This window comes from Aquarana catesbeiana, linkage group LG13, assembly GCF_042186555.1.
Source record: "Aquarana catesbeiana isolate 2022-GZ linkage group LG13, ASM4218655v1, whole genome shotgun sequence".
In the NCBI taxonomy this organism is placed as follows: Eukaryota; Metazoa; Chordata; class Amphibia; order Anura; family Ranidae; genus Aquarana; species Aquarana catesbeiana.
The window spans coordinates 238,848,955-238,993,133 of record NC_133336.1 but is presented as its reverse complement, the minus strand read 5'-3'; the positions used below and the strand labels follow the sequence as shown (position 1 = coordinate 238,993,133).

Here is a 144,179-nt window from a genome sequence, read left to right as displayed (position 1 = left end):
CAAAATATATAACTGTCACACCCCTAGTCAATCTTTCCTTGACTCATAAAGGATTTACACTATATTTTTAAAATTATTGGGGTGCCTGCCTTTATATGCACATGAACTTTAATGACATCCCAGTCTTAGTCCGTAGGGTTCAATATTGATTTGGCCCACCCTTTGCAGCTATAACAGATTCAACTCTTCTGGGAAGGCTGTCCACAAATGTGTCTATGGGAAAGTTTGACCATTCTTCCAGAAGTGTATTTGTGAGATCAGGCACTGATGTTGGATGAGAAGGCCTGGCTCGCAGTCTCCGCTCTAATTCATCCCAAAAGTGTTCTATCGGTTTGAGGTCAGGACTCTGTGTAGGCCAGTCAGGTTCCTCCACCCCAAACTTGCTCATCCATGTCTTTATGGATTTTGCTTTGTGCACTGATCCAAATCATTTGTTGGAGGGGGGATTATGGTGTGGGGTTGTTTTTCAGGGGTTGGGCTTGGCCCCTTAGTTCCAGTGAAGGAAACTCTGTGTACACTGGTCCACAGTCATGTTGGAACAGGAAGGGGCCATCCCCGAACTGTTCCCACAAAATTGAGAGCATGAAATTGTCCAGAATGTCTTGGTATTGTAGTGATCGGTTATATTAATGTATATATTGGGTGATATGATGTAGAGTGGGTATGATAATAATATTTAGGTATTATTATAATGATGATGTAAGTACTCTTCCGCAGCAACCCAATTCTTCCAGAGAGATGCACTTTATTGACTTCCAACACAGAACAAAGTCCAAAGTCCACAGATGACAAAGAAATCCGACAGAGGAAATATAATTCAGAGACCCATATTATTCAGTCTTCCCATATAATTCAGTCTTCCCAGCCATGCACAGACAAGCCTCACTCATACAAAGACAAGCCTCACTCCCCAAAACCTATAGACTGAATGCCGTGTTATATTCACCAGGCATTGAATAGCTGAGCAATTTGATTGGCCATTTCAATTTAGGACTTTGATAAGCTTTAGTCTATCAAACAGACAACAACCCCCAGCCGTGAACAGCCGTGAACCACCCCAATTTGCACTCCCGCATATCAACATCAACAAGTCCCCTTTAGATATATGTAATTAGATTAGATTAACATACCACCTGAATACCCTTTGAAATGTTCAAATAGACTCGCATATGATTAACACATCAAAGAGTCTTCAGCTGTTCCCTTGCTATGTTAAAATTCAGTTGGACAATGCAACTGAATTTCTGGTCAGCATGGCACTCCAATACAATATTATACATAAATTGGCCAACATATTACAACATATACCCCCACTTGGGTCGGTTCTAACTACTAGAACTGACCCATAAATCAAACAACAAAAAATATCATCATGATTTAAGGTACTGGATGCTTTACAATGGCTCATATAAAATATGAAGTTGAAACTGGTTACATCTCTCTTCGCCAGCCTCTAAAATATCCCCATGAAACAGTTATTAGATAATATAACTTTTAGACCATGACTAGAAAAGGATTTGGTAAACGTCAGTGGCCCATATAGCTGTTAGGCCTTATTATATCACATCAAGATCTTGAATATTGCGCAAAGATGAGCTGATGTCACAGTCCATTCTTCGGTCTGACTTCCTCACATCTCTCACCATCTCACTGAAAGTAAACTTGGTATGCTCTGGGAACTCCAATCCACATAAGTCCAGGATTTTTTTTCCATCTCCAGGCTCAAGCTTTCCATTTTTAAAGATACTTTTACGCAAACACTCTACTTTCATCTTTACAGTAAGAAGAACTATCAATGTACCAGCACTCACTTTCAAGGTCAAAAGGTTTGGATATGGCAGTAAAAACTGTGCTTCAAACTATTTTCTTGCACTTGACATTCATGAGTCCATCTTGCAAGCATTTTACAATTCACATCTGCTTCTTTCCATTTCCACAATTTGAACAAAGATGACCGGGTTGTGTACCTGTCAAGTATCAGAATTTGTTGATTGCCAGCCACAATTTGCTTTTGTAATTTGCTGTAGGCCGACCCCTCATTGCCTTCAATAGAGCAGTTACTTGGATCATTCAGTCCACAATTACACTTGAATGGTATACCAACATATACATATACCCCCACACGATGGTTCAGATAGAGTCAGCTTGACATCAGTGTTTATCAGATCTTCTATCCAGACAAAGCGGCAGTGGAAATTCTTGCCAGTATCTTCACCATGAAAGGTAGAAAGGTCTTTTTCATCCATATATGTCATAGCCTTTAGCATATTATAAACAACTGAATCAACAAAGTTTCAAATCATGACTAGAGTGATGAATTTCACTCACCCCTCTTATAAATTTAGGAAAACCACCCAATATACTATAATTTAAGCTATGCCAAGCCAGTGCAGCATCTCACCTTAGATGTCAAATATATTGATCAATACGCATTATGTAATATGTACAGATGTTATGAAAATTATTTTAGGTTAAAATGCTTCTCTTTGGTTTTAAGATAAAGTTCAGGAAATAAAACATAAAGAAAATTAAAAAAATGAAAAGCAAAATATATCAGGAAAAGGGAGAAAAATTAAAAATTAGGGCGTTGAAGAAAAAAAGAAAAAAAGGTCCATTGCTTGATGAATTTCGAGAGTCCATGAATGCTTTATAATTCCATGTATAGTGATATATTGTCTATTCAGCATTTCTCCCATAATTCTCCCCCACTATTCAATTTCAGACTTCTGCTATTCACATGCAAGCATCTTCAGACGTCCCTGAAAAACAAAACTCTCCAACAAAACTAATTAGCAAGGTCCTTAAACATTGTTTGAAGTTAAAACAAAACACTATTTACACGTTTACAGTTTGGAGCTAATTCACCCCCACTGCTAGAGAAGTGTCATCTGCATTCAAAAACAGATCTGGAGAATATACATCTTGTACATTCATGACACCCTGTCCCCCCTTCAACTGCTTTAATAATGTATCACGTTCCCCTCTCATCTTGTCATACTCAATTTTCAGCTGGTCATATTTCTGTTTTAACTGAGAAAACGGTATCCAAGTCTTGGACCTTTTCTTATTATTATTTTGTTCGGCTCTGTTTTTCATGTTAATATCACCTATGTATGACCCGATGTCTCCTCTCTGGGTGTTATCATAGGATATTATCTTCTGATCTTTATGCTCAGTATTTGTCCTAAACAATGTGGCTAAATCAATTTTGACAGCCTGCTCATTTGACTTTCTCCATAAATGGTCTGCTCTCAACAATATGTCTTTTAAATCATGAGGATTTGGGGTAACTAATAAAATATTTTGTTTGATATCTTCATGCAACGCATCTAGAAACATACTCATATGTATCGAGCCACCACGCTCAAATGCAAGATTATTACCGACCAATAATTCCATAATAGTTGCTATCCTGTGTGACAATTCATAGGGAGATTAATTTTGCATTTGTTGGATCCTCCCATGAATAGTAACATCAGAACGTACACCATACAAAACACATAATAATTCCAGTAATATGTCTCTTGTCCTCAGAGGCTGAATACAGATTTGTTTAATTCTCATCCAAATACCACTTTCTACAGAATGTTGTATGACTCTTTCTAAGTCAGATGGGTTGAGATTGTACATATCTCTGACTTGCTGCACGTCACAAAACCATTTTAAAAATCTGTTTAAATCATGGTATGGAACCATTCCTATTTCTTTAAGAATTGCGTCTAATAATTTTGATTTCAAAGGCTTCATTACAAGCTGAACTTCACCTGTATTATTATTATTGTTATAAACTGTGGTTGTCACAGTGGGGGCAGCTGGTAATGAATTATAAGATTTAATATGAGGTTCTGTTTGCTGCAGATTGCTGAATCCAAGATTTGATGCATATCTGCATTCCTGAGATCTCTTCTCTAATTCCATAATTCTTAATTTTAATCTCTCATTTTCCTCTAATAATTCATCACAACGTTTAGATTTCTCAAGTAAAGCTTCTCCAATGGTAACCGCATGCAATTTTAAATTTACTGTCTCAGTGTCTGATTGGTTTTGTAACCTCTCACAAACATTGTTGCTATTATCAACTGCCTTCTGTAACTGGGTAATTTCCTCAACCTTATAATTCAAAGAACTTTCCATTGTTAGACAGCAAGATAATAAGCCCTGTATAATACAACCTTTTCTTTTACTTTCTGAAATTTTGCTATCAAAAACATTTTTCTCTAAAAATTCCTTCATCATCGTCCACGTCTGCTTACATTTTTCTGGAATTTCATAAGGACCGCCATGGCGCTTAATACATTTTAATACCCATCTGTTAACTTTATCAGAACTGACACTAGCTTCACACTGAGTAAGCATTTTGACTATATTACTAATAATTTAAAAAAAGGAAATATTTTACTCACCGCATTAGTTACTCCTTCAGCTTCCACTTCAGGTCTTCTGGTACACGACACAGTCCTTTTTTTTGTTGTTGTTTCCAGTCTCCAGAGAATAATTCTGGGGTTCCCAACTTGTTAAATTTTGTAGATCAGACTCTCTTATGTCACAACCAGACATTAGAGTCACAGCACAGCTCTTGGTTCTTCATCAGACTTCTGTCCACCTCACAGGATTGTTGTCACCACCGACTTCTGTTACTAAGTCCGAAAATGCTCTTCTGGTCACATGAACGCCACCAGTGTAGTGATCGAATTTAAGTTCAAAGAACGGGTCACGGCACCAGTGTAGTGATCGAGTACATTAATATATATTGGGTGATATGATGTAGAGTGGGTATGATAATTAATATTTAGGTATTATTATAATGATGATGTAAGCACTCTTCCGCAGCAACCCAATTCTTCCAGAGAGATGCACTTTATTGACTTCCAACACAGAACAAAGTCCAAAGTCCACAGATGACAAAGAAATCCGACAGAGGAAATATAATTCAGAGACCCATATTATTCAGTCTTCCCATATAATTCAGTCTTCCCAGCCATGCACAGACAAGCCTCACTCATACAAAGACAAGCCTCACTCCCCAAAACCTATAGACTGAATGCCGTGTTATATTCACCAGGCATTGAATAGCTGAGCAATTTGATTGGCCATTTCAATTTAGGACTTTGATAAGCTTTAGTCTATCAAACAGACAACAACCCCCAGCCGTGAACAGCCGTGAACCACCCCAATTTGCACTCCCGCATATCAACATCAACAAGTCCCCTTTAGATATATGTAATTAGATTAGATTAACATACCACCTGAATACCCTTTGAAATGTTCAAATAGACTCGCATATGATTAACACATCAAAGAGTCTTCAGCTGTTCCCTTGCTATGTTAAAATTCAGTTGGACAATGCAACTGAATTTCTGGTCAGCATGGCACTCCAATACAATATTATACATAAATTGGCCAACATATTACAACAGGTATGCCTAAGAGTTCCCTTCACTGGAACTAAGGGGCCAAGCCCAACCCCACACCATAATCCCCCCTCCACCAAATGATTTGGACCAGTGCACATTCCCACGGACCTGACCCGGGTGGCTTCCTAGCTGACATCTGCTTCATCGTCCTGGACACCATAATTTATGACGAGCCTGTTTTATCTGCTATAATGTGAGGGGCCATTTTTTTGACCCAATAAATAAGTTTTACCAAATTTATCAGTAGTTGGACTTGGACTGCAAATGATATGTTTATTTAATATAATGGTATTATCAAGGTAATATATTTTTTATTTAATGTATTTTTTGATGGGGGGGGTGCAAGTAGCTGGTCAAAATAGTCTAGCACCAGCCCCTGTACATACTGAATATATCATCAAAAAGGTAGTAACATTTGATTTTATACGAAGAACCCTGAAAGACCTTGAATCCTGACTGTCAATCAGCAGTTCTCTGCAGGAACAGCTGGTTCAGGGTCTCAATGGCTCACTGAGTGTCACGAATGTCACGTCTACCCCAACGCAGGTGGACAGACACTATAGCTGGCTACTGTGTGCTTCACCTATAGCAACCCCCTTTCCCTTAAGACAAGCAGGCCTACCGGTACTTGGTTGCCCCCAGGACTTATACACAATGCTATAGTGTCTGGCTACTACACCAGGGCAGATGTTAACTGAGCAAAGCAAACAGGTACTTGCAGGTAGCAGACAGGTAGCGTGGTTCAAAGGCAGTTCAGGTAATAAGGCAGGCTAAGTTCAGGGGATAATCCAGTATCCGTTCCAGGTAAAAGGCAGGCTCAGTTCAGGAGATAGTTCAGTATCCAATCCGGGTCATACACAGGAGATCCAACAACAAGCAAGGCAGCCTAATGGGAGGCTTGATCTAGAACAATGCAGGTAAGTCTGTCTCTATCACAAGCAAGGGATAGAGTTTTTGGTTTGCTTATATCAGGTCACTGAGCAGATCAATCGCCTAACAGGTGAACACAGACAGGGAGAATGCAATAGCCAACACCCAGATACTGGAATGGGAAGCAGGAGCACTTAAGTGATCCTGGCATTACCCCCCCCTCTCTGAGGAGGGGCCCTTGGACCCCTGGGAGCGGGCTTGTCATGATTCTGGTGATGGAAGTTTGAACAAGTCTGTTAGCGTGAACAGTTGCAGCTGGGACCCAAGAATTTTCTTCAGGACCAAAGCCCTTCCAGACCACCAGATACTGGACAGCATTCCTTACTTTTCTGGAATCCAGAATACGTTCTACCTCATATTCTTCCTGTCCCTTGACCATGAGCGGAGGCTGAGATGAAACAATGGGGTTTTAGAAGAGATACATGAAAAACGTTAGGGATCCTCATGGAGGCAGGTAGTTGTAATTTAAAGGATACTGGGTTTACCTGGTGAATAACTTGGAAAGGCCTAATAAACCTAGGAGCCAGTTTCTGTGAGGGAACTTTGAGGGACAGATTTCTCATGGACAGCCAGAACCTATCCCCGACCTTAAAGCGGTAGTAAACCCTCCCACATCAATACAATTTTCACAATATTATAAAAGACATGGTAATTAAGAATCGATTGATCAGTTTGTATATGTATAAAATGTTTATCTTACTGCATACATTGTTTATCTTGTCCACGTTTATTCAGCATATTAGCTGGCACCATCTCCACTGTGCTCTTCTGCATCTGATTTGATCTGTATTTCCGCCCACAGTACATAATCATCTCGGTAATCCCGCATATGCACACTAATAACATAATAACCAAGCCTCTTCTTCATTTCCCGTTACTACGGAAAAGAGGCATAGCGAATCACAGCTTGCTCCAGAAACGAGGTAAGACGGAAGAAACAGTGACCATACCTCCTGGAGTAGGCTGAGTAAGCAGGAACATGTAATTTCACAAGTACTAGGAAAATAAATAAGGATCTACATATATATATATATATATATATATATATATATATATATATATATATATATATATATATATCAATATATCTATCTATAGATATATACAGTATCTCACAAAAGTGAGTACACCCCTCACATTTTTATAAATATTTGATTATATCTTTTCATGTGGCAACACTGAAGAAATGACACTTTGCTACAATGTAAAGTAGTGAGTGTACAGCTTGTATAACAGTGTAAATTTGCTGTCTCCTCAAAATAACTCAGCACACAACCATTAATGTCTAAACCACTGGCAACAAGTGAGTACACCCCTAAGTGAAAATGTCCAAATTGGGCCCAATATTTTGTGTGGTCACCATTATTTTCCAGCACTGCCGTAACCCTCTTGGGCATGGAGTTCACCAGAGCTTCACAGGTTGCCACTGGAGTCCTCTTCCACTCCTCCATGAGGACATCACGGAGCTGGTGAATGTTAGAGACCTTCTGCTCCTCCACCTCCATCTGTGGGATGCCCCATAGATGCTCAATAGGGTTTGCTGAAGACAAGCAGACTAAGGACATGTATTACTGGAACCATGTCCTGTGGTCTGATGAGACCAAGATAAACTTATTTGGTTCAGATGGTGTCAAGTGTGTGTGGTGGCAACCAGGTGAGGAGTACAAAGACAAGTGTGTCTTGCCTACAGTCAAGCATGGTGGTGGGAGTGTCATGGTCTGGGGCTGCATGAGTGCTGCCGGCACTGGAGAGCTACAGTTCATTAGGGGAACCATGAATGCCAACATGTACTGTGACATACTGAAGCAGAGCATGGTCCCCTCCCTTCAGAAACTGGGACACAGAGCAGTGTTCCAAAAGAAAGACACAGTTCTTTGCAGGAGTTGATTTTAAGAAAAGTGGGTCAACTATAGGACAGGACACTGAGTAGTTATGATCCTGACATATGTCACGGTAACTTGCAATAAATCCATAAGATTTCTCTGAAATTAAATAATTAAAATCTTCTACGGCTTGGGTACCCATTTCACTTTTTGTAATCATGTTTTCCAAGACGGATAGTAGCAAGTCCTAGTTGCAATCTCGAAACACCCAATACGAGGACAATATGCGACCGGTCTAAACTATGTGGCATGTTCACCAATGCCAGGAGCATGGCGGACAAGATGGGTGAACTAGAGATACTGTTGTACGAGGAGGATTTGGATTTTGTGGGAATTTCAGAGACCTGGTTCAACAGCTCTCATGATTGGCTGCCAAACATTCAAGGGTATACCCTTTACCGCAAGGATAGGGAGGGTAAAAAAGGGGGAGGGGTATGCCTATATATCAAGAATAATGTACAAGTGAATGTGAGAGATGACATCACTAAGGGAGCTAGGGAGGAGGTGGAATCCTTATGGGTAGAGCTCCAAAGGGATGAAGCTAAGGGGAAAATAATACTGGGAGTATGCTATAGGCCCCCTAACCTGAGAGAGGAAGTGGAGACAGATCTCCTATCACAATTTGGATTAGCAGCAAGGATGGGAAGTGTTATCATAATGGGGGATTTTAATTATCCTGACATAGACTGGGTGGAGGGAACCGCGCATTCATTTAAGGCTCGCCAATTCCTTAATGTCTTGCAGGACAATTTTATGGGTCAGATGGTAGACGCACCAACTAGAAATAAAACATTACTGGAGCTACTGATTACCAACAATACAGACCTGATCACGGATGTGGAAATACGGGGCAATTTAGATAACAGCGATCACAGGTCAATTAGTTTCAGTATAAATCACACAAATAGGAAACATAAAGGGAATACAAAGACACTGAATTTCAAAAGAGCCAACTTCCCTAAACTACAAACCTTGCTAAAAGGCATAAACTGGGATAAAATATTAGGAACAAAGAATACAGAGGAGAGATGGGTTTGCTTTAAGAGCATATTAAATAAGGGCATTAGCCAATGTATCCCATTGGGTAATAAATTTAAAAGAGCAAACAAAAGTCCTGGATGGCTTAACTCCAATGTAAAAATGCATATAAAAGCAAAGCAGAAGGCCTTCAAAAAATACAAGGTTGAGGGATCATCCTCAGCATTCAGACTTTATAAAGAATGCAACAGGAAATGTAAGGGTGCAATTAGGACGGCTAAGATAGAACATGAAAGACACATAGCGGAGGAGAGCAAAAAAAATCCCAAGAAATTCTTTAAGTATGTAAACAGTAAAAAAGGGAGGACAGACCATATTGGCCCCATAAAGAATGAGGAAGGACATCTGGTTACAAAGGATGGGGAGATGGCAAAGGTATTGAATTTAATCTTCTCCTCAGTCTTCACAAGTGAATCATGGGGCTTCAGTAACCAAAACTGCAGTGTTTATCCTCATGACACAACACAGGAAGCACCTCCATGGTTAACAGAGGACGGAATTAAAATTAGACTTGAGAAACTTAACATTAATAAATCACCGGGTCCAGATGGCTTGCATCCAAGGGTACTTAGGGAACTCAGTCAAGTGATTGCCAGACCATTGTTCCTAATTTTTACAGATAGTCTACTGACTGGAATGGTACCAGCTGATTGGAGACCAATATTTAAAAAGGGCCCAAAATACATCCCTGGGAATTACAGACCAGTTAGCCTAACATCAATAGTATGTAAACTCTTGGAGGGGATGATAAGGGACTATATACAAGATTTTAGTAATAAGAACGGTATCATTAGCAGTAATCAGCATGGATTCATGAAGAATCATTCTTGCCAAACCAATCTATTAACCTTCTATGAGGAGGTGAGTTGCCATCTAGATAAAGGAAGGCCCGTAGACGTGGTGTATCTGGATTTTGCAAAAGCATTTGACACAGTTCCCCATAAACGTTTACTGTACAAGATAAGGTCCATTGGCATGGACCATAGGGTGAGTACATGGATTGAAAACTGGCTACAAGGGCGAGTTCAGAGGGTAGTGATAAATGGGGAAAACTCGGAATGGTCAGGGGTGGGTAGTGGGGTTCCCCAGGGTTCTGTGCTGGGACCAATCCTATTTAATTTGTTCATAAACGATCTAGAGGATGGGATAAACAGTTCAATCTCTGTATTTGCAGACGATACTAAGCTAAGCAGGGCAATAATTTCTCCGCAGGACGTGGAAACCTTGCAAAAAGACCTGAACAAATTAATGGGGTGGGCGACTACATGGCAAATGAGGTTCAATGTAGAAAAATGTAAAATAATGCATTTGGGTGGCAAAAATATGAATGCAATCTATACACTGGGGGGAGAACCTCTGGGGGAATCTAGGATGGAAAAGGACCTGGGGGTCCTAGTAGATGATCGGCTCAGCAATGGCATGCAATGCCAAGCTGCTGCTAACAAAGCAAACAGAATAATGGCATGCATTAAAAGGGGGATCAACTCCAGAGATAAAACGATAATTCTCCCGCTCTACAAGACTCTGGTCCGGCCGCACCTGGAGTATGCGGTCCAGTTCTGGGCACCAGTCCTCAGGAAGGATGTACTGGAAATGGAGCGAGTACAAAGAAGGGCAACAAAGCTAATAAAGGGTCTGGAGGATCTTAGTTATGAGGAAAGGTTGCAAGCACTGAACTTATTCTCTCTGGAGAAGAGACGCTTGAGAGGGGATATGATTTCAATGTACAAATACCGGACTGGTGACCCCACAATAGGGTTAAAACTTTTTCGCAGAAGAGAGTTTAACAAGACTCGTGGCCACTCATTAAAATTAGAAGAAAAGAGGTTTAACCTTAAACTACGTAGAGGGTTCTTTACTGTAAGAGCGGCAAGGATGTGGAATTCCCTTCCACAGGCGGTGGTCTCAGCGGGGAGCATTGATAGCTTCAAGAAACTATTAGATAAGCACCTGAATGACCGCAACATACAGGGATATACAATGTAATACTGACACATAATCACACACATAGGTTGGACTTGATGGACTTGTGTCTTTTTTCAACCTCACCTACTATGATTGATGACATGGGCAGTAGGCATGAGCCAAACACCCCCCGGTTCGGTTCGCACCAGAACCTGCGAACGGACCGAAAATTCGCACGAACGTTGGAACCCCATTGACGTCTATGGGACTCGAACGTTCGAAATCAAAAGTGCTCATTTTAAAGGCTAATTTGCATGGTATTGTCCTAAAAAGGGTTTGGGGACCCGGGTCCTGCCCCAGGGGACATGTATCAATGCAAAAATAACTTTTAAAAACGGCCGTTTTTTCGGGAGCAGTGATTTTAATGATGCTTAAAGTAAATTAAAAAAGTGAAATATTCCCTTAAATATCGTACCTGGGGGGTGTCTATAGTATGCCTGTAAAGTGGTGCGTGTTTCCCGTGCTTAGAACAGTCCCCGCACAAAATGTCATTTTTAAAGAAAAAAAATCTCATTTAAAACTGCTTGCGGGTTTAATGTAATGTCGGGTCCTGGCAATATGGATGAAAATCAGTGAGACAAATGGCATGGGTACCCCCCAGTCCATTACCAGGCCCTTTGGGTCTTGTATGGATATTAAGGGGAACCCCGCACCCAAATTAAACTAAGGAAAGGTGTGGGGCCACCAGGCCCTATATACTCTGAACAGCATTATACAGGCGGTGCAAACAAGACAGGGACTGTAGGTTTGTTGTTAAGTAGAATCTGTTTGTAATTTTGAACAGGTACATTTTTAACGTGTTTAGCTCTGGCCAAAAAATCTTTTTTAAGCTTTTTGGAAAACATAGGGAAGGGTTATCACCCCTGTGACATTTGTTTTGCTGTCTGTCCTCCTCTTCAGAAGATTTCACCTCACTTTTTGTCCCAATGACAAATGTTTTTTGAAAATTTGGGTTTTTTTGTGGAACAAGGATTGGAAAGCATCAGTGGAAAGGAGAAATGTTTTTCCCATATTAACTCTTACAGGAGAGAATTTCCCTTCCTAGGGGTAGATTTCATCTCACTTCCTGTTCTCTCCTTCCGTTTGCAAGTAGGAGTCGTTTGTAAGTTAGATGTTTGAAAATAGGGGCCTGCCCTATATACTCAGCAGAAATTTGGGCCTTAGGTGTTGTTGTGGCCACAACACTGTAAGCCCTCACAGGGCCCTGCTGTGAAATATTAGATCAATAATTGTAATTACATGCCCCTGTTGAACAGGGGCAGAAAAATTGGGCCTTTGGTGCTGGTGGTGGTGCTGGTGACACAACACTGTAAGTCCTCACTCGCTCTTGGTGGGCGCAGAAATGGGCCCTGCTGTGAAATATTAGATCAAGAATTGTAATTACATGCCCCTGTTGAACAAGGGCAGAAAAATTGGGCCTTTGGTGGTGGTGCTGGTGCCACAACACTGTAAGTCCTCACTCGCTCTTGGTGGGTGCAGAAATGGGCCCTGCTGTGAAATATTAGATCAAGAATTGTAATTACATGCCCCTGTTGAACAAGGGCAGAAAAATTGGGCCTTTGGTGGTGGTGGTGGTGCTGGTGCCACAACACTGTAAGTCCTCACAGACACTCTAGTTGGAACTCAGGAACGAGCCCTGCTGCAAAGTATTGCATCAAAAATTGTAATTACACGCCCCTGTTAAACAGGGGCTGAAAAATTGGGTCTTAGGCACTGGTGCTGGTGCCACAACACTGCAACCCCTCACAGATACTCTAGTTGTAATGTAGAAACGAGCCCTGCTGCAAAGTATTGCATCAAAAATTGTAATTACACGCCCCTGTTAAACAGGGGCTGAAAAATTGGGCCTTAGGCACTGGTGGTGGCGCCCAGAACCAAAAATGTTCTTACAAGCTATCAGCGTGATCATTGAGGAGGAAGAGGATAATTACTCAGGGATAGTCACTCAGCATCAGCATAGGCAGTCTTTGAAGGGATCTGAGATTTCAAAAAAAATTATTTGGTTACATCAGCATCAGGTGCTTGGTAGCTGGTGGTGATCCAAGACTGATTCATTTTTATGAAGGTCAGTCGATCGACCAAGTCGGTGGACAGACGCACCCTGTGATCCGTTACAAAGCCTCCAGCAGCACTGAATGTCCGTTCCGAAAGAACGCTGGATGCAGGACAGGCCAGTAGCTCAATTGCATACTGTGCAAGCTCTGGCCAGTGATCCATCCTCAAGACACAGTAACCCAGAGGATTTTCGGTGGGAAAGGTGTCCAAGTCAGATCTTGCCCCTAGGTATTCCTGCACCATGTAAAACAGACACTGGCGATGGTTGCTGGAATCGATCATACCTTGGGGCTGCGGACCAAAAAATTGTCTGAACGCATCGTTCAGATGGCCACCTTCTCCACCGCTCCTTCTTTGACTGACCGAAGCCTCAGCAACACGTTGTCCAGAAACAGGAGTTTGTAACCTCCCAGTCTCTGGGAACGCGTTGCACAGACCTTTATGCAAGGCCTCCCGAAGATGTTTCATCCTCTGCTCCCTCTGCGATGGCAAGATAAGGTCCGCAACCTTACCCTTGTAACGTGGATCAAGGAGGGTTGCCAGCCAGTATTGGTCCTTCTCCTTGATACCACGAATACGAGGATTCTTACGCAGGCTTTGCAGGATCAGGGAGGCCATGCAGCGTAGGTTTGCTGAGGCATTCGGTCCGGAGTCCTCTGGGTCACTAAGGACGACATGGTCCGCAGCCACCTCCTCCCAGCCACGTACAAGTCCATGTGTTTCTTGGTACTCATCCCTTAAAGACTGCTGCTGATGCTGAGTGCCAGGCTCCACCTCCATACTGACACAATCTTCCTCCTCCTCCTCTTCCTGTGTGATCGGCGGGCACGCAGGAACACTGTCTGGATAAAGGGGGCCTTGAGAGCTTTATCCAGAGCAGCGTGTGCTCCAACAGGTGGACAAGGGGGACAGTGTCACTGATGCATGCACTGTCACTGCTCACCATCCTCATGGACTCCTCAAATGGTGAAAGGACAGTGCATGCATCCCTGATCATGGCCCACTGGCGTGGGGAAAAAAAACAAGCTCCCCTGACCCTGTCCTGGTGCTATAGTCTCACAGGTACTCATTGATGGCCCTCTGCTGCGTGTGCAGCCGCTGCAGCATGGCCAATGTTGAGTTCCACCTGGTGGGCATGTCACAGATTAGGCGGTTCTTGGGCAGGTTAAACTCCTTTTGGAGGTCCGCCAGCCGAGCACTTGCATTATATGACCGACGGAAATGCACACAGACTTTCCTGGCCTGCCTCAGGACATCCTGTAAGCCCAGGTACCTGCCCAAGAACTGCTGCACCACCAAGTTAAGGACGTGAGCCAAACAGGGCACATGGGTCATTTGTCCCTGTTGGAGGGTAGAGAGGAGGTTGGTGCCATTGCCGCAAACCACCATTCCTGGCGTCAACCACCTCTGAACCTGCTCCTGCAGAGCTGACAGAACCTCTGCCCCAGTGTGGCTCCTGTCCCCCAAGCACACCAGCTCAAGCACTGCACGGCATCTTTTGGCCTGCGTACTTGCGTAGCCCCTTGAACGGCTACGAAGCACCACTGGTTCCGAGGAAAAAGCACAGGAAGAGGCCATGGAGGAAGAAGAAGAGGAGGGGGTGGAGGAGAGAGGTGTATCACAATCATTAGTAGTGGCATTTTGGAGGCGTGGTGGCGGAACAACCTCCAACACTACTGCACCTTGTCCTGCATCCTTCCCAGCTGCCAGCAGAGTCACCCAATGCGTGGTGAAACTTAGGTAACGTTCCTGTCCATGCCTGCTGGACCATGAGTCAGCGGTAATATGCACCTTACCGCTGATCGCCCTGTCCAGCGAGGCATGGACATTGCCTTCCACATGCCGGTAGAGAGCCGGAATCGCCTTCCGTGAGAAAAAGTGGCGTTTGGGTACCTGCCACTGAGGAACCGCACATTCCACAAACTCACGGAAGGGGGCAGAGTCTACCAACTGAAAAGGCAGCAGTTGAAGTGCTAGCAATTTTGCCAAGCTAGCATTCAACCGCTGGGCATGTGGATGGCTGGGAGCAAACTTCTTTTGGCGGTGCAGCAGCTGGGGCAGGGAAATTTGCCTGGTACAATCTGACATCGGTGTACCGAAAGCAGATTGCCCACAAGTACTTGGCTGTGACACACCTAATTCTACACCTTCATTCCTCTCAGTGCAGGTCTCAGAGAGGACTGAAGGTATAGTGGGGTTGGAGATCTCAGCTGATGAGGAGCAAGGAGAGGTCCTCTTTGTTCTTTGGTGTGGGTCTTTTAGATACGCTTGCCAACGAACTGCATGGCAGGTCAACATATGTCTGGTCAAGCATGTGGTACCCAAGCGGGAGATGTTTTGGCCACGCGAGATACGCTTGAGACATATGTTGCAAATAGCAGCGGTGCAATCTTAAGCACTCGTCTCAAAAATGGCCCACACCAAAGAACTTTTTGAATAACGCGCAGAGACTGCAGCGCCCTGCACATGTGGAGCTTTGGGGTGTGATGCACTCAATGTGCTGCCCTTAGGCTGGCCCCTGGAGGGCATCCTGCCTCGTTGGTGATGTGCCACCTCCTCCTCCTCCTCCTCCTTTCTCCTATCAGGCACCCACGTTGAGTCAGTGACCTCATCATCCCCTCCCTCCTCATCACTGGAGCAAACCTGGCAGTATGAGTATGCTGCAGCAGGGGGAGCATGACTGCCAGATTGCTGTCCTTCTTGGGCACCCCCTCTGTCCGTGCTCATGTTACTGCCTTCATCGAGCTCAGTATCATCATCAGAGCCTTCCAAACGCTGAGCATCCTCCTGGAGCATGTACCCAACACTGTGGTCAAACAGCTCGAGGGACTCCTCAGGAGGACATGGTGGGGCTAGGGAAGGAGTCATTGATGACATTGAGCCGAGGGAAGTGGCCGCTGCTTTTCCAGACAAAGTACCCTGAGCATGGCTGAGAGAGGATGAGGAAGATGAGGACGGCTTGGTCATCCACTCGACCAAGTCTTCCGCATGTTGCGGCTCAACGCGGCCAGCTGCCGAAAAAAAGGCCAAGCGTGTCCCACGGCCACGTGCTGATGAGGATGCACCGTCTCCATGACCAGCACTAGACACAGAGCCTGCTTGCCCTCTCTTATTGGCTTGTGACTGTCTGCCTCTCCTTCTTGGCCTTCCAGACATACTAATGGCCTGTAGCTGCACTAAGCTGGGATATATATATATATATATATATATATATATATATATATACTGATACTGCAGCTAGCAAAATCAACTGCCTGCCTGTAGTATGAGAACACCACCAACCTTCTACAGGTAGCTTTAGCTGAACACTGTGCAGAGCTCGCAAAAAAATAACTTGTAGGTTTAGCTGAACACTGTGAGGAGGACGCACCACACTAACTTGTAGTTTTAGCTGAACACTGTGAGCAGGACGCACTGCACTAACTTGTAGCTTTAGATGAACACTGTGCAGAGGTCTCACTACACTAACTTGTAGTTTTAGCTGAACACTGTGAGCAGGACGCACTTCTCTAACTTGTAGCTTTAGATGAACACTGTGCAGAGGTCTCACTACACTAACTTGTAGCTTTAGATGAACACTGTGCAGAGGTCTCACTACACTAACTTGTAGATTTAGCTGAACACTGTGAGGAGGACGCACCACACTAACTTGTAGTTTTAGCTAAACACTGTGAGCAGGACGCACTGCACTAACTTGTAGCTTTAGATGAACACTGTGCAGAGGTCTCACAACACTAACTTGTAGTTTTAGCTGAACACTGTGAGCAGGACGCACTACACTAACTTGTAGCTTTAGATGAACACTGTGCAGAGCTCGCAAAAAAATAACTTGTAGGTTTAGCTGAACACTGTGAGGAGGATGCATCACACTAACTTGTAGTTTTAGCTGAACACTGTGAGCAGGACGCACTGCACTACCTTGTAGCTTTAGATGAACACTGTGCAGAGGTCTCACTACACTAACTTGTAGTTTTAGCTGAACACTGTGAGCAAGATGCACTACACTAACTTGTAGCTTTAGATGAACACTGTGCAGAGCTCGCAAAAAAATAACTTGTAGATTTAGCTGAACACTGTGAGGAGGATGCACCACACTAACTTGTAGTTTTAGCTGAACACTGTGAGCAGGACGCACTTCTCTAACTTGTAGCTTTAGATGAACACTGTGCAGAGGTCTCACTACACTAACTTGTAGCTTTAGATGAACACTGTGCAGAGGTCTCACTACACTAACTTGTAGATTTAGCTGAACACTGTGAGGAGGGCGCACCACACTAACTTGTAGTTTTAGCTAAACACTGTGAGCAGGACGCACTGCACTAACTTGTAGCTTTAGATGAACACTGTGCAGAGGTCTCACAACACTAACTTGTAGTTTTAGCTGAACACTGTGAGCAGGACGCACTACACTAACTTGTAGCTTTAGATGAACACTGTGCAGAGCTCGCAAAAAAATAACTCGTAGGTTTAGCTGAACACTGTGAGGAGGACGCACCACACTAACTTGCAGTTTTAGCTGAACACTGTGAGCAGGACGCACTGCACTAACTTGTAGCTTTAGATGAACACTGTGCAGAGGTCTCACTACACTAACTTGTAGTTTTAGCTGAACACTGTGAGCAGGACGCACTTCTCTAACTTGTAGCTTTAGATGAACACTGTGCAGAGGTCTCACTACACTAACTTGTAGCTTTAGATGAACACTGTGCAGAGGTCTCACTACACTAACTTGTAGATTTAGCTGAACACTGTGAGGAGGACGCACCACACTAACTTGTAGTTTTAGCTACACACTGTGAGCAGGACGCACTGCACTAACTTGTAGCTTTAGATGAACACTGTGCAGAGGTCTCACTACACTAACTTGTAGTTTTAGCTGAACACTGTGAGCAGGACGCACTACACTAACTTGTAGCTTTAGATGAACACTGTGCAGAGCTCGCAAAAAAATAACTTGTAGGTTTAGCTGAACACTGTGAGGAGGATGCACCACACTAACTTGTAGTTTTAGCTGAACACTGTGAGCAGGACGCACTGCACTACCTTGTAGCTTTAGATGAACACTGTGCAGAGGTCTCACTACACTAACTTGTAGTTTTAGCTGAACACTGTGAGCAAGATGCACTACACTAACTTGTAGCTTTAGATGAACACTGTGCAGAGCTCGCAAAAAAAATAACTTGTAGGTTTAGCTGAACACTGTGAGGAGGACGCACCACACTAACTTGTAGTTTTAGCTGAACACTGTGAGCAGGACGCACTGCACTAACTTGTAGCTTTAGATGAACACTGTGCAGAGGTCTCACTACACTAACTTGTAGTTTTAGCTGAACACTGTGAGCAGGACGCACTTCTCTAACTTGTAGCTTTAGATGAACACTGTGCAGAGGTCTCACTACACTAACTTGTAGCTTTAGATGAACACTGTGCAGAGGTCTCACTACACTAACTTGTAGGTTTAGCTGAACACTGTGAGGAGGACGCACCACACTAACTTGTAGTTTTAGCTAAACACTGTGAGCAGGACGCACTGCACTATCTTGTAGCTTTAGATGAACACTGTGCAGAGGTCTCACGACACTAACTTGTAGTTTTAGCTGAACACTGTGAGCAGGATGCACTACACTAACTTGTAGCTTTAGATGAACACTGTGCAGAGCTCGCAAAAAAAATAACTTGTAGGTTTAGCTGAACACTGTGAGGAGGACGCACCACACTAACTTGTAGTTTTAGCTGAACACTGTGAGCAGGACGCACTGCACTAACTTGTAGCTTTAGATGAACACTGTGCAGAGGTCTCATTACACTAACTTGTAGTTTTAGCTGAACACTGTGAGCAGGACGCACTGCACTAACTTGTAGCTTTAGATGAACACTGTGCAGAGGTCTCACTACACTAACTTGTAGTTTTAGCTGAACACTGTGAGCAGGACGCACTACACTAACTTGTAGCTTTAGATGAACACTGTGTAGAGCTCCCAAAAAAATAACTTGTAGCTTTAGATGAACACTGTGCAGAGGTCTCACTACACTAACTTGTAGTTTTAGCTGAACACTGTGAGCAGGACACACTACACTAACTTGTAGCTTTAGCTGAACACTGTGAACAGGACGCACTGCACTAACTGTAAATAGTCTAGCTGCCTGACTGTGGTACTAATAGGATCAAAAGAACACCAGCAATTTTCTTCAGGTAGCTGTATATACTGTAACAAGACAAGCCTGCCTGTCAGTATGAAGATAACAGGAACGGATCTAGCTAAACTGAATACAGTGTATATATATATATATATATATATATATATGCAACACCTGGGATGCATATATATACACAATACACTGTAAGTGCAGCTAACTCACTGATTGTCCTGCCTAATCTAGCTAACTCAAATGAAATGACACTGTCTCTCTGTCTATCTATCTCTCTTTCAACGCCGGAACACACACTACACAGGGCCGCCGTGCAGGCGGCCTTATATAGTGTGGGGCGTGTTCTAAACCCCCTGAGCCATAATTGGCCAAAGCCATCCTGGCTTTGGCCAATTACAGCTCTCTCTACCGATGGCGCTGTGATTGGCCAAGCATGCGGGTCATAGTGCATGCTTGGCCAATCATCAGCCAGCAATGCACTGCGATGCCGCAGTGAATTATGGGCCGTGACGCGCCACACGAATTTGGCGCGAACGGCCCATAACGTTCGGAATTCGGCGAATGACCAAATAGCCAATTTTCGAGTCGAACATGGGTTCGACTCAAACACGAAGCTCATCCCTAATGGGCAGCAGCAGGGAGGTTCAGTTTTTTTTGGTTAAGGACATTGAACTGTCATCAGAAAAAAAAATTACGGAACAGCATCGGGTTTCAAAACCCTTGTTCTTTTTTTTTTCATGTAATATGACTCTACTGAAAAATGGGCAGAGCACATTCTAAAATGATCTCCGTTTGTGTCTTTGAAAATTTCTTCAGCTGCAATACTTAGGTCTTCTTCTCTCAAACTAGATGAGGCTATCCATAGTTTTATCAAATCCAAATTTTTGGGAAAGATGTGGAGTTTTACATCAGGATATTTATATTTGAACCTCGTCCTATGTGGGCAGCAATTAAATATGCACTTTGGCATTTTTATGTAATCTAAAAATAAAATAATATATTAAGTTATTTTTTTTTTATAATAATAATTTTATTAATATATATGTGGTTACATTATTAGTAAATTTGAATCCAATATTTAAAAAAAAACACTTTTTTTGTTATACACAATATAAAAAATATTGTTCACTAATGCCTATAAATATATTATACCAGTGCTTCTCAAATCATTTTCTATGGACCCAATGTTAGCAAGATATATGAAATACATCACAGGTTATATAATTTAATGATTAATAATAGCAGTCTTCCACTCTTTATCTCTACAACAATATACTTAAAATCGGGCCTGTTAGTGGGTCCTGAGAAGCGGAGTTAGGAATCAAAACATTTGACACAAAAATATAATCAGGGGAAAAAAATGATAGTTGACGATACATGCACGCTGAGAGTTATCGAGGAGAGTAAGGTAATGTGATTGTTTTTGACATTTTAACGTGGTTGCATACCCTTATTTTTCATTTTAAAATACAGGTAATCCTATAGTAAGGCATACCTGTACGTAAAATGAATATCTAATAAACATGTACAGTTTAGGAGATATTCACTTTGCATGCGATACGGGGATCTTGTTCTAAGGTAAGTTTTTCTGAATAAGCTAGTATGCGGTGCATACTAGCTTATTATCCCTTTGCTTAACAGGGATTTTTATTATTTTAATTTTTTTTAAGATGTGCGTGTATACAACGCTTATTGGGCAGCACTCATGGGCAGTGATAGGCTGCACAGATGAGCACTGATGAGTTAGCACTGATGGGCTCTGATGAGGTGTCACTGGTGGGCACTGATGAGGTGGCACTGGTGGGTACTGATGAGGTGGCGCTAGAGTGCACTGATAAGTGGCACTAGTATGCACTGATAGGTGGCACTAGTGTGCAATAAGAGGCTGTACAGACAGGAAGCACTTATGGACATTGATAGGGGGCACTGATGATCACTGATAGTTGACACTGATAGTCATAACTGGTAAGTGGCATTGATCATGAGTCACTGACAGGCACTGATTGGCACAACTGGTGTGCATTGATAGGTGGCACTGGTGGGCATTGATAGTTGTCATTGATAGTGCATATCAGGGACACCTAACAGGTGGAACTTGCAGGCGGCACAGAAAAGTTGGCCGTGGCTCTTCCTTTTTGGGACCGACATCACTTTAAAAGAAGACGGTGATTGGGTCTTGGTTCCTGATTATATATATGGATAGCTGTGCAGCCATTGACTCTCTCGCTGCTGTCAATAAAATTTAAAAACTTGAAAGCCGCTGGGGGAGGGGGGGGGGGCGGTGCGTGGAGCAGAGTACTGCTGTATGTGTCAATGGACGAAGAAGCTGTACATGTGAGCGCACCTGCACAAGTGCCCCCATGGAAAGTTGTTCTAAAAGGCGGCACTTGAACAGAATCTCATCCAGGAGCTCTGATCAATAAACCCTGAAGAGGAGGATCAGGGCAGCTCTGTGCAAAAACAACAGCACAGAGGAGGTTTTTTGTCAATTTTTGTTTATTAAAAAATAAATAAGACTTACCTTTACATATCATCGAACATGGGCCTCTTGGCTGCTTCTATGATGAATGCTCTCCTTGCCCAGCCTGTCAGTTTAGCTCAGTGGTTCTCAACTCCTGTCCTCAGGGCCCACTAACAGGCCAGGTTTGCAAGATCACTGAAATACATCACAGGTGATATAATTTGCTGCTCAGTGATTGCAGTATTCTAGTCTGCATCTCCCCAATGTGATACTTAAAATCTGGCCTGTTAGTGGGTCCTGAGGACAGGAGTTGAGAACCACTGGTTTAGGTGGACGGCCATGTTTAGTAGGTTTGCAGTTGTGCCATACTCTTTCCATTTTCAGATGATAGATTAAACAGAGCTCCATGAAATGCTCAAAGCTTGGGAGATTTTATTTGATAAAATCCCTGCTTTAAAATTCACTTTATGTTTATCCCAGACCTGGCTGGTGTGTTCTTTCGACTTCATGATATTGTTTGTATAAAAATCGGAGGAATTCACAGAACACTTTTCACAGAACAGAATTCACTTCTGGACCGCCCAACATCGTCATACGCTGGTACTTTGAAGGGGAATATCAGTGTTATGGCAGCAGCTAGCAGCCATAACCCCGGTACCCTCTTCTTTAGCGGGCGGTCCGCTTCAAGATAAAAGTGGTCTCTGTGGGGGATTCGCCACAAGATCACTTTTATAGATGGCAGGAGAGGGCCCCCCTCCTTCTGCGCTTCGGTGCCCTCCGTTGCTTACCGAAGACGTCGGTAGCGGCAGAGGCGATCGGGTCCTCTCCCTGGCTTGGTATGGAGACGAGTGAGGGGAAGATGGCCCCCACCCGTCTCCATAACAATGCAGGGCGGAAGCAATGTCAAAACGTCACTTCCGCCCATAACTCTTAAAGGGCCATTTTTTTTTTACTTTTTTTAAATGACAAAATTTTTTTTTTTTTTATTGCATTTTATTGTAAATATGAGATCTGAGGTCTTTTTGACCCCAGGTCTCATATTTAAGAGGTTCTGCCATGCTTTTTACATTCCTTGTAATAGGAATCAAAGTTACACAACATTTTTATTTTTTAAAAGAACATTGTAAAAATAAAAAATAAAATGTAAAATAAATAAGAAAACATTTTTTAAAATTTTTAAACGCGCCCCGTCCCGCCAAGCTTGTGTGCAGAAGTGAACACATACTTGAGTAGCGCCCACATATGAAAACGATGTTCAAACCACACATGTGAGGTATCGCCGCGATCAGTAGAGCAAGAGCAATAATTCTAGCCCTAGACCTCCACTGTAACTCAAAACATGCAACCTGTAGAATTTTTTAAATGTTGCATATATATATATATAGAGAGAGAGAGAGACAGAGAGAGAGAGAGAAATATATATGTATGTGAGTGTGTTTAATATTTTTTTAATTTATACTAATCGATTACACTTTTTCTCCATTGTTTTGGCTCATTTCTTGAAACAGAAATTACATTCTTAAAACTCTAAGTTCATTTGGCAAAACAGTCTTACAGTTCAGCACAACACTATAACTCATGTTCAAAAGCTCACATCTCTCCCAAAACTGTTCACTCATGCTTCAAAACCATATTCCTTTCCCATATAAGGAGTCACTGCCCCCAAAATGGCAAAGATTCTTCTCAATTGCTTTGGCTCATTTCTTGAAACAGACCAGACGTTCTCCACTCTCTTGGTGCTTTTGCCAAAATAACCTGGATGATTCAGCACAACACCATGGTTCACCTTCAAAAGCTCATATCTTTCCCAAAACAGTTCACTCGTGTGTCAAAAATAAATTTCTTATTCAAATAGTCAGAGCCCCCAAAATGCTTCATCATTTGGCATTGTGTAAGCACTGCAAGTCAAAATGTTTAGATGTTTTGTCTCTAAGGCAGAGGACCATTGAAATATCCCTCATGTCCACCTTTCAGTCTTAGCCCAGTCCTTCATTGACAATGGTTACTGTACAGTTTTTGTCTAGCTAACTGAATACAATTGTGTATAAAAGAAAAAAAAGAAAAGATTTTAGGGTAAGAGTAGCCTCCAAGGTTTGACATCACACATTGCGCTCATACTGCCAAGGAAAAATTACTTTACAGTATTGTAACCATTATCATTCACACACAAAGTAACTTCCATACATCAGAGTAAAAAGAAAATGTATACAGCATAATATACGGAAATATAAACACACAAACATAAAACAAGGAAAATTACGTTTAGCGAACAATGCTGTAAATAAAGCTGGAGTTTCACAACTACTGTAACATCTCTTCACTGGACACCGTCCTCACCCTCCTGCCCATCCACATGCTGCTGTCTGTCTGGCCACAGATTCTCATCAACATCGCAGTGTATATCCTCCCTTGCGATGCAACGAGGGAAGAAACGGCGTGCATGTCGCAACCATCCCCTACACTGATCTCCTGTAATATCCTCACAGGCAGCATCCATTGCATGGAGCAGGGACCTCTGATCTTGAGCCCGATGTTCATACACTCTCCACCTCCAAGCGGAGAAAAACTCCTCAATAGGGTTGAGGAAAGGAGAGTAAGGTGGTAGGAACACCATATCCATCCTTAGATGAGCAGTGAACCAGGCCCTGATAAGCAGGCCACTGTGGAAATTCACATAGTCCATACAATTATATATTGTGGTAGGTGAGGCCCTATGAGACCTCTCTTATTTTCAGGGATCAAATCCAAATGAAGGCAGTCCAAGAAGATGAGGAGCTTCTGTGTATTCTATGGGCCAAGACTGGGAATGTGAGTGGCCACACCATTCTCAGAAATGGCAGCACACATAGTTATATTGCCCCCTCGCTGGCCTAGGACATCCACCGTGGCCCGGTGGCCAATAAAATTACGGCCACGTCTTCGGCCCTTGGCCAGGTTGAAGCCAGCCTCATCCACATACACGAGTATGTGAGAGGTCTCGTTTCCTTGCAATGCCATTATTCTCAACAATAGAGTAAAAAAAGAAAACATCAAATCAGTCATACAGAAGAGTCATACACTACAGTTACAGATAGTTACATAGGAATGTTCTATGTTCTACACAAGTTAAATATATTACTGGCCAGTATTCCAGAGGTTCCAAACCTGGGGTACATGTACCCTATGCAGAGGTACTACAGGGGGTATTTGACAGAAAGGGGAGGGGAAAAATTATCAATGAGTAGACTTACTGAAATGTTACAGTAAAACCCACAGTATTAGATAGATTTACATGGGAGGCACTACTGTAATTGCAGCTCTTTGACCCTTTTTCTTAATGTATTATATGTTATATTCTTCAAAATAAGAAAATAAGGATTATAATGATAATTGCATCATACAGTAAGCTGCAGTTTTTAGACAAAATGTTTATAAATCAGATACGTAAATCAAATACTTTCATACCTGGATTACCTAGATTCAGAAATCAGGTAAAGTGGGTACTGAAACCAATACATTTCGGGAACCACTTCTTATGGTAATTGTAAAAAGGTTATCTTGATGGACAACCAGTGACTGACTTACATGTACATACTGGTACCGCAGCTCTTTCACTCTGTCAGATTTCCTCTCAAATGGTACCCTGTAAATTTGCTTCATTGTCATCTGATGCTTCTTCAATATGTGGGCTATTGTGGAGATGCTTATAGAGTTGACATTTTGGAATATGGCATTGTCTTGCAGTGCAGATCTGTCTCAATGTGATGGCATTATTTGCAAACACCATGTTACAGATCTCTTGTTCTTGTTGTTCATTGAGAAGTTTTCCTTGGCCACCCGTGCCAGGTTGTCGTCCAATCCTAGACACAGAATTCAAAGGACAACACTCCATTCGTAATTTATACCTTATGTATTCCCTACAGAATGAGTTACCAATGTAATCGTATTGTTGTTTTGCTTACAGTAACGTTACCACAATTCCAATGCATCACTGCACAGTGACTGGAATACTACTGTAAACTGTATCATCAATATTGTAGAAAATAAACTATTCCATACTATTCCATAGTTTATTTTCTACAATATTTTTCTTGCCATTGTTAGCATCATACGTAACATCCCACTGAGGTAAGATACTGTAATACTGTAAGCCTATCACACACACACACACACTAAATGAATACTTAAATGAGTAAATAAACATATTTGTTGCTCTATGCACAGTGTCCTGTCCTATACATTATATAATTCCATCATTGACTGACTACATACCTGTTTTCCCTGTGAAAGGTTTGGATGATAGAGAAGACTGTAGAGCGAGGCACATTAGGCTGCACTCGGCGACCTTCCTCCGCCATTGTGAGACCATGGTTGATGACATGATCTATAATTGTGGCCCGAATTTCATCAGGGACAGCATAGTGTCTTCATTCTCTTCGGCCTCTTCCCCCTATTCCACCACCACTCACCCTTACTCCTCTTCTTCTTCCTCTTCCTCGAGCAGGCAGTTTCCCTTGTTCATTTACTTGGCCAGGTGCCTCCATGTTCAGAAATTGTACTGGTCCTGCATGGTCAAGCTCTATATATACATGTTTGGCAGCATTTACAATCATGGACAGCACCTGTCAGGTAACTAAACATACTGTTTGATTGGTCATCTGAGACCAACTCTGACTCCTCCTTTGTTAGTCAAGTTCTAGTTGCACCTGACTGTCAATTGCTGTAATCATTTTATCAAATGTTCCAAGAGATTCATATATGGTATTCATGGTATTATGTTCCTGAATAATTTTGACAATTGAACAGACTATTGTGCATGTGATGACTTAAACAATGAAATGACACTGACACGTTTTGAAGAGAACAACCATTATGCCCCGTACACACGGTCGGATTTTCCGATCGGAGCGTGTTGTCGGAAATTCCGACCGTGTGTGGGCTCCATCAGACATTTTCCATCGGATTTTCCGACACACAAAGTTGGAGAGCAGGAGATAAAATTTTCCGACAACAAAATCCGTTGTCGGAAATTCCGATCGTGTGTACACAAATCCGATGGACAAAGTGCCACGCATGCTCAGAATAAATAAAGAGATGAAAGCTATTGACTACTGCCCCGTTTATAGTCCCGACGTACATGTTTTACGTCACCGCGTTTAAAACGATCGGATTTTCTGACAACTTTGTGTGACCGTGTGTATGCAACACAAGTTTGAGCCAACATCCGTCGGAGAAAATCCTAGGATTTTGTTGTCGGAATGTCCGAACAAAGTCCGACCGTGTGTACGGGGCATTAGACTGAGAATTGACCATCAGTTTAGATCAACAAGATCTATTCACTTGGAAATTGTGCTAAATGTTGGCTACTTGTACTTAATCATTTGAAAGATGTACTGAGACATTGAGACATGTACTGAGACATTTGCAATTTTAATGAAATGAATGAGAAATTCAATTCAGTTGTGAACAATTGCCAAGTGGTTTGGAGATTTGTCCATGTTGTTTTGAGAATGTCACTCATTTCTGTTTCAAGAAATGAGCCAAAACAATGGAGAAAAACTGTAAAATAAATCACAATATAGAGTAACTTTAACCAAAATAAAAATTGAATATCATTATATAATTTATCTTACAATAAGTATCATAACATTTGAAAAATAAACATATATTGATTAAGAATAAAATATTTTACATTTAGAATAATATTTTTAATGTATAAAAGAGTTCATTTCTATTCTGGATATAAATTTATTACCAGGTCTATTTGCCCTTCTGCAGAAGTCTCCTATAATAAAAAAATTACATAAATCAATATACCGATCTACCAATGAGTAAATATGAAAAAAATATAATAAATACATTTATTAAAAACGTTGTTGATTTTTTTTTTAATTGTTGCTTTTAATAACTAATATGAATCTATCTTTCTCTCTCTATGTATACAGGTAAAAGCCAGTAAATTAGAATATTTTGAAAAACTTGATTTATTTCAGTAATTGCATTCAAAAAGTGTAACTTGTACATTATATTTATTCATTGCACACAGACTGATGCATTCAAATGTTTATTTCATTTAATTTTGATGATTTGAAGTGGCAACAAATGAAAATCCAAAATTCCGTGTGTCACAAAATTCGAATATTGTGTAAGGGTTAAATTTTGAAGACACCTGGTGCCACAAACTAATCAGCTGATTAACTCAAAACACCTGCAAAGGGCTTTAAATGGTCTCTCAGTCCAGTTCTGAAGCCTACACAAACATGGGGAAGACTTCAGATTTGACAGCTGTCCAAAAGGCGACCATCGACACATTGCACAAGGAGGGAAAGACACAAAAGGTTATTGCTGAAGAGGCTGGCTGTTCTCAGAGCTCTGTGTCCAAACACATTAATAGAGAGGCAAAGGGAAGGAAAAACTGTGGTCAGAAAAAGTGTACAAGCGATAGGGATCACCGCACCCTAGTCAAGATTGTGAAAAAAAACCCATTCAAAAACGTGGGGGAGATTCACAAGGAGTGGACAGCTGCTGGAGTCAGTGCTTCAAGATCCACCACCAAGAGACGCTTGAAAGACATGGGTTTCAACTGCCGCATACCTCGTGTCAAGCCACTGTTGACCAAGAAACAGCGCGAAAACCGTCTCACCTGGGCTAAGGAAAAAAAGAGCTGGACTGCTGCTGAGTGGTCCAAAGTCATGTTTTCTGACGAAAGCAAATTTTGCATTTCCTTTGGAAATCGAGGTCCCAGAGTCTGGAGGAAGACAGGAGAGGCACAGGATCCACGTTGCCTGAAGTCTAGTGTAAAGTTTCCACCATCAGTGATGGTTTGGGGTGCCATGTCATCTGCTGGTGTCGGTCCACTCTGTTTCCTGAGATCCAGGGTCAACGCAGCCGTCTACCAGCAAGTTTTAGAGCACTTCATGCTTCCTGCTGCTGACCTGCTCTATGGAGATGGAGATTTCAGGTTCCAACAGGACTTGGCGCCTGCACACAGCGCAAAATCTACCCGTGCCTGGTTTACGGACCATGGTATTTCTGTTCTAAATTGGCCAGCCAACTCCCCTGACCTTAGCCCCATAGAAAATCTGTGGGGTATTGTGAAAAGGAAGATGCAGAATGCCACACCCAACAACGCAGAAGAGTTGAAGGCCACTATCAGAGCAACCTGGGCTCTCATAACACCTGAGCAGTGCCAGAAACTCATCGACTCCATGCCACGCCGCATTAATGCAGTAATTGAGGCAAAAGGAGCTCCAACCAAGTATTGAGTATTGTACATGCTCATATTTTTCATTTTCATACTTTTCAGTTGGCCAACATTTCTAAAAAATCCCTTTTTTGTATTAGCCTTAAGTAATATTCGAATTTTGTGACACACGGAATTTTGGATTTTCATTTGTTGCCACTTCAAATCATCAAAATTAAATGAAATAAACATTTGAATGCATCAGTCTGTGTGCAATGAATAAATATAATGTACAAGTTACACTTTTTGAATGCAATTACTGAAATAAATCAAGTTTTTCAAAATATTCTAATTTACTGGCTTTTACCTGTATATATATATATATATGTGTGTGTGTGTGTGTTTCTTAGTATTAAAAAATATGATAATTATTAATAAAAAAATAATCATAAAGTTTATAGTATTATTACTTGAAAATAATTTCAATCTCCAAAGTTTTCTCCACTTTTATTTCCCCTTCTGCAGCAGTCACCTTTAATAAAAATTACACAAATAAATAAAACAATTAAAAAATATTAAAAATATAGAATAACTTAATATAACTTAATTAAATCTAAAAAGTGTTGTACACAAGAACACCCCTCTCTCATTCTGTTAAAATATATAGAAATATATGTGTGTATATATATATATATATATATATATATATATATATATATATATATATATTGAAATATAGATAACTATACATATATAAATATTTTTTAATCGTTATATACATTTATTTTTTTTTTAAATGAGTGAGAGAGTGGTGTGCTTGTGTACAATATGATTTATATTTTTTGTATTGATGGATTTTTAATTATATATTTAAAAATAAAATATATATATATATTTATATATCTATATATATCTATCTAGATATATATAGATATATATACCTATATATATATGGATAGATAGATCAATGTATAGATTTTTTAAAAACAGCGTGAGAAAGGTATATGAGTGTGTTTAGTAATATTTTGGCAGTTAATATATTAACTTTTTCAATATTTAAGAAATGACACTAGGAAAACAAAATTTTGAAAATAAAGATTTATTAAAAAAATTAAATGCCACAAAAAAAAATGTTTACAATGTACATAAATGAATACAAAATGTATTACTTTTCAATATGCAGCTGTATGAATAATTTATCAGGCTCCTCTCTGTAGTTCTGCTTGCTTGAAAATCGCGCCGTCTTTCTCTCCTTCATCCTGTGACGTACGAGTCACAAGGTAACCACGTTCCTCTTGGGGAGGACAATTCAGAGGAAGCATCGTGGGATGTCGGGGGTGACGTCTACAACAGGAAATGACGCAGCCCCGACATAGTCACAGAATTTTTCCGACAGGGTCTCAGCTTGCCGGAATCATCAAGGATACGGCTCATGCCCATTAGACGTCATTAGTCTGCAATATAGCGATAAGTCAGAAAGGAAACAGGTAGGTAAAAAAATAAATAATGGCAATACACTTTGATTGTTATAATAGCTAATTCAATGCAAAGTGAGAATTTTGGGTATACAACCGCTTTAAAGTTCATGTTGGTGTAAAGGCAGGCTGTGACAGACTCACCCATGACAGAGGCTTTTGGAGGGGACTGAATGCCAGCCTCTTGCCTAAAGATTATGGGCCCTGGCATTTTGGGGGTCCCTTGTTGGGACACATACTCTGAGGAGATGCTAATATCATCAACTACAACTACCTGTCTTGTTGTCTGCTATAATGTGTTTATTGTAAATAAGTCTAGTCTGGCTTACCACAGCTTCTAAGAGTATTCCACTCATTGTTGTTTGTATTGTTAATTGTAATTACCGTATTTATCGGCGTATAACACGCACTTTTTTCCCCTGAAAATCAGGGGAAAATCGTGGGTGCGTGTTATACGCCGATCCCCCGCCGATTGTGAGCTTTTCGGCCGCTTTCAGCGGCTTTTGGCTTTTCTCGGCGGCTTTGAAAATGGCTCCACCGTTCTCGGCCACTTTCAGCCATTCTTGGCGGCTCTCGCCCGCCTTCAGTCATTCTCGGCGGCTCTCGGCCGCTTTTGGCCATTCTCGGCAGAGAGAGCCACCGAGAATGGCCAAAAGCGGACGAGAACGGCGGCGCCATTTTCAAAGATGCAAACAGGCTACAGAGGGACACTGACAAGGCTGCAATTGGGTACAAGACCACAGATGGACACTAACAAGGCTGCAATGGGGGACAAGGCTGCAATGGGGGACAAGGCTGCAAAGGGGGACAAGGCTGAAAGGGGGACAAGGCTGCAATGGGGGACAAGGCTGCAATGGGGACAAGGCTGCAATCAGGGACAACACTACAGATGGACACTGACAAGGCTGCAGATGGACACTGATGAGGCTGCATTGATGGGCATTTAAATGTAAGTTTTTTCCTTAAACTTTCCTCCTAAAAGTTTTTTTCCTTAAAATTCCCTCCTAAACTTGGGGTGCGTGTTATACGCCGGCGCGTGTTATACGCCGATAAATACGGTAGCTCCTGCTATTGTGTTTATACTACTGTGTGAAGCTCGGTGACCACAAGCCTGTGTCCTGAAGGTCATGTCTCTGAGTCATCTAGTCTGGGTAAATGATTTAGTAAACTAGCTCATGTTAATTAGGTTACAGGTGTATTGTTAGAGTAATATGAGCAGGTGGGGGGACCTCCTCTTCTACTGTATATAAGACTGTATTCTGGTTCTAATAAAACAGTCTATGTTAGCAGATAAACAAGTCTCGTCTTGTTTTGTGCTTGTGAGCGGTTGGAATATCTGATATCTATATTCAGACTGGAAGGAAGGGGTAAACTGACGGAGTGTGCGACGTTCCGTTACACAGACGTCCCAATACTTTTGGTGATATAGTGTATATAGTGGTCTTGAAGTGGTTTTATAGGTTTTCTGATGAGGCCCAGTCATAAATAGGGTTGAGTGGACAATTTCGGTCTAAACCTGGGTTCAGACTAAACTTTGGCTACCTATTCAACCCCCTGTTTGGTGGGAGCTGAGCATCATATATAGAAGCTTCTACTCTCTCACTCATTTTAATTGCTGCAACAAAGTCCCATGGGAGATACTTCTTTGTTCTTGATAAATTAGGGGACAGAGCAGCTATTTAACCCATGCTACACTCACCACTGTTGTCTTGATATTTGGACAGTGTTGTCATTACTATCCCTGCATCTCCCTTATATTGCCGATGACAGCTCAGGGAACTGTCTTTCAGCGAGCATTACCTTTGGAAGCAGTCACGTCCATTGGGTTTTTCATTTCATCGAGACGGCAGGCGGCGGGCATCATGAACAGATGCTGTGGACAGTGCATGTTTCTGGTAAAACACATGGTGGTGGCTACCATTTGTGTGTGTAAGGGCTTTAAGGGGTTGGAAACGCTCACGGTTTTTCACCTTAATGCACCCCCCCTTTTGCTTACCTGAGCCCGATCGTTCCAGCGATGGGGACAAGCACAGCAGCTCCAGCTGGTGTCTTGGGTCCTCATTGGGTAGATCAATAGCAGCGAGAGCCATTGGCTCCCGCTGCTGTCAATTAAATCCAGTGACACGGGGGGGGGGCGGGGCCGAGTCCTGCTGTCTGTGTCAATGAATGCAGCAGAAGGACTTGGGAGTGCCCCCATGGAAAGCGTCTCTCTGTGGGGAGCACTCAAAAAGAGGAGGAGCCAGGAGCACTGTAGGGGAACCCAGAAGAGGAGGATTGGGGACACTCTGTGCAAAACCCTTGCACAGAGGAGGTAAGTATAACATGTTTGTTATTTAAAAAAAATAAAAATAAAAAACAAACCTTTACAATCACTTTAAAGTGATACTAAAGTTTTTTTGTTTTTTTACCTACAATGAAAAAAAAATGCTAGACTTAACTGCTCTGTGCTAGGATATTGCACAGACTGGATCCCTCCTCCTCTTCTGAGGTCCCCCGCCTGCTCTGTCTGCTCCTTCTCTTCTCTGTCTTCTCCCTCAGCTAAGGGTGTGCCTGTGAGGGCGCGCTTTCTGACCTGGGCTATGTGCATCCACAGACACACACAGCATGGCTTGGCCACGCCCCGCCCCTGCTCCTTACAGGATTTGACTGAACAGCAGAAGCCAATGGCTCCCACCGCTGCCTGTGTGTCCTGTGAGAGGAGTAGGAGAGGAGAGCGGGGCTGCAGAGGGCTGGATCACTGACAGGCTCAGGTAAGTGTTTAGGGAGGGTGCAAGGAGCAGCTAGTGGGAGGTTTTTTACCTTAACACAGAGAATACATTAAGGTAAAAAGCTTTTTGACTTTAGAAGCATTTTAACTGCTCAGTTGACCTTCCCGATTGAAGATCACTCTCAGTGTGCTGGTGCTTAGATTGTTGTCTTATGAAGCTGGAAAATCTCTGTGCTGGGTGAGGCTGAGAGTGTGTACATCAGGGGTCTTCAAACTGTGGCCCTCCAGGTGTTCAGAAACTACAATTCCCATCATGCCTAGTCATGTCTGTGAATGTCAGAGTTTTACAATGCCTCATGGGATGTGTAGTTCTGCAACAGCTGGAGGGCCGTAGTTTGAGGATCCCTGGTGTACATCATATCTGATTGGTAGCTTGTTGGGATTGTTGTAACTAAGACATTAGTGTATGATTTAAGTAATTAATCTAATATTCCGGGAGGCATAGGCAGCATTGGGATAAGGTCATCTAGTGCCCAGGGCAAAGATGCCAAACTGCCCAGGCTTATAACAGAAGGAAGGCGCCCCCATCCTTGCAGTAAACCATTGCACCCAGGGAAGCCTCCCCTCCCACCCAGCCCTTCGCCCAGCCCTGGGCATAGGTGATATCACCATGCCTCCCGACAGAGCTGAGGGCTCAAAATCTTGTGAAAATGCACACTGCCAATTGCAAGGATGCATTCTCACATTATTGTGAGTTCCAGGCTCTGCTAGAAAGCCCAGTGATGTAATTTGTGCCTCCTGGAAGCATCAGAGGCTGGGGATGAGGTCATTTTGGTTACAAAAAGCTACTTCTGTTGTTGGGACAGGGGCAGTGGACCTTCCATTTGCCATTGAAGGTCTACGTAAAATATTTTTTTTATTTATGCACTTATTATGTGTTGCATGTGATGCTTCTTCCCTCCAGGTAAATTAATGGCCGAGGATATCGCCATCAGTTCCAGTGTAACTGATTATAGGACATGTGAGCTCAGCTTGACATGTTCAGTGAACCCGATAAAAAAAACAATGTGACCATCACCTGGAAGAGTATAAATAGCAATGACATTGCTCTGACCCAGAATGTTGTGTTTGTACCTCCCAGTAATAGCAACTTCTTCTATATATGTACAGCATAAAATCCGGTCAGTAATGTCTCGAAGACTGTGCACCCTTGGGAATATTGCGAGAGAGGTAAGAGTGTCTACAAGACTCTTCATTTCTGGAAGGATAAAGCTTAATTACATTTTTGTATTTAAGTGGGATACTGTCAGCTTGTTTATGTGACATCCACCCCAACCCAACCACAGGATCTCATGGTGCTGCCTATATTGTGTGACTAATGTCTCCTGAACGTTTGTTCTTCTTTCATACCAGCTTTGGTCAATTATTATCAGCTTTGACGCTGACAGTGCGAGGAAAGGAGTGCCGATAACCGTTATCAGCTGTCATTGGACACAGCTGATCAAGTGATAAAGGGCCACTGTGATTGGCCGCTTACCAAAGGGCAGTTGAAGGGCGCACGAACAGCGTGATCACGAGAGAACCTCATATGATGACCTACCAGCAAAGTAAGCTTGCGCTGTAGCCATCATTCGGCTATAGCGTGGGCAGGAAGTGGTTAAGCACTTCGCCCCCACACACATACTCTGTTCTTTTTTTTTAATATTTATTTTGATTTTAGTCATATACAAAAAAAAACAAGGAACGATCAGGTAAGCACGTTTTTAACATTCACAAAAAAGAAAATATTGTATACATTTTCCATCCCTTCCATAGAATCCACCCCACCCCTCCCTCTCCATCCATCCCCATCCATCTCTTTTCTAAGTTTTCTCACGTTCTCTCAGTTCTATTATATGACCCTATTTCATCTACCAACAATCTTCACATATCTTTTTGTCAACTTAAACGCCTTCCAGACTCTCCATCTATTTATGACTCTCTCTATTTCTTCCTCTCCACTGTATCTCAGGTATTCCATATTATATGTCTCATCTACCCTTCTGACCCAATCTTTTATTGAAGGGCTTTCTATTTCCCGCCAATGTCTTGGGATCAGACTTTTAACTGCATTAATCAAATGCGGAATCATAGATTCTTTGTATTGTTTTTTTGGACTTTCAGTCCCATGAAACAAGCACGTCCAGGGGTCTTCTACTATTTCTCTATTTGTAATTTCTTTAATTAACTGTATGATCTCTTTCCAGTTATTTTTTATTTTGGGACAATCCTACCATAAATGAGCCATCGTTCCACTTACCATGCATCCCCGCCAACAATATGGCGATTTCTCTAATTGATATTTACATATTTTATCTGGGGTTCTATACCATCTAGTTATAAGTTTATAATTCATCTCCGCTGTGTTGGAGTCAACCACGGATGCATGTACCAATCTCAAAATTTTTCATAAGTGTTGTTTATTCCCTCTTGGACCCAGTTTTTTTCCCATTTTTTTTTTATATATGGCGGGACCTCCAGTCCATCCGCCGCTAGTAAAATTTTATAAATCTGTGAAATTCCATTTTTTGTGCTTGATGCCAGACTCAGCCGCTTGAGCGGCCTTAAATCTTCCGCTAACCTTAATGTCTGTGGTAAGGTGTTGACAAAATGTTTTAACTGGAGGTACCGCCATTCATTATTCACCATTATTTCTGTCTTATGTTTTAATTCTTGAAGTGTGTTTATTTTCCCATTTTCCATTATGTCCTTTAATTGTACATTATTGTGTTTTATCCAATCCCCAAAAAATTTCCCTTCACTCGGAGTAAAATAATTAGTGTCTTTCAAAGATATTAGTGGAGAATTATAGTTCCATTTGCTTTGTTTATGAATGAGGACCCATATTCTAAGTGCGTTACGTGTCAGTGCTTGTGTGTTTCCCCTTAGTGCTCTATATTGTGGTAGAACCCAGATAATTTTTCCCAGCCGTGCATCACTTCCGTCACTCGTGAAATTAGCACTGCATTATAATATTTTTGAAGATCTGATACTTTTAGCCCACCTTGTGTTTTATCTCGCCTTAGTACCGAGAATTCTCGGTTTGCTATTCTGCCAGATATACCTAAATATAATGTTTTCTAATGTTTTAAAATATGTCTTCGGAAGTTTATATATAGTTTAATTTTTTTCCTCTTCATTAGTCTAGCCAGATGTTTCCCTGTTTTATTTCCCCAGAGATATCTTTTGCCATTCTATTAAAGTCCCGTTTGGTCTCTTGGTCCAGTAGTTCTTTTATTTCATTCCTTTTTATCACCAGTGTCTGAAACCATTCCTCTGCTCATTTTTTATGCCTTTGTTCTAATTCATGGATTTCTTTTATTAATACTTCCATCTTTTTAGTCCTTTCCTTTTTTTCCCTAGATCCAATCACTATCAGGATACCTCTAATATAGACTTTGTGTGCCTCCCAAAGTGTGGCCCCCGTCACCTCGTTTGTATCATTTTTATCAAAATAGTGTTCTATTTCCTCCTTTATTTTCTCTTCCTCTGTAATATTTTGTATTAAAATTTCATTTAATCTCCATATGTTTAATGGTCTTAGGGCCCTTGGAATCACCATTTCCATGGTTACCAGGGCGTGGTCTGACAAGGATGTTATTTCTATATTCGTCTTATCCGCATACACACGATCAGAAAATGCGCCAGCAAAAGACTGATGTGTACGTCACCGCTTTTTTAGCGGTCGAAAGTTCAGAGAACTTTTGTGTGACCGTGTGTATGCAAGCCAAGCTTGAGCGGAATTCCGTCGGAAAAACCATCCAAGATTTTTCAGACGGAAACTCTGCTCATGTGTACGGGGAATTAGTCACCACTTCCAGTATCCCATGTTCAACCATGATATAATCGATCCTGGAATACGTCGCTTGCACAGGGGGATAGAATGTATAGTCCCGTGTCTTAGGATGTTGTACTCTCCATATGTCTATCAGCTGGCATTGGAACAATTTATTTTTTATTGTTTACAGCTGTGCCCTCCTAGTCCCCTGTGCCAGCGACGTACTATCCAGTCTTGGGTCCAGGCAAAAATTTAGATGCCCTGTCATGATCATCTTTCCCTTTTTGAAATCTATTAACTTCCCCATGACCTGATTCAGATAGTTTGTTGGGTTCTTATTGGGGCAGTAGATGTTTACCAAGGTACAATACATATCACATAGTTTGCCTTTTAAAAAGAGGTACCGACCTTCGGGGTCTATCATCCTTTCCTCCAATATAAACCGTATTCCTCTAGCTACTCCAATAGCTACCCCCTTTGCTCTTCTAGTTCTTGAGTCACCATAAAACCATGTTGGATACTCTCTCAAGAACAACCTGACATTATCCTAATGGGAGATATGTGTCTCCTGAAAGAACACTATACCGGCTTTATACTGTTTGTATTTTATGCCTTTTTCTTGGTGTATTAAGCCCGCAAACGTTATATGATATAAATCTTATTGACGTCATCTTTGGTCATAATACTCCCTTTCCATCCTACCTGGACAAGATGTATTCCATTTGATGTGACCACATGGATAGAGATCTCCGGAGCCCCCCACCCACTTTTTCTTCCATCTCTTCTACACGTGTCAATAGTTGGCTTAAGTCAGCCCGAAGTGTGGAGATTTCTGATTTAATAACATTTTCCAATCTCAAGAACATATCCACCATTTCCATTTTAGTTGGCATTTGGGCCCCAGCCCCATGTTCCTCCATTTTACTTATTTCTAATTCACTTTCTGTACTTGTACCCACTCTAGGTGGGTCTGAGGTCTCACCTTTGCTTTTACCTGGTGCTTTTTTCTTATCCTTGTTCCCTGGTTGCTACTTTTCTGTTCCAGATTTCTCCAATCCTGGACTCTCTGGACTCCCCTCTTTTGTCAAGTATTTCTTAATTGTACTAGTGTTAGCGTTTTCTTTTGGGGTTTTTGGTTCGTTACCTTTAGTCGATCTACCTCTCATTTTGATTTTTATTTACCGGTAAATTCCAGTTATCTCTATTCTCTTCTGGTTAAAATGCAGGCAACTAATAAAGCAAATCAGTAATACGGAATAAGGCTCTTTTCAGCAATGTCTTTACCCAGGGCCGATCCCCGACCCCTGCTATGTCATTAATCTATATTACATAGTTGGTTTTATTTGTGAACACTGGAAATTTCTCTAATAGATCGTAGGTGCTTTATAAATGAATCATGCAAGGTTTGTGCGTTTCAGCTGCCGCCTTATAGACCTTGTGTTCCCCGCCCTCTGTTGCTTTAGAGATAGTGGGGAAGGGATATCACTGCTCCAGGTAGATCAAATTGGAATGAACCGCTCCTCTAGTTTAGAAGCCACAGGTGCTGGCAATGCATGTAGCAATGAAATTGAGAAAACTTCTGGACAGCCGCACTCCAAAAAGTAGCCTTTATTCATCAGGAAAAATCAAAAATACATGCCACAGCAGAACAGACAGAAGAGCTGACGCGTTTCACACTATCAAACGGTGCTTTGATAGTGTGAAACACGTTAGCTCTTCTGTTCGTCTGCTGTGGCATGTATTTTTGATTTTTCTTGACGAATAGAGGCTACTTTTTGGAGTGCGGCTGTCCAGAAGTTTTCTCAATTTCATTGCTTTAGAGATAGTCCTATAAGTGCTGACACTCTTTTATAGGGAATATATATATATATATATATATATATATATATATATATATATATATATATATATATATATACTCTTCAGACCAGTTCTAATATCTCATGTCTCTGCATCCCAGGGTATTTACCACTTCTGTCCCCTCCCCACTCTCTGGGAGGAGGACTGAATGCGTACAAGCAGGCAGGGCAAAGAGACTACACTGCCAGTGTAGTTTTAGTCTAAAAAAAAACACATGAAGTGGCAAAAAGACAAGCAAAAAAAAAAAAAACAAAAAACGTATTGACACCAATAATTGAGCTCCCACCTGACTTGGAAATTTATACTCTTGTTTGATGTGGACCATTCACAGGCTTCAAGAAACAGCTTCACAGCTGCTTTCTGGGCAACTCAGAGTCATTTTAGGCAGATCAATCCGTGTAGCATTTTCCATTGATCGTTTCCCAAAGTGCTTCACCCCTGGTTTCCATACAATTCATCACAGTTCATAAGGACTCACTTATAGATAATATGCATCATATCACAAACAGTTCTTGTTCTCTTTCAAAAAAACAAGAGAAAAAAACAAAAACGGAACCTGTCCATGATAATAATTCATAGCACTTCCTTACCCCTCTCAAAAGTTATGTCTTTATCACATCTCTTGTGCAGTTCTTAAACTTAACTACTGTCAAAACTATGTGTCACTCACCCCCTCAGCTGCGCAAACTTCCTCAGGTATCATCACAAGGCTGGGGCTGAAGACATCGCATAAACTGTAAAGAGGGGGCGATGTTGGGAGGAGTTAACTGCATAGAACCCATAGCCACTAGCAGATAGTCCTGCTCTTGTCTGTACCCACCGGGGAAACTGGAGCAGCTTTATCCACCGAAACTCATAGCTTCTCGTCTCCTTATGCCCCGTACACACGGTCGGACTTTGTTCGGACATTCTGACAACAAAATCCTAGGATTTTTTCCGACGGATGTTGGCTCAAACTTGTTTTGCCTACACACGGTCGCACAAAGTTGTCGGAATTTCCGATCGCCAAGAACGCGGTGACGTACACCACGTACGACGAGACTAGAAAAGGCCGGTTCAGAACCAAGCGCGGCACCCTTTGGGCTCCTTTTGCTAATCTCGTGTTAGTAAAAGTTTGGTGAGAGACGATTCGCGCTTTTTCAGACTCGTGGCTTTCAGATTGTTTTCTGCCGTTCAGTTTGTGCTTGTGGGTTTGTATCTGCTCTTGAGTGCGTGCAGTCAGTTCGTATCAGAGTTTTCTGTGCGATCTTGCCCGCTCGTTGCTGTTTTTCAGGTCGCTCTTCACAGGCCTTGCTGTTCTTCAGTGCGTTCTGTTACTTCGTTCTGAGCAGCCGACCATTTTCTAGCCATGTTTCGTATGCGTACTCCTCGTAGAGTTCGTGCTGTGAGGGGGCTTGGTGTTGGGGTCCTGACCTTGACACAAGTCCAGTCCATGAACAGGGTGGGGAGGAGTTCATGGACCAAGAATTGGTTGCTTCAGCGTGACCAGTTTTGTCATATGCCTTTGCTCCGTGAGATCCGTGAGAATAATCCTGATGATTTCAGGAACTTTCTCAGGATGACGGGTTCCCGTAATTCACCGTCTGTTGGCTTCGCTGACCCCCTATATTAGCAGGCAGGATACCTGCATGAGGCAAGCCATCACTCCGGAGCAGAGGTTGGTCGCTACCTTGCGGTATTTGGCCACAGGGAGAAGCCTGCAGGACCTCATGTTCTCGACAGGCATCTCCCCCCAGGCTCTGGGGATCATTATCCCAGAGACCTGTTCTGCCATCATACAGGCCCTGCAGAAGGAGTATATGAAGGTAAGATTTTTATCCTTTTATATCACATTTTATTGTATTGAATGTTTGATAATATATTGTATTTCTTCCCTCATTCCCTAATTACCATGATTGTAATATGCTGTGAATGTCCCCTTTGTCCTCATGCATGCTGGATTTTTAGGTAATTATTATTTTATGTCCTTCATACATATTTGCCCTTCAATAACCTCCCCAGCATGGTCTTTCCTGGCCCTATATTCACCTCATGTAGTCACTTAACAATGTATTTTATCAGCTCCATAGTAGTGCTTTACCCCAAACACCCCCTAAAATGTTTGGAAATGTTATTTTTGATTTAAATTCAGGCAGAGTGCCAGAGGGTTTTTTTTGTGGTGTCCCCAAATTTTTTTTAACCCTCCCTCCCCCAACTGCTAAGTCAGCTGATCCCAATTCTCTATCCTCAATCATCTATCTGCTGACTTTGCCAAACCCATACACACTATACCCACCTCTTTACTGGTCAGATGTATGGATGAATTCCCCAAAGCATGTAGTGCAAGGACCTGCCTGTATACTTTCCAATGGTACTGTTTAAAGTTTTTGTATCCTATTATTATCTTGATAGGTAATAGCAGAATGTTCAAATGTCCTCAAATGTGTACAGTGTGTATTTATATCTTTGTATCATGACACTTCTTACCTGTCCAGTGGTCTGCCAATAGTGTAACTAAGGAGGGGCTGTTCCAAGTAATACCCATTATTTAGGCATTCATCTCTCAATGAAGTGAAGAGGGTTACCTGTCCAAGAGTTCCCCCCCCCCTATAATGTTACAAATGGCCCATGAGAGGGGGGGAGGGGGAATATGATAGGTGTACCTTATACTTTGTTGCTGTTAAATTCCCCTTAGTAAATGTTATCTGGAGGTTGCCCCATAATGTTTGTGTATAATCTGCTTGCCATGTATCTTTGAAAAAATAGTAATGTTTATTGTTTTTTCCTCAACAGTTTCCTTCAACGCCACAGGAATGGCAGACTGTGGCCTCCCACTTTGCCCAGCGGTGGGACTTTCCTAACTGCGGAGGGGCAATTGATGGGAAACACGTCCACATCGTCCCACCACCCAACTCGGGGTCGTACTATTATAATTACAAAGGGTTTAATAGTATAGTGATGTTGGCGGTGGTGTCGGCTAATTACGAGTTCTTGTATGTGGACGTGGGGAAGAATGGCCGGATGTCCGATGGTGGAGTGATCGCCCAGACGGAGTTCTACAGACGTCTCCAGAATGGCAGCTTGGACTTGCCACCTCCAGAGGACAATGTTGAAGGTCTCCCATTTGTGCTCTTTGCTGATGAAGCATTTGAGCTGGGGGACCACCTGATGCGGCCATTCCCAATGAGGACCCTCACCCCGGAACAGAGGGTTTTTAATTACCGGCTGGCCAGAGCCCGAAGAGTGGTGGAGAACACATTTGGAATCCTGGCCAGCCGGTTCCGATTATTTCTGACACCCATCCATATGGCAGAGTATAAACTGAACCATATAATACTTGCCTGCCGTGTTCTCCATAATTTTTTAAGAAAACATTCAGCCAACTATGCTGGCTCAGTTGGGCCTGAGGCCGGAATCCCTAATCCATCAACACTGACGGCGCTTGAAAGTGGCCGTCCTGGCTTGCCCTCCCTGAATGCCCGTGATGTCCGGTTACGCTACCTGGAGTTCTTTGCGGGTAGGGGGGCTATCAATATGCCAGACAATCTGTGACACCTTTTTCAAATAAAAAACAACCAAAAGAAATTCTTTGTGGACATTTACTGCTTGTGTTTGTTTTAGCTGACCCTGACAGAAATGTGTTGAGTGCAGAAAATGTCGTAATTGGGTAACCTTATAAAAAACAGTGTTGGCTGGTACTTCCTAAATGCAAAAACACATTTCACTACAAGTGCACTTGCAACTGCACTGAACCTGCACTTGTAGTGCAAAGTGTATTTGCCCTTAGGAAATAACCCCCATTTTTGCATAAAACAGCAATTACATCACCCTTAAAAGTGTTGTAGTGTTGAGACAATAATCCACACATTCTTGAGTAAGGCACTTTTTTATACCTGCACAATCACATGTGCATTTCCCAAAGGTTTTTAAAACAAACCAACATGTTTGTTGTATAACAATGTTTGCAGTAGCATTATCAAAAATCGAAATATCCATTTCAGATAAAACAGGCCTGTGTAAAACCAACAAGAAAGCCAAAAAACTTGAACTTACAAAGTTCACATATGGTAAAACCTGAAGGCTATATCAGACATGAGTATTTAGGAACTGTGTTTGATATAGCGTTCAGATGGGGGGAAATCACCCCTGGAAAAGCCAAATTTGGAAGATGCACACCAATTTACGAATGTCAACATGTGCTATCTGCCATCAGGGGGGATCAAGGGACGTGTTTTGGGGGAGCAAGCCATTCCTCAACGCGATTTTATAATTGAGGAAGGGGTTGCACCCCCAAAATGCGTCCATTGATTTCCCGTGATGGCAGATAGCACATGTTGGCACACTGTGTGCATCCTCCAAATTTGGCTTTTCTAAACATTGAAAAAATTTTCGTACGATAAAACAGGTGATTTTGTCGGGTTTAAATTCGCCCCAAAACATCAATGATGTTATTATTTTTTTTAATAACATCACTGATTTGTTGCTGGATGTTTTGCAATTGGAGATTACACCCCATGATCTCCCCGATGAGTATCTGGGCACTTTCAGATGTAAAGCATTCTGGATCACGATCACCTAAAAAGAGATAAAGAACAAAAAAAAAAGGTCTCAAAAATCTGCCACCATCCATCTCTTTTACCTGAGCCTGTGGTCGCAGACACTCACCTGTTGTGGTGCCAATCTCCACCACGTCTTCTTCTTCCTCCTGCTCAGCTTCTTGGGTTGGTATTTCCCCTTCTTCCAGAGGGGGGGGTCTCTGGTCTCCTGGGATGAGGGGTGTCCGAGTCTTTTCTCCCCTATGTAAAACAAAAATGGTATACTTAGCACACAGATATTTGATGGCAGAACTAGAAATAGGAAACATTGCTTGGAAGTGGGGTACAATTGTCTATTTTAGCCGAGTTCCAAGATGTATATTTTTTAGTGTCCTTTGTCAAGCTGCAATACTTTACCTGTTTAGTACAAGTTTCACAGATGTAGCCCCCCCTATAGTATACACTGGAGCACCTGTGTGGCCCCCTAATAAAAATGGTGTTCTGGGGTCCCACACTAGTGCTCCAGTGTCCAGATGTGAAAACAGCTGCTCAGTGTCCTCTCCTTACACACAAGCTAGTTTGCATTTCATTCTAGTAACAAACCCATCTACACAAACAAATATTTGGCATCCAAGTAGGCCCCCAAAAATGTGTGAAAATGCATATGGCCTAAACAATGGTGTTCTAGAGGCCAAAAGAAAAATGTTTGATACGAACGAATAATGGGCCCATGAACATTAAAGTTGACCTTTTTAAACGTTACAATTAATAAAAGCATATGGAGCAGAACGAACGTAATAAAGACAGAAAGAATAGGAACACAGCACAACTACTTACTTTTTTGCAGCACTCTCCGGATCTTTTGGTACTGCTCTCGCTCTCTCAACTTCAGGTCCGACCACCGCTTCCTGAGCTGATCTTTTGATCTTCGTACCCTGAAATTCCTCTCAAGACTCCTGACCACTTTCGCCATGATCTTGGCCTTTCGGATGTTCGGGTTGGGGTAAGGCCCATATTTTCCGTCATAGTCGGATTTCCTCATGATGTCGACCATCTCCAACATCTCCCCAAACGACATATTTGTGGCCTTAAAACGTCTCCTTCTGGATCGGGACGTGCCTGGATCCGGGCTTTCCTCCTCCTCCTCGTTGCTAGAATTAGCACGCACCTGCTGTAACTCCGCCATGTGCTCTTCACCCACTGCACCGAACGAAAAGGGGCGGGGAATACACTAGAAAGAACGTCAGGGGTGGGCGGAGTTACACGCATGCGCAGTGTGTATAAAGCGTAACACGCGTGCGTATTACGTACGATCTGTGAGCGGAGGAAGGAGCATTGGACGCACCGATCGTAAGAACGAAGGTAAGAGACAAACTTGTGCCTATACTGCTTCTAGATTGAGGCCTATATTGTAACAAGATTAGGAGAGTTTTGTCTGACATTAGGCTTTGTCTTGTGTTGTATCTTGCAGTGAACATGGATATCTTAATGAAAGACAATGACTTCATGTCAGTATTCATAGATATGCTAAGTGAGCTGCCCTGTCTGTGGGAGATTACCCACCCCCATTTCAAGAACCAAGCAAAGAGGAAGGCAGCACTGGAGCAATTGTGTGAAATTGTGAAGCAGGTGACCTCCACGGCAGACATCACCTATTTAAAGATATTAATTGGTGGCCTGAGGAGCACATATCTAAGGGAGCGCAAGAAAGTCCTGGATTCACAGAGACCCGGAGCAGCAGATGACATCTATGTCCCCAGGATGTTGTACTACGACAGGCTACATTTTCTGGCAGGCCAGACTGAACCCAGGTCATCCCTCTCCAGTCTTCCTTCCACGCTTCCTTCCCCCCGGCTGAGGCTTCTGACGCCCAACCTGGGCCTTCCAGGCCACATGTGGAGGAGCCCAGATTGAGCCAGGTATAGCATTCCTCTAAATATTTCTGCTTGTCCAATCAATGATGTTAACTAGATGTTAGTTGGGAGTACTAATTTAGGATTGTGATTGATGATGCAAAAACTAAAACTAAAACCCTTTTTCATACACAGGGAAGTCTCAGCCAGGAGGTGGCCGGGCCGAGCCGGCTGGCTGATATCAAGGTCCCTCCACCCCCCCTGAAAAGAGTAGGTGGCAGTAGGAGGAATACCCTAGAGGAGGCTGCTATAGCATTCTTTTGGAGGGCTACAGAGGTCCTGGGAGCACCACACATCATGCAGGAGAACATTGCTGCCTTCATATCCTATAAAATGCAGAGGATGGAGGAGGGCCAAAAAGCCATGTGTGAGGCCCTCATATCGGAGGCTCTGGAGAAAGGTATGAGGGGCCAAATTACACCTCACACACATCTTTGGGATGGTCCTCCTCCTCCTCCTGCAGGTCCTCCTCCTCCCTCTCCTCCAGGTCCCCCCAGTCCTCCTCCAGGTCCTCCCAGTCCTCCTCCTCCTCCAGGTCCTACTCCTCCTCCTGCCACATCTCCAACTGGACAGCCACAGCCCGGAATGAAGCGTGGAAGGAAGACCAGACAGTGATTGCCCTGGGTTCAGTCTGGCCAAAACATGCAGCCTCTTGTGGTACCACAGCCTGGGGACACAGATGTCATCTGCTGCTATCCCGATCTCGCTGCTATCCGGATCTCTGCTATGCAAATTCTGGACCAGACTGCTCTCCCTTACATATGGACTCCTCAGGCCACCAATTTTGATGTTGAAGAATTGATGTCTGCCGTGGGGGTCCCAGGCTTCACTAATTTCTCCTGTTGATCCAGTGTTGCCTTCCTCTTTGTTTGGTTCTGATCCCTTAATAAAGGATTTTTGTTTTGAATTATACTCTCCTATGTGTTTTACTTCAAAAAGGACACTTGGTTTGTGAGGATTCAGGTACATTTCAAATATACAATGTGAAATGAACAAGGGACACCAACACCAAACAATCTCCTTGAGATTAAATAATAAAAGATATCAATGGTGTTGGGGTAACTTGACACACAAAACACACCCAAAAATATTCTGGAGTAAAAATAAAAATAACATTGAACAAAGATCAGCCTTGGAAAAAATCCAAACATTAAAGAAAAAAAAAGGCTTAAAATCCAAAATAAAAAAAAATTAAAAAATATAAAACTGTCAGATGTGACAACTAATAACAATATATTCAGGGAATCCCACTAAAAAAACACAAATAAAAGTTTGTGAGAAGTGTGTGTGAATATGAGCAGCAAAACTACTTAATTCTTGTCACATTATAAAGAAGAAGAGAGTGCGCTGTATTAAACCATTTTGAACATTGCAGCGTGACGAAAGTGCTGTATCCATTGCAAACGCTAAGTTTACCAGAACGAGCTGTCCCGTGTCGGAATTTCTTCTGAGCATGCGTGGCACTTTGTGCGTCGGAACAGGCCACACACTGTCGGAATTGACGCGATCGGATTTTGTTGTCAAAAAATTTTATCTCCTGCTGTCCAACTTTGTGTGTCGGAAAATCCGATGGAAAATGTTCGATGGCGCCCACACACGGTCGGAATTTCCGACAACACGCTCCGATCGGACATTGTCCGTCGGAAAATCCGACTGTGTGTACTGGGCATTAATCTTGCTCACTGTTCTCTCCCCCTCACTCCTCCACTGGGCGAACGGGCTCTGTGGTCTCCAATTCTTGCTGCTCCTCTGATTCTCAGCTCTCGGCGTCCTACCTCTCCTCCATGTCTGGTCACTCTCCAGCCTCTCCGTTCACTCCTCAGACTTCACTCCTCCTCCCTGCCAGCACGGGTCTCTCACTCCCAGCCAGACAGGACCGCCTTCCCAGGCTGAGGAGTCTTGAGGGGGTAGATGCCCAGGGCTGCTTTACCAGTGGTTGGATCTGACCAGTGAAAATACTGGGTGTCAGCGGGGACCGAGGGCTTTCATTTATGGAGACACTGCAGCCTCTCACACCGCGAGTCTCCCTCCGGACTTCAAATCAGCTTGACACGTTCCCTATTGGCGGTGCGATCAGGCCCCTCCCCCATCCTAGCAGCATCATGTCCTCATCCTTCAACACAATATATTCTTGATACCCCAAGAACACGCACACACATACTATGTTCTAATGTAGGCAGGTGAAGTCTGTTTTCTCCACTGTAGATGGTGCTTGTCCAGAGTGGTACCGCAGCTGGAGGGGAAGTCAAGAAAAAAACGTGTATTTTCTCTGATTCCCTCTGTCACCATGACCAGCGTTCCAGTTGGCTTTGCTGCATCCAGGTGAGTGTGGTGGCCATCTTGGGTCATGCAGAGTCTTTTTAAATCCCTGCCCCCAGGTTTTGGCATGCATTTATAAAGTGGCTAGTTTGGGAGAGCATACCGCCGGTCAGGGATGGCACTAGTGGTAGAGAGAGGTTCTGGAGGAGTATGGAAAGAGCAGGGCTTACATATGTACTTCTGAAAGCTCCCTCTTGGGTTGGCCCGGCCAAGCCGCATTCCACCTCCTTTTGGCAAACGCTCTTCAGTTCGGGCCTACTACCACTGACTCTACGCTGCATTGACTGTAAGTTCTGGGTCGGGTGAGCTCTGACTGTCTGGCTGTTGTTCAATTTGTAAGTTCTTCAATACATACTCTGGGCCTTTGTGTGATTACTGCACCATGCTGCACCTACCCAACAAACAGATCTGGTTTGCTAAATTTACGCAGCTTCATTTTACTTCACACTTTAGTAAATCAGACCTACAGCATCCTCCACCACTGAGAGTTAAATTAATATTTCGAGATACAAAACTTCTCTTTTCTCTGTGCTGCTTACACATACTTCCTGTGGTTTATAGCGAATGTACAGTATAGATCAGTCTGTGAGACGACCACCGACAATTGACTTTACCATTTGACACGAAGAAAGAAAATGTCTCCTTTCTACTTCTGGATCGTTGTGTTGTTGAACCTCCAGATCTGTAAGAATGCCTTCAATCATTTCTTTAGCAATGTCATTTTGCATAGACAAAGCTTTTTTTGTTTTAGATACAGTATGGAAGGGTTAAAATCTCTTCTAGTTTATTTTACTGTCTATGTACCATCAGGGACATTCTCCATCATTTTCACTCCCAGAGAGAGACACAACAGGAAAGCTAGTGGAAATCTCCCAAAATTATGGGAATTCCCCTCTTTTATTATTATTATGACTATACAGGATTTATATAACGTTGACAGTTTACGCAGTGCTTTACAACTTGAGGGTAGGCAGTACAACTACAATACACTTTATTACAGGAGGAATCAGAGAGCTCTGCTCGTTAGAGCTTACAATCTAAGAGGGAAGGTCAAGAGATACGGGAGGTAATAACTGTGGGGGGTGGGCTGATGGAGTAAATAAATGTGCAGTTGTTAGGTGGGGGCAGATTGGGTTCCCTGCAGAGATAAGTTTCAGGGATCATCTGAAAGTGGACAGAGTAGGAGATAGTTGGACAGATTGGGGTAGAGAGTTCCAGAGGATGGGAGAGGCTCTGGAGAAGTCCTGGAGGCGAGCATGGGATGAGGTGACGAGGGAGCTAGAGAGCAGGAGGTCTTGGGAGGAACAAAGAGAACAATTTGGTTGGTATTTTAAGACTAGGTCAGTGATGTAGCTAGGGGCCAGGTTGTGGATGGCTTTGTAAGTTGTTGTTAGTATCTTGAATTTAATTTGTTGGGTGATTGGAAGCCAGTGGAGGAATTGGCAGAGACGAGTAGCTGATGCTGAGCGGTGGATAAGCCTGGTAGCAGCATTCATAATGGAATAAAGGGAAGATAGCCTAATTAAAGGTAGTCCAATGAGGAGGGAGTTGCAGTAGTTGAGGCGGAAGGTGACCAGGGAGTACACTAGAAGCTTTGTGGTGTCATTGGTTAAGAAGGGGCATATCTTGAAGATGCTGCGTAGGTTGAGGCGGCAAGATGTGGACAGTGATTGGATGTGGGTTTGAAAGGAGAGTTCAGAGTCCAGAACTACACCTAGGACTTTAGCATGGGGGGGATGGGTTGATAGTTGAGCCGTTTATTTTGGAAGAGAAGTCAGGAGAAGGGGCACGTAGGGGATGAAATATTATGAGCTCAGTTTTGGATAGATTGCGTTTGAGACAGTTCTCTTAGACAGTGCAGGTGTCCTAATTGGAATATTCCTACTCACCTCATGTTCTGGTGACAACTCTAAAAGTTTGGATTTGTCATCATTTTATTTTTTAGTGACAATGGTCACCATAACAAATATGGAGGGCAAATCTCCACAATGGAGATGGCAATAAAAACTTGGCAAAGGGTCTAACCCGTCCCACGGGCTCTGCTGACGCCACTGCGTCACATCATATTTTATAACAAGCGCTTTTTTATCTCCACAAATGTGAGTGTTCCTTTTATACAATAAATACTCTTTCTTTTTAAAATGGAATGACATTATGTGCCCCATTTCTTTCTTTCCTCACAACCATACCATACTGGAGAAATTATTCATCTGGCTCCCCCTTTATAAAACCCCCATTGCAGGCTACCCATTTGGAGTGTCATTGGGAGGGACCACTGGAGTTTATCCCCAAACTGGAGGTTGTGTTTTGCCGAGGCTGTTATCCCCTGGTGTATCCCACCACAAGTTTGATTGGCTCATTAGGCGTACGCCTGTTTAAGTTCAATCGTTTTGGTAAGCCTTTTACTTATTGGTGGTGGATCATCTATCAGCAATTTCTTTGCACAACCTTCACTTCAAGTCACAATGATGTTTTGCTTATTCCTTGATGGACTTTGAATCACTTTTGGACATTTACTTCAGCGTTACTCTGTTCACTTGTTTTATTGGTTTCAATTGATCGTCTTACTCATTAGAGTTATGTAATTTAGACATCAGATTGAGTGAAAAATGTAGTTTTAAGTTTGTGCTTTCAGAATTTAACACTTGCATATTGTAATCAATGTGTTTGTAATTACATTTGTTCATTTTGGTTTTCTCACCACCCAAGTGGTTCACATACAGTGTAAACTTGGCACAAATTTTTAGCCTCAGTTCATGCTGAGACAATTTATTAGCGCTGCACTTATTTTTACACACAACTGGGTGGGCTCAGTTCACAGTACTCTGCATCCTGAGCCCACCCTATTTTGAAGCCTATTAGAGCCCCTGGCTCTAATCACGTGCTTCAATAAAACAGCCCATCCGCATTGGAATTCATGCATCCAGCATCCTGCATGGGGGCCGGATGCATGGATGGGGGGGCTGCACCTGTGCACCTTTAATGGATGGGGCGCCCCTGGTCACAGTGTTCCTGATCGAATGTAGAAGAGAAGGTGACCGCACTCCAGATTGCAGAGGATGATATTCTTTATTCCATAAAATCAATATAAGTATCAAAACATAATCACAATACAATTACGATACAGATAGAAAGCAGCAAGGTTGACGCGTTTCATGAAAAGCTTTGCTTGGTCATAAAAAGGAGCATGAAACTTGTCAACCTTGCTGATTTCTATCTGTATCATGATTGTGTCATGATTATGTTTTGATACTTTATATGAATTTTATGGAATAAAAATATCATCCTCTGCAAACCTGAATGTGGTTATCTTCTCTTCTATATTGGATTTCACATTCAGATCACGGACAGAACCAGTACCCAGTTATCAGAGGCAGGATCACTTCACCTGGAGCGGTGTTGCTTTTCCCATTCACTACATACAGTGTTCCTGATCACTGCCACACCAGTTACAGTGTTCCTGATCACTGCCACATCAGTCACAGTGTTGCTGATCACTGCCACACCAGTTACAGTGTCCATGACCACCACCACACCAGTCCCAGTGTCACCATACCAGTGTAGCTAGTAACAGTGTTCCTGATTTCCACCACACCAGACCAGTGCAGCCAGCAACAACTTTCCTAGGCACTGCCACACCTGTCTCAGAGTTCCTTATAACCACTACACCAGTTGCAGTCGTCTCCAGACCAATGTAAGCAAGCAACTGTTTCCCCGATTGTCACACCACTTCCAGTGTCACCAGACCATTGTTAGTCAGAAACAGTATTCTAGCTTGCTGCCACACTAGTCCCTAATGTTACCAGAGCAGTGTAATCCAGCAAAAGTGTCATTGGTGGCCGTCATACCAGTCCAAGTGCCACCAGAAGAGTGCAGCCAGTGACAGTGTTACTGATCATTGCCATACCAGTGCATGTCTATGCCTACTACCTGAACTGACCCATCTGCACATCCAAATGGCTATGTTCCTGCGAGACACCAGTTCCAGTCACCCCCTGTGGACAACTGCACTCCTGAAACCACGGGGAACTCTTTTGTTCTTCGTTTCTTTAGCCTCCTGTACTTCTTGGTCAGCAAACATGGAATTCCTGGTGCAGCCATGTAGGCTAGGCTTGCTTGACTTATAGGAAAGGGGGCTGCTATAGGTGATGCTACACTAGACTATATTCTCTGACCACTTGCACAGAGGCGATAATTACAAAACATTCGTTTTGACACAATTGGTTGATTTGTGTGATATATACAATGTTCAGTCCAAACAGTGAAAAAGGCTTACACATGTTATTGCCATACTTGGGAGAGGTAGCAGAATGTGTACTGGGTTTTAATTGTAGGAATGCCCATGCTGTGTGTTAAAAATATCTGATCTTATAATTGACAACTTTGTTTAAAATTAATTAATTTTCATTTTCTTTCTAAATTTTTCAAAAACTTGTAGCAAAAAATGAAGTCTTCAATAGATTCACAATGACTTTTAAAATATACCTTGGGGTTTTTACTGATGATGTCATTTTGTGAGTGTTTCCACTGCCTGGTACTCCAGGGCCTCCAAAAGTGTGATAGGTAGTCAGATAATTAGATGCATAATACATTTCCCTAGAAAGCCTGAAGGTGCTCCTTGAATTTGGAGCCTCTCTATGTGAATAGGCTGTGAAAAAGTCTCACACATGTGGTATCGCCATACTCAGAAGGAGTAGTAGAATGTGTTTTGGGGTGTCATTCTAAGTATGTTCATGCTGTGCTGTGCATCTTAGTTGACATATTTGTGTAAAAAACTACAATTTTATTTTCATTCTGAATTTTCCAAAAACTTGTGGCAAAAAAATAAGTCTTCAAAAGACTCACTAAAGTTTACCACTGTTCCAGTGCTCCAGGGCATTCAAAAATGATCCGTAATTTATATCCCTAGCATGCCTGAAGGGGTCCCTTGGATTTTGAGCATCTCTATGTGGCTAGGCTGTAAAAAAGTCTCACACATGTGGTATCACCATACTTGGGAGGAGTAGTAGAATGTGTTTTGGGGTGTAATTCTAAGTATGCCTATAGTGTGTGTGAGAAATAACTTGTTAAAATAACAACTTTGTGAAAAAAAATTGTTATTTCATATCCTAATTTTCCCAAAAAATAGAGACCAAAAAATTACTTAAAAAAACTCACCATGCCTCTTCCTAAATACCTTGGACTGTCTCCTTTCTGAAAAGGAGTCAAAGGGGTAATTTGAGGGGTATTTGTACTGTCCTGACATTATAGGGCCTCAGGAAATTGGATAGACAGTCAGTACATTAGGATTCATCGTTTTTTTAGATATACTGTAAGTATTAGAGTATGTAGACTTGTATAACTTTCACGCAGACCAAATAAGATAAACCTAATTGTTTTGTTTTGTTTTTTGCACCAGAGAAATGTAGCAGAATACATTTTCACCCAAATGTATGAAGAAAGATTTTTTTATTTGCACACTTTTATAACAGAAACTAAGGAATACGTGTGTTTTTACAAATGTGCTTCTGGAAGAATGGTCAAACATTCCCATAGACACACTCCTAAACCTTGTGGACAGCTTTCCCAGAAGAATTGAAGCTGTTATAGCTGCAAATGGTGGGCCAACTCAATTTAGAACCCTACGGACTAAGACTGGGATGCCATTAAAGTTCATGTGCGTGTAAAGGCAGGTGTCCCAATACTTTTGGTAATATAGTGTATATACAATTAAAGAGCATTGAGATTTCTGGCAGAGTGCTTGTAGCCTGTCTACTGAATGCAATGATGATCAATTGTACTGAAATATAACACACCTAAAGATCTTTAGCAAAAAAACTCAGACAGGGATTATTGCACCATGTTAAGATGATCCTTTTCTGAAAAAAACATGAAGCTAAAAAGGTGATTCAGTGAACAAACATAAGTGTTATATCTTTTTTATGGTAGACTTAAGCTGGCCTTTCATTTCAGGAATGTTTGTTTGATATTCTAATCATTAGTGGTTGGGTTACCAACCCCACATGACTTTTTTTTTTTTTTTTACTGAGGAGCATATTTTCTTACAATTGCACACACAATCATCACCGATGACCACGCCCCCTTATGCCGTCACAGTCCCAGCATGCCCAGAGACTGTGACGGCATAAGGGGGCGGGGTCACCGCCTATATAAGTCAGAGCAGAGCGCACAGAGAGCATTCCAGCCGGGGAGAGCGTCGTGTCAACATCGGAAGAAGAGATGAAGAGAAGAAGCGGCGAGACAGCGGCGAGAAGACAGCGGCAGCAGACCGGGCCCCTCGCTGGCAATAGAGCTGGAAGAAGATAGCGGCGGGACCCGGGAGAAGAGGCGGAACACCGGGAGAAGTCGGAAGAAGATACCGGAGCTGCCCAATAAATTAATTTTGAAACCTGTGTACTGTGGTTTTTTTTATTGACACTTCCCTAGGTGAATGGGTAGGGGTACCATGTACCCCATACTCATTCACATAGGGTGGGGGGCTGGGATCTGGGGGCCCCCTTATTAAAGGGGGCTCCTGGATTCCGATAAGCCCTCCGCCCGCAGACCCCGATAACCAACGGCCAGGGTTGTCGGGAAGAGGCCCTTGTCCTCATCAACATGGGGACAAGGTGCTTTGGGGTGGGGGGCCGCAGCGCGCCCCCTCCCCAAGGCACCAACCCCCCCATGTTGAGGGCATGCGGCCTGGTACGGTTCAGGAGGGGGGGGGGGCGCTCGCTCGTCCCCACCCCCATTCCTGTCCGGCCGGGCTGCGTGCTCGGATAAGGGTCTGGTATGGATTGGGGGGGACCCCCACGCCGTTTTTATCGGCGTAGGGGGTTCCCCTCAAGGTCCATACCAGACCCAAGGGCCTGGTATGCTCTTGGAGGGGGAACCCATGCCGGTTTTTTATTTAAAATTTGGCGCGGAGTTCCCCCTCAAGAACATCTGAGCACAAGTCGCGTGCCGAAGTCGGATCATGCAAGACGGCAATCCGACTTTGATCCGACTTCAATGATAGTCAATAGGCTGAAGTAGGATCAAAGTCGGACCAAAGTAGTACAGGGAGCATTTCTAAAGTCGGAACGACTTGTGTCGGACCAGTTAGGATGGCTCCCATAGGGAAACATTAAATTTCACACGTCATGCGACATGAGCTCCCAATGTCGGAGCGTTTGTCGGACCAGTGTGAACCCAGCCTTAAACCCGAACACCTTTGAATTACACAGGTTCTGAGGCTAATTAAATTCAGATAAGGCACCAAGTGAGTTTAATTACCACGTTAATCAGCCACAGAACCTATGTAATTAATATGTGTTCGGATTTAAAGGGATGAGGTGGCAACCATGGATCCTCCAGCTGAAGAGAACTACAGGTGATATTGTGGGGTTGTAGTACTCAGACAGGTGGACACAGAATGTCCAGTTCTCCAAGTCATGCCTCTGTCCTGGGGTCACCTCTGGTGTTGTATCTTCTTTCACTCCATCTGTTGTCTGACATGAAATGTGGTGAGCTGAGGGAGCGGGTAGGGTTACAGCACTCAACAGCTGAAGAGGCAGCAGGAGGAGGAGGAATTTATCTCATGAGTCCCTCCCTCTCTCTCATACTGGGTGGCCCTGTATGGGTGGAGTTAGACGGAATCATGCTATTGGCTGCTGCAACTACCAGCTAGTTACCACTAATTACCGTCACCGACATTGACAGACAAGAGTAAAAATCATGGGTTATGAGGAGCAGGGTGGAAAATTCTGAAATATTAAAAGCAAAAAACATTTTTAGGCTTCAGGACAATTTTCATTAAGTCATTGAATATATGAATACATGTTTGTAGAAGTGCTTGTATGAAAAAATCTACTAGTTTATCTGATTCTTCCTGTATTAATTGTATTGTATTTGTACTGTCTGCCCTCATGTCGTAAAGCGCTGCGCAAACTGTTGGCGCTATATAAATCCTGTATAATAATAATATTATTATTATTATTAATAGTGTAAGGGAAGCCTAACACTTCAAAGCCTGCTGCCAGCTAACATGAAGTATTATTATTCTTTATCAGATGTGATGAGTGAGGCACCGAGTGTAAAGGAGGATGTATTAGGCGCTGTGGGAGGAGCTGTCACCCTACATCTCTGTTACACTGGGGCTAAATCCATTACCTGGAATTTTATTACAAAAGCAATAACAATTGCCAGAACAAAACCACAAGAATCACCTGAAATTGAAGATAGTAATTATCACGGAAGACTGAGCAGCACACCTGATGGATCCTTAATAATAACTGAGCTAAGACTGGAAGACCAAGGGGACTACCGAGCACAATCCCTCATAGATAAAGAGACAAAGATCTGTGACTATCATCTCACTGTGTTCAGTAAGTGTCATTTTTAGAAATACTAGACATATGCACACCACAGATTTTCATTTTGTTTACTCTCGGATGCATTTGTTATTTGAACCAATTAATTTTCAGAACAAATATGGAGGGCAAATCTCCGCAATGGAGATGGCAATAAAAACTTGGCAAAGGGTCTAACCCGTCCCACGGGCTCTGCTGACTCCACTGCATCATATCATATTTTATAACAAGCGCTTTTTTTATCTCCACAAATGTGAGTGTTCCTTTTATACAATAAATACTTTTTCTTTTAAAAATTGAATTACACTATGTGCCCCATTTCTTTCTTTCCTCATAACCATACCATACGGGGGGAGATTATTCATCTGGCTCCCCCTTTATAAAAACCCCCATTGCAGGCTACTGTACCCATTTGGAGTGTCATTGGGAGGGATCACCTGAGTTTATCCCCTGGTGTATCCCACCACAAGTTTGATTGACTCATTAGGCGTACGCCTGTTTGAGTTCAATCGTTTTGGTAAGCCTTTTACTTATTGGTGGTGGATCATCTATCAGCAATTTCTTTGCACAACCTTCACTTCAAGTCACAATGATGTTTTGCTTATTCCTTGATGGACTTTGAATCACTTTTGGACATTTACTTCACCGTTACTCTGTTCACTTGTTTTATTGGTTTCAGTTGATCGTCTTACTCATTAGAGTTATGTCATTTAGACATCACATTGAGTGAAAAATGTCCTTTTAAATTTGTGCTTTCAGCATTTAACACTTGCATATTGTAATCAATGTGTTTGTAATTACATTTGTTCTTTTTGGTTTTCTCACCACCCAAGTGGTTCACATACAGTGTAAACCTGGCACAAATTTTTAGTCTCAATTCATGCTGAGACAATTTATTAGCGCTACGCATAACTGGGTGGGCTTAGTTCGCAGTGCTCTGCGTCCCGAGCCCACCCTATTTTGAAGCCTTTTTAGAGCCTCTGGCTCTTATACCCCAGATGGCGTCTAAGCAGACAAAACGCATCCGATCGACCTCTGCCAACATTACTGCGCCTCTTCATATCCTTCTATGAGCTTTATATGCACTTCTTAAACGTGAGTGTTCCATTGTTACTTTTTTTTAAATAAATGCAATTTTTAAACGATATCACACTATGTGAAACCTTTCTTTGATTTTTGGTTTCAACGTGTGAGCAAAGAATATCCTCTAGCTTTCCCTCCTTCCATTTTGAGCCTCATGTGCCTGTATGCTGTGAACCCGATGTCAATCAAGACTATTCGAAGATCTGTCCAGGAATTCTGATGGTTTTCCATATACAGTGTTTATCGCCATAAGCCTGTTTGACTTAAGAGGTATAAGCCCCTTTAAAGCGGGGGTCCACCTAAACCGCCAAAAAAAAAAAAATATTAAAAGCCAGCAGCTACAAATACTGCAGCTGCTGACTTTTAATACATGGCCACTTACCTGTCCCAGGGTCCAGCGATGTCGGCAGGCGACGCCGAGGATCCGCTCGGTTCTCGGTAGCTGCCGCCGCCATCCTAGGTGCGGGAATCAGGAAGTGAAGCATTGCAGCCTCACTTCCCGGTTCCCTACTGCGCATGCGCGAGTCGCGCTGCGCATCGTAACTGGTCCCCGCTATCTTCTGGGAGCTGTGTGTTTCCCAGGAGACAGCGCGGAGGGACAGGAAGAGGCATGGCATCCCCATGGGAGTCTATGCCGGAAGTGGGTGAAAATACCTGTCTTAGACAGGTATCTGCACCCCCCTCCCCCATAAAAGGTGCCAAATGTGAAACCGGAGGGGGGAGGGTTCCGAAAAGCGGAAGTTCCATTTTTGTGTGGAACTCCGCTTTAAGTCCATTACTTCCGGTAAGCCTTCATGCAATTGGTGGTGGTGTCTTCTACAAGCTTCTCCTCACCGAGTCTCTTCACATTTGATGTCACTTACCTTATCGATGCTTTTTAGACATTTATTTTTCTCTTATTATTCACTGATACCAGAACTGTTTGAATTTCATTATTCAGCAATATTGTTCATTTGTTCACTTGGTGGATATCATTTTACATTTGTATTCACACCATTTTTTCACTTGGTGGACTATTTTTATATTTCAGTGTGGGTTTTACTGCTCACGGCATTTATTTTCATTATTATATATTGTCAATTATTTATATATATGTATAAGCGCTGCATTTTCTTACATGTATTATAGTATGTAGACTTGTATAACTCTCACACAGACCAAATAAGATACACTTAATTGTTTTGTTTTTTTCACCAGAGAAATGTAGCAGAATACATTTTCACCCAAATTTATGAAGAAAGATTTTTTTATTTGCACACTTTTATAACAGAAACTAAGAAATACGCGTGTTTTTTTTTTTTTTTAAATCTTGCTCATTTTTCCTTTTTATATAGCAAAAAAACCAAAAAAAAACAAAACAGTGGTTTAATAAATACTCCCTAAAAAACTATTTTTGTGAAAAATGTTATAATAATTCATATGGGTACAGTGTTGCATGTCTGAGTAATTGTCATTCAAAGTGTGACAGAGCTGAAAACTGAAAAATGGCCTGGGCCGTGATGATAAACAAATCCATTAAAAGATATGTAAGCCACAGATTCCACCTAAGATGTACACTGTAAATGTAACACACTATCTAAGTATTTCTTTATTGTACATCGTGGGACACAGAGCACCTTAGTAATAACTAAATGGGTTATGGGCCACCTTTAGGTGAATGGACACTGGTATAACCAAAAAGGAAACAGGAAGTTCCCCTCCCTATATAACCCCTCCCATACAGGGAGTACCTCAGTTTTTTTGCCAGTGTCTAAGGTGTTGGTCACGGTTGATGAAGTACTAAGAGATCTCCGCTAGGTAATTCCTGATGGGATCAAGAGGCTGTACAAACGGATCCATCTAAAGTGCTTGAAAGCCAAATTGATAGCACCCGGGCATCGTGGAAGAAGAAACAAGGTTTTTGCCTGTAATGCTTCTCTTTTGAGAGCTGGACCCTGGGACCCTGCACCTTGGTCATGTTGATACAGCCAAAGAGTTTTCCGGCAGGGTGCTGTACAGGTCCAAGGGAGTGGACCCGTGAAAGGGGACCCAGGCCTTGAAGGTCTGGCATGACACGGCCCGCCGTGATGGGTGAAGGCTGGATCTGTCTGTGATAAGTTTCAGCAGTCTTGAGGTGGGATCAGGTAAGTCAGAATGATTACAAGTAATATATATATACATGATTCACTTGATCTTTCTGGTGTGAGTATGCGATGCTTTGCCTGTATTTTGCCACTAGAGGGTGTAAAAGCTACATACCTGGCTTCCAACATTCCATACATCCCCTGTGTTGTGCTCAAGTGTCAGCAAAGGCTTCTGCGGCAGCATTGCTATTTCTCCTGCTCTGTCAGCCATCATTAGGGGTTTGGGGGGACCACCCACCATCAGAGAGGTCAGTTTCCCCCCTGCTGAAGACCCCCCCTCAATCCACCCTCACTACAGGGCCGGCTATCTCAGCGCCGAGCATGCGAAAGGCATCCTTTCAAAAAAAAGGAAAAGGGGGGGCGGAGCCTAAGTCATCGGGGGTGTGGCTTAGAGGCCACCGGCGTGCACGTGGAGCGGCGTGCATGTGAGACAAAGCACAGACACAAGGCTCACTGCTTAAAAGCTTTAAACTCTGGGAGTGTCTGGTTGGCTGATGGAGGGACACAGAGCGCACAAGGGTATGTAAGCTGTATGGGCATTGGCGGAACTACCGCCATAGCAAGCCACGCGGGCGCTATGGGGCCCGCAGCCAAGTGGGACCCCGTCATAGTTGCCAAAAGAAATCCTTTTTTACTGATTTTTCGCCGCCCGCCGCCGCTAGAGGTCCGTGGCCAGCGGAGATAATGTCTCCGCCGGCCGCCATTTTCCTGAAGACCAGCTGACTTAGTAATGACAAGTGGAGCCTGCCAAGTGGCTACAATAGAAATAGAACTGCGGCGCCGCCCACCCCCCACCCCCGGCCTGTCTGTCATCTGTCATCTGTTTTAGAAAGGGTTGGGGGGATGGGCAGTGCCGCAGATCAATTTCAATTGTAGCCGGCCGGCTCCGCCTCTATTTTTTCCCCCACAGGCTTCAGTAATGGCGGTGTTCTGTCATATCTCAGTCTCATATATCAGTCTCCTGCTCTGCTGGGATATAGAAGGGCTCCAATGAGGGGGGGGCCTGAGATGTAAGGAAGCACTCCGCTGGCTATGGACAGTGACACCTGAGATGTAAGGAAGCACTCCACTGGCTGGGGACAGTGACACCTGAGATGTAAGGAAGCACTCTGCTGCCTGAGGACAGTGACACCTGAGATGTAAGGAAGCACTCCGCTGACTGGGGACAGTGACACTTGAGATGTAAGGAAGCACTCCGCTGGTTATGGACAGTGACACTTGAGATGTAAGGAAGCACTCCGCTGGCTGGGGACAGTGACACTTGAGATGTAAGGAAGCACTCCGCTGGCTGGGGACAGTGACACTTGAGATGTAAGGAAGCACTCCGCTGGCTATGGACAGTGACACTTGAGATGTAAGGAAGCACTCTGCTGGCTGGGGACAGTGACACCTGAGATGTAAGGAAGCACTCCGCTGGCTGGGGACAGTGACACTTGAGATGTAAGGAAGCACTTCGCTGGCTATGGACAGTGACACCTGAGATTATAGGAAGCACTCCGCTGCCTGGGGACAGTGACACCAGAGATGTAAGGAAGCACTCCGCTGCCTGGGGACAGTGACACCAGAGATGTAAGGAAGCACTCCACTGCCTGGGGACAGTGACACTTGAGATGTAAGGAAGCACTCCACTGGGGACACCTGAGATGTAAGGAAGCACTCCGCTGGCTGGGGACAGTGACACCTGAGATGTAAGGAAGCACTCCGCTGGCTATGGACAGTGACACTTGAGATGTAAGGAAGCACTACGCTGGGGACACCTGAGATGTAAGAAGGCACTCCGCTGGGGACACCTGAGATATAAGGAAGCACTCCGCTGGGGACACCTGATGGCATCTGGTGGCAAGTGACACCCTCAGAGCTCCCACTGATTCTGCATTATGGTGAGTTGAACTAATTCATTTTATATTACAATGTAATAATACAAATAATGCGCTTCAATCACACCATAACAACCATGGCGCCGGGATGATTGAAGCTCTAACACCAGATGTCGTAAGTATCTTTATCTGCTTATTGTAAAACTTTCTGGAATACACATATTTCTATTGTGGTGTGGGATCTGGGCCTGCTGTCCCTCTATCCCTCTTTTTTCCTTCCTTCTCTCTCTTTCTTCCTTTGTTTCTCCCTCCATCCCTCGTTCAGCTCAGACTCTAACCACACCCCCTTTGAGTCATGCCCCTTTAAGCCACGCCCAATATTGCACTTAAACCATGCCAATTTATCGCCACGGCGCACTTTGCAAAAAGAGTCTCTATAAATTTTTTTACAATGTTGGCAACTATGCCCAGGGATGATGAGGAATTTAAGTTTACTGTTAAGCCTCCCAGGCCCGTGAGTCGGCTGCATACAGCAGGAGGCAGGAGCTGAGTGGGCGGGAGCAGAGTGGGCGGGGCAGAGCGCTCGAGCGCGCCTGTGAAGGGACATCGTTTTTTGCACATGAGGAGGCTCTGGAGTCTGGACAGAAGGTAGGAAGGGAGTGGGAGACAGACTGTCATCTGTTTTGCACAGTGCCTGGAAAAGCACCTTGTCCCCATGCAGATGGGGACAAGGGCCTCTTCCCCACAAGCTCTGGGGCGTTAGTTGTGGGGGTGCAAAACTTGAAAACCCAGATAAGCACTTTTCTCCTCCAAAGAAATTTTCAGTTCTTTACCCTATGGAGAAAAAGTTCTCAAAGAGATGGCAGTTGCCAGCGGTAGATGCTGCCATCTCCTCTGTGAACAGAAGTTTAACTTGTCCAGTGGACAACACACAAGTATTTAGAGATCCAGCTGATAAGACGTTGGAATCTTTACTTAAGGCCTCATTTGCTGTAGCTGGTGCGGTGGTACAGCCTGCAGTGACAGCAATAGGCATTTGTCAATCCCTTCAGTATGAATTCAAGCAGGTTATTAAGAGGGTTCCTGCTCAAGTTGAAGAGGCCCAAAGTTTAACTGAACTACCTAGAGCACTATACTTTGCAGTGACGCTATCAAGGATTCTATCCATCAGGCGTCTTGCGCTTATGTTGATACATATGCGCAGGACTCTGTAGCTAAAGAGTTGGTCAGCCGAGTTACCATGCAAGAAGCTTTTGGCTGGGTTCCCCTTTCATGGAGAAAGGTTGTTTGGGGAAGATTTGGATAAATATTTTCAAAAGATTTCTGGGGGTAAGACTACCCTTCTGCCGGTTAAGAAAAAGAATAGACGCCTTCTTTTAAAACTTCCCCTTCAAGGCCTGGGGCAACAGCCTCCAGGCAGTATCGACGATTCTCAACCTAGAGAAATCATCCTTACAGCCAGTAAGAAGACTGTAGTATTTGGGCCTGGTTTTGCCTCAGGCAAACGGTCTAAGAGAGCTGGTCCAGGCGGTCAGGGCAAAGAAGGGTCCTTCCATTCGCCTTTGCATAGATTACTAGGGAAGATGGTAGCTTCCTTCGAAGCAGTTCCCTATGCCCAGTTCCATTCAAGACTGTTACAACACAGTATTCTGTCTGCTTGGAACAAACAGATCCAAGCCTTGGTACTCCAGAATCTCAACTGGTGGTTGATAACCAGGAATTTACAGAAGGGAAAATCCTTCATTCCAGTTTCTTGGAAAGTAGTAACTACGGATGCCAGCCTATAGGGCTGGGGAGCAGTTCTAGAAGAGACCACAGTTCAAGGGAAGTGGTCAGAGTCCAAGAAGACCTTGCCCATCAATATCCTAAAGATTCGAGCAGTACGTCTGGCTCTAATAGTCCAGGTTGCGTCCAGGTTGCGGAATGCTCCTGTCAGGATACAATCCAACAATGCCACAGCAGTGGCCTATATCAATCACCAAGGAGGCACCAGAAGCCACGCAGCCCAAAGGGAGGTGGACCATATTCTTTCTTGGGCAGAGAAACATATTCCTTGCCTATCTGCAGTCTACATTCCAGGAGTGGAAGATTGGCAGGCAGATTTCTTGAGCCGTCAACAGCTGTTGCCGGGAGAATGGTCTTTACATCCCAAGGTAATTTTGGCCATATGCCAAAGATGGGGTACGCCGGACGTAGATCTATTGGCGTCCAGGTTCAACAAGAAGTTGGACAACTTTGTGGCGAGAACAAGTGATCCACTTGAATTCGGAGTAGATGCGTTAGTGACCCCATGGGATCAGTTTTCACTGATTTTTGCATTCCCTCCAGTTCAGCTGCTACCACGGCTGCTTCACAGGATCAGGGAAGAAGGGAAGCCGGTAATCCTAGTAGCCCCGGCATGGCCCAGAAGATCCCTGGTATGCAGGGATCATGAGAATGGCAGTAGTCTTGGACTCTTCCACCTCGTCCGGACTTGCTGTCGCAGGGACTGGTATTCCATCCTGCCTTACAAATGCTAAATTTAATGGTGTGGCTACTGAAGCCCACATTCTGAAACATTGGGGACTTTCAAGTTCAGTAGTAATCACCCTGATTAATGCCAGAAAGCTATCATCTGGTACCATTTATTACAGGGTCTGGAAGGCTTATGTCACTTGGTGTGAAACCAAGGGTTGGCATCCTCGTAGGTATGTCATAGGAAGAATTCTGGCCTTTCTACAAATAGGAGTAGAAATTAGGCTGGCCTTGAGTACAATCAAGGGTCCGATTTCGGCCTTGGCAGTGTTTTTCCAAAGGCCGATTGCTTCGCATTCTTTAGTCCAGGCATTCATACAAGGGGTAACTCGGATAAACCCACCAGTCAGAACACCCTTGTGCCCATGGGATATGAATCTGGTTTTGTCGGTGTTATATATTCCTTTGATTCTTTTGACAAGGAAATTGATTTTCCTAGTCCCGATAACCTCTGCAAGAAGAGTATCAGAATTGGCTACTTTCTTTGTAAAGAGCCATACTTAATCATTCATAAGGATAAGATGGTGCTTCGTCTGCACCCAACCTTTTTGCCAAAGGTAGTGTCTAGTTCTGAATGAAGATGTTTCCTTACCTTCCTTTTTCCTTTTTCCCAGAACCTTGTTCCGTAGAAGAAAAATGACTACATTCTCTTGATGTAGTGAGAGCAATTAAAGCCTATCTGAAAGCAACTGCTCAGATACGGAAAACTGATGTTTTGTGTGTGTATTGCCGGAAGGCCCTAGAAAGGGTCAGGCAGCATCAAAATCTACTGTTGCTAAGTTGATTTGTCAGGTGATTAGTCAGGCGTATGGCCTGAAAAGAAAGGTTCCTCCCTTTCAGATTAAAGCGCACTCTACCCAGGCAGTCAGTGCCTTATGGGCAGTGCATCACCAACCCTTTGTGGCTCAGGTTTGCAAGGCCGCTACTTGGTCGTCAGTACATACATTCACGAGATTCTATCAAATGGATGTAAGATGGCAGGAGGACACCGCCTTTGGGCGCAGTGTGCTGCGGGCAGCAGTATAGGGTCCTCACGCCTGGCGGTGGCTATTTGCTATGTGTCTCTCTCCCCTCAGGTGGCATTGCTTTGGGACATCCCATTTAGTTATTACTAAGGTGCTCTATATCACGTGATGTACGATAAAGAAAATAGGATTTTTATAATAGCTTACCTGTAAAAAATCCTTTTCTTGGAGTACATCACGGGACACAGAGCTCCCTCCCCTCTTATTTGGATATATATATATTGCTATATATATTGCTACAGGGAGGTACTCCCTGTATTGGAGGGGTTATATAGGGAGAGGGACTTCCTATTTCCTTTTTGGTTATACCAGTGTCCATTCACCTAAAGGTGGCCTATAACCCATATAGTTATTACTATAGCGTGCTGTGTCCCTTGATGTACTTCAAGAAAAGGATTTTACAGGTAAGCTGTTATAAAAATCCTATTTTTGTTGGCCACTTCTTCAGGATAAGTGCTACTCTGTGGAAAAACATATAATCCAAAAGAATATATACAGTATAGCATAACAACTGAAAAACATACAAATATTACATTTAAGTTATAATAATGAATAGTATAACAAAGAAAGAAAGAAAAATACTTTTATTTTGATGTTTCCACAATGCAGCACCTATCCTGAGGAAGCAACCATGGCCAAACTTATGTATAGTGCATGCTACATTTGCAATTTACATCAGGATTTTTGTCTTACCTATCTTTTCGAATGGACTTAAAGTATCATCATTTTAATCTGTATATACAATAAACTTTTATCTGACTTTTGGTTAGAGGGTGTCTACATTCTTTCTCCATGGTCACACTGTAAATAGGAATATAGTCACCCTCTCTCGCTCACTCTCTGGCGAATCGAGTCTCAGGACCCGCTTCCTGATTGACCGGGAGGAGAAGCAGGAAGACATTAGTCAATATAAATTCGCTATTGTCACACAACTTGGTGGGCTCAGTGGGCAGTGCTCTGCACCCCGAGCCCACCCATTTTTTAAGCCAATTAGACCCTCAGGCTCTAATCATGCGCTTAAAAAAAACCCAAAAACCCATTGAAATCCATGCGCCCGGCGTGGAGATTAGAACAAAGTATTACAGTGCACACATGCAAAAAAGACATTTACCTCCAGCAAGGCATATTTAAAACAGCTAGACATTTTCAAAAAATATGGGGATTTGGTCACACCATATTGCTATATGGTGCTTAAGCCCACTTACTGCTACAAAGTGCCCCATAATTAGTGGGTCCTACACTATCCACAGACTGGGGGATCCTGCTTCTCTAAACCATGAGAGCAATACAATCTTCTATATGGGAGAACTGGAGGTCTCCACCCATGACACAGGTGGACGCTAATGAGAGGTACTAATGAGGGAGTGGGGTGGTCCGCACCCAAAAGGTTTTGGTCAGAATCCATACAATAGACAGAAAAGATATTTGGGGGGGCACACCCTAAAATATGCATCAAAGATGGTGCAGCCATAAGACCGTACAACGGAACAAAATATTACAGCGCACACATGCAAAAAAGACATTTACCTCCAGCAAGGCTAATTTAAAACACATAGACATTTTCAAAAAACATTATCATCTTTAATGCATCTTTTAGGGTGTGCCCCCCCAAATATCTTTTTTGTCTATTGTATGGATTCTGACCAAATCCTTTTGGGTGCGGAGCACCCCACTCCCTCATTAGTACCTCTCATTAGCATCCACCTGTGTCATGGGTGGAGACCTCTAGTTCTCTCATATAGAGAAGTGTATTGCTCCCATGGTTCAGAGAAGTAGGATCTCCCAGTCTATGGATAGTGTAGGACCCACTAATCATGGGGTACTTTGTCGCAGTAAGTGGGCTTAAGCACCATATAGCAATATGGTGTGACCAAATCCCCATATTTTTTGATAATGTTTTTTGAAAATGTCTAGGTGTTTTAAATTAGCCTTGCTAGAGGTAAATGTCTTTTTTGCATGTGTGCGCTGTAATATTTTGTTCTGTTGTATGGTCTTATGGCTGCACCATCTTTAATGCATCTTTTAGGATGTGCCCCCCAAATATCTTGTTTGTCTGCATGGAGATTAGGGGTCGGGCGCATGAATTGGGGGGGCGGCGCCCCTAATGGAGCGGCCGCCACTAGTAACTGATACAGGTTTGAAGCCAAAGGGTATTCACAACAAATATTGAATTGATTTAGATTTTTCTTCTTTTCACCCACTTTGCAGTTTACAAATTAGTAAAAATAAGCATTTAAAAAATATATTTTTGAAAGTATTCTTACTTTACATTTAGCATTTTTTCACACCTGCCTAAAACTTTTGCACAATACTTTATGTGTATGTGTATATATATATATATATATATATATATATATATATATATATATATATATATATATACATACATACACATTATATTGCCAAAAGTATTGGGACACCTGCCTTTACACGCACATGGACTTTAATGGCATCCCAGTCTTAGTCCGTAGGGTTCAAAATTGAGTTGGCCCACTCTTTGCAGCTATAACAGCTTCAATTCTTCTGGGAAGGCTGTCCACAAGGTTTAGGAGTGTGTCTATGGGAATGTTTGACCATTCTTCCAGAAGCACATTTGGGAGGTCAGGCACTGATGTTGGATGAGGAGGCCTGTCTCACAGTGTCCATGCTAATTCATCCCAAAGGTGTCTATTGGGTTTAGGTCAGGACTCTGTGCAGGCCAGTCAAGTTCCTCCTCCCCAAACCTGCTCATCCATGTCTTTATGGACCTTGCTTGACCCCTAAAGTGTGGCCTCTTTGGGGGCTTTGGGAGTCCTGGGCATGGGCGCTGGTGACATGCTGTTACAGCATTTGCTGGCGGTGCTGGTAGGGATATGGGGTCCAGGGGTCCTGGGGCGGCTGCCCCCGTTCCCCTGGTTATACCTGTGGCAGCTTGGCTGGCGGGGGGAAGGGGGGCCAGTCTCAGCATCCCCACCCGTGGTCCCACCAATAGTGGTGGCGGCTCCACCGACTCATGCCGTGGTAGTGGCTCTGCCAACACCTGCCGTGGTGGCGGCGATGGCTAGTGTTCCTGTGGCGGTTGCTGTATCTTCACAGGTGAGTACGAGTGCAGCTGTGATGCCAGGGGGGTCAGTAGTGGACGAGGCTGGCGGATGCGGTGGGGTGTAAGGTCTGTGTTTGTTACGAGTGCCCCCTGGGTTCCCATCTGAAGGCGGAGGTTAGGGAGAGGATTTGGAAAGGGGAATACGTGGAGATCTTCTCGCTACTTCCACTGGAGAAGTTTAACCTGGACAAGGTTAAGCTGGATGAGAGCAAAAAGGAGGAGGAAGAAAAACAGTGCTATAGGCTTATCCCGCGAACGTTAGCAAACTGGCTGCAGGCATTTAACATACTGACGAGCGTCATAGGGGAGAAGGCTCCGGAGAATTGTTTGGGGTTATTCTGTTATCTTGATTCCATCAGCGAGGCCCAGCGGGTTTACGGGGGGGTGGCTTGGATTTGGTACGATGAGCAGTTCCGGCAGCGGAAGGCTCTCAGGCCGTCTTTAAGGTGGGACCACAAAGATATTGGTCTGTGACAAAGATTATCGCCTAAAAGAAGCTCTTGCTCCTTTTTGGGTGACAAGCTTCATGTGACAATCGCGGCAAAACTGTACCTCATTAGGTGTCATTACCACTTGACCTCTGGAAGATTTATCCCCTTCAAGACCAGGCCATTTTTTGCATTTTTTTAACTGACAACTGCGCGGCCACATTGTACCCAAATAAAATCGATGTCTTTTTTTCCCCCACAAATAGAGCTTTCTTTTGGTGGTATTTGAACACCTCTACGTTTTTTATTTTTTGTGCTATAAACAAAAAAAGAGCGACAATTTAGAAAAAAACAAAAAAACAAAACATTTTTTAATTTCTGCTATAAAACATATCCAATTAAAGAAAATTGAAAAAAAATTTAATTTCTTCATCAGTTTAGGCCAATATTTATTCTGCTACATATTTTTGGTAAAAAAAAATCACAATAAGCGAATATTGGTTGGTTTGCGCAAAAGTTTTAGCGTCTACAAACTGTGGGATTTTTTATTTTATTTTTTTACTAGTAATGGCGGCGATCAATGACTTATAGCGGGACTGCGATATTGCAGCAGACATTCTGATGCTGACACTTTGTGGGAACCAGTCACACTAATACAGTGATCAGTGCTAAAAATATGCACATTAGAGCTGCAAGATTCTGGGGAAAATGAGATTCACGATTATTTTGCTTAGAATAAAGATCACGATTCTCGCGGCGTATCATCTTTCACATTATACAAAAAAATTGGGTTAACTTTAGTGTTTAGTTTTTTTTATTCAATAAAGTGTATTTTTTTCCAAAAAATTGCATTTGAAAGACCGCTACGCAATTACAGTGTGACATAAAATATTGCTACAACCACCATATTATTCTTTAGGGTCTCTGCTAAAAGAAAGAGAAAAAAAAAAAATATATATATATATATATATATATATATTGGGTGCTCTAAGTGATTTTCTAGCAAAAAATAATGATTTCAACTTAAAACAAACAACTGTCACAAAAAGGTTTAGGCCTCTTTCACACTTATACGACTTGTCCCACAATTTTGTACTGCAAAATCGTATGACAAGTCATTCTCCATGATTTGCAATGACTACCATTCATATTGGCACGACTTTAAGTCCTGCCGACTTGAAAGTAGTTCCTGCACTACTTTGGTCCAACTTCTATGCGAGTTGTACTCCATAGACCTCAATGTTAAACCCTGAAGTAGCATGCAAATCATGCCTGAATAATATAGACACGATTTCAGTACGACTTTGTAAGCACAAGCCTGGCTCGCTGATTGGGAAAGGAAAACTTTTTTTTCCTTTCTCGATGAGCGACAGGCAGTGCTGACAGCTGTATGGTATGAATCCAGAGGGGGAACTCCACGCCAAGTTTTAAATGAAAAAAACGGCGTGGGTTCCCCCCCCCGGGGGCATACCAGGCCCTTAGGTCTGGTATGGATCTAAGGGGAACCCCCTACGCCGAAAAATCGGCGTGGGGTCCCCCCCAAAATCCATACCAGACCCTTATCCGAGCATGCAGCCCGGCCGGTCAGGAATGGGGGTGGAGACGAGCGAGCGCCCCCCCCTCCTGGAACGTACCAGGCTGCATGCCCTCAACATGGGGGGGTGGGTGCTTTAGGGCATGGGGGGCACCCTGCTGGGCCCCCCACCCCAAAGCACCTTGTCCCCATGTTGATGAGGACAAGGGCCTCTTCCCGACAACCCTGGCCGTTGGTTGTCGGGGTCTGGAGGGGGGGCTTATCGGAATCTGGGAGCCCCCTTTAATAAGGGAGCCCCCAGATCCCGACCCCCCCACCCTATGTGAATGAGTATGGGGTACATGGTACCCCTACCCATTCACCTAGGCAAAAAAGTGTCAATAAAAAACACAATACACAGGTTTTTAAAGTAATTTATTAGGCAGCTCCGGGGTCTTCTTCTGACTTCGGGGGTCCTCTTCCGACTTCGAGGGTCTCTCCGGCGTCTCCTCCCGGTGTCCTGATCTTCTGCCGGCTCCTCCGCTATCTTCTGCAGCTCAATTGCTAGCGGTGGTCCGGACTTCTGCCTTCTGCCTTCTTCTTTTCTTCCAGAGATGTTGACACGACGCTCTCTCCAGCTGGAATGGTCTCTGAACGCTCCGCAATGGACTTATATAGGCGGTGACCCCGCCCCCTTATAAGGTCACTGTCCCGGGGCATGCTGGGACTGTGCCGTCATAAGGGGGCGTGGTCATCACCCGGTGACCACGCCTCCTAAAACGTCACAGTCCCAGCATGCCCAGGGACTGTGACGGCATAAGGGGGCGGGGTCACCGCCTATATAAGTCCGTTGCGGAGCGTTCAGAGACCATTGCAGCTGGAGAGAGCGTCGTGTCAACATCTCTGGAAGAGAAGAGGGAAGAAGACGATCCAAAAGTCCGGACCATCGCTGGCAAAAGAGCAGCAGAAGATAGCGGTGGAGCCGGCAGAAGATGCGGACACCGGGAGAAGACGCCAGAGAGACCTCCGAAGTCGGAAGAGGACCCCCGAAGTCGGAAGAAGACCCTGGAGCTGCCTAATAAATTACTTTAAAACCTATGTACTGTGTTTTTTATTGACGCTTTTTCCCCTAGGTGAATGGGTAGGGGTACCATGTACCCCATACTCATTCACCTAGGGTGGGGGGCCGGGATCTGAGGGCCCCCTTATTAAAGGGGGCTCCCAGATTCCGATAAGCCCCCCGCCCGCAGACCCCGACAACCAACTGCCAGGGTTGTCGGGAAGAGGCCCTTGTCCTCATCAACATGGGGACAAGGTGCTTTGGGGTGGGGGGGGCCGCAGTGCGCCCCCCCATGTCCCAAAGCATCCACCCCCCATGTTGAGGGCATGCGGCCTGGTACGGTCCAGGAGGGGGGGGGCGCTCGCTCGTCCCCACCCCCATTCCTGACCGGCCGGGCTGCGTGCTCGGATAAAGGTCTGGTATGGATTTTGGGGGGACCCTCACGCCGATTTTTCGGCGTAGGGGGTTCCCCTTACAATCCATACCAGACCTAAGGGCCTGGTATGCCCCGGGGGGGAACCCACGCCAGTTTTTTTATTTAAAACTTGGCGTGGAGTTCCCCCTTATGATTCATGCCAACTACTGTATGCTTTCATTTGGTAATGCCAAAAATGTGGCAAAGTCATACAAAGTAGTACTGCTCCCAGCTCCCGGTAAAATCGCAGCAAATCGCGACCGCGAAATCACGGTAAAATCGCGCGACTTTGAAGTCGTATAAGTGTGAAAGGGGCCTTAGTCTTTAAAGCGGTTGTATACCCGCACAGAATTATTATTATTATTTTTTTTAAAAACAAAAAAACCTGTAAGGCAAAGGCATAATGAGCTAGTATGTAGCGCATACTAGCTCATTATGAAATACTTACCTTAGAACGAGGGGCGTTGGCATCTGATACCGGTCCACGCCGAGGGAGATGACATTTTCCCCTCTGCGTTTCTTCTGGGTTCGCGGCTCCGGTGCTGTGAGTGGCCGGAGCTGCAATGACGTCTTCGTCTTTTTCTTCTTAGGGCCATTTCACACTTATACAACTTGTCCCACGATTTTGTACTGCAAAATCGTATGACAAGTCATTCTCCATGATTTTCAATGACTACCATTCATATTGGCACGACTTTAAGTCGTGCCGACTTGAAAGTAGTCCCTGCACTACTTTGGTCCAACTTCTATGCGAGTTGTACTCCATAGACCTCAATGTTAAACCCTGAAATAGCATGCAAATCGTGCCTGAATAATATAGACACGACTTCAGTACAACTTTGTAAGCACAAGCCTGGCTCGCTGATTGGGAAAGGAAAACTTTTTTTTCCTTTCGCGATGAGCGACAGGCAGTGCTGACAGCTGTCTGGTATGAATCCCGAGGGGGAACGCCGCGCCAAGTTTTAAATGAAAAAACCGGCGTGGGTTTCCCCCCCAGGGGCATACCAGGCCCTTAGGTCTGGTATGGATCTAAGGGGAACCCCCTACGCCGAAAAATCGGCGTGAGGTCCCCCCCAAAATCCATACCAGACCCTTATCCGAGCACGCAGCCCGGCCGGTCAGGAATGGGGGTGGGGACGAGCGAGCGCCCCCCCCCCTCCTGGACCGTACCAGGCCGCATGCCCTCAACATGGGGGTTGGGTGTTTTGGGGCATGGGGGGGCACCCTGCGGGGCCACCCACCCCAAAGCACCTTGTCCCCATGTTGATGAGGACAAGGGCCTCTTCCCGACAACCCTTGCCGTTGGGGTCTGCGGGTGGGGGGCTTATCGGAATCCGGGAGCCCCCTTTAATAAGGGGGCCCCCAGATCCCGGCCCCCACCCTATGTGAATGAGTATGGCGTACATGGTACCCCTACCCATTCACCTAGGCAAAAAAGTGTCAATAAAAAACACAGTACACAGGTTTTTAAAGTAATTTATTAGGCAGCTTCGGGGTCTTCTTCTGACTTCGGGGGTCTTCTTCCGACTTCGGGGGTCCTCTTCCGACTTCGGGGGTCTCTCCGGCATCTCCTCCCGGTGTCCTGATCTTCTGCCGGCTCCTCCGCTATCTTCTGCAACTCAGTTGCTATCAGTGGCCCGGACTTCTGCCTTCTTCTTTTCTTCCAGAGATGTTGACACGACGCTCTCTCCAGCTGGAATGGTCTCTGAACGCTCCGCAATGGACTTATATAGGCGGTGACCCCGCCCTCTTATGAGGTCACTGTCCCGGGGCATGCTGGGACTGTGCCATCATAAGGGGGCGTGGTCATCACCCGGTGACCACGCCTCCTAAAACGTCACAGTCCCGGCATTCCCAGGGACTGTGACGGCATAAGGGGGCGGGGTCACCGCCTATATAAGTCGATTGCTGAGCGTTCAGAGACCATTGCAGCTGGAGAGAGCGTCGTGTCAACATCTCTGGAAGAGAAGAGGGAAGAGGATGATCCAGAAGTCCGGACCACCGCTGGCAAAAGAGCGGCAGAAGATAGCGGTGGAGCCAGCAGAAGACACCGGGAGAAGACGCCGGAGAGACCCCCGAAGTCGGAAGAGGACCCCCGAAGTCGGAAGAAGACCCCGGAGCTGCCTAATAAATGACTTTAAATCCTGTGTACTGTGTTTTTTATTGACGCTTTTTCCCCTAGGTGAATGGGTAGGGGTACCATGTACCCAATACTCATTCACATAGGGTGGGGGGCCGGGATCTGGGGGCCCCCTTATTAAAGGGGGCTCCCGGATTCCGATAAGCCCCCCGCCCGCAGACCCCGACAACCAACGGCCAGGGTTGTTGGGAAGGGGCCCTTGTCCTCATCAACATGGGGACAAGGTGCTTTGGGGTGGGGGGGTCGCAGGGCGCTCCCCCATGCCCCAAAGCACCCACCCCCATGTTGAGGGCATGCGGCCTGGTACGGTCCAGGAGGGGGGGCGCTCGCTCGTCCCCACCCCATTCCTGACCGGCTGCGTGCTCGAATAAGGGTCTGGTATGGATTTTGGGGGGACCCCCACGCCGATTTTTCGGCGTAGGGGGTTCCCCTTACAATCCATACCAGACCTAAGGGCCTGGTATGCCCCCGGGGGGGAACCCACGCCAGTTTTTTTATTTAAAACTTGGCGTGGAGCTCCCCCTTATGATTCATACCAACTACTGTATGTTTTCATTTGTTAATGCCAAAAATGTGGCAAAGTTGTACAAAGTAGTACTGCTCCCAAATCGCGGTAAAATCGCGGCCGCGAAATCGCGGTAAAATCGCGAGACTTTGAAGTCGTATAAGTGTGAAAGGGGCCTTAGTCTTCTTCCCGGCAAGGTCTGCCGGACCTTCAGCCGGGCCTTCACAGCGCATGTGCTGGTGACGTCAGCGGCTGCATGCAAAGTGAATATCTCCTAAACCCTACAGGTAAGCCTTATTATAGGCTTACCTGTAGGTAAAAAATTAAAAAAAGGGTATACAACCACTTTAAGTGGGTAAACTTCCCTCATTTACAGACCGAAGTCCATCCCTTTGAAAAACTAACACAAAACGGTACAATGTTTATAGTTAGTTCAGCTGCTGAGGAAAGTTGTAAAACTTGACAGACTGCCTGTTTTTATCTTTTTATTTTTTATTGAGAGCTGTCGGCTTGAGCAGAGAACTCTGCATAGAATTGGGAAAATGCTTTGTTAAGATCGCAAGGGGGAAAGAATTGCAATCTCGATTCTTAACGATTAATCGTGCAGCTCTAATGCACTTTTACTGTACTAAGGACACTGGCAGGGAAGGGGTTAACATCAGGGGTGATCAAAGGGATAAATGTGTGCCTGACCAGTGTTTACTATGCTCTGTGAGGTGATTTTACTAGGGGAAGAGATGGAATGTATTCACAGTTCTGTCTCCATTCTACCAGTAGACATTCAGTACCCTGCACCCACTGATCGGCTTCCGCTGTGTATAATGACAGTGGAAGTAAGCAACTGGGGGCACACATGTGCGCCTCCTACTCGGATGTGTTGGATCATGTATATATACACGTGATCTGGTGCACAGCTGCTGCCCTGTAGCAGTAAAACTCCTATAGGGCAGACCTAAAGTGGAAAAAATAAATGGAACAAAAAGATGTGTGCTGCATTTTTCCAGTGTTTATTTGGAATCGTGGGCAGAATCACAGCAATTCCACCTGTGGTCCCAAATTGCTAGATGAGAAAGGGGCCTCAGAGTTTCTGCAGAGTTCTGGCTGCACACAAACTGACCCCAGCTAATCAGCCAGTTTATACACAGCCATAGCTCCCACCTGTACCTGATTTTGAGGGACTGTCCTTTATTTGGAGCAATGTCCCTCTGTCCCACTTTTCTCCTGATTTGTCCCTTCATTTTGGTCTGATCTCTAAAGTTGTATAAAAAAATGCACTTTTTATCTTTCAAAAAGTGTTTGCCAGGGCTAAACCTTTCATCCAAATTCTAAATTGCTGCATTTGTAAATCTTAAAAACCAATACAAAGGAATAGTAGTGGTAAAAAAAAAAATCCCTTGTGAATTTAATTAACCTTTTTTTTTTTGTTTAATTCTCCTTTAAGGGGGTGTGGCAGGGGGCGTGTCCTATGCTTACATACGTTTGCTAGTAGGTGTCCCTCATTCCCATCTCAAAATGTTGGGAGATATGAACAGCTACATTATAGTACAGAGTGTTGTTGCCTCCAGTGGTGCCATTTAGATGCCTTTAAGCCCTGGTTCACATTGGAGCAATTTGGCATGTGATTTGAAATCGGCGGCAATGGCACCGTCCTTGTTCATCTTCAGCCCAGGAAAACACAAAACACTTTCTCCTCCCTCTTCATCTGGGAATAGTAGTCCAATGATCCACTGGATGATCCACAGCATGGCTCCCTTCCTGAACTCCAACTCCCTCTTTCTATTGCAGCCAGCATAGAACTCCGTGGTGCTCCTTTGACTTACCAACTCCCCCTAGTGGCAGGAGGCAGACAGTGTGAATAAATCCAGCAGGTCAGTTCAGTGATAGCGCAGAAAGAGCTGCTACAGGACAGTATCAGTATCCCTATTACCAAGCATCTGGCTACACATAATTGCACTCTTCCAACCTTGTAGTACCAGTATGGTCAAGACCCTTGTCTGTTCCAGCTTGATGTGCCACTGTATATGAAGCCAGCTCCATAAAGACATGCTGTGACCTGTTGGCAAGTTGATTGTGAACCAGGTCTTCTCATCCAACATCAGTACCTGACCCCATAAATGGTGGCCAGCTCCATAAAGACATGGTGTGACCAGTTTAGTGTGGAGAAACTGGAGTGGACTGTACAGACACCTGACCTCAACCCTACTGGACAATTTTGGGATGAATTGTAAGGACAGGTCTTCCCATCCAACATCAGTACCTGACCTCACAAAGGTTCTGTGGGCTAAATGGACACAAATTTCTCGACATCTCCAAAATATTCTACAAAACTTTCACATAAGTGGAGGATGGTATATTCACAAAGGGATTGGGGGGGGCTCTATATTTATGCAGTGTCTATAGATTTCTAACTTTATGTATATTATTGTAAAGTATTGTTTTTATTCATCAGATGTAATGAGTGAGGTACCCTGTGGAGAAAGAAATGTAACTGGCGCTCTAGGAGGAGCAGTCACACTACAAATTGATCACACCGGGGTCCCAGTTATTACTTGGAGTTTTAGTAAAACAGGAGCTCCTATCGCCACAACAACACCAGGAGGACCTCCTGGAATTCTAGAAGAACAGTTTAAAGGAAGACTGAGCAGCACATCTGATAGATCCTTGACAATAACCGAGCTAAGACTGGAAGACCAAGGGACCTACCAAGCGCGATATGTCAGAAATGGCCTAAAAATATGCTTCTATCATCTCACTGTGTTCAGTAAGTGTCCATGGAATTTGTTTTGCAACGTAAATCTGTATGATCTTATATCATATGAGGTCCATTGTATTTTCATTTTAGATAATCATGTAAAAAGAGATCAGCTATTTTTTTTTCTTTTTTTTTTTAGTTTTGAATAAGATTGGATAGAATGGAGAGTAATTAGACTCACTGTCAGGTTTTTATTGCTGTCTGTGCCCCAGTTAGGGAGATTCACCATCTCTGTTTCTCCTGATGGCAATTATCATCAACAGAGGAAAAAAATTCCAAATGTTGGGTTGTCACCAGAACAGAATTAGAGAGGAAATTTACCAACAGGGACACACCAGTTCTGGTGACCCTGGTTCACTGTGGGTGGCTTTCCTCTCAGTTCCTGTATTGGCTATAGGACAGGAAGTAAGAGGACATCTCCCCAATAAGACAAAGAAAAGAAAAATCTGGCGGGGTTCAATTTTAAAAATGTTCTGATTACATACAGCAGGTTTACTGTACTTAATGGCAACTCACCTAACAAGTGCTTCTTCAGGACCTGGTCTGCCCCCTTCCCCGTATTGGATATACAGATGAATTTTGTCCACATTGGTACCCATTAGTATGATCTTTAGGTTTACAAGATTCCGTCTTCTGATTGGCTATTAAAAATTATATAATTTAGGTGTGGCACTACAATACACCTCCCACATAAATCATAAATCCCGTGCAAGTCGATATTGTGATATTATACAAGAATGCAAACCCAATATCATACCTCACAACTTTTTGAGATGGGAATGAGGGGCACCTATTAGCAAAAGTATGTGGGCATAGGACACGCCCCCTGCCATGCCCCCTTAAAGGAGATATTCACATAAAAAATAATGAATTGCACCTACAAGTGTTTTTTTTTTTTTTACCACTATTGTTTCTTTTTATTGGCTTTTGAAATTTACAAATACAGCAATTTAGAATTTGGATGAAAGGTTTAGCACTGGGAAACGCTTCTTGGAAGACAAAAAGTGCATTTTATATACAACTATATAGATCAGACCAAAATGAGGGACAAATGAGGGGGGAAGAGGGTAGGGTGGCCACCTTTTCTTCAAGTCAAACCTGAACACTTCAGCGTCGCACAGATTTTTTTTTCATAGTATGCATAGTTGTCTAATCATATGAAGTTAATCACAAGAGTCCCCCTTTACCTCAGAGTCCACAGAGTTCCCCCTTTACCTCAGAGTCCACAGAGTTCCCCCTTTACCTCAGAGTCCACAGAGTTCCCCCTTTACCTCAGAGTCCACAGAGTTCCCCCTTTACCTCAGAGTCCACAGAGTTCCCCCTTTACCTCAGAGTCCACAGAGTTTCCCCCTTTACATCAGAGTCCACAGAGTTTCCCCTTTACCTCAGAGTCCACAGAGTTTCCCCCTTTACATCAGAGTCCACAGAGTTTCCCCTTTACATCAGAGTCCACAGAGTTTCCCCCTTTACATCAGAGTCCACAGTATTTTCCCCTTTTACATCAGAGTCCACAGAGTTTCCCCTTTTACATCAGAGTCCACAGAGTTTCCCCTTTTACATCAGAGTCCACAGAGTTTCCCCTTTTACATCAGAGTCCACCGAGTTTCCCCCTTTACATCAGAGTCCACCGAGTTTCCCCCTTTACATCAGAGTCCACAGAGTTTCCCCCTTTACATCAGAGTCTACAGAGTTCCCCCTTTACATCAGAGTCCACAGAGTTCCCCCTTTACATCAGAGTCCACAGAGTTCCCCCTTTATATCTGAATCCGCAGATTTGACTGTAAGGGGGGACTCTGCAGACTCTGATGTAAGGGGGAACAGTGCGGCCTCTGGTGTAAAGGGGAACTCTGATGTAAGGGGTGCTCTGAGAACCCTGATTTGCCTTAGTGTACTTACTCAGAGGCAGGAGAGAGAAGGGGGGAGACTTCAGTCACAGACAGGGATGGATGGTGAGCTCACTCACCTCTTGGCAGTCAGCACCTCTCATGCAGATGTATCTGAGGCTGCTGGACTTCAATTTTCCAGCCCCCACTTTCCTTTTCTGAGGCACAGCCCTGGAGATGAGAGTGTGGGCAGACACAGAGGGGTAGGGGCAAGAGAAAGAGGTGCAGATTGAGCCCTCTCTCCTCTCCTGTCTGTGTGTGTGGGGGGGGAGATTGTTAGTGCTGGCTTTGGGTGATGTGAAAAAGAGTGTAACAGACTCTCAGCTTAGACAACTGCAGCCAGCAACCCTGCTGGGAAGCCATAGTCCAGTCTAAATAATGTGTCCATGTCTCAGACAGTCTGAAACCCGGACGCATGATTTCAAACCCAAACTGTTCGGGTGAATCCCAAACAGGTGGCAACCCTAGAAGAGGGACAGAGGGACTTTGTTCCAAATCAGGGACAGTTGGGAGCTATGCAATATAGTCCTCCACAATAAAAGTGTAAATACTCACCACGTTAACCACTTCAGCCCCAGAAGCATTTGCCGCCTTAATGACCAGGCCATTTTTTGCTATACGGCACTGCATCACTTTAACTGACAATTGCACGGTGGTGCGATGTTGTACCCAAAAAATTGATTTTCTTTTTTTCCCCACAAATAGAGCTTTCTTTTGGTGGTATTTGATCACCTCTGCGGTTTTTATTTTTTGCACTACAGTATAAACAAAAAAATAGTGACAATTTTGAAAAAAAAAACATTTTTACTTTCTGCAATAATACATATCCAAATAAAAAAATATAAAAAAACACATTTATTCATCAGTTTAGGCTGATATGTATTTTGCTACATATTTTTGGTAAAAAAAAAAAAGGTCAATAAGCGTATATTGATTAGTTTGCGCAAAGGTTATAGCGTATACAAAATAGGGGGAAAGATTTAGGAACTTTTTTTTTATTCTATTGTTTTTACTGGTAATGGCGGCAATCTGCGATTTTTAGCGGGACTGCGACATTGCGGCGGACAAATCTAACCCTAAGTGATACTTTTTGGTGACCAGTGACATTTACAGTATCTCACAAAAGTGAGTACACCCCTCACATTTTTGTAAATATTTTATTCTATCTTTTCATGTGACAACACTGAAGAAATGACACTTGTCTACAATGTAAAGTAGTGAGTGTACAGCTTGTATAACAGTGTAAATTTGCTGTCCCCTCAAAATAACTCAACACACAGCCATTAATGTCTAAACCGCTGGCAACAAAAGTGAGTACACCCCTAAGTGAAAATTTCCAAATTAGGCCGAATTAGCCATTTTCCCTCCCCGGTGTCATGTGACTCGTTAGTGTTACAAGGTCTCAGGTGTGAATGGGGAGCAGGTGTGTTAAATTTGGTCTTATAGCTCTCACTCTTTCGTACTGGTCACTGCAAATTCGACATGGCACCTCATGGCAAAGAACTCTCTGAGGATCTGAAAAAAGAATTGTTGCTCAACATAAAGATGGCCTAGGCTATAAGAAGATTGCCAAGACCCTGAAACTGAGCTGTAGCACAGTGGCCAAGACCATACAGCGGTATAACAGGACAGGTTCCACTCCGAACAGGCCTCACCATGGTCCACCAAAGAAGTTGAGGTCACGTGCTCAGCATCATATCCATAGGTTATCTTTGGGAAATAGACGTATGAGTGCTGCCAGCATTGCTGCAGAGGTTGAAGGGGTGGGGGGTCAGCCTGTCAGTGCTCAGACCATACTCCACACACTGCATCAAATTGGTCTGCATCGCTGTCATCCCAGAAGGAAACCTCTTCTAAAGATGATGCACTAGAAAGCCCCCAAACAGTTTGCTGAATACAAGTAGACTAAGGACATGGATTACTGGAACCATGTCCTGTGGTCTGATGAGACCAAGATTAATGTATTTGGTTCAGATGGTGACAAGCGTGTGTGGCGGCAACCAGGTGAGGAGAACAAAGACAAGTGTGTCTTGCCTACAGTCAAGCATGGTGGTGGGAGTGTCATGGTCTGGGTCTGCATGAGTGCTGCCGGCACTGGAGAGCTACAGTTCATTGAGGGAACCATGAATGCCAACATGTACTGTGACATACTGAAGCAGAGCATGATCCCCTCCCTTCAGAGACTGGGCCGCAGGGCAGTATTCCAACATGATAACGACCCCAAACACACCTCCAAGACGACCACTGCCTTGCTAAAGAAGTAAAGGGTAAAGGTTGTGGACTAGCCAAGCATGTCTCCAGACCTAAACCCTATTGATCATCTGTGGGACATCCTCAAACGGAAGGTGGAGGAGCGCAAGGTCTCTAACATCCACCAGCTCCGTGATGTCGTCATGGAGGAGTGGAAGAGGACTCCAGTGGCAACCTGTGAAGCTCTGGTGAACTCCATGCCCAAGAGGGTTAAGGCAGTGCTGGAAAATAATGGTGGCCACACAAAATATTGACACTTTGAGCCCAATTTGGACATTTTCACTTAGAGGTGTACTCACTTTTGTTGCCAGCGGTTTAGACATTAATGGCTGTGTGTTGAGTTATTTTGAGGGGACAGCAAATTTACACTGTTATACAAGCTGTACACTCACTACTTTACATTGTAGACAAGTGTCATTTCTTCAGTGTTGTCCCATGAATATATATATATATATATATATATATATATATATATATATATATATATATTTACAAAAATGTGAGGGGTGGACTCACTTTTGTGAGATATTGTATATACTGTTCTTTCTGCCTGGAAACTTGAGATTGTCCACGGCATCCAAAAAAGCGTCCCTTTACGTCAAAATCGGTTTTAGACAGCTAGAAAACAGCGATAGTAAATTGGAATCACTTGCAGAATTGAGCGATAGTGATCAGTGGGGAAATTCCGTCATCAGACACTGAAAGTGATGACAGCAAAAATACTGCGACTGGGAAAATGTCAGTGTTTTCAATTTGATTACATTATTAAATAAAATGTATTATTATTATATTATTTATAGTTATTTATTATAATATAATTTATGATTTCGTGTTTCAAACTTTATCATACCGGGATGTCTAATAGACTCTTGTTTGGACAGATTTCAGTGTGTTATTACTAAGAATTATAGGCCTACAATATAAAACACCAAATTTCCATGTAAAACAATGTACCGCTTTGAGATTAAAAAATCTGACATAATCATACAGCCAGGAAGATTAAGTGTTTATATACATTTAGCGCACGCCCTAAGGAGCAAGTAAAATGGCATCCCCCACTCCTGCACAGCTAGGTACACAAAATTTCCAATCACTCAGAGTCAGAGAGCAGTCAGTGACTTTGTTTTTTTTATTTTATTGAGGGATATAAACATGGATAAAGATTGGAAGTTATGGGATGTCCACTTGACTTTAAACAACTTCAGGGATAATTCTTCCTATCTAGGGTCATATATACTATATCCTCTTCTTCCTCCAGCACTCACTCAAGGCCTATTACAAGCAGGGACTTGCAGCCCCTATACTTGAAGATAGGGGAGACACAGCTCACACTTTCCCAGCACTTCCTCTCTGTGGTCACTGATCACAGCACCATCTCTTCAGGCAATGCCAACCGGCGTGGCTGCAGCTGCTCCTTTCACTAGCCCTCCAGGCTAGGGTTGCCACCTTTTCTTCAAGCCAAACCCGAACACTTTACTGGCGCACGACATTTTTTTTTAAAGCGGAGTTTCACACAAAAATGGAACTTCCGCTTTTCGGAACCCTCCCCCCCTCCGGTGTCACATTTGGCACCTTTCAGGGGGGAGGGGGGTGCAGATACCTGTCTAAGACAGGTATTTGCACCCACTTCCGGCATAGACTCCCACGGGAGTTTATGCCTCTTCCTGTCCCTCCGCGCTGTCTCCTGGGAAACACACAGCTCCCAGGAGAGAGCGGGGACCAGTTACAACGCGCAGCGCGACTAGCGCATGCGCAGTAGGGAACTGGGAAGTGAAGCCGCAACGCTTCACTTCCTGATTCCTTCACCTAGGATGGCGGCGGCAGCTGCCGAGAGTCGAGCGAGTGATCGGCGTCGGCTGCCGACATCGCTGGACCCTGGGACAGGTAAGTGGCCATTTATTAAAAGTCAGCAGCTGCAGCATTTGTAGCTGCTGGCTTTTAATATTTTTTTTTTAGGTGGACCCCCTCTTTAAGTATACACTATAGACAACAGGATTGTTAAAGACATTGGAGTGGGAGTGGACAGGGGGGTAGTGAGATGGACAATGCTTCTAAAAAATTTAAATGAATACTTTGCAAACTGTCTGTTTAAATGTTAGGTTAAATCAGCCCAGGAGTGGAGTATTGTGTACCTTATGGGGTTGGTGGTCATTGTGGATAGCCTGGGTATAATACAGGGGTGTTGCTAGAACTATACAAGACCTGTGGCACCTTTGGGCACGCAAACTTAAGAGTAATATGGCATGCACAGCGCATGACAGTGAACACCGGGTGCTGGACCAATTACAGAGAACAGTGAATGGGCTTAAAGGAGTATGGTTTAATAAATCAAACCTTTGTGAACTCATAAAATAGGCTTTGTTTGCTTTGCCACAAGAAATAATCTCACAGATATGCATATCCATCAGCACCATCATTTTAAAAAAATTAAACGCTACCATTACATATGATTTTATGTGCACTGAATATAAACAGACAGCTAACTCTTTGAGCCTACCTTAAAGAAGACTGTCATTAAAATAGTCAGGGACTGATTAGCAACCAGCAACTGTGGAGAAAATTATAACTTTGGTCAGAAGTATGTAATGTACAATAGTATGAAAAGTGCAGGAGTTTCTTAAGCTGGCCATACACAGTAACTTTTCATTCAGCCAGTGGGCTGAACGAAAAAAAAAAAAATAACTCGATCCAAGCAAATGAAGTAATGTAGATGGAGGAATCTCCCTATTGGATTCCGACAGCAGCACTCGACCTTGTCAAGAAAATGCTAATCAGCAGCTGTAGCTCCCCCACATTCTACCTCCTAGTACAACCCCCCTCCCCCCAAAAATCCCCCTCCTAGAACAATCCCTTCCCCTACAAATGTCACCTCCCCAGCACAAATCCTCCAAATCCAATCCTTCCTCTAAGCCCAAATTCCTCCTCCTAGCACAAATCCTTCCCCCACCAAATTCCATTCTCCCAGCACAGCCCTTTTCTCCTAACACTAGTTTTACTACCCCTTGGCCACTAAAATGAATGGCTAAGTTTACCCTTCTGAGCAAGTTACATGTTACACCCATATTTAGGGCATAACATGTTCAGCATCCACCCCCTCCCTCTCCTCCCAATACCCCCCCCATGACAATGTGCGTACACAAGGCTGGGCCATTTATTCACAGATTTCTTAGAAAAAAAAATATTTGCCTATTTTTTACCTGCAAAAAAAATGGGCATTTTAATTTTTTTTTTCCAAAAGTTGAACTTAACTTTTAATAATCCTTCCTATATATACATAAATCTAAAAACAATTAACACACTATTCTATATATATTGTATAAATTAGTAAATTACATACTCAGATATCGAAATATGTTCAGTTAATAACATGCATACACACTCAAATACATACAGATACTGAGATATATACATATGCTCAATTACATACAGCACATGTGTGTGTGTGTGTGTGTGTGTATATGTGTATATACTGTATATATGTGTGTGTGTGTGTGTGTGTGTGTGTGTATGTATATATATATATATATATATATATATATACTCAGATACATGCATACACACATACTGTAAAGAAAAACTAAGATATATATACTAAGAAACATGCATACACACATATATACACACTCAGATATATATTGTACATATGCTCAATTATATACATATACACACATACACTGAGATACATACATGCACTCAGATACACACAACATATTGTGGGATGAATACTCACATATGTAGTCTGGTAATGGGCAGCCAGCTTCTCTCCTCCCCTCTCTGTCCTGCTGTCCCCTCCTCACACTCCCTGCAGCTCCTCCCTCTGCCCGCCCCCCACACACTTACTGCTCTCTCCACTAGTTCAGTCTGTGAGCAGTGAACAGTCCAGAGAGGGCTCCAGTAGCCGGGACTAGAAGCAGAGCATCGGGAAATGCGGCCAGGAGGTTCTGTGTCCCTCCACAAAGAGAAACAAGTCCCTTGTAATTAGGGCTGTTTCCATCAATACAGTTATATATATGTAAAGATATGTGACATTCTAATACATGTTATGGATCCTAAATTCTGATTAAACTTTTATGGGGGTGTTATAATAATTTTTGAGGGTGCCCTGGTGGCTGGTGTCCGGGTGACAGGCAGTCAGAAACCCGGGCAGAGCGTGTAAAAACTGGACTGTCCGGGTGAATCCCGGACAGGTGGCAACCCTACTCCAGGCTAACTTCTCCACAGACCTCCCATACTGACACTCTCTCCCCAGTCCTCCCAGACTGACACTCTCTCCCCAGTCCTCCCAGACTGACACTCTCTCCCCAGTCCTCCCAGACTGACACTCTCTCCCCAGTCCTCCCAGACTCTGGCTCGATGAAACTCCAGATGCTGGGAGCAACGGCCGTGCAGGTTACCATGGGAAATATCCCTGAGAAGCCCTCAAATGTAGCACACCCTCTTAATTTTCACAGTCACTCAAAGTCAAAGAATAGTCAGTGTCTTTGGGATTTTATTTTATTTTATTGAGAGTAATAAACTTGGATGGGGATTGTTTGATGTGATATATGTAAAGAGACAGCACAAGCCATTACTGTACAGAAGCCATGTTTATTGAATGACTCAGCAGGAACAGGAAACACCACACAGGAAGAAGTACAACAGAGATGCACCATAGAGTTGCATTTAAAGAAACATATCATCCATAACATCTCCCCTTTTAGTGTTAATAAATGAACATTGTGAAATTCAAGAGACACAGCAATAACACATTCTATAGGTTAAGTCTCATAGGTGGTTTTGAACATCTACCACTATGGGTGAAGACTGGCCCTTGTGCAAGGATTCCTTTAGCCCTCTCTGAAGTTACTGGCTCCTCTCATCATGTACTGGCATGCTCTGCGCTTGACAGCTGTCGGGTATACTTGCCTTCCCAGAACTGTCATTGCCGTTGGTATGAGGCATTGCCTCTATACATGCCTCACTGTCAATGGGTGAGTATGTCCTTGTGATACTGGGTGAGTCTGATCTATCAACAGTATACTGAGATTCAGGCTGCTCTGCCACTCTCAAATCCACTCGATTGCGGCGATAGAGAGTTCCTTCAATGTCCACAAGATAGGAGCATGGTGCAACCTTTTGCAGACAAGTACCTATTCTCCAACGGCCTGTTCGATCTCCAGGTCATGGTTTCGTATGGATTCGTTCTTCAATATTCAATTCTGGCAAATCTCTAGCCGATGTGTCATATCGTGCCTTTGACACTTGTCTCTTAATCCTTAACTTTTCTGTAGCACCTTTTATGACAGAGGCAGTGCCGGGACAAGGTCATCCGGTGCCCAGGGTGAAGATGGCAAACTGCGCCTCCCCCTCCCATAAAGAAAGAGTCAGTGTCATTTCAAAACAGGAAGATATTACTTAATACAAATTAAATGAAGTTTAATTCGATAGAATCAGAGTTCACTCACACATTTTAAATATATGTATTTTATTAGAGGTACTTAAAGTGCTTTGAAAAACCGCAGCTTAGCTTCCCCGCTGACAGGACAGAGCTCTGCCTTGGTTACATAGGCACAGGTCTGTCCTGTGTGTCTTTCTAACGATCGGTGGGTGCCGGTGGTCATCCATTGGCCAGCACCCACACAGCACAGCCGGGTCACCGGTGGTGCACGCGTGTGCCCCTTACCTGGTAGTGCTGGATTATGTACCTGGTACATGATCCAGTGCAGCAGAGTCACCGTACATGTGATACGGTCGGCAAGCTAATAATAATGACCACCAGCATCAGACCCAGTTTCTGGAATTATATCCCCCAGCATCGGTGCCAGTTTAGAAAATGACAACTCTCAATATAAATGGCAATCTCCATAATAATAATCGCCAACATTTTTTTTTATATACTAGCAATGTGGGCGATCAGTGACTTATAGCTGGACTGTAATAGTGACACTGACACCTTGTTGGAACTGAATAACTGACATCATCAATGACTAGGGATGGGCCGAACACCCCCCTGTTTGGTTCGCACCAGAACATGCGAACAGGCAAAAAATTTGTTCAAACACGCAAACACCGTTAAAGTCTATGGGACACAAACATGAATAATCAAAAGTGCTAATTTTTAAAGGCTTATATGCAAGCTATTGTCATAAAAAGTGTTTGGGGACCTGGGTCCTGCCCCAGGGGACATGGATCAATGCAAAAAAAAGTTTTTGGGGGAGCAGTGATTTTAATAATGCTTAAAGTGAAACAATAAAAGTGTAATATCCCTTTAAATTTTGTACCTGGGGGGTGTCTATAGTATGCCTGTAAAGGGGCGCATGTTTCCCGTGTTTAGAACAGTCTGACAGCAAAATGACATTTCAAAGGAAAAAAAGTCATTTAAAACTACTCGCGGCTATTAATGAATTGCCTGTCCGACAATACACCTAGAAGTTCATTGATAAAAACGGCATGGGAATTCCCCACTGGGGAACCCCGAACCAAAATGTAAAAAAAAATGATGTGGGGGTCCCCCTAAATTCCATAACACACCCTTCAGGTCTGGTATGGATTTTAAGGGGAACCCCGCGCCAAAATTTAAAAAAAAAAGGGCGTGGGGTCGCCCCAAAAAATTCATATTCAATTTAAAAAAAAATGACGTGGGGGGTCTCCCTAAATTCCATACTAGGCCCTTCAGGTCTGGTATGGATATTAAGGGGAACCCCGGCCAAAATTTAAAAAAATGGCGTGGGGTCCCCCTAAAAATCCATACCAGACCCTTATCCGAGCACGCAACCTGGCAGGCCGCAGGAAAAGGGGGGGGACGAGAGAGCGCCCCCCCTTCCTGAACTGTACCAGACCACATGCCCTCAACATTGGGAGGGTGCTTTGGGGTAGCCCCCCAAAACACCTTGTCCTCATCAACATGAGGCCGGTGGTTGTGGGGGTCTGCGGGCGGGGGGCTTATCGGAATCTAGAAGCCCCCTTTAACAAGGGGACCCCCAGATCCCGGCCCTCCCCCCTGTGTGAAATGGTAAGGGGGTACAAAAGTACCCCTACCATTTCACTAAAAAACTGTCAAAAATTTTAAAAATGACAAAAGACAGTTTTTGACAATTCCTTTATTTAAATGCTTCTTCTTTCTTCTTTCTTCTATCTTCCTTCAATTTCTTCCTCCATCTTCTTCTTCTTCTTCTTCTGGTTCTTCTGGTTCTTCCTCCGGTGTTCTCGTCCGGCATCTCCACCGCGGCGTCGGGGTCTTCTTCCCTTCTTCTCCTCGGGCCGCTCCGCATCCATGATGGCATGGAGGGAGGCTCCCGTTGTGTGACACTTCTCCTCTTCTGACGGTTCTTAAATAACGGAGGGGGCCACCCGGTGACCCTGCCCCCCTCTGACGCACGGTGAGTTGACGGGACTTCCCTGTGGCGTCACGGGGAATGCCACAGGGAAGTCCCGTCAAGTTACCGTGCATCAGAGGGGGACGGGGTCACCGGGTGGCCCCCCCGTTATTAAGAACTGTCAGAAGAGGAGAAGCGTCACACAGCGGGAGCCTCCCTCCATACCATCATGGATGCGGAGCGGCCCGAAAGAAGAAGATGAAGAGAAGAAGATGAAGAGAAGAGCGGGAGCCTCCCTCCATGCCATCATGGATGCGGAGCGGCCCGAGGAGAAGAAGGGAAGAAGACGCCGCGGAGGAGATGCCGGACAAGAACACCGGAAGAAGAACCAGAAGAACCAGAAGAAGAAGAAGATGGAGGAAGAAACCGAAGGAAGATAGAAGATAGAAGAAAGAAGAAGCATTTAAATAAAGGAATTGTTAAAAACTGTCTCTTGTCATTTTTAACATTTTTGACAGTTTTTTAGTGAAATGGTAGGGGTACTTTTGTACTCCCTTACCATTTCACACACGAGGGAGGGCTGGGATCTGGAGGTCCCCTTGTTAAAGGGGGCTTCTAGATTCCGATAAGCCCCCCGCCTGCAGACCCCCACAACCACTGGCCAGGGTTGTGGGGATGAGGCCCTTGTCCTCATCAACATGGGGACAAGGTGTTTTGGGGGGCTACCCCAAAGCACCCACCCAAAGTTGAGGGCATGTGGCCTGGTATGGTTCAGGAGGGGTGGCGCTCTCTCGTCCCCCCTCTTTTCCTGCGGCCTGCCAGGTTGCGTGCTCAGATAAGGGTCTGGTATGAATTTTTGGGGGGACCCCACGCCATTTTTTTAAAAAATTTTGGTGCGGGGTTCCCCTTAAAATCCATACCAGACCTGAAGGGTGTGTTATGGAATTTAGGGGGACCCCCCACATCATTTTTTTTTTTAAATTTTGGTTTGGGGTTCCCCTGTGGGGAAATCCCATGCTGTTTTTATCAATGAACTTTTACGTGTATTGTTGGATCGGCAATTCATTAATAGCCGCGAGTAGTTTAAATTACTTTTTTTCCTTTGAAATGTCATTTTGCTGTCAGACTGTTCTAAACACGGGAAACATGCGCCCCTTTACAGGCATGCTATAGACACCCCCCAGGTACAAAATTTAAAGGGATATTACACTTTTATTGCTTCACTTTAAACATTATTAAAATCACTGCTCCCGAAAAAACGGCCTTTTTTAAAACTTTTTTTGCATTGATCCATGTCCCCTGGGGCAGGACCCAGGTCCCCAAACACTTTTTATGACAATACCATGAACATAAGCCTTTAAAATGAGCACTTTTGATTTCTCCTATAGACTTTTAAAGGGTGTTCCACGGCATTCGAATTTGCCGCGAACACCCCAAATTGTTCGCTGTTCGGTGAACTTGCGAACAGCCGATGTTCGAGTCGGGCTCATCCCTACCAGTGACACTAATACAGTGATCAGTGCTAATAATATACACTGTCACTCTACTAATGACACTGGGAAGTGGGTATCAGGGGCAATCAAAGGGGTTAATTGTGTGCCTAACTATGTATAATGTGTGTATAGTGTGCTGATTTTTAACACAGATTCATTTGTTTATTTTCCATGCTTTGTAGAGAGAAGAAACAAAGCAATCATTCCCTCTGTATAGAGCCCTCTGCGGGCTGTGATTGGACACAGTTGATCAGCAGGTCCTGGCCATGAATCATTGGCTAAGACCTGCTGACAGATTCTCGCTGTGTACAATCACAGGAGAGTTGGGTGAGGGCAGGCTCCTAAAACGGGTACACGGCGGTTACTGTAGCTGCAGCCCCATCGCAGTATATTTCTGCGACCTCATGTACCTGATCCCACCAGGAAGCCAACACTGCACAGCGTAATCACAGGCAGTGAGACATTTCCCGATCTGTGCAGCTGCGGATCGGGAAATATCTCACTGCCTGTGATTAGCGCTGCGCATTGTCAGCTTCCTGGTGGGATCAGGCACTTGGGGTTTTGAAAAAGCCCAAGCCCATCCAAAGTGGTTAATTACCAATTGTATCAGTAATATGCAGCATGAAGGGGGTTAATGTGTTGCCACTGGTCACTAATGCATTAGTGACAAGTGTCAGTTAACCCCAGACCAATTTTCAGCTTTCGGTGCTCTCACATTTTGAATGACAATTACTCAGTCATGCAACACTGTACCCATATGAAATTTTTGTCCTTTTTTTTCACACAAATAGAGCTTTCTTTTGGTGGTATTTAATCACTGTTGGGTTTTTTATTTTTTGCGCTATAAAAAAAAAAAAAAAAAATTAGGTTAAAAAAATGAAATTTTCTTTGTTTCTGTTATAAAATTTAGCAAATTAGTAATCTTTCTTCGTAAATTTTGGCCACAATTCATACTGCTATATATCTTTGGTAAATATAAGTACAAATTGGTGTATATTATTTGGTCTTTGTGAAAGTTATAGAGTCCAAAAGCTATGGTGCCAATATCTGAAAATTGATCACACCTGAAGTACTGACGGCCTATCTAAATTCTTGAGACCCTAACATGCCAGAAAAGTACAAATACCCCCCAAATTACCCCTTTTTGGAAAGTAGACATTCCAAGGTATTTAGTAAGAGGCATGGCGAGTTTTTCTAAGTTGTCATTTTTTCCCACAATTCTTTGCAAAATCAAGATTTTTTTTTTCACAAAATTGTCATATTAGCAGGTTATTTTTCACACACAGCATATGCATACCTCAAATTACAACCCAAAACACATTCTGCTATTACTCCTGAGTACGGCGATACCACATGTGTGAGACTTCTACACAGCGTGGCCACATTTTGAGGCCCAACATGCAGGGGAGCACCTTCAGGCGTTCTGGAGCACCCAGGCCAATTCTGACATTTCTCTCCTACATGTAAAAATCATCATTTATTTGCTAGAAAATTACATAGAACCCCAAAACATTATATTTTTTTTTTAGCAAAGACCCTAGAGAATACAATGGCAGTTGTTGCAACCTTTTATCTCGCGCGGTATTTGTACAGAAATTTTTTGAACGCTTTTTTTGGAAAAAAAAAACAGTTTTGTGCTTTAAAAAAAAAAAAAAACAGTAAAGTTTGCCCAATGTTTTTGCATAATGTGAAAGATGAAGTTACGCAGAGTAAATAGATACCTAACATGTCACCCTTCAAAATTGCACACGCTCGTGGAATGGCACCAAACTTCGCTACTTAAAAATCCCCATAGGGGACACTTTAAAATTTTTTACTGGTTACATGTTTTGAGTTACAGAGGAAGTCTAGGGTTAAAATTATTGCTCTCGCTCTAACGTTCGCGGCGATATCTCACATGTGTGGTTTGAACACCGTTTTCATATGTGGGCGGGACTTACGTATGCATTCGCTTCTGCATGCGAGCACACGGACAAGGGCGCTTTAAAAAAATGTTTTTTCTTTTTATTGTTCATTTTACTTTATTTATTTTAGTTTTACACTTTTTTCCAAAAAAAAAAAATTTTTTGATCACTTTTATTCCTATTACAAGGAATGTAAACATCCCTTGTAATAGGAATATGGCATGACAGGTCCTCTTTACAGTGAGATATGGGGTCAATAAGACCCCACATCTCACCTCTAGGCTGGGAAGCCTGAAATAAAAAAAAACCCAAAAAACGATCCTGGCTTCGATCATAGCGGTGAGTCGGTAGAAACACCAGAGGGCGGTGGGAAGAGGGGACATCCCCTCTCACCTCCCATAAGAACGATCAAGCAGTGGAACAGCCGCTATGATCATTCTTATGGTGTAGGGAATCGCCGGCTGAAAAAGCTGATATCTGAATGATGCCTGTAGCTGCAGGCTTCATTCAGATATCCCCACACAAAGTCAAGGATGTCATATGACGGCGGGCGGGAAGTGGTTAAAACACATTTTTTTTTAACACAAAGTTGTCCATTTATACAATATTTCTAACACATAGCATGTACATACCAAAAATGACACCCCAAAATAGATTCTCCTACTCCTCCTGAGTACGGCGATACCACATGTGTGAGACTTCCACAGCCTGGCCACATACAGAGGCCGAGTACAGCTGAGTATGGCTAAGCATGGCTGGGTACAGCTGAGCATGGCTGGGTATTGCAGGGTATTGCCAAGTATGACTGGGTATTACAGAGTATGACTGGGTATGGCTGAGTATTGTGGAGTAGTGCAGAGTATTGCGAAGTATTGCAGAGTATTGCAGAGTATTGCGGGGTATTGCAGAGTATTGCGGGGTATTGCAGAGTATTGCGAAGTATTGCAGAGTATTGCGGGGTATTGCAGAGTATTGCGAAGTATTGCAGAGTATTGCAGAGTATTGTGGGGTATTGCAGAGTATTGCGGGGTATTGCAGAGTATTGCAGAGTATTGTGGGGTATTGCAGAGTATTGCGGGGTATTGCAGAGTATTGAGGGGTATTGAGGGGTATTGCAGAGTATTGAGGGGTATTGTGGGGTATTGCAGAGTATTGAGGGGTATTGCGGAGTATTGTGGGGTATTGCGTAGTAGTGCAGAGTAGTGCGGAGTAGTGCAGGGTATTGCAGAGTATTGCGGGGTATTGTGGGGTATTGCGGAGTAGTGCAGAGTATTGTGGGGTATTGCAGAGTATTGCAGGGTATTGCAGAGTATTGCAGAGTATTGTGGGATATTGCAGGGTATTGCAGAGTATTACGGGGTATTGCGGAGTAGTGCAGAGTAGTGCAGGGTATTGCAGAGTATTGTGGGGTATTGTGGGGTATTGCGGAGTAGTGCAGAGTATTGCGGGGTATTGCACAGTATTGCGGGGTATTGCGGAGTAGTGCAGAGTATTGTGGGGTATTGCAGAGTATTGCAGGGTATTGCAGAGTATTGAGGGGTATTGTGGGGTATTGCAGAGTATTGCGGGGTATTGAAGGATATTTCAGAGTATTGAGGGGTATTGCAGAGTATTGAGGGGTATTGAGGTATTGAGGGGTATTGCAGAGTATTGAGGGGTATTGCAGAGTATTGCAGGGTATTGCGTAGTAGTGCAGAGTAGTGCTGAGTAGTGCAGGGTATTGCGGGGTATTGCGGAGTAGTGCAGAGTATTGTGGGGTATTGCAGAGTATTGCAGAGTATTGCGGGGTATTGCGGGGTATTGCAGAGTAGTGCAGAGTATTGTGGGATATTGCAGAGTATTGCAGGATATTGCAGAGTATTGCAGAGTATTGCGGGGTATTGCAGAGTAGTGCAGAGTATTGTGGGATATTGCAGGGTATTGCAGAGTATTACAGGGTATTGCGGAGTAGTGCAGAATATTGTGGGGTATTGCAGAGTATTGCAGGGTATTGCAGAGTATTGCGGGGTATTGCGGAGTAGTGCAGAGTAGTGCAGAGTTGTGGGGTATTGCAGAGTATTGTGGGGTATTGCAGAGTATTGTGGGGTATTGCAGAGTATTGCGGGGTATTGCAGAGTATTGCGGGGTATTGCGGAGTATTGCTGGGTATTGCAGAGTATTGCGGGGTGTTGCGGAGTAGTGCGGAGTATTGTGGGGTATTGCAGAGTATTGCGGGGTATTGCGGGGTGTTGTGGGGTATTGCAGAGTATTGCAGGGTATTGCAGAGTATTGCGGGGTATTGCAGAGTATGGCTGGGTATTGCGGGGTGTTGCGGAGTAGTGCAGAGTATTGTGGGGTATTGCAGAGTATTGCTGGGTATTGCAGAGTATTGCGGGGTGTTGTGGGGTAGTGCAGAGTATTGCGGGGTATTGCAGAGTATTGCGGGGTATTGCAGAGTATTGCTGGGTATTGCAGAGTATTGCGGGGTATTGCAGAGTATTGCAGGGTATTGTGGGGTATTGAGGGGTATTGTGGGGTATTGCGGGGTATTGCGGGGTATTGAAGGGTATTTCAGAGTATTGAGGGGTATTGAGGGGTATTGCAGAGTATTGAGGGGTATTGTGGGGTATTGCAGAGTATTGAGGGGTATTGCAGAGTATTGCGGGGTATTGCGTAGTAGTGCAGAGTAGTGCAGAGTAGTGCAGGGTATTGCGGGGTATTGAGGAGTAGTGCAGAGTATTGTGGGGTATTGCAGAGTATTGCAGAGTATTGCGGGGTATTGCGGGGTATTGCAGAGTAGTGCAGAGTATTGTGGGATATTGCAGAGTATTGCAGGATATTGCAGAGTATTGCAGAGTATTGCGGGGTATTGCAGAGTAGTGCAGAGTATTGTGGGATATTGCAGGGTATTGCAGAGTATTACAGGGTATTGCGGAGTAGTGCAGAATATTGTGGGGTATTGCAGAGTATTGCAGGGTATTGCAGAGTATTGCGGGGTATTGCGGAGTAGTGCAGAGTAGTGCAGAGTTGTGGGGTATTGCAGAGTATTGTGGGGTATTGCAGAGTATTGCGGGGTATTGCGGAGTATTGCTGGGTATTGCAGAGTATTGCGGGGTGTTGCGGAGTAGTGCAGAGTATTGTGGGGTATTGCAGAGTATTGCGGGGTATTGCGGAGTGTTGTGGGGTATTGCAGAGTATTGCAGGGTATTGCAGAGTATTGCGGGGTATTGCAGAGTATGGCTGGGTATTGCGGGGTGTTGCGGAGTAGTGCAGAGTATTGTGGGGTATTGCAGAGTATTGCTTGGTATTGCAGAGTATTGCGGGGTGTTGTGGGGTAGTGCAGAGTATTGCGGGGTATTGCAGAGTATTGCGGGGTATTGCAGAGTATTGCTGGGTATTGCTGGGTATTGCGGGGTATTGCAGAGTATTGCGGGGTATTGCGGAGTATTGCGGGGTATTGCAGAGTATTGCGGGGTATTGCAGAGTATTGCAGAGTGTTGTGGGGTATTGCAGAGTATTGTGGGGTATTGCAGAGTATTGCAGGGTATTGCGGGGTATTACAGGGTATTGCAAAGTATTGCGGGGTATTGCAGGGTAGTGCAAGGCATTAGAGCATGGAGGAATGGCTCAGCATAGATGGATGGATGGCTGGATGTATTTGTATTTGTCACTGAGCAGCGCTGTGGGCACTACACATGCAGCCCACAGTGCTGCAGCCGTCCGATCCCTCCCCCTCTCCTCTCACAGTGTATCGACTGGTACACAGAGGGGAGGGAGGAACCAGCGTCATGACATGACGCCAGTTTGTTTACATGTAATCGCTCTGTCATTTCACGGAGCGATCACATGGTAAACGGCCGCGATCAGGGGCCGTTTACCGTGATCCATGATGCGCTGGGTCCTCTGGACCCGGAGGTCATAGATGTTCTCGGGTGCGCGCCCCAGGGGGAGCGTGAGAGCAGTATTCTGGGAGGACGTCCATGGACGCCCTCCCAGGATAAGCCGACCGCGCTGTAGCCGTCTTTCGGCTATGGCCTGGTCGGCATGTGGATAATATCACCTCTCCCCTCCCGCCCCCGAGTTAGCCGGTTCATCTGTACATGATGTTCATCTGCTTACTATTGATGCACTGGCTGCCTGGTTGCTGTGGTTGGTTCCTCCTCTGGGTCGCACTCACTGCGGTGCCCGGCAGGTCTCTACGGTCCTCTCTCTCTCTTCCTGCCTCCCAGTGACGTCAGGCCGGGACTCGGAAGTGCCTGTCGGGCAGGGATCACTCCACGGATCTGCCAGACAGGGAACGGAAGACCGGGTCGGACAGGTCCTATTCTTGTGCCGGGTGCAGGAGCGCACTCGGCACATCCTTTCACGCAGCTGTGCGGGATTGTAGTGCGGCCGGTTGGCAGTAACCACAGTAAGCCCAAAACATTTTTAGCAGCACACTGCCAGCACTGCGCCCCCCTTTGCATGGTAATTTGTTCCGTCCAGGGCACCCATTCCTTCCGCCCCCCCCTTGTACCGGCCCTGGACAGAGGGTTCAAGCAGCCTTTTTGCTACTGATAAGGAGGTCTTTAATCTCCTTGACACCAGTCTTTGTGCTTGAATACTATCCAAGCCTTCAGTCGGAGTGTTTCTTTAATGTAAAGTGGCTTTCTTTACTATCACTTTGTGCTTTCTTTCATAAATTTTTAACAATCTTTATAGCTGATTCAGCTTTGCCATTAGCCTGTGGATGACGTGGTGAGGAAGTAACGTGCTCAAACTCCCATTTAGTGGCAAATTTTCTGAATTGTAAGCTTGAAAACTCAGGGCTATTGTCAGAGATCACTGTATCTGGTTGGCCTTGACGTGCACCTCTTAATTGTAGCTTCAATGGATAAGTCGGGAAGAAGGTCTATTTCCCAGAAGTCTGAATAATAATCGACTAATAGCAGGAATTCCTTGCCTGTGTAGTTGAAAAAGTCCATACTGATAATCTGCCACTAACGTGTAGGTATCTCATGTGACATCATGGTTTCTTTTTGTTGTAAATGGGCATATTCTTTGCAGGTAGAACAATTACTGAGAAAGTCTTTGATTTCACCATGCATGTTGGGCCAGTAAAGAGTATCACAAGCTTGTCTTTAGCATACTTCACCACCAATATGGCTTGAGTGTATGCTTAATAACATCTCTGCTCTCAGTGACTTCGACATGATGACCCTTGGACCTTTGTACAAGATACCATTTTGTATGCTGATCTCATCTCTAAAGGACCAGTATTCCCTTACAATTCCAGGTACTGCCTCTTTTTCATCTGGCCACCCACTCAAAACAATAGACTTCAAAGCTTGTAAAGTTGCATCACGGTCTGTATGAGTTGATGTAGTCACTGATCTGTGGCATTAAGTTAGTCTGCTTGATTGATATCAGCAAAGAAATTTTATTCCTGTTGCAGCAGACAAACTGTACGATGCTCATGCTCACCTCCAGGGGCCACATTATCTGACTTAGCTCTGCTCAGGGTATTGCTGATATATATTTCACATCCTGGCTTGTAGACAACATTGAGGTTGTAATGCTGCAATGTAAGCACCATGCTCTGCAAACTCTTGGGAGCACATAAAAGGGGATTTTTGAATATGGCTATCAGAGGTTTGTGATCAGATGTTTCAGCTCTAATTGAATCCCATCCATAAAGATAATGATGGAAATGCTGGCAAGCAAAAACAATGCTTAAACATTCCTTCTCAATTTGAGCATAATTTTGCTCAGCTGATGAAAGAGCTCTGGACACATATGCAACTGGCTGACCTTTCTGCAAAAGGCAACAACCAGGACCATTTTTACTTGAGTCACTTTGTATCATAACAGGCTTTGCGACATCATAGTATTTCAACATTGGGGCAGAGGTGACCAAGCGTTTTATATCCTCTACTGCCCGGCCATGCTTGGGAAGCCAGTGCCAAACTGCATCTTTGTCCAGAAGTCACCTTAATGGCTCACGCACCTCAGATAACTGTGGCAGGAATTTCGCTAGGTATGTAACAAAGCCAATAAATCTCTGTACCGCTTTGGCATCAGCAGACTGTGGCATGTCCACAATGGCTTTAATCTTATCTGTGTCAGCTTTTAAGCCTTGTGAAGACTGGATATGTCCATGGAAACAGACTTCTTCCACCCTGAACTGTAATTTCTTATACACTAATGCCCTGTTCACATGATCGGACATTCCGACAACAAAACCGTGGATTTTTTTCCGAAGGATGTTGGCTCAAACTTGTCTTGCATACACACGGTCACACAAATGTTGTCGGAAATTCTGAACGTCAAGAACACGGTGACGTACAACACATACGACAGCACTATAAAAGAAGTTCGGAGCGTGGCCAAGATGGCGCTGTGGGTGGACGTCTAGATCGAGAGCTCCGCTGAGATCCTGGGCTTTCTTTCTCCCCCGGCTGCGAATGGACCTGAATTGCGGCTAAAAAAATCACATATATGCACCGCCGCTCGACCCGGACACCACAAGGTAGGGGTAAGAGGCTTAAATTTCCTCCTGTGCCAGAGGAATCAGCGCCGGCCTGTGCTGACCGCATGGAGACACAGACACGCTCCTTCAGCAGGATGGCATCACAGACAGAGCAGGCAGGGCAGCTCCCCTCACCCCAGCCTGGCTTAGCTGATGTCCTGGCAGCAATAGCGAACTGTCAGACATCCATCACCGCCCTGACCACTAAGGTTGACGCTGTACAACTGGATGTCGGTCTCATTAGGCAGGACATGGTCAAGATAAGAACCAGGCTATCTACTGCTGAGCAGCGCCTGGGCCATGTGGAGGATACTGTGGAGAACCATGGAGCTGACCTCCGTGCCCTGCATACCAAAATCAGGGCACTCAAATATAAATCTGAGGATGCTGAAAATAGGAATAGGAGGAAAAACCTCCGCATTGTTGGTTTGGCGGAGGGGGTCGAAGATCAGCGTCCGACCGAATTTGTAGAGGAATTGCTCCGCACCCTCCTGCCTGCAGCCCAGTTCTCAACCTTCTATGCTGTGCAGAGGGCCCACCGCATCCCACCCAAACCAGGACCCCCAGGTGCCCCACCTCGCACATTCATCCTTAAATTCCTGAACTTCAGGGACAGAGACGAGGTGCTCAGGGCAGCCAGAGTGAAGGGTGAATTGCTGTATCAGAATAACAAACTCCTCATCTTTCCTGATTACTCAGTTGAAACCCAAAAGCTAAGATGCTCCTTTGATCATGTTAAAGCAGCCATGCGTACCAAAGGCATCCGTTATAGCATCCTGCTCCCTGCACGTCTGCAGGTCCAGGATGGTGAGACCACCAGATTTTTCACCTCTCCCCGTGATGCATCTGCATGGCTGGAATCGCTCCCCCCGCATCGCTGAGTCATGGTGTCCTGTACCTGGCGGTTTACTTTCTTTTGCAAGCAGCGGGATAGCTACATCACCTTACAAGTGAGTTCTTGCTCGCACCTGTTGTGCCATAGTTTGACTGTATTTTTGCAACGTTTAAGCACTGTCCCCTGGTAAGACCGGGTGATATCTGACTGCAAACCTACTTACCGTTCACTCAGGAATTAACTGTACCCTAACTATTGCTGCCAGTAACTACTTCATTGCCTCATTGGGAGGTGCCAAGGTGGTGTCCCTGCTATGTTTGCACACGGCTGCCTAACCACAGTAACTGCAGCGTGAACTGTTCGATGCTCTGCAATTCATCTGGTCCTACTGATAGTCCACTGGCGGACTCTAGTGGCGGTTCATGGTATTGCAGGAATACATTCTAGCACCTTGGATGATAACTACCACCTGACTTATTCACTGCTTGCTGTGCACTGTGACATGCTGGGGAAGGTTTTGCTAGGTGCCTCCCTACTGCTCTGGGGCCTCTGCACCTGTCGACTTCTTCACCTTGCTGGTATATGTTTTTACACTTACTAGTGCCAATGTGTAGCAATAGACTTTTTCCCTCGATTTTTATCCCCCCAGTTGGTACATTTTTGGGAAAAGCCCTAAACAATTTTGTTTTTTCTTGTTATTTCTCCTTTTGGCAGTGGAGCCTCTCACCACTAAATGTGGTCAGACTAAATCCACTAAGAGACTGCACCCACTGGTTCACGCTCCCTAACATTGGGTGGTTCATGTTTTGGGATATAGGCATTCTTTGGTTGGGGTGGGGGATGTGGGGTGGGGGGAGTAAGGGGTTAATGTTATGTTTGTTAACTGTTTTTTTCATAGGTGCTTTGCTTTGTCTATATTCATTTACTTTTGACGCTGTACTGCAGGTGGTGGTGGACCGCTCGCGGTCGGGGTTGGGTAGCTGCCCCCATGAGCAAGTCCCCCTCACACCAAACCCGGCCCGGATCCCCAATGGCTGAGTTTACAATAATCTCCTGGAACGTCCGGGGTCTCAATTCAGCGGTGAAGCGATCCCTGGTATTCCGTTTTCTACAGAAATACAACCCACAGATCTGTATCCTTCAGGAGACACATTTGCAGGGTAACAAAACCGTCTGCCTTAAAAAAAGCATGGGTGGGCCTAAATTACCATTCCACTTTTTCTACATATGCTCGTGGGGTCAGTATCCTAGTTCAGAAAACTCTACCATTTCAGCTCCTTGAGGTCAAAACTGATAAAGTGGGGAGATTTATTGTACTTCATGCTAATGTACATGACAAAAATGTGGTGTTAGTTGGGATCTATATCCCTCCGCCAGCCTCAGCCCAAATCCTTCACGAGATTATGCAAATTGTGGTTCAGTTTGATAGGACACTAGTCTTTCTTCTGGGTGACTTCAACATGGTCCCCTCTATGGAGCTGGACAGGCTGAACTCATCGGCTCATGGTTCTCCAGACCTCAGGCAGTGGGCTGACACTTATGACCTTACTGACGTGTGGAGACACATGTACCCGACGCTGAGAGAATATACATGCCACTCCTCCTCACACAAAACATTGTCCAGGATTGATTTGGTGTATGCCTCTAGCTTTGCCCTACAGTATGTTGGAGACCTGACTGTGCTTCCCAGGGGTATATCCGACCATGCCCCCTTATGTTTATCACTAGCTCTTACCACCCCCCCGGAACCCGTCTATGGCGGCTGTCCAGATTCTGGGCAAATGATGAGAGGTTGCAGGAGCCCCTTACTGCCTCTATCTGTAACTATTGGACCGACAACTCTGACACTGCTACCCCGTCTGTCCTTTGGGACACCTTTAAGGCCTTGGCCAGAGGGGAATTCATAACTAATATCTCTCGCCTTAAGCGAGAGTCTACCCGTTCCTTGGAGAAGCTTGAGACGAAGGCCACTGAACTAGAGGCTTAGTTTGTCTCTGCACCAGTAGATGAGCGGTATAAGACATGGCAACGGGTGGCCCAGACTGACAAGGCCCTACTATACTCGGCCCAATGAGTCTTTGAACATGGTGGGAAAAATGGAAACTCCTGGCCTGGTTGGCCAAGGGTAATGTGCCATCTACTCCCATAGGCTCTATTAGAGATGACTATGGCTAGCTGATCAATACTCCAGACGGTATCAACAGTCGATTTCGAGAATATTTTGAAGAGGTATATATCTCCCGAGCCAACTTTCCTGAAGCTGCCCTCTCCTCCTTCCTGGATCCATTAGTTATCCCTGTACTGTCAGACAACGCTAGAGAGGGTCTGGAGGCAGATATTACCCTTGAGGAGATTCAGGTTGCCATGGGACATCTCCGGGGGGGAGGCCCCTGGGGCAGATGGATTGCCGTCCGAGTTTTACTCCAATTTTTCCGAGCTCCTAGCCCCTAAATTGACCTCACTACTCACAGACTTTGCAACTTTGGAGGCCCTACCTGACTCGATGAACGAGGCGATAGTGGTATTGGTTCCCAAGCCGGGTAAGGATCCGCTTGATTATGCATCATACAGGCCTATGTCCTTGTTGAATGTAGATGCCAAGATCTTTGAGACAGGGATGCCCGCTCTCCTCCAGCCTGTTTGCCCTGGCTCTGGAGCCCCTGGCAATTGCGATCAGGAGTGCACCGGATATCCTGGGCCTGCGGGTGGGAAAGTTGGAAGAGCGGCTGTCCCTGTATGCTGACGATGCACTACTATATTTAAATGACGCCTGTCCCTCACTTTTAGTGGCCTTACGTATCTTTGATGACTTTGGGGGTTTCTCGAGTATCAAAATTAACTGGACTAAATCGGTACTGTTCCCCATCGATGATGGTGCCACTTCTGGGGCTCCCTCGTCCCCACTGAGGTGGGTGGAGGAGTTCAGATACCTTGGGGTCTTAATTACCAAAAATCCCTCTGATTATGTAGAAAAGAACCCGACACCTGTCATGACTACCCTACGCACAAAATGCTCGGCTTGGATGAACCTGCCGCTTAACCTCCAGGGCCATATTAATCTCCTTAAGATGATGATGTTACCTAAGTTCAACTACCTGTTTAGAAACTGTCCTGTGTGGGTCCCCGTCTCATTCTTTAGGGATATTGATTGCTTTGTGGGCTCCTTTATCTGAAGTGGCACAATCCTCAGAATGGCACGCTCCACTCTTTGGCTGCCTACTCAGTTTGGGGGCCTGGCCCTCCCAAACTTTCAATTATATTTTTGGGCCGCGATGGTGGTTCCGGGGTTCCAGATCCAATGCCGCAGTGTGCCTAGAGGTGAATTTACTAGGATCACTGGCTGACCTTAGAAATGTTCCCTATAGAGGCCCGGGGCGTATACTGGGATCCCCGAGCCTTCACGTGCGACATGGAGGGTGTGGGTGGCTGCTAGAAGACGTTATTTACAACCTGGACAACGGTCCCCAGCACATCCACTTTGATATCAAAACCTTAAATCAGATGATGCCCCTGGGTGAGACATGATGACTAAATTCCAACTACCTCAGTGGATGCGATTACGATACCTGCAACTTAGGCACGCAGCTAAGGCCCAATTCCTTCAAAAACCTCTCCTACACGCTGAACCCATTGGGGAACTTCTAACCCCTGAGGATCTTTCCAAACCCCTCTCCACACTATACATAGCCCTCCTAGGCAAAGATACCCCCAAGATGGAGAGATTGTGGGAAATGTGGCATAGGGATATACCAGCATTAGACAAGGAGGGATGGGAAGAATGTCTTGAATAGGGCCCTAAGTTGGTCATAAACTAAACTAATCCAGGTCAAGTTCCTCCACAGGATCTATTATACTCCCCAAAAACTTCATTGCATATTCCCAGATAGAGACCCTATATGCCCTAAATGCAAAATGCATGTTTTGGGAGTACCCCATCATAGCAACCTATCGGTCAGCGGTTTTTAATGTCATTAATATGAGGCTACAATTATCCATTCAAGTCTTACCGGAGCTTGCCCTACGGGAGGTTCATGATAATGAACAATGCTCTCATCATCTAAAACTTCTCATTTCATATCTCTTATTCTATGCGAAAAAAGAGATCCTCCTAAAATGGATTAGCATTTCCCCCCCATCCCTTTCCGCCTGGGAAGCACAGATCGAGGCCGTTTTACCCATGTTTAAAATCACATATATGAATAGGGGCTATCCATGGAAATATGAGAAGGTGTGGGCTCCGTGGATATCCTCCTAATGCTCCTGGTACTGTATCTATTTGAACGCTGGTAGGCGGGATGGGGAAATGGAAATTGGAAGATTTATCCGCCTTACAAAAATGGCATAAGGTACGCTGTGGCATGTCGATTGTCTGTAACATGTAATCTCTGTATGGAATTATGTTCATGTTGCATGTAGTGTTATGTACTGTGTCAACTGGTATACTGTATCTACCCCTTTTATACGACAATAAAGCACCTTTGATTGTTAAAAAAATAAAAAGGAAGCTCAATAGCCAGTGCGCCACCCTTTGGGCTCCTTCTGCTAATCATGTGTTTATCTCCTGTTAGTATAATTTTGGTGAGAGATGATTCGCGCTTTTCAGCCTTGTGCTTTTCAGTTCGTTACTGCTCTTCAGTTTGTGCTTGTGGGTTTGTATCTGTTCTTCAGTGCGTGTTGTCAGTTCGTTCCTGTCTTTCAGTGTGTTCTATTTAATAGTTTGAATCTGTTTTTCAGTGCATTCTTGTCCGCTCGTTTCTGATTTTCAGCTCACTCTTCTCAGGCCTTTCTGATTTTCAGTGTGTTCTGTTAGTTCGTTCCGACCAGCTGACCGTTTTCTAGCCATGTTGCGGGTACGTACTCGTCATAGAGTTCATGCTGTGCAGGGGCTTGGTGTTGGATTTCTTGCTTTGACCCAAGTCCAGTCCATGAACGGGCGAGGAGGAGTTCATGGATGAAGAACTGGTTGCTCCAGTGTGACCAATTCTCTCACATGCCTTTGTTGCGGGAGATCCTGGAGAATAAGCCTGATGATTTCAGGAATTATCTTCGGATGACGGACCCCGTTTTTCACCATCTGTTGGCTTTTCTGTCCCCTTATATTACGAAGCAGGACACCTGCATGCAGCAAGCCATCACTCCCGAACAAAGGCTAGTCGCCACCTTGCAGTACTTGGTGACGGGGAGAAGTCTCCAGGATATCAAGTTTACGACTGGAATCTCCCCCCAGGCTCTGGGGATCATTATTCCAGAGACCTGTTCTGCCATCATTCAGGTCCTGCAGAAGGACTCTATTAGGGTAAGTTTTTTCCTTTAACATCACATTCTATGTATTTAATGTTTGCTAATATATTGTATTTATTTCATCATTCCCTAATTACTATGATTGTAATATGCTGTGAATGTCCTCTTTGTCCTCATGCATACTGGAAGCTTTTAAAGTTCCTTTTTTGTCCTTCATGCATATTTGCCTTCAATAACCTCCCCAGCATGCTATCCTGGGCCCATACACACCTAGCCTAGTCACTTAAAGTGGTTGTAAACTCTCCCCGACAACTTTGTCCCATGTACATCAGCATTAAAAACCCTAATGAACACTGCTGGTAGATATCTCCTTACTTGCTTAGTATTGTAATCCTCTTTGTTCTTTAGAATGACTTCACTGAGCATGCCCAGATCTCCCCTGATTTACGACACACTCTGTGTACTTGTCTGTCTATTATCAGATCTTCCTACGGCACAACTCTGAAATCCCACGAGACTGCATAATCACTCAGAGCTTCCTACTACACCCCATGTGACCATGTGACATCACATGCATTGTAAACTTGGGCATCGGACAGGATTATTGCAGCCTTATCAGCTGAAGCTGATAAGACTGACACAGGCAAACACTAGATAATAGGCACAAGTAAATACTATGAAATAAAACAAATCAGCTATGAGCAGTGAAACAGGGTTGCCATAGAAACGTTAGATTGAGAAGGAGGCTTGGTTAACAGTACAGGAAGTGCTCAATGTAAGGGCGGAAATACACTCTACTGTGGACTCAGAATACTTAAGATGGCACTGCCTAACCCCTGGAAACAAGTTTTTTAAAGTTTCTTTAAACAGTAAGTAATATGCAATTTGGGCTGGATTACAGTGGCTATAGTTTGATAATTACTTATTATAATGGACTAAATGAAAAGCAGCATCAGAGTGGGAGAGTTTACTTCCTCTTTAACAATGTATTTTGTCAGCTGCATTGCAGTGCTTACCCTAAACACCCCCTAAAACGTGTCCAAATGTTATTGTTGTCCTTAAATTAATGCATAGTGCAATAGGCTTTTTTTGGGGGGGGGGGCCAAAACTCATTTGGAACCCTCCCCCCCCCCCACCGCTAATCAACAAATACAAATCCTCTATCTGCTGACTTTGCCAAACCCATACACACTATACCTACCGCTTTTATGGATGAATTCACCAAAGCATGTAGTGAAAGGGCCTGCCTGAATACTTTCAAATGGTACTGTTTAAAGTGTTGTTCTCCTGTTATCTTGATAGGTAGTTTCAGAATGTAAAAATGTGCTTCAATTAGGACAGTGTGTATTCATATTTTTGTATTATGACACTTCTTACCTGTCCAGTGGGCTGCCAATAGTGTAAGTATGGAGGGGCTGGCCAAAGTAACACACATTATTTATGCATTCAGCTCTCAATGAAGTGGAGAGGGTTACCTGTCCAAAACATCTCCCCCCACCCTAAAATTTTTACAATGGGCCATCAGAGAGGGTGAGGAATCTGATAAGTGTACCTTATACTTTTGTCTTTAAATACTCCTTAAAATAAATGTTATACTGATGTTGGCCAAGAATGTTTATGTCTAATCTGCTTGCAATGTTATGTGCAAAAGTACTAATTTTTATTTTTCTTGTTTGACTCCACAGTTTCCTTTAAACCGACAGGAATGGCAGACTGTGGCTTCCCAGTTTGCCCAGCAGTGGGACTTTACCAACTGCGGAGGGGCAATAGATGGGAAGCATGTCCACCCCCCAACTCGGGGTCATACTATTCTATTGCAATTATAAGGGGTTTAATAGTATTTTGTTGTTGGCGGTGGTGTTGGCGACATACGAGTTCCTGTATGTGGACGTGGGGAAAAATGGCTGGATGTCGGATGGTGGAGTCATCGCCCAGGCGGAGTTCTTCAGACGTCTCCAGAATGGCGGCTTGTGCTTGCCACCTCCGGAAGACAACATGGCAGGACTCCCATTTGTCTTCATGGCTGATGAAGCTTTCGGGCTGGGTGGCCATCTGATGCGGCCATTCCCGATGAGGACCCTCACTCTGGACCAGAGGGTTTTTAATTACCGGCTGGCCAGAGCTAGAAGAGTGGTGGAGAATGCATTTGGAATAATGGCCAGCCGGTAACGCCTATTTCTCACAGCGATCAACATGGTGGAATATAAAATAAATCATATTGTCCTTGCATGCTGCATACTCCATAATTTCTTAAGGAAAAATGCAACAAACTATGTGGCCTCAGTTGGGACTGAGGCCGGCTTTCCTGATCCTTCAACTCTGACGGCACTTGAAGCTGGCCGTCCTGGCTTGCCCCCCCAAAGCGCCCGCGAAGTTCGACAAAAGTATGTAGAGTACTTTGCGGGTAGGTGGGCCATTGATATGCCAGACAATGTGTAAAATATGTTTGAAATAAAAAAAAATTTTAGAAACTGAACTCATATTTCATTTGATTTACTGCTTGTGTTTCTTATCTGTCTCCTAGGTTCTCCAGTGTCCTTTTATTTTTGGCCATTTTCTTCAATAGTGCAAACATAATTTATTTGATATATGAGGTGACAATCTCTTCTTCAGCTAACTATTATGTTGTGGGTCTGCTACACGCACACATTGTTTTTGTTGTTAATGTACGTAATGCATTAATGATAAAAAAGTAATCATTCTTTTCAGCTCCATGAATTAATTGCTTTGAGTCCCTAAAATGGCCTGATTGGGTCAGATTTAGAGCACTGTAGGGGTTATCTACTAAGGGAAAATCCACTTTGCACTACAAGTGCACTGCAAGTGCACTTGAAAGTGCACTGAAACTGCACTGAAAGTGCACTTTTAGTGCAAAGTGGATTTGCCTTTAGTAAATATCCCCATTGTCACTGTAACTATACCAACTTACTCCAAAAACTGGTATTGAGCATTGAAAGAAGAAGCCACACATTGGGGTTTATTTACTAAAGCTGGAGAGTGCAAAATTAGGCTCACTTCTGTATAGAAACCAATCAGCTTACAGGTTTTATTGCCAAAGCTTAATTGAACAAGCTGAGGTTAGAAGCTGATTGGCTACCATGCACAGCTGCACCAGATTCTGAGTGCTTCGGTTTTAGTAAGTCTACCCCATTGCTGAGTATAAAACATTTTACTTAACTGGAGGTGTTTTGGGGGTGCAACCCCTTCCTCTCATCTACTTTAGTTATGAGGAAGGGGTTGCACCCACAAAACGCGTACATTGATATCCCGTGATGGCAGATAGCAGATGTTGACACACTGTGTGCATCTTAAAAATTTGGCTTTCAAGTTTCTTTAAAACTTTAGTAAAAATAAAAAATTCAATGACAAACTATTCACTTTTTGGGGGTTTTAGATTCTGCCTAAAACATCAATGATGTTCTTCATCTTTTGTTGTACATCAGTGATATTTTGCTTGACCATCTCTAAATCACGATTGCACACCATTATCTCCCCGATGAGGTCTTGTGCACTTGCACTGTTGAAATTAGTTTCTTCTTCCACAACATCCAGATCACCTAAAAATAAAAAACACACCATGTATTATAAATATGCAGGCATACATCTATTACCTAAAGCTGTGATCTCAGACACTGTCTGTTGTAGTCACTATTTCACCCACTTCATGAACCTCTCCTTCCTCCACATCTTCTTCATGGTGTGTGGGGATTTCCCCTTCTTCAGTAGGTGTGGGGTTAATGGTGTCCTCATATGTCCTGATTCTTTTCTCCCCTATGTGATTACAAAAAAGGTATACTTAGCACACAGATATTTGAGGCAAGAAATAGGAATATGAAACATTGCTTAAAAGTGTCGTACAATTGTCTGTTTTGGCAGAGTTCCAAGCTGAAGACATGATTTTTTCCCTTTCTTAAAGCTGGAATACTTGCCTTTTTTGGTAAAGTTTCACTCATGGAGAGACCCCTGGTATCCATTGGAGCACCTGTGTGGGACACCCTAAAAAGGATGTTCTGGTGTCCCACACTAGTGCTTTCAGATGTGTAAACAGCTGCTGAGTGTCCTCTCCTTACACTGAATCAAGTTTGCATTTCATTCTAGTTACAAACATATCTAGACAACAATGTACTGAATTTATTTTTATACAAATAGACCTGAACAAATGTAGTTAACCTGCATCTGCCAAAAACATTGTCTTAGTTGGCGAACGAACGATGTTTACTATGAACGATTGCTGTGCCCACGAACCTGAAACTTGCCATTTTAACCTGTACAACAGTAAAAAAAAGCATATGGAGCAGCATGCAAGTAATAATAATAATAGGCACACATGACAAATACTTACTTTTTAGAAGCAGTTTCCTGATCCTGCTGTACTTCTCCCTCAATTTCAGGTGTGACCAGCGTTTCCTCAATTTCTCCTTGAATAGTCGTACCCCAAAATTCCTATGCAGACTTCTCACAACTTTAGTCATGATCTTGGCCTTTCTCACATTTGGGTTTGGGTAAGGTCCATACTTCCCATCATAGTCGGCCCTCTTCAAGATGTCCACCATCTCCACCATCTCTACAAAGGACATATTTGAGGCCTTATATCTCCTCCTGGATCGGGACGTTTCTGGCTCCAGGCTTTCATCGTTGCTGCTATTATCACGCACCTGCTGTGTCTCCGCCATGTGCTCTCCCACTGCGCCGAAAGAGAAGGGGCAAGGAATATACAAGAAAGAAGGTCAGGGGTGGAGCTCCGAATGCAATGCAAATTGAATGCATTTTCGAACATTAGAAAGGAAATAGGAAGTGAGGAGGGAGGTGCAGGAAGTTGGAAATATGTAAAAATCTACACAGAAAAAGCAGTATTCGCATACATCTGAACACAAGATGTGATTTCAGTGCGGTTTCCATTGATGTCCATGGAGAGGAAAATGGCACAACACACCGCAGTAAACTCGCACAGGACCCTTTTTGTTGCTGCATCACATTCGTATAGCAATCACAACGCATAGATGTAAATGACTATCATTGAACACACTATGTTTTTGGATAACATGCAAATCTAGGCTTTTGTAACGCATCAAATTCATAACAAAATCACATAAGTGTGAACCGGCACTGAAGGGCTTTTATCCAAAAGAAAACGAAACTGGAAATTACAGGAACTTTTTATTTTTTCTTGAATCCATCTTCAAATAACGATCAGCAAACATGATGCAGAACAGGAATTCAGGCTTACAGAAAGGATATTGTGTGCAGCATACTTAAAGCGGTATTAACCACTTAAGGACCGAGCACACCGTATTTACTCAGCGGTCTTACAATCGCACTTTTTTTGGAAAAAAATACTCTTTTTTTAATTAAGAAATAAGACAACAGTAAAGTTTGCCCAATTTTTTTAATAATTTGAAAGATAATGTTATGCCAAGTAAATTGATACCCAACATGTCACGCTTCAAAATTGCGCCCGCTCATGGAATGGTGACAACAGTTTACCCTTAAAAATCTCCATAGGCGAATTAAAAAAATTCTACAGGTTACCAGTTTTCAGTTACAGAGAAAGTCTAGTGCTAGAATTATTTCTCTCGCTCTACCGATCGCGGCAATACCTCACATGTGTGGTCTGAACACCGTTTTCATATGCGGATGCTACTCACATATGCGTTCTCTCCTGCATGCGAGCTCGGCGGGACGGGGCGCGTTTAAAAAAAAAATTTCTTATTTATTTTACCTTTTATTTTTTAATTTTTACACTGTTCTTAAAAAATTAAAGCGGCAGAGGGCACCGGAGCATGGCGGGAGGGGGGCCCTCTCCCGCTACTGATAGAAGTGATCTCGCTGCGAATCTGCCGCAGAGACCACTTTTATCTGAAAGCGGACCGCCAGCCGAAGAAGAGGATACCGGGGTTATGGTAGCTAGCTGCTGCCATAACAACAACATTCCTCTTCAAAGTACCGATGTAAAACTGTGGCGGGCGGTCCGTAAGTGGTTAAACCCAAGAGCAAACATTTGTCATATAGCAGCTTACCAATTCTTAGATGTGATGGCTGCGTTTGTTTTTTTTTATTTTATTTCATTTATTTTTTTTTTTTTTCAGCTTGTGATCCAGCCAGTAATTCTTGTTTTTTTCAAAAGAACAAGCTCTTCAGCAGATGTAGCAGTTAGAGGGATGAGACAAACCCTTTACCACTGACTGGGGAGCGGAAAATGAGCTCAAGTATAACCCCTTAAAGCCGAGGCTGTATATGCACGTACGGTGGGCGCTAAGGGGTTAAATGCCACCAAAAGAAAGCGCTATTTGTGTTAAAAATGATATAAATGTCATTTATGTACAGTGTTGCATGACCGTGCAATTACAAGTCAAAGGAACACAGTACCGAATAGCAGAACATGGTCTGGTCCCGAAGCAGGTAAAATCTTCTGGAGCTGAAGTGGATCATCTATTTTTACATGGAAGCTCATTTCTAGCACCAGGGATTAGAAGTTTTAATACTTTTCTAGAATGTTATCTGCTTCTTCCCTCCAGGTAATCTAACGGCTGAGAATGTCACCATCAACTCCAATGTGACTAATAATAAGACATGTGAGGTCAGCTTGATGTGTTTGGTGGACTCAGTAATTGGAAGCAAAGTTACCATCATTTGGAGGAGTTTAAACAGCAGTAATGTTAACCAGACAGAGAACATTGTGTTTGTACCTCCCAGTCATATCAACTTTATCTATATATGTACAGCAAAGAATCCGGTCAGTAATGTCTCGAAGAATGTGGTTCCCTGGCTATACTGCAACAATGGTAAGTACACTAACAATGCAATTTGTTAAAATTCATACTTAATAGTGAACCCATGCTATGCCCACTGAAGGGCAAAAATACTTTACACTATATTGCTGAACGTTTTGGGACACCTGCCTTTACACGCACATGAACCCAGTCTTAGTCCATTGGGTTTAATATTATTAATATAACAGTTTCAACTCTTCTGGGAAGGCTGTCCTCAAGGTTTAGGAGAGTGTCTATGGGAATGTTTGACCATTCTTCCAGGAGCCCATTTGTGAGGTCAGGCCACTGATGTTGGACAAGAAGGCCTGACTCGCAGTCTCCGCTCTAATTCATCTCAAAGGTGTTCTATCGGGTTGAGATCATGGCTCTGTGCAGGCCAGTCAAGTTCCTCCACCCCAAACTCGCTCATCCATGTCTTCATGGACCATGCTTTGTGCACTGTCTACCCAACTGACTCTCTGGAGATCTCCCAAGGCAAGAAAAAAGAAGTCTCAAGCACATCACTGGCTTCAAGAGAGACCTGCTACATGTGGCAGTCTCTGCCCTTGTCTGTCTCTGCACCATGCTGTAGTACTCACACTGTCCTCTCCTTGCTCCCACTGTCTCTCAGAAAAGCCTCCTTCCAACTTCTCCTGTGGTAGGATCTCTCCAAGCCAGCACCTGTACCCTGGCCTGAGGTAAAGCCCCTCCTAGACAGGGGTCCTTCAAGGGCCACAGACAGTCTTCTCAGCACTGCATCTCCATCTTCCACACAACTACCCTTCCAGCATGACTCATTCATATTTTAGGGCCAATTTAGTCCCCTGCCAGGCCCACCACCTGGAGATTGGCTAAGCTTCCCTAAATATGCAGAGTAACCATCCTAGCCTCTGCCTTCTAGTTTCTAGAATGTTCTCTAACTTTCTAGAACCAGGGGGGAGGCACCAGAGAGCTGTCTGTATGAGTCAGAAGTACATCTTCACCAGCACACCATGGATCAGCAAACAAGATTGTCCAAAAAAGGTTTTTTAATGGAAAACGGTCACATCACAAGGGAGGTGCAATGTTTCAGGGCCCATCACTTGCCTGACGAAGGGGTCCTGCGTGGCCCCAAAACGTTGCACCTCCCTTGTGATGTGACCGTTTTCGATTAAAAAACCTTTTTTGAACAATCTTGTTTGCTGATCCATGGTGTGCTGGCGAAGATGTACTTCTGTTTGATGCTTCCAGAACCCAACTGGTAATCGTTACAGCACCCATTAATGTTCTATTGCCATTTGTCCGGGAACGTGTGCGACTGGAATATCGAATTGACTGTGTATGAGTCATGCTGGCCTGAATGCTAATAACCCTGACCCAATTAGAGACTCACAGGCTAAGCATGAGTTATAGTATAGTTTGCCTACCCTCACAATAGTAGCACGCACTTGAGGGTGCTACAAGTAGACATCTGCAATTTGTTTCGTTACAAATTCATTTTCCGATGAAATTAAGTATAAATCTTTTTCCATCCCAGAATCCCCCAATGGTTCAACCCCTAGCAAGTAAGTTGCATTCATGATTACGGCCCCTAAGTGTAAACCTCATTTGCCTGGTAGTTGCCCACCCCTGTAATTGCCATCCTTGTGGGATCCTCATGGAAACTGTAAATTACTGTAGTAGGTACCCTTACTCCAATGATCTCCACTCACTTCCAGGTCCTTCGCTGAGCAGCTGTCCTGCTGCATTGTGAACACAGCAGGTCGCCCGCTCAGCACAAGTGCCGTTCAGAAAATGCTTTGAATTTTATTAATGAATGCCAAGCATTCTCTGATTGGGCAAGGCGAAGAGGAGAATGGCGATGCCACATTCTCATAATCTTGCAACCTCTTATGTTCACAATGAAGTCAGCTACTCGGCATGTGACTCAGAAGTTAGTGGAGATCACAGGGTTAGCGGTGTCTACTACAGTGATTTCCAGCTTCTAGTGAGATCCCACAGGTATGGTATATACAGAGTTACATTGGTCCAACTAGGCCAATGTATGTAAAGTATGTAAACATATCTGTACTCTGGTGCAGTCACTGCAGGTGGTGCTCTGAATCCACTGTGAGTGTTTCTCTGGTGTGGTGCTCTCCCACTGGGTTATCTGTTCAGCTGAGCCTTTTTCTTCAATGTAAGTTCTCCTTTCTACAACCAGACCATGTGTCATCACTTCCTGCACCATGCTGCACCTACCCACATATCCATACCTGGAATTCTCCTTTAATGTCAAAACCTAATTCCCAGTGCTTCACGTACACACAACCGGACTTTTCCTCAGAATAGACTCTGACGGTCTTTCCAACGGAGTTCCGACGGAGTTCCGCTGAAACAGACTTGCCTACACACAATCACACCAAAGTCTGATAGTTTAGAACGCGATGACGTACGACGGGACTAGAAAAAGGAAGTTCAGCAGCTAGTAGCAGTAGCCCTTGCTGCCCTTGCGTCGTTTTTGGTCCGTCGGACTAGCATACAGATGAGCGGTTTTCCCGATAGGAATTGATTCCGTCGGAAATATTTGAAACTTTCTATTTCTAGGTCCGTCAGAATTTTCGAAAGAAAAAGTCAGATGAAACCCACACATGATCGGAATGTCCGACAGAATGATTCCGTCTGACCTTTTCTGCCGGAAAGTCCGGTCGTGTGTACGCGGTATAAGAGTTCATTTCAAAGTATTTCAAAACATAAAATATCCAGGAGCACTGAGGCGATTAGCCTTGAGAAAGCGTGCTGGTTGCCTGGAAAATGGTCATTAGCTGGAGAACATTTTAATTGTGATAAATAAACAGCATGTTATGAATGCTTCTGGTTCTTATATTTTTTTGGCAAAAAAAAATCAGCAGGGATAACTTTTTTGCAGGTTTTCACAACTAACACAAACATGATCCCAAACATATATGCAGGCACTACTTATGTATGCGTTATTGGCGCTTTAAAAAAAATTCTTTTTTTTTTTCTTATTTATTTTATTTTTTATTTTTACATTGACCCTTTATTTATTAATTAATTTATTTTTTGATCACTTTTATTCCTATTACAAGAAATGTAAACATTCCTTGTAATAGAAATAAGCAGGTCCTTTTTATTGAGAGATTTGGGGTCAAAAAGACCCCAGGTCTCTCATTTACCCTTAAAAGCAAAAGAAACATTATTTTTTTGACACTTTGACTTAAAAAAAAAAAAATCATCTCTTTAAGCCCGAGAACCGGAAGTGATGTCGGAGATTGCTCCAGTCCCCCTAGGGCATAAAGCCGAGTGGGGGGTGGCTATCTTCCCCACACTCAACTTCCTGCCTAGCCATTGGCCGCATCAGATTGGTTTTCAGGTTACCGATGGCTCTGGTAAGCTCGGAAAGGACCGGGAAGCAGCGTGAGGGGGCGCACCTCTCCCGCCACCTATAAAAGTGATCTTGCGGCGAATCTGCTGAATTACTTTTATCAGGGCCGTCTTTAATTTTGATTGGGCCCTGGGCAAACATTTTCTTGGGGCCCCCCCTCCATTCTGAGACATACAAAAAATAGCAGGTAGACTCAAAATCAGTTTACTGCAGCAGATCACGCAGCGATTGCAATTGTTTGCCAGAGGTTACAGCCTATCATTACTGCTCAATGGCTGGTTTCTAGAGGATACAACACATAATTTCTGCTTGCCGATTGGTTGCTAGAGGTTAATGTACATTATTAGCGCTCACTAATTGGTTGCTAGGGGTTACAGCACATCATTAGCGCTTACTGATTGGTTGCTAGAGATTAAAGCAGATCACTACTGTTTGCTGATTGGTTGCTAGAGGTTCATGCACATCATTACCTCTCACTGAGCAGTGGAGGAATCCCAAATAATTGAGCAAGTAAAGGGGCACATTAATACACATACTACAGGAGAGGTTCAGAGACTGCGGACATACTGCAGAAGACAATCAGAGACTGCGGACATACTGCAGGAGATTACCAGAGACTGCGGACATACTGCAGAAGACAATCAGAGACTGCGGACATACTGCAGGAGACAATCAGAGACTGAGAACATACTGCAGGAGACAATCAGAGACTGCGGACATACTGCAGGAGACAATCAGAGACTGCGGACATACTGCAGGAGACAATCAGAGACTGCGGACATACTGCAGGAGACACTCAGAGACTGCGGACATACTGCAGGAGATTACCAGAGACTGCGGACATACTGCAGGAGACAATCAGAGACTGCGGACATACTGCAGGAGACAATCAGAGACTGCGGACATACTGCAGGAGACAATCAGAGACTGCGGACATACCGCAGGAGACAATCAGAGACTGCGGACATACTGCAGGAGACACTCAGAGACTGCGGACATACTGCAGGAGATTACCAGAGACTGCGGACATACTGCAGGAGACAATCAGAGACTGCGGACATACTGCAGGAGACAATCAGAGACTGCGGACATACTGCAGGAGACAATCAGAGACTGCGGACATACTGCAGGAGACAATCAGAGACTGCGGACATACTGCAGGAGACACTCAGAGACTGCGGACATACTGCAGGAGATTACCAGAGACTGCGGACATACTGCAGGAGACAATCAGAGACTGCGGACATACTGCAGGAGACAATCAGAGACTGCGGACATACTGCAGGAGACACTCAGAGACTGCGGACATACTGCAGGAGACACTCAGAGACTGCGGACATACTGCAGGAGACAATCAGAGACTGCGGACCTACTGCAGGAGATTACCAGAGACTGTGGACATACTGCAGGAGACAATCAGAGACTGCGGACATACTGCAGGAGACAATCAGAGACTGCGGACATACTGCAGGAGACAATCAGAGACTGCGGAAATACTGCAGGAGACAATCAGAGACTGCGGACATACTGCAGGAGACACTCAGAGACTGCGGACATACTGCAGGAGATTACCAGAGACTGTGGACATACTGCAGGAGACAATCAGAGACTGCGGACATACTGCAGGAGACAATCAGAGACTGCGGACATACTGCAGGAGACAATCAGAGACTGCGGACATACTGCAGGAGATTACCAGAAACTGCGGACATACTGCAGGAGATTACCAGAGACTGCGGACATACTGCAGGAGATTACCAGAGACTGCGGACATACTGCAGGAGACAATCAGAGACTGCGGACATACTGCAGGAGACAATCAGAGACTGTGGACATACTGCAGGAGACAATCAGAGACTGCGGAAATACTGCAGGAGACAATCAGAGACTGCGGACATACTGCAGGAGACAATCAGAGACTGCGGACATACTGCAGGAGACAATCAGAGACTGCGGACATACTGCAGGAGATTACCAGAGACTGCGGACATACTGCAGGAGACAATCAGAGACTGCGGACATACTGCAGGAGACAATCAGAGACTGCGGACATACTGCAGGAGACACTCAGAGACTGCGGACATACTGCAGGAGACAATCAGAGACTGCGGACATACTGCAGGAGACAATCAGAGACTGCGGACATACTGCAGGAGACAATCAGAGACTGCGGACATACTGCAGGAGATTACCAGAGACTGTGGACATACTGCAGGAGACAATCAGAGACTGCGGACATACTGCAGGAGACAATCAGAGACTGCGGACATACTGCAGGAGACAATCAGAGACTGCGGAAATACTGCAGGAGACAATCAGAGACTGCGGACATACTGCAGGAGATCACCAGAGACTGCGGACATACTGCAGGAGACAATCAGAGACTGCGGACATACTGCAGGAGACAATCAGAGACTGCGGACATACTGCAGGAGACAATCAGAGACTGCGGACATACTGCAGGAGATTACCAGAGACTGCGGACATACTGCAGGAGACAATCAGAGACTGCGGACATACTGCAGGAGATTACCAGAGACTGCGGACATACTGCAGGAGACAATCAGAGACTGCGGACATACTGCAGGAGACAATCAGAGACTGCGGACATACTGCAGGAGACAATCAGAGACTGCGGACATACTGCAGGAGATTACCAGAGACTGCGGACATACTGCAGGAGACAATCAGAGACTGCGGACATACTGCAGGAGACAATCAGAGACTGCGGACATACTGCAGGAGACAATCAGAGACTGCGGACATACTGCAGGAGATTACCAGAGACTGCGGACATACTGCAGGAGATTACAAGAGACTGTGGACATACTGCAGGAGACAATCAGAGACTGCGGACATACTGCAGGAGACAATCAGAAACTGCGGACATACTGCAGGAGACAATCAGAGACTGCGGACATACTGCAGGAGACAATCAGAGACTGCGGACATACTGCAGGGGATTACCAGAGACTGCGGACATACTGCAGGAGACAGAGACTGCGGACATACTGCAGGAGACAATCAGAGACTGCGGACATACTGCAGGAGACAATCAGAGACTGCGGACATACTGCAGGAGATTACCAGAGACTGCGGACATACTGCAGGAGACAATCAGAGACTGCGGACATACTGCAGGAGACAATCAGAGACTGTGGACATACTGCAGGAGACAATCAGAGACTGCGGACATACTGCAGGAGACAATCAGAGACTGCGGACATACTGCAGGAGACAATCAGAGACTGCGGACATACTGCAGGAGACAATCAGAGACTGCGGACATACTGCAGGAGATTACCAGAGACTGCGGACATACTGCAGGAGACAATCAGAGACTGCGGACATACTGCAGGAGACAATCAGAGACTGCGGACATACTGCAGGAGACACTCAGAGACTGCGGACATACTGCAGGAGACAATCAGAGACTGCGGACATACTGCAGGAGACAATCAGAGACTGCGGACATACTGCAGGAGACAATCAGAGACTGCGGACATACTGCAGGAGATTACCAGAGACTGTGGACATACTGCAGGAGACAATCAGAGACTGCGGACATACTGCAGGAGACAATCAGAGACTGCGGACATACTGCAGGAGACAATCAGAGACTGCGGAAATACTGCAGGAGACAATCAGAGACTGCGGACATACTGCAGGAGATCACCAGAGACTGCGGACATACTGCAGGAGACAATCAGAGACTGCGGACATACTGCAGGAGACAATCAGAGACTGCGGACATACTGCAGGAGACAATCAGAGACTGCGGACATACTGCAGGAGATTACCAGAGACTGCGGACATACTGCAGGAGACAATCAGAGACTGCGGACATACTGCAGGAGATTACCAGAGACTGCGGACATACTGCAGGAGACAATCAGAGACTGCGGACATACTGCAGGAGACAATCAGAGACTGCGGACATACTGCAGGAGACAATCAGAGACTGCGGACATACTGCAGGAGATCACCAGAGACTGCGGACATACTGCAGGAGACAATCAGAGACTGCGGACATACTGCAGGAGACAATCAGAGACTGCGGACATACTGCAGGAGACAATCAGAGACTGCGGACATACTGCAGGAGATTACCAGAGACTGCGGACATACTGCAGGAGACAATCAGAGACTGCGGACATACTGCAGGAGATTACCAGAGACTGCGGACATACTGCAGGAGACAATCAGAGACTGCGGACATACTGCAGGAGACAATCAGAGACTGCGGACATACTGCAGGAGACAATCAGAGACTGCGGACATACTGCAGGAGATTACCAGAGACTGCGGACATACTGCAGGAGACAATCAGAGACTGCGGACATACTGCAGGAGACAATCAGAGACTGCGGACATACTGCAGGAGACAATCAGAGACTGCGGACATACTGCAGGAGATTACCAGAGACTGCGGACATACTGCAGGAGATTACAAGAGACTGTGGACATACTGCAGGAGACAATCAGAGACTGCGGACATACTGCAGGAGACAATCAGAAACTGCGGACATACTGCAGGAGACAATCAGAGACTGCGGACATACTGCAGGAGACAATCAGAGACTGCGGACATACTGCAGGAGATTACCAGAGACTGCGGACATACTGCAGGAGACAGAGACTGCGGACATACTGCAGGAGACAATCAGAGACTGCGGACATACTGCAGGAGACAATCAGAGACTGCGGACATACTGCAGGAGATTACCAGAGACTGCGGACATACTGCAGGAGACAATCAGAGATTGCGGACATACTGCAGGAGACAATCAGAGACTGCGGACATACTGCAGGAGACAATCAGAGACTGCGGACATACTGCAGGAGACAGAGACTACAGACATTATACAGGGGATGGTCAGAGAACTTTGAGCAATGCACAGCTTTACAGTTAAATAACACAGCTCAGGGTTTAAACAGTCAGGCATTTTATGGTTGTAAGGACATACCTGGCCAGCCAAACTTACTACATACATTCAAGACTGTGGGTGGGGCTTCCACTCTCTGCTCTCACTAAAGCAGCTGGGAGCTCCACTGATGCTTTGTTGGGGGGCCCACATCACCCGTGAATGGTCGCCCCGATGACAGCTTTGCAGAGTGCACAGAGGACATGGGAGGATGCATTCCGCGCTAGCCAGCTGAGAGGGGCGGGGCCGGGAGCTCCACTGACGCTCTGACCCCGCCCACGTGCAGCCTGTGTACTGGGTATAGAGCGCCTGTAGTGAGAGCCAGTGATCGGAGTGGGAGTGTCATTGGAGCTCCCGGCCCCGCCCCCGGACCTCTGTATTCACCAGCCAATATAGAGGGGGCGGGGGCGGGGCCGGAAGCTCCACTGACACTCGCACTCCGATCACTGGCTCTCACTACAGGCGCTCTATACCCAGTACACAGGCTGCACGTGGGCGGGGTCAGAGCGTCAGTGGAGCTCCCGGCCCCGCCCCCTCTCAGCTGGCTAGCGAGGAATATATCCTCCCGTGTCCTCTGTGCGCTCTGCAAAGCTGTGATCGGGGCCCCAATTCACGGCTAGCGCGGGCCCCCCAACAAAGATTGGGCCCGGGGCAAGTGCCCTGTTTGCCCTGCGCTAAAGACGGCCCTGACTTTTATCTGAAAGCCAACTACCTAAGGAAAAAACAATACCATGGTTATGGCAGCTAGCTGCTGCCATAACAACATTATTTAACGTCAAAATCATGATGCACATTTCCAGTTAGGCAGTTGGCAAGTGGCTAGAGAAACACTGACTCTTACTTCTCATGCTGCAAATCTTAGTTGTCTTGCTGCCATGCCAAACCTCAATGCTTTGTGCTGCTCTCCTGGAACACATATGCTGATAAGGAGCTTCAACTCTGATTTTCTTGATATTCACCAGGTCAAGGATTTATAAAGTATTGATGTCAGTTAGTCACAATAACAGTCAGGAAATTGGAAAGAGGTCAGCAATGGCATCCATGTCTCTGTCAGGAAATTCTTGTGGCCCTTTTTATGAATGTCAGCCTCCTATTAGCTGCTTTCTTTGGGTTTGATTAGAATGGCTGGTATAACAAAAAATAAAGTAATTATACATTTGATAGAGTTATATCATATTTTATTTTACCTTCAATTCAGGAATGGATAGAGAAAACACATCAAAGGAAGATTATACAATGGTGAACCTCATACGTCTGGTGATATCTGGCTGTGTCCTCTTGATCTCCTGCTGTATATTCATCCATCATATGAAGACTGAAGTGATCACACAACCTCCGGAGACAGGCACCATCTGAAGACCGTACACTGAGCTCAGTGCTCAATGTAAAGTGGGAATATGTGTCTGTTTAGTTGTGCTTTACCTGTAGGTGAAGAGGAGATTCACATTGAGGGGTTTTGGAATGACAATCAATACCATGTAAATAAACAGAACTCTCTGGAATACAAACTGAAACTGTCTACGTATTATACAAGATCACGTATTCTAATTACTTATAAAAATAGGCTGTGAAGTCCCTAGAGCTGATTTATTTGGAAAATGCTTTGTAGGGTGTAGCTAGAACAGCCCCAGCATTGTGAAGACATTCTAGTTATGTACAGAGTGTGCCGTGCCAGGAAACACCAGAATTCTGAGCTTGGATCCATTGACAAACTTGAGGTGTTTTCTAAAATCGCCTAAGATGTCAAGTTCTTCTTGCTTTACTGAAGTTATCATGGAAGAACTGTAGCACCTGTTGTTTTCAATTGACAAGTATGTGTTTTCGATTTGGTGGGCCCCATGCTGGTCCTTCCTAAAGTCCCCATGCTTGGGTCTGCTTCATAAGTATGTTTCTATGGGTTGGTAGCCACCAAAGGCTCACTATTGAAGTGCCCATTGTATTGATGTCCAATTAAGAGTTATTACCACCTCTTGCTCTGCTGATTAAAATAATAAATCTATGTTCCAACCCTGATGACAGAAAAGGCTCCTCTGCTAAATGGTTGTATTTGTTATTGTATATGTATAGCTCAAAATTGCCTGAAATTAGAAAGAGGAAGTTGTTTTCTTCCAAACATTTTAGGCAAAATATATGACTTGTCACACCCCTAGTTACTCTTTCCTTGGCTCATAAAGGATTTACACTATATTTTTAACTTTCAATATTTTTTTATTTTTAAAGTAACAAGACAATGGTATAGAAAGTACATTTGATGAACAACATAACCTATAAATGTAACATCAGGATATGCAAAGACAGAACAGTTACTGATAGTGTTACTGGGAATGGTTATAGCACAGGGAAAAGGTATAACGTAGGAACAAAAGGAGGGGGATAGGGAAGGGGAAGGGAAAGGAGAAAAAAGGGATAAAAGGGGTTGGGGGATTTCCCTTGTGCTCCTTTCTGTAAGTATTAACAACATGGAATTATATGTACTATCAAAATATCCTGTACTTCTAAGAATTTCTGATAAACAGTAAATAGTAAATAGAGGAGTAAGGAAAAGGAGAAGAAGAAAGAGGGGAAAAAAGGGGGGGGGGGAAGCCAGAGGTGAATTAGGAGGAATATATATCTTATCCACGGGTCCCATATCACATCGAATTTCTTAGTATTGTTGCGAAGAATACAGGTGAATCTATCATAACCATGATCCAGTTAAGCTTATTCTTCACAGAGTCAAGAGGAACCATTGACTGTTTCCAGTATTTAGCAATGGTTATTCTGGCAGCCAAGATTATGTATATGATTAGCTTCATTGATTTTTTTTGGGACTCCTTCAGGAAGCTTTTGAAAAAGTGCCGTTTCCGGGATCTATGGATATTAACCCCTGTCACAGAGTACACCAGGTTGAATATACGAATCCAAAATCTAGTGATAGTTGGACACTGCCACCAAACGTGGTACATCGTACCCACCCGGCCACATTTTCTAAAGCATATGGGAGATGCAGATGGATGCATCTTAGCGACCCTGGTTGGTAACAAATACCAGCGAAGGAGGGTTTTATAATTAGCTTCAATCAGTGTTGTGTTAATCAGGGCCATCTTTAAGGCAGGGCAAAAGGGGCAGCTGCCCTGGGCCCTGTAATAGTTGTGGGGCCCAAAGCAGCTGCCTCATACTTGCCAACTATCCCAGTTTAAATTCCCTTGTCTTTTGAAGTTTTAGTCCTGTGCTGTGTCCCAATATCTCAGTGTGAAGTGCTGGTACTAATGCTGCCCAGCTCTGCTTTATTGTTGTGTACAGATGACTCACCTGCAGCTGTAAATAGCAGCAGCATTCATAAGTAAATAGCTGCATTGATATGTAAATAAAGGTGGCATTCATATGTATATCATGCCCCCCTGCAGTGAGGAGATAACGTGCTGTAATCTCTAGTAAGCAATCAGTGAGCAGTATTACTGTACAGTGATCTCTAGCAACCAATTAACAAAAAGGAAATCATTTGCTGTAACCTCTAGCAACTAATCAGTGAGCCATAATGTGTGCTGTAACCTCTAGCAACCAGTCAGTAAGCAGTAATGATATGCTGTACCCGCTGCAACCAATCGCTATTGCTGCCTGATCTGATACACTAAACTGATTTTAAGTCTAGCTGCTATTTATTTTATGTCTCAGAGCAGGTGGAGAGTGAAATTGCATGGGGGGGCCCAAGAAATTTTTTGCCCAGGGTCCATTCAATATTAAAGACGGCCCTGGTGTTAATGAATACTTTAGATAAAGCATAAGCTATATCTTGCCAGTCAGATAATTCAAAATTGGTATTCAAGTCTCGTTCCCATTGAATCATGTAAGGGAGTTTAGTATTCGGATCAGTAAGGGTGGCATATACCGTAGATATTCGTCCCCGTAGGAGGCCCTTCGTTTGGCAAGATAATTAAAAATTTGTAAGTGTAAGAGGTCCATCCAAAAAATTAAGTTTAGAAGGTATAAAGGAAATAAGCTGGTTGTATCTAAACAATTCACTAGAGGGCATCTGTATTGTGTATTTAAAATGTTGCAAAGAGTAAAGTTGATTTCCATCAAGGTAGTCTCCTACCCTAAGTAGTCCCTTATTGAGCCACCATTGAAATAACAGCGGAGTCAGGCCGGGGGGGAATTATGGGTTATACACTATAATTTTAAAAGTATTTGGATTCCTGCCTTTACACGCACATGAACTTTAAAGCGGGAGTCCGGCGAAAACATTTTTTTTAGATGTCAGCAGCTGCAAATACTGCAGCTGCTGACTTTTAAAATAAGGTCACTCACCTGTCCCGGGGTCCAGTGATGTCGGCACCCGAGACCGAATCCTCCCTCGAACCTTGGGTGCTGCCGTCGCCATTCTCAGTGAGGGAATCAGGAAGTGAAGCGTTGCAGCTTCACTTCCCGGTTCCCTACTGCGAATGCGCGAGTCGCGCTGCGTGTTCTCAATGGTCCCCGCTATCTCCTGGGACCTGTGTCTTTCCCAGGAGACAGCGGGGGAGTGTGGGAGTGGGCATGACTCCTGCGGGAGTCTATTCCCGGAAGTGGGTGCAGATACCTGTATTATACAGGTATCTGCACCCCTCTCCCCCCTGAAAGGTGCCAATTGTGACACCGGAGGGGGGGTGGAATCCGATGAGCGGAAGTTCCACTTTTGGGTGGAACTCCGCTTTAATGACCTCCCAGTCTTAGTCCGTAGGTTTTAATATTGAGTTGGCCCACCCTTTGCAGCTATAACAGATTCAACTCTTCTGGGAAGGCTGTCCACAAGGTTTAGGAGTGTGTCTATGGGAATGATTGACCATTCTTCTAGAAGTGCATTTGTGAGGTCAGGCACTGATGTCACTTTAATTCATCCCAAAAGTGTTCTATGGGGTAGAGGTCAGGACTCTGTGTAGGCCAGTCAGGTTCCTTCACCCCAAACTTGCTCATCCATGTCTTTATGGACTTTGTGCACTGATCCAAATCATTTGTTGGAGGGGGGATTATGATGTGGGGTTGTTTTTCAGGGGTTGGGCTTGGCCCCTTAGTTCCATGAAGGAGACTCGCTCATCCATGTCATTGTGGACCTTACTTTGTACACTGGTCCACAGTCATGTTGGAACAGGAAGGGCCATCCCCAGACTGTTCCCACAAATTTGAGAGCATGAAATTGTCCAGAATGTCTTGGTATGCTTAAGAGTTCCCTTCACTGGAACTAAGGGGCCAAGCCCAACCCCTGAAAAACAACCCCACACCATAATCCTCCCTCCACCAAATGATTTGGACCAGTGCATTCCCGTGGCACCCGGGTGGCTCCTCAGCTGACATTTGCTTCATCGTCCTGGACACCATCATTTATGATGAGCCTGTTTTATCTGCTATAATGTGAGTGGCCATTTTTTTATGCAATAAATACGTTTTACCAAATTTATCAGTAATTGAACTTGGACTGCAAATGATATGTTTATTTAATATAATGGTATCATCAAGGTAATATATTTTCTATTTAATGTATTTTTTGATGGGGGGAGGTGCAAGTAGCTGGTCAAAATAGTCTAACATCAGCCCTGTACATACTGGATATATCATCAAAAAGGTAGTAACATTTGATCTTATACGAAGAACCCTGAAAGACTTTGAATCCCAACTCCAGGTTTTCCTTCAGTAATAGATTGTATAAACTGTATGTAGCATTGGCTACATACAGTACACAGAGTTACATTCCAGCAGCAGTATGGGAAATTCCAGTCTGACTCCTGGAACCAAATCAAGTACTGTTCAGCCATTCACAGGAAGCTTTGCATTTTATCAGTGAGTACAAGGCTTCCTCTAATTGGCTAAGGTTGAGCTCCTGACATCATCCATCCGCCTCTCCACCTCAGCCATTAAGATGTGGAGAGCTTTTAAGGAGCTGACAGTGGCCACATCTATTTATAAAGGAAATAGTGTGGACCAAACTATTGTAAAGCAAGAGCTTACTTGGGCTTTAAACGAGAAGTGTGGGATTTAAACAAAATAAACACAGATACTCACTTAGGTGGATGCAACATGGATCCAATGCTGCATTTGTCCCCCACCACCTCTAAGTCCCAGTCAAAGACCGCTGATCACTCAGTTCTCTATCTTCAGTGAGCAGAGAGTTATGACTGTCAATTAGCGGTTCTCTGCTCTGCCCCTCCAGGGGGTGGGAGCAGCTGGTTCAGGGTCTCAACGGCTCACTGAGTGTTACTAATGTCATGTCTACCCCAACACAGTTGGTCAGACACTATAGCTGGATACTGTGTGCTTCACCTATAGCAGCCCCCTTTCCCTTAAGACAAGCAGGCCTACCGGTACTTGGTTGCGCCCAGGACTTATACACAATGCTATAGTGTCTGGCTACTACACCAGGGCAGATGTGAACTGAGCAAAACAAACAGGTACTTGCAGTTATCAGACAGGTAGCGTGGTTCAAAGGCAGTTCAGGTAAAAGGCAGGCTGAGTTCAGGGGATAGTCCAGTATCCAATCTGGGTCATACACAGGAGATCCAACAACAAGCAAGGCAGACAAAAAGGAGGCTTGATCTAGAACTATGCAGGTAAGTCTGTCTCTATCACAAGCAAGGGATAGAGTGTTCAGTTTGCTTATATTGGGTGATTGAGCAGATCAATCACCTAACTTGTGAAAACAGACAAGGAGAATGCAAGAGCCAACACCCGGATACCGGAATGGGAAGAAGGGGCACTTTAAAGTGGATGTAAACCCCAATTTTTTTTTTTTATGTCATAATGTAGAGTATACGATTTCCTATCATTTGAGCCCAGTCTTGCCACAAAGAGTTAATCCAGCTCTGAGCAATCCTCTTTTATTGTTTAGTGAGATAAAACTTGACAAACTGAGAAAAACTGTCAAATCCTCCCCCTTGCTGTGAGTGACAGGTGATTTACATATCGTGCACTAGCCTAAGACACATGCATTATTTTTTAATTCCCTTCCCCCACTCCTTTCTTCAGCAGCTCTGCAAGGATTGGCTGTTCCACACCTCAGCATGATTTGGCATGCTGAAGTCATGTGGTTACTTTCCTGCCTTTTCACTGGATGTTAGAGATCATAGCAGAAGTTCAGTGTAAGAAATACACAGGAGAAAATGCATATTGACAAGGGGAGTGTAGAGGTGGGCGGGGAGTCTACTGACATCACGACTCCACCCACCGAGCTCCAGACAACAGACCCACCCACAGAATATGCAGTTTTTCGGTTCTCATAACAGACAGAGGGGAGACATTTGACAAGTAAAGGTTCATGCAGGAGGCATTTATATCCTTATAGATAACCCCTATGGCAGTAGTTTAGAAAGGATGACATTGGGTTTACATCCACTTTAAGTGATCCTGACATTACCCCCCCCTCTGAGGAGGGGCCCCCGGACCCCTGGGAGCAGGCTTGTCAGGATTCTGGTGATGGAAGTTCCGAACAAGTCTGTTAGCATGAGCAAATGCAGCTGGGACCCAAGAATTTTCTTCTGGACCAAAGCCCTTACAGTCCACCAGATACTGAACTGCATTCCTTACTTTTCTGGAATACAGAATACCTCATATTCTTCCTGTCCGTTGACCATGAGCGGATGCTGAAATGAAACAATGGTATCCTTCTGAAGGGGTTTTAGAAGAGAAACATAAAAACGTTAGTGATCCCCATGGAGGCAGGCAGTTGTAATTTAAAGGATACTGGGTTTACCTGGTGAATAACTTTGAAAGGCCCAATAAACCTAGGAGGCAGTTTCTGGGAGGGAACTTTGAGGGGCAGATTTCTCATGGACAGCCAGAACCTATCCCCTACCTTAAAGCGGTAGTAAACCTTCCCATATCAATACGATTTTCACAAAATTATGAAAGACGTGGTAATCAACAATCGAATGATCACTTTGTATGTATATATATATATATATATATATATATATATACACACAGCAGCTCCAGCTGGTGTCTCGGGTCCTCATTGGATTGGCTCCCGCTGCTGTCGATCAAATGATCAAATCCAGTGACACAAGGGGCAGGGCCAACTCCTGCTGTCTGTGTCTATGGATGTAGCAGAAGGACTTGGGAGTGTGCCCACATGAGTGCCCCCATGGAAAGTGTCTCTCCATGGGGGCACTCGAAAAGAGGAGGACCAGGAGCACCGTAGGGGACCCCAGAGGAGGAGGATCGGGGTCACTCTGTGCAAAACCCTTGCACAGAGAAGGTAAGTATAACATGTTTGTTATTTTAAAAAAGACAAAAAACAAAAAACGTACCTTTACAATCACTTTAAAGTGATACTAAAGTTTTTTTGTTTTTTTTACCTACAAAAAAAAATGCTAGACTTAACTGCTCTGTCCTAGGATATTGCACAGACTCAATCCTTACCTCCTCTTCTGAGGTCCCCCGCCTGCTCTGTCTGCTCCTTCTCTTCTCTGTGTTCTCCCTCAGCTAAGAGTGTGCCTGTGTGGGCGCACTTCCGACCCGGGCTGTGTGCATCCACAGACACACACAGCATGGCTTGGCCATGCCCCGCCCCTGTTCCTTACAGGATTTGACTGACAGCAGCAGGAGCCAATGGCTCCCACCGCTGCCTGTGTGTCCTGTGAGAGGAGTAGGAGAGGGGAGCGGGGCTGCAGAGGGCTGGATCACTGACAGGCTCAGGTAAGTGTTTAGGGAGGGTGGAAGGAGCAGCTAGCTTTTAGTTTTTTTACCCTAACACAGAGAATGTATTAAGGTAAAAAGCTTTCTGACTTTAGAAGCATTTTTTTTTTTTAATCAGAAAAGTTTTATTTGTCATATAAAAATAAAGAATTACAGAGGTACATTGTGCACAAATACATTGTAAAATCTGCAGGTTATACATTAGCAAGAGTATTATGCCGGTTTGTTGGGCCTTGCACGGAACAAAGTTGTGATAGTTCTAACAATGTAGTTGAATCGGGTATGTTCTGTCAAAGCTTATTACATTAAATGCAGATTTATTGAGGATTAACAGAAAATAAAGACAGAAAATAAAAGGAGTATGGTGTACCCTGTGAGAACCATAAAGAATAACAGTACATTTTCCAAAACATATAAATAAAGTTATATTCAGTACTTTAACTCATGTCTCGGCTCTTTTTCCTTTTGGTTACCTTCTTACCCATGGTGTGCATGTAAAGCCAATCTGTCTTATTGTGCTAATTTGGCTTGATCATGTTGTAGTATCTTAGCATACGTGGCCGGGGGGGGGGGGTTCGGTCCCCGGGCTACCTTGTCACCTAATTTGTTTTTTAAGTACAGGTGTCAGGTGACTGTGTCCACTTGTCCCATATTTGCTCATACTTCAGGGGGCAACCTCTGTGTATATAGATCAATTTTTTATAGGGTAGTGTATTGTTGACCTCAGCTAGCCAGTGTGAGAGCTCCGGAGGATTAGGTCTCATCCAGGCCCTAGCGATGACTTTTCGAGCTGAAAAGAGTGTTTCGTGCACAAAGACCTTTTGGAATTTATTTATTTCGGGGTCTGATAAAATACCCAATAGGCAGAGTTTGGGCTGCAGTGTTACGGGGGAGCCCATTGTGTCGTGGAGGAATCTCACCACTTGTACCCAGTATGCCTGGATTTGGGGGCACTGCCACAATAAATGAAAAAAGGTTCCGGTAGCTTGGTTACAAATTATGCACATTGTGGATTGATCCTCCCTATATTTGGACAGTCTTAATGGCGTGAGGTATGCTCTGTGGATCATGAACAGTTGGGTCAAGCGGTCTGACAGTCTGGGGGACACTAGTTTGCATGCGTCTAGAGCATCGCTCCATTCGTCATCTGCCAGTGTGCCTACCTCTCCTTCCCACCTTGTTTTCAGGGCATAGGCTGATGAAGTAGCCTGTGGTATCGTTAGCATTGAGTAGAACTGGGAGATTAGTTTTTTTGGGTCAGGGCATTTCACTGCTTCCATTAATGGGTTGCCTACCATGTGGCATTCCCCCGAAGGGAACTGCGCATAAAAAGCATGACGCAATTGCATGTACCTAAAAAGCATTTGGTTTGGGAGCATGTATTCTGTTTTTAGCCTATCAAACGTTTTTAGCCTGTCGTGGTGTACAATATGTAATAGATAAATGATCCCTCTGGAGCTCCATAGTTCACTGTCCGGTAGCACATCAAATTCAGGGAGGTTCGAATTGTGCCACAGAGGAGTGAACTCGTTAATCGTCGGTAGTTGGAGTCTATGCATGGACAGATTCCATATTTTGGTATAGTGGTAAGATAGTGTTTTACGGTTGGTGTTCCTGTCTGCCCCTGTGGCTTTCCCCGCTATTACAGTCAGTGGGTCTTGTGATACCTGGGACCACTTTGGGCACACTAAGTGTAGGAATCTTTTCCTATCTGTCTTATCCACATGAAATAGCTGGGATAGCTGCGCTGCGATGTAATAAACATTAAAGTCCGGCACAGCCATTCCCGCCAGGTCCGTGGGGTTTTTAAGTTTCTGCCATGCTATTTTATGTCTTTTATTGCCCCATACGAATGGCTTTATGATGGCTTCCATCAGCTTGAAATGCCTAAGCACTAGGTATATTGGCGAGTGCCAGATCATGTAGAGAATTTTAGGTAGGAGGACCATTTTGGTCAAATTAATTCGTCCCATTACTCCCAGTGGAAGGCGGGCCCACACCTGTGTTTTGTGCTTAAGCATTGCAAACAGTGGGGTTATGTTGAGTGTCTCGTAGTCTGCTGGGTCTTTTGTGGTTTTTATACCCAAGTATTTTATAGTGTCTACTCTCTGCAGGGGTAGTTCGGCCCTGTCCCTGGGTTGCGGGAAGCTGTCAAGAGGTAATATCTGGGATTTGTCCCAGTTGATCCGGAGGCCGGAGAACCTGCCGAATCGTTCTATAAGGTCCAGTGCTAGGGGTAAGGAACTCTCAGAGTCATCCAGGTATAGCAGGGTGTCGTCTGCGTAGGTGCTGATTTTTTCGGTCACATCTCCCCTGCTAAGTCCTTTAATTTCGGGGTGTGCCCGGATGGCCACGGCCAAGGGCTCTGCCGCCAGCGCATACAGCAGAGGCGACAGAGGGCACCCCTGCCTCGTGCCCCTAGATAACAGGAATTGGTCAGATGGCAGTCCGTTCGCTAATACCCTTGCTGATGGAGATTGGTACAAAAGTTGTACCCATTTTATAAAATTAGGGCCAAATCCGAATCTGCCCAGGCACCTCCACAGGTACTCCCATTCCACTGAATCGAACGCCTTGGCTGTATCCAAGGCGACGATTATTCTAGACCCTATATTGTCGTGCGCGGCTTGTAGGTTTATGAACAATCTTCTAAGGTTGAAGGATGTATTTCTGCCCGGCATAAACCCCGCTTGATCACTGTGAATTAAGGAGAGGATTACTTTGTTGAGGCGGATGGCTAGAATTTTTGCAAGAATTTTTATATCTACTTGAAGTAGAGATATGGGGCGGTAGGACTCGGGAATAAGTGGGTCCTTCCCAGGTTTGGGGATTAATACTATGGTGGCCTCTCTCATGGATGCTGGTAGTCTAGAGTCCTTGAATATGGCCTCGTATAGCTGTAGCAGTCTGGGGATCAGTACTTCCGAGTATGTGGAGTAGAACTCCACTGGTAGGCCGTCCGAGCCCGGGGATTTCGAGGCCGGGAGTTCCGCCAGGGCTCCCGATACCTCGTCTATTGTCAGTGGGGCTTCTAGTTCCTCAACTTGTTCTTCAGAGAGCTGGGGAATTGTCAGCTCTCCTAGGAATGTTTCCATTGGGGTGGTGTCGGGTGAGGCTGTTGTTGTGTAGAGTTTGTGGAAGAATTTTTTAAAGATATCTGTAACTCTATGTGGTTCTGTTTCTATAGCTCCACTGGGTGAACGCAGTGAGATTACCACAGGGGGTCTATCCTCGCTATGTATCAAATATGCAAGGAGTTTTCCCGCCCGTTCCCCATGCTCGAATGACCTCTGCCTATGGAAAAAAAGTTTTCTTTTGGACTTTTCATAGTGTAGCTGGGTCAACACCCTTGAACAAAGTTTGAGGTTGTCAGCTCTATCTGCAGTGGGGGCCTCGAGAAATGTCTTTTCAGCATCTCGGAGGCTCTCCTCCGCCTTAATTATAGCCGATTCTGACACTCTTTTAAGGTTGTTAATTCTGTTGGTTAGTATCATACGTGCGTGTTTCTTGAAAGCCTCCCACACTACCTGAACCGAGGCAGACCCCTCGTTGATGTGAAAGTAGTTTCCCCACTCCGTCGAGAGGCCATCCTCCTCCGGCAACAATGTCAGCCAGAAGGGGTTTAACCTCCACGACATCGGGGGACGGCTGTGGGGGACGGTAAGTATGGCCCAGTAAGGGCAGTGATCCGATAAAGACCTAGGAGAGAAGCCCGCGTCCAACAGTCTAGGGAGGAGCACTTTAGATACCAATATTAGGTCTATTCGGGACATGGCTCGGTGGGACGTGGAGAAGCAGGAAAATCGCCTGTCTACAGGGTTCCTGGTCCTCCACGTATCCACCAGGTTAAAATCAGACAGGAGTCTGGCGAATCTTGTGGGGTGTGACGCCACTGGCTCTGTAGTTGACGTGTTGAGTCTGTCTATGGCTGGATCTAGAACATTATTGAAGTCACCGAGCCACACGGCAGGGATGCCAGGATGCAAAGCCATGAAATCGAACCCAGCAGCAATGACACCCGCACTGAACGGTGGTGGTACATAGAACGCCATAAGGAGAAGTGTATCCCCGTGTATCTTAGCTTTCAGTAAAACATACCTGCCCAATGAGTCGACTACTGAGTCCTGGAGCTCGAAATGAGTGCTTTTAGCGATTAAAATTGAGACTCCCCTAGATAGTGTAGTGTGTGTTGAATGGTATGCCCATCCAATCCACGGTCTCCTAAGCACTCTATGTGCGAGGCCTTCAGCGTGTGTTTCTACCAGAGCCACCACATCAGCTCTCTGTTTTTTTAGTATTGAAAATACCGCCGACCTTTTAATGGGCTCCCTGAGCCCACGGATATTCCATGTAATAAATTTTAAGTTGGTCATTTGGATGTGTGCATGTGGTATTGAGCCCCAGGACTCAGGTCTCCCCCCCATCCCCCAAATAGCCTAGCACATACACCGAAAAATGTGACCGTTAACAAGAACACCATGAGGTTATTGTAATAGCAATCAAGTGGTTTAGACATTGGGTAAAATAGTAGAACATTCGGAAGTCTGAAAACCCCTTCCCCCCTCCCCGCTCTGCACCTTCCAAACCTGGTGCGAGCTTCAATCCCGAACTGCCAACTGGGCATAAACATTGTCCCACCTGTGGAGAAAAGGTTAGAACTTGAACATGTGTAAATGGCAGTTGCTATACTAGGGTTACCGATAGTCTTGGAAGTCCCAAGTCGCATGCATAGCGTTGCCGGAGATGGTTTGCTCCATTTCAGGTGGTAAACTGTGTTGCGTGGGGCGAAAATACGCTGCGTGTCGTTGCGCATTTTAGGACTTTACTCACCATTCTTGGTGAGTACTTTGTAGACGTTGTCAAGCTCCGTCGGTTGCCTGTGTGGACCCTGTTAGGGTGAGTATGGGCAAGTAGCTGAGGTATGTCTTGGTGTCGTGGGGCTGCAAGACGCCCATTGAACAGTTGCTCTAGGTGGTATGTGATATAGGATCTCATTATTTGTTGTCATCTGGGTGTTCTTGAAGGGATATATTGCTGCGATATTGGTTAAAGTCCGGTCGTGGTCCATGGTGTGTAGGGGTATATCCAGTCCCTGCAGAGGTGAAAAGAGGTTATCCGTCACCGGAGAATAGGAGGGGGAATAAGAAGGGAGTGTAGGGACGGGCAATCCATCCTGTGTTTTTTGTTTTTGCGTGGAGGTTCAAACTTAAATTCAATCCGCAGAGAGGAACTGAGTGCAGGAGAGTGGAAGATCCGCAGGGACCACAGAGGCGTATAGGTGAGCATAAGTGAGGCTGTGACTTATCCGTGGTTTTCCCTCTGTTCCAGCCAGGTGATGGCGGCTTCCGGGTCCTCAAAAAAGTGTGCTCTGTCCTCTCCCTCTACACGGAGGCGGGCCGGGAAAAGCATGGCATATTTGATGTTTTTGATGCGGAGGCGCCTTTTGACCTCCATGAATGTGCGCCTTTTCCGCTGCACCTCTGCAGAAAAGTCTGGATAAATCGCTATCATTTTGTTTCCCAAAGGGATGTTCCCTTTCAGTCTACTAAGGCGAAGTATAGCGTCCCTATCCCTGTAGTTCAGGAACTTCGCAATAAAGGTGCGTGGGGGGGCTCCAGGTGGTGGTAGTCTGCCCGACATGCGGTGTGCACGCTCTACCACAAATGTAGGGGAAAAGGAATCTCTGCCGTATGTATCGCAGAGCAGATTTTCAAGAAACGTGGGGGGGTCTCTCCCCTCTGACCCCTCAGGGAGACCCACAAATCTGAGGTTGCATCGCCTGAGGCGATTCTCAATGTCATCTTGTTTCTGAATCAATTGATTCACTTGATGCTGCAGCTCAGATGTTGTATTTTGCAGGGGGGGGAGGGAGTCCTCCATATTGCTCAGCCTGTTCTCTGCCTCAGTGACCCTGCCTTTTAGTTTTTGAAAATCTTGTCTTACCAGTGAAATGTCCACCTTAACCTCTTCTATCCGCGCTGTGAGGGATGTCTGGCATACTGTTACGGCCTCCTGGCATGATGAGATCGCCTCCAGCACCCTCGCTGTGTCAGTCCCAGCATGAGGTTCTTCATCCAACGCGGCGGCGCCATCTTGGCTGGAGGGGTCCGTGCCTAGCCGGCGGTATTGCTCAAGTTTTGCGGCCGCAGCAGATGCCTTTTTGGTGGGTGACATGGCTCCTGTAGGTTGCCGGTACAGCGGCGGTATGTTCAGGGCTAAAGAAAGTCGTTTGTCGGTCCCAGGATGTGAGAAACGGATCAATGGCCGGCGGAGCTCTGTCTAGTTGCGTCCTACTGCATGCCGCTCCAGGCCACGCCCCCCCCGACTTTAGAAGCATTTTAACTGCTCAGTTGACCTTCCCGATTGAAGATCACTCTCAGTGTGCTGGTGCTTAGATTGTTGTCTTATGAGCTGGAAAATCTCTGTGCTGGGTGAGGCTGAGAGTGTGTACACCATATCTGATTGGTAGCTTGTTTGGATTGTTGTAACTAAGACATTAGTGCATGATTTAAGTAATTAATCTAATATTCCGTGAGGCATAGGCACTGCTAGGACAAGGTCATCTAGTGCCAAGGGCAAAGATGCCAAACTGCCCAGCCTTGTAACAGAAGGTAGGCGCCCCCATCCTTACAGTAAACCATTGCACCCAGGGCAGCCACCCCTTCTCTCAGCCCTGGGCATAGGTGACATTGCCATGCCTCCCGACAGAGCTAAGGGCTCAAAATCTTGTGAGAATGCACATTGCCAATTGCTAGGGTGCATTCTCACGTTATTGTGAGTTCCAGGCTCTGCTAGAAAGCCCGGTGATGTTATTTGTGCCTCCTGGAAGCATCAGAGGCTGGGGTTGAGGTCATTTTGGTTACAAAAAGCTATTTATGTTGTTGGGACAGGGGCAGTGGACCTTCCATTTGCCATTGGAGGTCTACATAAAAACATTTTTTATTTATGCACTTATTATGTGTTGCATGTGATGCTTCTTCCCTCCAGGTAAATTAACGGCCGAGGATATCGCCATCAGTTCCAGTGTAAATGATTATAGGACATGTGAGCTCAGCTTGACATGTTCAGTGAACCCGATAAAGAAAACCAACGTGACCATCACCTGGAGGAGTATAAACAGCAATGACATTGCTCTGACCCAGAACGTTATGTTTGTACCTCCCAGTAATATCAACTTCTTCTATATATGTACAGCAGAAAATCCAGTCAGTAATGTCCCGAAGACTGTGCACCCCTGGGAATATTGCGAGAGAGGTAAGAGTGTCTACAAGACTCTTCATTTCTGGAAGGATAAAGTTTAATTCAATTTTTGTATTTAAGTGGGATACTGTCAGCTTGTTTGTGTGACATCCACCCCCAACCCAACCACAGGATCTCATGGTGCTGCCTATATTGTGTGACTAATGTCTCCTGAACTTTTGTTCCTCTTTCATACCAGCTTGGGTCAATTATTATCAGCTTTGTCGCTGCCAGCGTGAGGAAAGGAGTGCTTATAACCGTTATCAGCTGTCATTGGACACAGCTGATCATGTGATAAAGGGCCGCTGTGATTGGCCCCTTACCCTGATCTGTGATCAGCTGAGTCCAAAGGGCAGTCGAAGGGCGCAAGGACAGCGTGATCATGGGAGGACGTCATATGATGACCTCCCGGCAAAGTAAGCTTGCGCTGTAGCCGTCATTTGGCTATAGCGTGGGCGGGAAGTGGTTAAACACTTCACCCCCACACACACATACTCTGTTCTTTTTTTTTTAATATTTATTTTGATTTTAGTCATATACAAAAAAAACAAGGAACGATCAGGTAAGCATGTTTTTAACATTCACAAAAAATAAAATATTGTATACATTTTCCATCCCTTCCATAGAATCCACCCCACCCCACTCACGTTCTCTCAGTTCTACTATATGACCCTATTTCATCTACCAATTTCATCGAAACAATTTCCCTTTACCCAGAGTAAAATAATTAGTGTCTTTCAAAGAATTATAGTTCCATTTGCTTTGTTTATGGTTGAGGTCCCATATTCTAAGTGCGTTACGTGTCAGTGCTTGTCTGTTTACCCCTAGTGCTCTATATTGTGGTAGAACCCAGATAATTTTTCCCAGCCGTACATCACTCATTGTGTTCTCAATTTGTACCCATCTTTTTTCACTTTCCACCTTTACCCATTTCATCACTCGTGAAATTACAACCACATTATATTTTTGAAGATCTGCTATTTTTAGCCCACCTTGTGTTTTATCTCGCCTTAGTACCGAGAATGCAATTCTTGGTTTGCTATTCTGCCAGAGAGACCAAGATATAATGTTTTTTAATGTTTTAAAATATGTTTGCGGCAGTGGAATAGGCATCATTTGAAATTCATACATGATTTTCGGTACTATTCTCATCTTTATGGTGTTTATTCTGCCTGTCCATGAGAGGGGCCTTAATGCCATTCTTTTTATGTCCTTTTTTATTTCATTTAATAATGGGATATAATTTACCTGATATAGTTTCCCGAAGGCCGATATCAGTCTTAGTCCTAAACAGGCCCGGACTGGGACAAAAAATAGGCCCGGGCATTTTAGACTCAGCAGCCTGGAGGGGGGGCGCAGCGGCAGCGCTTTGCGGCAGCGGTTAATGATGGGGTGTGGGGTTCCAGCACCTTGTACCTCTGGACCCCTTTACATCACACAGCACCTTGTACCTCTGGACCCCTTTACATTACACAGCACGTTGTACCTCTGGACCCCTTTACATTACACAGCACCTTGTACCTTTGGACCCCTTTACATTACACAGCCCCCCACAGCTCTGGACCCCTGTTTGTTACACAGACACCCCCCTAACTGTTCTGGACCCCCTGCATGTTACACAGACCCCCTACAGTGCAGATCCCCTCCCTACAGTCCAGACCCCCTTACTACAGTACAGACCCCCTCCCTACAGTGCAGACTCCCTCCCTCCAATACAGACCCCCTCCCTACAGTCCAGACCCCCTCACTACAGTCCAGCCCCCCTCCCTACAGTGCAGACCCCCTCCCAACAATATAGACCCCCTCCCTACAGTACAGACCCCCTCCCTACTATACAGACCCCCTCCCTACAATACAGACCCCCTCCCTACAGTGCAGATCCCCTCCCTACAGTCTAGACCCCCTTACTACAGTACAGACCCCCTCCCTACAGTGCAGACTCCCTCCCTCCAATACAGACCCCCTCCCTACAGTCCAGACCCCCTCACTACAGTCCAGCCCCCCTCCCTACAGTGCAGACCCCCTCCCAACAATATAGACCCCCTCCCTACAGTACAGACCCCCTCCCTACTATACAGACCCCCTCCCTACAATACAGACCCCCTCCCTACAGTGCTGACCCCCTCCCTACAATACAGACCCCCTCCCTACAGTGCAGACCCCCTCCCTACAGTGCAGACCCCCTCCCTACAGTGCAGACCCCCTCCCTACAATACAGACCCCCTCCCTACAGTGCAGACCCCCTCCCTACAGTGCAGACCCCCTCCCTACAATACAGACCCCCTCCGTACAATACAGACCCCCTCCCTGCAGTGCAGACCCCCTCCCTACAATACAGACCCCCTCTGTACAATACAGACCCCCTTCCTACAGTGCAGACCCCCTCCGTACAATACAGACCCCCTCCCTACAGTACAGACCCCCTCCCTACAATGCAGACCCCCTCCCTACAGTGCAGACCCCCTCCCTACAGTGTAGACCCCCTCCGTACAATACAGACCCCCTCCCTACAGTGCAGACCCCCTCCCTACAATACAGACCCCCGGCCCCTACAATACAGAACCCCCCTACAATACAGAACCCCCCTACAATACAGAACCCCCCTTCAGACCCACAATGTACCTCAGATCAGCGCGGGACTGCATGTCGGGTCCCCTCCCCCTGTGTAGACATAAAGGAGGAGGGGGAGGCGGCTTCACTCTGCTCAGCTGTGTGAGATAGTCAAGCCGAGACTGATCAGAGCTGTGGCCACCAGGCCAGAGAGAAGGTGATCGTTACAGGTCCCGGCCCCCTGATGTGCCGACGTGCGTGTCATGTGACTCAAGTGCGGCTCCAAGGCTTGCACGCACCCACCCCTCACTACACAGCACAACAACAGTTCACAAAGAGGCTGTCACTGGCGGCCCGCCCCCCACTTAGTACGCCACTGGCGGAACATCAGCGGCCGCTGTTAGAACACCGGTCCTGCATGTCAGAACCCGCATCCGACTTTGCATGTCCCAGACATGCAGCCCAGTGGCCCAGCAGCCCACCGGGCAAATGCCCGGTCTGCCCTATGGCAGAAATATAAATAAAATATAAATAAAAATAAAAATAAAATATTTTAATTCTGTCTTCCAGCTGAATTGGAATTCCTGCTGTAGGCACTTTTGTTCCTGTTTGTTTACATTTAAATTTAGAATTTCTGACTTAGAAAGATTTACTTTTAGGTTTGAAAGTTCACCATAGTTTTTCAGGGTCTGCATTAAGTTGGGCGTAGTAGTCCTAGGATTAGAGATGTAAAATAATACATCATCAGCATATGCTGCTATTTTATGTTCCTCTCCTCCGATATTTATCCCGCCTATATCTGAGTTATTCCTTATAGTTGACAATAGTGGTTCCAATGATAGTACAAACAAAAGGCGACAAAGGACACCCCTGTCTTGTCCCATTGTGCATTTCAAAAGGGGGCATTAGAGTCCCGTTTACCTTGACCTTTGTGATAAAATGCTTATATAAAGCTTTAATCCATTGGGCCATCCTTGGGCCCATCCCCATGGCTTCCAATGTGCTCCTCATAAACCCCCAGTCTACCCGGTCGAATGCCTTTTCTGCGTCAATCGACAGGAGTAGGCCTGGTATATTATCCTCTCTAATTTTTTGGAGCACAAGCAGTGTTCTCATCCCATTGTCTCTCCTGGGGATGAACCCAACCTGGTCAGCATGTACCAATTCGGCCATCAGGGCTTTCATTCTGGTAGACAATACCTCTGCAAATAGTTTCATATCTGTATTCATCAAAGATATTAATCTGTAGCTTGAGCATAGGGTGTTATCCTTTCCCTCCTTTGGAATAATAGTGATTAAGGCGGATAGCGCATCCCTTCCCATCTCGTAACTTGTTCCCAGTCCATTCATGTATGCACATAGTCTAGGTACCAAGTTTACTTTAATTTTTTTTATAATAAAAGGTTGTAAACCCATCAGGACCTGGACTTTTTCCTTTTGTCGAATCTTTTAGAGCTGCGTTAATCTCTACTTCTGTTATGGGGTTATCTAATATACTTATTTTAGCTTATTTTCATCTATTTCAGGTAATCTAGCATTTTTTAGAAACCCTTTTATCTCTACCAGTCTTACTATTTCTTGTTGCTCTTTTTGTTTTATAGAATATAAGGATCCATAATACTCTTGGAACACTTTCGCTATTTGTGTTGTGGAGTATACCGTCTCCCCAGCTCTGTTCTGTATTTTTTCTATATAGTTTAATGTTTTTTCCTCTTCATTATTCTAGCCAGATGTTTCCCTGTTTTATTTCCCCATAGATATCTTTTGCCATTCTATTAAAGTCCCGTTTGATCTCTTGGTCCAGTAGTTCTTTTAATTTGTCCCTTTTTGTCACCAGTGTCTGAAACCATTCCCCTGCTCCTTTTTTTATGCCTTTGTTCTAATTCATGGATTTCTTTTATTAATACTTCCATCTTTTTAGTCCTTTCCTTTTTTTTCCTAGATCCAATCTCTATCAGGATAGCTCTAATATAGACTTTGTGTGCCTCCCAAAGTGTGGCCCACGTCACCTCGTTTGTATCATTTATATCAAAATAGTGTTCTATTTCCTCCTTTATTTTCTCTTCCCCTGTAATGTTTTATATTAAATTTTCATTTAATCTCCATATGTTTAATGGTCTTAGGACCCTTGGAATCACCATTTCTATGGTTACCGGGGCGTGATCTGACAATGTTGTTATTTCTATATTCATCTTAGTCACCAATTCCAGTATCCCATGTTCAACCATGATATAATTGATCCTGGAATATGTCGCGTGCATAGGGGAATAGATCGTATAGTCCGGTGTCTTAGGATGTTGTACTCTCCATATGTCCATCAGTTGGCATTGGAACAATTTCTTTTTTTATTGTTTTCAGCTGTGCCCTCCTAGTCCCCTATGCCAGCGATGTACTATCCAGTCTTGGTCCAGGCAAAAATTTAGATCTCCTGTCATGTCACCTTTCCCATTTTGAAATCCATTAACTTCCCCATGACCTGATTCAGATAGTTTGTTGGGTTCTTATTGGGGCAGTAGATGTTTACCAAGGTACAATCCATATCACATAGTTTGCCTCTTAAAAAGAGGTACCGACCTTCGGGGTCTATCATCCTTTCCTCCAATATAAATCGTATTCCTCTAGCTACTCCAATAGCTACCCCCTTTGCTCTTCTAGTTGTTGAGTCACCATAAAACCATGTTGGGTACTCTCTCAAGAACAACCTGACATTATCCTCATGGGAGATATGTGTCTCCTGAAGGAACACTATATTGGCTTTATGCTGTTTGTATTTTATGCCTTTTTGTTTGTGTATTAAGCCCACGAACATTATATGATATAAATCTTATTGACGTCATCTTTGGTCAAAATAGTCACTTTCCATCCTACCTGGACAAGATGTATTCCATTTGATGTGACCACATGGATAGAGATCTCCGGAAATCTCCGGAACCCCCACCCGCATTTGCTCTAATGAAGGTTTAAGGAGTCTCCGTCTGGCTAATGTCTTTGGCGCCAAGTCTGTAAAAATTTGAAGATCTACCCCTTCATTTTTTAATGGTGGTTGTCCTCTCATTTTTCCCCAGATTTGTGCTTTTTCTTCATAAAGTTGAAATCTTATTATAACGTCTTGGGGTAGGTCAGCTGATATATTTTGGGGTTTTCTAATCCTGTGGACTCTTTCTATCCTTAAACAGTCTTCTCCTACTTTATCCAACAGCGAGTTAAAAATTTTATACTCTTGTTTGATGTGGACCGTTCACAGGCTGTTTCAAGAAACAGCTTCACAGCTGCTTCCTGGGCTACTCAGAGTTACTTTAGGCAGATCAATCCGTATAGCATTTTCCATTGACCGTTTCCCAAAGTGCTTCACCCCTGGTTTCCATACAATTCATCACAGTTGATAAGCACTCACTTATAGATAATATGCATCATATAACAAACAGTTCTTGGGCTCTTTCAAAAAAAAAGAGAAAAAAAAGACGGAACATGCCCATGTTATGATAATAATTTATAGCACTTCCTTATCCCCCTCGAAAGTTATGTCTTTATCACATCTCTTGTGCAGTTCTTAAACTTAACCACTGTCAAAACTATGTGTCACTCACCCCCTCAGCTGCGCAAACTTCCTCAGATGTAATCACAAGGCTGGGGCTGAAGGCATCGCATAAACTGTAAAGAGGGGGCGATGTTGGGGGGGGGTTAACTGCATAGAACCCGTAGCCACTAGCAGATAGTCCTACTCTTGTCTGTACCCACCGGGGAAACAGGAGCAGCTGTATCCACCAAAACTCAGAGCTTCTTGTCGCCTTAATCTTGCTCACCGTTCTCTCCCCCTCACTTCTCCACTGGGCTAACGGGCTCCGTGGTCTCCAATTCGTGCTGCTCCTCTGATTCTCAGCTCCCGGTGTTCTACCCCTCCTCCGTGTCCGGTCACTCTCCAGCCTCTCAGTTCCCTCCTCAGGCTTCACTCCTCCTCCCTGCCAGCACGGGTCTCTCACTCCCAGGCGGACAGGACCGCCTTCCCAGGCTGAGGAGTCTCGAGGGGGTAGATGTCCGGTGCTGCTTTACCAGAGGTTGGATCCGACCGGGGATATTACTGGGTGTCAGCGGGGACTGAGGGCTTTCATTTATGGAGACACCGCAGCCTCTCACACCACAATCCCCCCATCCTAGCAGCATCATGTCCTCAGCCTTCGACACATGGTGTGATATCAGTCGGTACTGCAGCTGGAGGGGAAGTAAAGAGAAAAACGTGTAAAGGCATACCCCACTATTAAGTACACAATGGGGTTTATTTACTAAAGCTGGAAAGTGCAAAATCAGGCTCACTTCTGCATAGAAACCAATGAGCTTCTAACCCCAGCTTGTTCAATTAAGCTTTGATAATACAACCTGGAAGCTCATTGGTTTCTTTGCAGAAATTAGCCTGATTTTGCACTTTCCAGCTTTAGTAAATAAACCCCATTGTGTACTTAAAAGTGGGGTATGCCTGTATTTTTTCTGGTTCCCTCTGTCCCCATGACCAGCGTTCCAGTTGGCTTCGTTGCATCCAGGTGACCCTGGTGGCCATCTTGGGTCATGCAGAGTCTTTTTAAATCCCTGCCCCAGGTTTTGGCATGCATTTGCAAAGTGGCTAGTTTGGGAGAGCATACCGCCTGTCAGGGATAGCACTAGTGGTAGGGAGAGGTTCCGGAGGAGTATGGAAAGAGCAGGGCTTACATATGTGTAGCACTGACCCCCAAAGGAGCTGCTGATATTTGATTGGGCCTGTACTCTGCTTTCACACCCCCTATGACTTGACTCAATCCCCTTGACACAGCTGTGGTGCAGTGTTAGTGTGAAGCTAATAGTAAGGGATAACCCCACAATGTGCAATATAACAATAGTATACCTTTGTTATTACCTGGGTATCCAATGTTCCACCTGCTGGCAAAGGAAGAACACGCCACACCAATTGTACTTAACCAGGAACGTATTTTTACTGGAACTGGTATAAAATAGTAATTACAGTACTTGCACTGTCACACAAATGTAATGCAACAGCCCAATAGGTATTCACAACAATCTGTACACATAAGGTTGTCTTAACTGACCCCTGGAAGTGCGTCTCCAAGTGGGACTAATGCTCAGAGCACAAACGCCTTAATTCTGGGCACCTTCCCACTTCCAGCACACTCTGGTAACCACAAGAAGACAATGTTATTCAATAAAGCACAACACAATTCCTAGGGAGCTCCCTGTCACGGAACATCCCACACTCCGCTTGAGTGTTTCCGTCAGTATACCACTTGCCGACTCTTCAGCCAGGATTTCAGGGTTGTCAACTGGTATTTCCTGATAGTCCCAGGCAAAGGGAGCCCAGCCCTGGCACTGAGCAACATCTAGCAGCCGTCTGTAGGCGATCTCCAGCTCCCATTTCTGAATGGGCAGAAACTCTATATCTTCCAGTGCCCAATGCACTTCCGAGATGTTCAGTAGCCCTTCTCTGAAATCCATGATTTCGTCCAACCACCACTCCAAATCACTCCCAAAGTTAGGGTCCACTGTAAGCTTCACATACAACAGTCCCAAGCCGCCGTAGCTTAAGCCTTCCATTGGGCTGTCATCCACTATCCAGGGACATGCTTGGGATACATGCCACCGGAGGGCTCTGTAGCTCTCATCCAATTTCACCTCTGCCCAGACCAGACTGCTTAATTCAGCTGTCTGCTCCTTGTGCGGTTTTTCTCCCAAAAACCGCACCCGCAATCCGTACTGCGACCAGTACCTTTCCTGGATGGAGGGGAGAACTTTTCCCTGGTGTCCCTGCTCATGGGCTAGCGCTTCTTTCCAGAGTTTGCAGCGAATAGAATCACACCATCCCAGCAGGACCTGCTCTGATACTGGTCCTCTGTGCTGTATCTCGCAACATCCTTCTGAATTCCTCCTCCATGGCGGCTGGTATCTGTACCTCTCCTCTCCTGCTATCCGGACCTTGGATCCAGGTGAAAGTTTGGATGTCCCAGACTGCAGGTAGCATCCCACTGCTGCCACCAATGTCACATAATGTCCCATACTCCGCTTGAGTGCATCTTTCAGTATACCACTTCCTCCCAGTCTGGATAAAGATATCAGATATTCCAACCGCTCATAAGCACAAAACAAGATGAGACTTGTTTCACTGCTAACATGGACTGTTTTATTAGAACCAAAATTACAAGTCTTTATATACCATTAGAGGAAGTCCCCCCCTCCTGCTCATATTACTCTAACAATACAACTATAACCTAATTAACATGAGCTAGTTTACTAAATCATTTACCCAGACTAGGTGACTCAGAGACATGACCTTTGGGTTTAAGACTTTACGTCTCCTAGCTCATTGTCTATTCAATACACATTACCATAAACATCAACACAGGGTTAATTAGAACAAACAACAATGTGTGGAATACCCTTAGAAGCTGTGGTAAGCCAGACTAGACTCATTTACATTAAACACATTATAGCAGACATCAGACAGGTGAGTGGAGTTGATGATATTAGCACCTCCTCACAGTATGAGTCCCAACAGTATGACTCAGTCACTATTGCTAATATGGCAAATACAGGGTCCCCAGTGTCTGTGTGTCCTGGGGGACAAGGACCCGAAGCCAAAATAACAACACCTCAAGGGTACCCCAAATGCAGGGCCCATAATCTGTAGGCAAGAGGCTGACATTCAGTTCCCTCCAAAAGCCTCTGTCCCAGGTGAGTCTATCACACTCCCCCTACTTTTATAATGCCGTTCCTCTTATCATTAATAGAATGCAAGGCCTTGCAATGAGAGATGCAGTTCTTTCGGTCTTCTGTCTTCTGCTAGCTATTTGTGTGGTACCAATTGTAATCCAACAGTTGAACAAACCAGGATTAA

At 44.5% G+C, this 144,179-nt stretch overlaps 1 protein-coding gene across 1 annotated transcript; it reads left to right on the top strand.

Moving 5' to 3' along the window:
- Positions 1-76,151: 76,151 nt before the first annotated feature.
- On the top strand, positions 76,152-121,015 carry LOC141117046 (SLAM family member 9-like). The gene is made up of 3 exons (XM_073609630.1): positions 76,152-76,459; positions 110,354-110,620; positions 120,072-121,015. The coding sequence occupies exons 1-3, from the start codon at positions 76,153-76,155 to the stop codon at positions 120,227-120,229; spliced, it is 732 nt and encodes a 243-aa protein (XP_073465731.1). The 5' UTR covers position 76,152; the 3' UTR covers positions 120,230-121,015.
- Positions 121,016-144,179: the final 23,164 nt, after the last annotated feature.

Coding starts and splice junctions, on each gene's coding strand:
- LOC141117046 (XM_073609630.1), top strand. CDS start 76,153: ATGAGTGAGGTACCCTGTGGAGAAAGAAATGTAACTGGCGCTCTAGGA. Junction 76,460..110,353: donor CTATCATCTCACTGTGTTCA/GTAAGTGTCCAT, acceptor TCTTCCCTCCAG/GTAATCTAACGGCTGAGAAT. Junction 110,621..120,071: donor CTGGCTATACTGCAACAATG/GTAAGTACACTA, acceptor CCTTCAATTCAG/GAATGGATAGAGAAAACACA.